Source organism: Nannobrachium achirus, assembly GCF_963921795.1.
Source record: "Nannobrachium achirus genome assembly, chromosome: 11".
Classification (NCBI taxonomy): Eukaryota; Metazoa; Chordata; class Actinopteri; order Myctophiformes; family Myctophidae; genus Nannobrachium; species Nannobrachium achirus.
Window position 1 is genome coordinate 45,620,968 of NC_137820.1, and position 102,981 is coordinate 45,723,948.

Below are 102,981 nucleotides of genomic sequence, written 5' to 3' on the forward strand. Positions count from 1 at the left end.
GGCAACGTCATCATTAACAACCAATGAGGGACCAGCATTCCTGGTGATGCCAGTGGTGAGCGCAGTCAGCGCACCTCATGGCGCACAATAGGCCATACATGGCCAACTTTTGCACAAGACGCAAGTTGGCACCTCGACAGAGTGTAGTTCTAGTTTGTACTTAAACTTAGACTTTTTAACTGTTATAGTGCCAGTTTTATAAATTAATTAACAATGCAAATACACAATTCCATGTGATGTCAATACTATTCCTAGGACTAACCAGTAGGGAACAGACCAATCAATAGGGAACAGCAGTGACAGGATCACAAGTGTGTGGGGAAATCAGGGAAGTGGCATTTCGACTAAATTGGGCAGAAGGAAAATAATTGGCACACAAAAATGCAGTGCATTGTGAAGACCAGAGTGCTATAGCCTAATTCACTTTCTGGAATTGGTTTCGCCAGTCACACACAAGTTATAATGTCACAAAGACTTTGGACTGTCAAGTGGGTGGGTGACTTGGACTAGCCTAGTAAGCAAGCATACAACTGACTTTATTTAACCGCTTGAATCCTGGTGTCCTTATCCATGCGGTGAAAACGCATTGTGAGCTTGTAGATCGGCTATTTTCTGTGAAAGAATTTGGTGTAGGGGAAAGGGATTCCTGGGGGTCCTGGGTCAATATATATGGGGTCTAAGTGGTTAAATTACTTGATTACAACACTCACACAACATGTTTTGTTGTTTAGGAGGTGGTGGGGTTGGGGGGTAGCTGGGAACTCTGCATGGGTAGGACAATTCACAATCATTTGCCCAGGTGCAGTGATGTAAAGTAAAGTACATTTACACAAGTAGTAGCCTACTGTACTTGTACAAAAGTAAAATTTTGATTTTATTTTTTTTTACTTTTACTTCTACTCCGCTACATCTCAGTCAAACAGGCTATTATATTTTTCCTCCACTATATAATTATTTTACAACTTTAGTCACTAGTAACTTTGTATAGATTTGATTATTATTAGTCCTACAAAACATAGGCCTACATTACCCACTTCAGCCCCATTTTGGCCATTTGCAAGCTTGTAGATCTGCAACAGATCGACTTTTCTTTTCTGCATAGTGGGCTACTGTGTTCTATCTGTCTGTCATTCAATGTTGTATGAGTTTAAAAAAAAATCACACCCGTGTGAAGTGGAGCTGTGTGTGTGTGTGTGTGTGTGTGTGTGTGTGTGTGTGTGTGTGTGTGTGTGTGTGTGTGTGTGTGTGTGTGTGTGTGTGTGTGTGGATCATGTGTACCGATTTTTGTGACATTTGAAGAAAATATGTAGGAAAAGGAGCAAAAAGTGTGTTTTGGAGAAAATTCAAGATGGCGGAAAATCTATCATGGCGCAAATGGGCGTGGCCTATATGGGGAGATGCGTCATGGCCCAAGGAATCCAGGGAAAAAATATTTTTAATTTTCCGACCTACGGTTCAAGAGTTACAGGCCAAAACGTAAAGTGGGGTGTTATGGCGCCACCATGCGGCCAAATGACACAATTATTTTTTATTTAATCCTTGAAATCATTATGAACCTCCTCTCCAAGTCTTGAAACTCTAGCCCCTATGGTTTGCGAGAGACAAATAATTGAATGTGAGTTTTTGCGATTCCCATTATAAGTCAATGGGGAAAATTAATTCACTAATAAATTAATATCAATTAAACTATAGAACCTTTCTCTTAGAAAAGTAATAGCCCACGATTCCCGAGTAAGCCGGTCGATTTGACATATGGCGCGAGTGTGTGGTGGCAAAACTGTGGGACTAGTGGCGTGCCGAAGTTTAGGAAGTTCAGGCTACATACAGACAGACACACACACACACACACACACACACACAGACACACAGACCCACACAGCCACGTATAGGGAGCCTGTGCTTCACACAGCTCCAAAAAAGGATCTCAATGTAAATAAGCCTTGGTTTTCCTGAGCGTATCCTTTTGACCTTGTACCAGTGAACTGTACTGTCATGAAACTGTACCTTTTCCTATGCAAAATTCTAATAGATACTTCAATCAATCAATCAATCAATCAATCAATCAATCAATCAATTAATGCTATTTTCAAAATATTTTGAAACATTTTTAAAACTTGAAAAGGGCATACTGCATAATAAGTACTTTTACTTTTGTACATTAAGTATATTTTGATACCAATACGTTTGTACTTTTAGATGTTGAATTCCAGACATTCACTTGTAACCATATTTCTACATTGCAGTATTGATACTTTTACATAAGTATTAATAGGCCTACATCATTTTTGAGTAGGCTACCTTTTTCACTAGGTGTGTAGACTGTTCCTCATGCGTGTGTATTTAATTACCTAGGCATATCAGACATAATGTATGTCCTGGATCTGTGTGACAGAAAGCAATTGAAAGCACAAAGTCAGACAGTGCTGCTTGCCAAAGAAAGTCTCTTTCCAGATGCAACTGGAAATGAGCGCCTGAACAAGGCTGCTCTCTCTGCTCAGCAGAACTCCTGCTGGAAAGTATGCACCTCTCTGTTTGCTCAAGTCATTTCTCCCCACCTGAATGGACAGGCCCCAGAAAAGAGTGAACGATGTAGCCTACTGTAAACCGTTGTTGGAGAGAGTGGATGTTGGGATTGTCAAGCTCATTGAGTGGAAGAAAAATATCTTAATGAATAGGCTATTTTTCTGTTCTTAAAAAGGGGGTAAAATTGCATCAGTGGGAAGTTTCCCATTAGAATGAATGTCATGCAGTGCAGAAAATAGCAACAGGCGTAACGAGGACCTAAAGAGATTAAAACATTTACAACGGGGGTTTCTGAAACATTATTTGGGGGGGTTTTAACCGGGTGGTTGTTATGCGTGTTTTGGAAATATAGCTCAAAGACTGCAACATTATTAGTGTTGCTGAAGGTTAATGTTAACATTAACCTCCAGAAGGAACCACTGTGGGGCGACATTTGATAATGTTTTCTCCTCATAACAGACCAGGGGTGGCGCTGTTTCCCCACTAACTGCCCTCTGTAGTCGGAACAGTCTGAATGTTCGATGACACGGCGGTGTGGTGGCAGTAGGACACACAGCTCGTCCCACAGCGATCATCAATCCATTCCTCACCATCGTTTGTCACGTTGGCTATGTTTTTCTACTCGAAAAGATAACGCCGCTGGTCTTTCATCGTCTGGAGTGTAACTTCGAGGCGACGATAGTCATGTTGGGCGCCACGTCCCCGCGGATATAAGGCGACAACGACCGAGGCAAGAAACTAACACATCGAAACAACAAAGCATTCCTTTTTTTCCCTCCTCCTCCACGGTCGGTGGAAAGACGGCATCCGGCCTGAAAAGAGGCTCCGAGGTCGGGGACCCGGGTCGGAACAACGTACACCGTCTCTGGTGAGTGGAAACGGTCTAGAATGAGTGTGGGGTGCTTTAACGTAACAGCAGAAAAACAAGTGGACGGGGGAGCAGCCCGGCTACTAGTTGAAGCTCCGTTGACACAACAAACACGGTTATCGCCGCTGCATTGTCACAAAATGGGGTAACAATGTAGCAATGTTTACTCCACACTGCACCGAGCACTGTGCGTGAATGCAGGCATTTGTGTGTGTGTGTGTGTGTGTGTGTGTGTGTGTGTGTGTGTGTGTGTGTGTGTGTGTGTGTGTGTGTGTGTGTGTGTGTGTGTGTGTGTGTGTGTGTGTGTGTGTGTGTGTGTGTGTGTGCGTGCGTGTGTCTGTGTGTGTGTGTGTGTGTGTGTGTGTGTGTGTGTGTTTGCACGCGCAGTGGTGGTGTAAAGTAACGAGTACATTTACTTAAGTACAATTCGGAGGTATTTGTACTTTATTTGAGTATTTCCAATTTTCAGTACTTTTACTTCCACTACAAAAAATAAAAAACTTTAGTTAGTTACTTTGCAGATATAAATAATATTACAAAACACACATTAAGCATAGCACTTTAACACTTTAGCCCTATGCCTATTTTATACCTAGGCTATTTGAAAATATCAGATCTACAAGCCCACAACCGGTAGATCTGCTGTTTTCAAACATTTTGTGCTTATACTTTTGGTACTTAAAAGTAGGCCTTCTCTTGTTTTACACCAATAGGCCTACTTTTGTACTTTTACTTGAGTAGCCTACATTTTGAATTCCAGACTTGCTTGTAACAGAGTATTTCTATATCGCAGTATTGATACTTTTACGTAAGTAAAACATTGTAGTGCTTTTTCCACCACTGGTGTGTGATACTGTGTGGTTGGTATTCACTTTGGGCTTGTCCCGCTTGCCAAAGAATGGTTCCTGTTTATAAATAAACATGTAGCTAAACACCAACCGCCTGCAAGCTGATTTGCTCTAATTTAAATGTCAACATAGAGCACGGTTATGCAAACTTTTTCATGTTCAGAATGTTCTTAACGGACCTTCACTTTCATATGCCACGGAGGGGAGCGTGTCGATATTTCGACGTATCATTTGTCCGACGGCACGCCACTTCGACGCGCCGATAGTTCGACTTAGGGATCGCGAGATTTCGGCGCCGCTGTTTCGACGGCACCCTTTTTCGAAAAAAAGTATGCCAATGTTTCGACACGACAACTGTCCGACACGACAACAGTTCGACAAGACGGCACGGTATTGCGACAAGGCAGCACGGTATTTCGACAATGAAAAAACAAGTCTCTCAGCGACGCGCTCCCCCCGACAGACTCATGGTGCCAACGCTCCAGCCTCCAGTAGGAGCGAGCAACCCGGTTGTAGGTCGCTAAATGATCTCGCCCTCTCTCCGCTCCTAACCCAGCCTTCCCCTCCCCCGACCCTTCTATCGTTTCTAGGCTATTTGTTGTTCTGCCTATCTACATAGGCCTACTGTGTTTTATCCGTCCGTCCGTCCGTCCGTCCGTCCGTCCGTCTGTCTCTGTCTCTCTCCCTCTCTTTCTTTCTCTCTCGTCTCTCTCTCTCCCTCCCTCACTCACTCACTCACACATACGCACAGACAAACCACAATTTTCTGTGGAGACCGCACACACACACACACACACACACACACACACACACACACACACACACACACACACACACACACACACACACACACACACCAAACGCTCTGAAAGTAGCCTATATAATCAATGCCAAATTGGGAATTATTTTGTAAAAAGGCTATGAACATGAACTGTAGGCAGGGGTGCTGTGGCAAATTGTGGGGGAGTGGGTCTCCATTTAGAAGCCCCGTGGATTTATTAGCTGGAGTACTAGTGATCGCCGATTAGGCCTATAATAACCTCTTTAATATGCTCCAGACTGTCCCGACAGAACTTATCACAGGGTGTTCGCGCATCCTCTGTCTGTCTGTCTGTCTGTCTGTCTGTCTGTCTGTCTGTCTGTCTGTCTGTCTCTCGCTTTCTCTCTCTCTCCTCTCTCTCTCTCTCTCTCTCGCTCTCTCTCTCTCTCTCTGTGTGCGCGGTGGCACATGCTTAAAAGAACAGATCTGCAAGCTTAGCTAACATCCTGTATATCCGACGGTGTTGATAGCTTGTAAATCTGTTATTTTTGCGCATGTAACCTTGTACTTGTTTAAAAAAAACTCCATGCTCTGCAGCTTTCTATTGGACACAGACCGGCAGGTTCAGATTTGCATTATAGGCCTATTATGCCCACAGCTAGGGAGGAGAGTATATTTTACGTTTATATGGGGCTAGTACATTTTGCACCCATATTACTGTCATGTCTTAATAATATGTTGCTTTTAACAAGTAAGCTAAGTGATTGGTGGAGCCTGCTGCGCACTGACTGTGGCCATTCATTAGGCTACTCTTAAACAGGGCCGTGCTGTCCATACAGGCAAAATAGGCAGCCCCACACAGGCTGGGGGCCTCATGAGATTATTATAATTGTTTTAACCAACATGGGCATGGGCCCCCGTTGAGCTGTTGAACAGAGAACAGTTGAAGTGAGGGTTAACATGAAACAATTGCTTTGGACATATTAGCTCATTAGAATCTGAAAAGAGCTTGGCTCTCAAAGGTGCAGACCAGATAACAATGGCCCTAATCACCCAAGCAGTTCCTTCATGTGTGTTCTGTGATGTCACATACATCTTTAAAGTGATCCCTGACTAGTAAGCCATGTAGGCCTTAATATGTTATAATAACCCTCTTTAAAGTGATCCCTGACTAATACGACAAATATGCCTTAATACATTATAATTGTCCTCTATAACTACAATGTATAATTAAAAACACCTCAATTATTGTATTTCTTCTAGAAATAGCTAATCTTTCACTCAATAGGGGAAATGCCCGTCGCAAGTTGATGATGTCATAAATGTCAAGTGTGATCTATCCCTATGGAATTTATGGCATGCATGTGAAAATAAAAACAAACTTAATACTTCCTATGGTTAATATGAGCATCAAATCAATATTTCAAATGTGTTTGTGTTTTGTTTTTTTGCACATGCATGCCATAAAAATGACACCTGACATTTATGACATCATCAACTTGCGACAGGCATTTCCCCTACTGAGTGAAAGATTAGCTATTTCTAGAAGAAATAAAATATTTAAGGTGTTTTTAATTTTACATTGTAGTTATAGAGGACAATTATAATGTATTAAGACATATTTGTCGTATTAGTCAGGGATCACTTTAACCAAAATATACCATTTAAAACACTTACAATATATTCCTTTGAGAGAAAAAAAGTTATATTTTCAACCCATGGGGGGAGCCATTGCACTGTTCGTCGCATGTAGTGATGACGGTCGTAGAAGATACATTTTGTCTGGACGGGCCAATTTAAAATGGCGGTGTAAACACGTTTTAGATGTTGAATTAAACACTTTACTAACCCGGCGAAACATCCTACTTGATTGAACAGAACAGAAAAGCACCACACTACTAACTACAGTTAATCTGAGCTTCAAGACAATGTTTTAAATATTGTAAAGAGAACGTTCTTTTGACGTTCCATATTAACCTTATGGGCCCGACCAGCCAAAATGTATCTTCTACGTCATCACTGCATGCGACGAACAGTGCAATGGCTCCCCCCATGGGTTGAAAATATAACTTTTTTTCTCTCAAAGAAATATATTGTAAGTGTTTTAAATGGTATATTTTGGTTAAAGAGGGTTATTATAACATACTAGAAGCTCGGCCGCCCCGAAGGGCGGCCGAGCGTCTAGTCGGCGCCCTGGCCAACTCGGGAACAATGTAAATAGGGGATGAATGCCCCGCCCTTTAATGCAAACCCCATTATACCTGTTGTCATAAGATCTGTTTTGACCATCTGTTTGCGTGTGTCCATTTATGCCCATGGCTTGTGAGATGCGTCGGTTATCTCCATATATAGAGATTCAACACGTGCAAAGTACAGGAGTGATGTCAGAATGAGTCAGCAGAAGTGATGTCAGAATGCCCATATGCCCATATATGGAGATCTCTGTATCTGTGTCCCCTTTATGCCCATATACGGAGATTGCGTCCATTTTATGTCACAATGAGTCAGCGCTTGCGCCGATACATCCATTTATGCCCATATATGGAGATGTGCGGCCGAGCGTCTAGTCGCTGCCCTAGCCAACTCGGGAACAATGTAAATATGCCCATATATGGAGATCTCTGTAGGACCCGTTATGCCCATATATGGAGATGCGCGGCCAAGCGTCTAGTCGGCGCCCTAGCCAACTCGGGAACAATGTAAATATGCCCATATAAGGAGATCTCTGCAGGACCCGTTTTGACCATCTGTTTGCCTGTTTGTCTTTGAGTCAGCAGAAGTGATGTCAGAATGCCCATATGCCCATATATGGAGATCTCTGTATCTGTGTCCCCTTTATGCCCATATACGGAGATTGCGTCCATTGTATGTCACAATGAGTCAGCGCTTGCGCCGATACGTCCATTTATGCCCATATATGGAGATGGGCGGCCGAGCGTCTAGTCGGCGCCCTGGCCAACTCGGGAACAATGTAAATATGCCCGTGTTGTCATAGGAGTGTGGGGTCATGTGGTGTACGTGATGTCAGAGCCTTTTATGAAGTGATGTCACAATGACATGATTTCCTCCGGAACAGCCTGATGTCAACAATCAGCTCCGCATAAGGAGATTCCGAACGTTTTGCGCCGTTTCGGAAAAAACGTGCGTCGGGTCGGGTCGAGGCCCGGCACTGCACTCCGCGCCACGGCAGAGAACGTGCGTGCCGAATCTGAAGCCGGTGGGACGAACGGTTCTCGAGATACGTGGATTACAGACACACACGCAGACACGCAGAGACTTCTCGCATTTATAGATAGATTAAGGCCTACATGGCTTACTTGTCAGGGATCACTTTAAGAGGCAGGGGCGTGCAGAGACATTTTGAAGGGGGGGTGCTCAAGTGAAAAAAAAGGGCACCTTGTGGAACCATCGACTACCTAGTAGTTGCATTGCAGGGGTGGGGGGGGGGGATTTGAATGATGTCAAGTGGCCGGCACTTACACATACATTACATGAGTTAACAGGTTCAGACAATGGTCTATTGATATGCATACATGCCCTGCTGTGACATATCTAATAGGTATTGATATGCATGTATAAATTCATTGAATAACCGATTAACCATTTAATCTACTATAGTCCCTGAAAATCGCAGGCCCCCCCTGCAAGTGAAAATCGCAGGGCCCCCCTTTTGCAAATGATGGAGTTCTATCTGTCCGTCATTCAAGGTTGTATGTGTAAATAAGCCGAAAAGCTTACTAGGATCTCCTTTTAGTTGACCTTGGCTTGTACCAGTGAACTGTACTGTCATGAAACTGTACTTTTAATAGTCTTCAATCAATCAATCAATCAATCTATCTGGAAGAAGTTGCACGTGAACTCTGCAGCCGCACAGAGGCACTCCAACAAGACCACTCTGACAAGCTAAATGCTGGGTGCAGTAAATGTATTTGTCTGCATAAAGGCAATAATTGAAGTAGCTATGAATTGAAATATAATTAACAGGCTGCCTGTGGACACACATCCATTTACATGTATTTATTGTGAGACAAAGGTTGAGAACCACTGCAAAACAGGCACTTAAAAGTTATTCTTGTTCTTATTATCATTAAGGTAGTTAGTTATTTGTAGGTAATAACTCTGATATTCCCATTATGTTATCTTGTAGCTATAAAAATTCATGTGAGAGTGAAGCACAATTGCTTTTTCTTATTTTGTTTATATGGAATTATTTTTGAAAAAAATGCTAGTTTGCATTAAACTCGTGATTTATTTTTCTCATATCTTAATTATTTGAAAATATTTTCAAATAATTAAAAACAAAAGTTTAGGAAACCAAATGTAAACAGGCATTTACTTGCGACTCCTAGAAATTGGTCCGCAACCCACACATGGGTCCCGACCCAGGGGCCTCAAACTGGGGTTTGCCTGGGTCCTCCTAGGCCCTAAGCACGGCCCTGCTTATCCCGTAAAGATTACTTTATCCCACGTCCTCAGGTAATGGAGAGAGAGAGAGAGAGAGAGAGAGAGAGAGAGATTACTTTATCCCACGTCCTCAGGTAATGGAGAGAGAGAGAGAGAGAGAGAGAGAGAGAGAGAGAGAGAGAGAGAGAGAGAGAGAGAGAGAGAGAGAAGAAAGACGAGAAAGAACAAAACACTATAGGGTCGGGGGAGGTAAGGCTGGGTTAGGAGCGGTGAGCGTGTGTGTGAGAGAGACTTTTTTTTTTCGAAATACGTGCAGCCTTGTCGAAAGACCGTGCCGGCCAGTCGAAAGACCGTGCCGCCCTGTCGAAAGACCGGCGTCAGTTTTTTCGAAAAACCGTGCCGTCGAAACAGCGGAGCCGAAATCTCGCGATCCCTAAGTCGAACTATCGGCGCGTCGAAGTTGCGTGCTGTCGAACATTTGGGACGTCGAAAAAGCGAGATTTCCCCCCACGGAGTAGTAGACCCGCCCCCATTTCAATGTTTTGATTATGAAATGAAAATAATGTTTGGTTTAAACAAAACATTGCGTTGTTTAGATGTCGTTGTTGTCCGTGACCATGAGAAATAGTCATGGAGGCAATATTAAAATAATAGTGTCATTCATATTTTTGTTTTTGTTTTGTTTTTGTTTTTTTGTTCCGGAATAATTTTAAGTGATTGGAAAATGGTGAAATAGGATACTTTGGCAGGGGACCCCTAGCCTGGTTCCAGCCCATAGACCTGCCCACTCTCAGATTCTGAAATCAGGCTAGGGACCCCCTGGAACCCCCAAGGAACCCTGGGGCCAGGACGTCCCTGGAACCCCTTTGAAAACCACTGGATAGAGATGATGGTGGCGTTGCAGCAGAAACCCGTCAGAGTAAAAGTAGCTTTGATAGCTTTCTATGTATAAGACTACAACATCATTTTCACATGTTCACAAGTAGGTCTACAACTGTTTGAAAAGAAGGGCTTGTGCTGTGCATGTATCAACTTGCATGGCTGATAACCTGCCCAGGATTTTACTGACCCATTTTTAAGATGTTTCCCTTATTTCCTGTTCCCATTATTCAAAACATGGCAGTGCCAAGCTCATGATACATCATCCTTGAGAATGAGGCCATTTAATCCATTGCTTGACCCCCCTGTGGGACCATGTGGAGCATGTTTGAGGAGTGCTGGTATTTGTAATTTCAAGGAATCTCAAGGGGTAGCCTTCATGGAATTCCTGCTCTCTGCAAAGTGACTGGAGTTAACGTGTGTGTGTGTGTGTGTGTGTGTGTGTGTGTGTGTGTGTGTGTGTGTGTGTGTGTGTGTGTGTGTGTGTGTGTGTGTGTGTGTGTGTGTGTGTGTGTGTGTGTGTGTGTGTGTGTGTGTGTGTGTGTGTGTGTGTGTGTGTGTGTGTGTGTGTGTGTGTGTGTGTGTGTGTGTGAGAGAGAGAAACAGTGTTTTGGGTATAGGATATACATTGTTCTGGAGAAGTGAGCCAGATGATGCCAGTTTTTGGGTCCGTTGCCAATCCCACTTTAGGAGAGAGTCCTAGACCACTACTAATGTTTTGACCTACATTTTGTCAAAAAGATTTTCTAGTCAATTTGAAAAAACAAAACAAAAATAACAACAAATAAACACAAATAACTATAAAGAATTGCCAATCTACAAGCTCAAAATGCATTGCAATGCAAATTGTTGTGAGCATATTTTGAAAAATCTTCGCCTAAAATGATTGGGACATGTCGACTGCATAATTACAGAACAGTGGCCGTCAAGAGTAAAATAATGGCGGATATATTAGTTGGGATGTAGCGTTGTTCAGTCTGAAGAAGAGTATCATTGACGAGGAGAAAGAAGACGATTGTGTATGAAATTCTGAGTTCTCTTTAGCAGGGCTTGACATTAAGGCTTGTCCTGTTGTCCGGGACAAGTAATAAATCCTTCCGGACAAGCTGTAGCCTACTTGTCCGGGGCATCCGCTGGCCTACCGGTCCAGGCGCATACCACTTAGGCATTGCCACATAGGCATGGATGCCTGGCCGCGTCGCCGGTTCGATTCTACTGTCTACAGTCTACTGTCCTATCAATAAAGGCATAAAAGCCCAAAAACAAATCTAAAAAAACAAACAAAGGAAAGTACTTGTCCATTAAGCAAGTGGCTCTTGGTTTAACCTTTTCTGTATGCAGACTATGGACTGGCGATAGTATGGAGTGGAGGGAGCAAGGGGGGTCGTTAGCAGCATGTCTCATTTTTATGTGACTTTTGGGAAATGTACTTGTCCAAAGGACAAGTGCCTCAAAAAGTTAATGTCAAGCCCTGCCCTTTAGTCTATGAATATAGCCTGTAGCTTATGGTGGCTCACTCACTGACAACATCATTGATGTTGTCATGTTATAATAGCCACAATCTTACTGCGTTAATTCAGGGGCCCGGCTAGCAAGATATACAATTAGCCTGTAAACATATCTTGCTCTGTTTATAGCAGGGTGAGTCGTAGTCGAGTGGTTGGGAGGCGAGGTGACTTTCTCTCATTTCCTGTGTGGAAGTTAACAGTTTGCTTGATGTGACATTGTTTGAGGAAATACATTAAGCAGCTTGAGGTGTCGTCGTTGTACCTGGCAAGGGGTGAGGGGATGGTTGGTGGTACTGTGGTAGTGCCTGCTGGTGTGTGCTGGTTTGACGTTGGATGGTTCCCTTGGTGAGGACCTTGGGGATGGTGGTAGCAGGGAAACATGACACGCCGTGAAACAGCTGTAGCCACGCGGCAGTGATCCCCATGAGGGCCAGTGCAGATCATATTTGTGTGTGTGTGTGTGTGTGTGTGTGTGTGTGTGTGTGTGTGTGTGTGTGTGTGTGTGTGTGTGTGTGTGTGTGTGTGTGTGTGTGTGTGTGTGTGTGTGTGTGTGTGTGTGTGTGTGTGTGTGTGTGTGTGTGTGTGTGTGTGTGTGTGTGTGTGTGTGTGTGTGTGCATACTTAAGAATAGATTCGTTTTTTTGTGTAGAACAAACATAGACACATACACAGGATAGTACCACACTCAGTGAGAGGCTTACCTATATAAAGTCACTTTTCCATCGCATGGCACTGGCTCAACTCGTCTCTACTTGTCTTTTTGGCTGTCCTTATATGCAAAAAGTACCTGACAACTTATTCTTCACCTAAAATGTTAACAAAATCTTTTTTTTTTTTTTACATGGATAATTTACAGACAGCACTAGCGTTTAAATTAAGTATTATTTATTACGCTCCTATGCAGGAGTTTGGACGTCGCTATGACGACCAGCTACCTTGACAACCAGTTACTTTGGGGGGGTACTATCTGAAGTGGAGTTAGTTGAGCTATTTTCATGTACTGGAAAAGCGGCATATAAACCGTTAATGATTCCTGTCTGAAAATTCTGGTATTTTAGCAGCTATAGCAATGAGAACACAGGATAGGTAGTACAGGAAAGAAGTGCATGTGAACAACAGAGTTGCTTGCCAACTACAAGATCAACAAGTGAGTTGCTTGCGACACAATCATGCGATGGAGTATACAGTCTATACCACGGTTTCCCAAACAGTGGGTCGGGACCCATTTGTGGGTCACAGACCAAATTCTATGGGTCACAACAAAAAAAATCCATTTTATTTTCCTATTACAAATAATCCTTTTATACAATGTGGCTATTTCCACGCCCAGATGGTAGGTATTTGTTTGTAAGGAGGCGTCATTGATTGGCTAGGTCCTAGCCAATGTATGTGAGCAGTCATTGCCGCTAGGACTGCTCACATACTTCCATAATCTTGGTGTCTGTACATCCCAAAGAAGACATTAAAGCCACGTTATAGTAATTATTAGCTCGCTAGCCCAAACTGCTATGTTTCACATGGAGTTTCCCATAGACGATGCTAACATGTTGTAACTGCTACCGCCGCACACAAATACACTACATGCTGCTATATACTCTCTCCTAACTTTCCCAATTTATACTCAGCGGTCGCGTTCATATTGCCGTATGTTTCGTGTCATCTACATCACAAAGAACATGTTATAGTTTTAAAATTACTAGAAACATTAGCTCCGCGACGCTCAGGAAGTACTAGTTAAAAACCGTTTTGTTTGTAACCCGTCCGGGCGGAAACAATGCTGCACCAAAATAGTTCAGTGTCTTGAATGACTTGGATCAGCGGGCGCGATCTCTAGACGTGAGCGTCGTGGAGCGCCGCAAACTTCTAGTAATATATGTTTTAAAAACAAATAAACAAACAAGTTTAAGAAATTCCATAAATTAGAAAAATTATTAAGAAGTAGTAAAAATAGCTGATCTACAAGCTCGTAGATCTGCTATTTTGCTGCTAGTCCATGGCAAACGTCTAATGTCTCTTTTGGGTTCGACCTGGAAAGTTTGGGAACCACTGGTCTATACAGTTGATCTATTACAGTGAATATTGTATCAAAGTATTTACATTAAAGTTTAATGTAAGAGTAAGGGCAATAATGCAATAATGAAAAACGTTTGTTATGTGTGAAGAATAAATGATCAGTGTAAATAGTGTGTATGTGTGCCTGTGTGAGTGTGTTCTGGGTTCATGCTGAAGCAGCAGGCCATGGGACAGCTGGCTGAAGGTTAATATGTCACCTCTCTCTGGGGAGCAGCTGCTATGTGACTATATCACAGTCACCACGCTCCTGTCTATACATAGAGCGTGAATACAAACTATTTCTCTTTCACTACTGTTAACACAAGGAATCTGGCACCAGCTTTTAATTCTATACCATGAATACAGTTGCCCTGGCCTGGACAACAAATGCAGGCGCTATGTAGCAAATTAAGCTACCCTCCACACCCCGAAACTCCCTCAGTCTGTAACTGGACGTGTCCCCTTTGCTGTCACCCAGCAGTCGTGCGGGGCCATCTGGTTATGAACCCGACCCGTTTGATTGAGTCATACAGTACAGGCTTATTACTCACTTGAAATGTCTGGATCATTTTCTCCTTTTAATGTCTGAAAGAAACAGGTGATGGACAAATACTGCCTACGTTACCCTCACACAGCATATTTCTTTAAAGCTTTCAGATGGCGTGTTTGTTCACTTCATAAGACTCCATCCAAAGTACTAGGCTATTTCTGTAATAGCATAGCTAGCCACATTAGAGATGCTCTAAAATAATTACTTGGTAATTATGAGCTTACCAGTTACATCAAAAAGATACAAAGTCCCATTTGTGGCTTGTTTATTAGTAAAATATGATTGCAAACCCTGTCTCAAAAGATTTTTGTAACTAATTAATCAGGCTGGATATACATGCTCACACAAATTATTGCGGCCTCTCTTAATTAATAACAATATTATTTCCCTTCTGAAATTCAAACATTCTCACCACCACTCAGGCCTTTGCAAATGTACATCCTGGTTTCTCAAGCCAATGCACTAACCTAGAGCCCTGTTGTAAAACACAGACTTTGACTAAAACAGAGGATGGATATTTTGCATGGTCCCTGACTGCGAGTGCTGTAAAGCCACAGAGTAGTGCTTGTGTTTGCTGTTAGATATGGGTACTAATACATCTGATAACCCAGGTTGCCACCCGGCCTCAGATAAGCGCTGTGGCCTGTTGCTCCTGTTGACAGCCAATAAAAGCCTTTCGGGAAAGATGAGGCCTGCTGGTGTGGAGAATGATCAGAGGCCTGTTGTTCTTGTTGTGAACTCTAACCAGGGCATCCCTATTTTTGCCATGTCACAAATTGTAATTTCCCACATAAAATTTAAAAGAATTTCAAAAAATGTTAGACATACAAGAAAGTATTTTGGGCACTTATACAGTGTACACTTTGTTGACCAGGGTCCCCCTGAGATATTTATTTTGGTGCCCTCCTTTTTATTCATGGACGTCAAATCTCTTCACCAAAAATAGCCAATCTACAAGCTCAATTTTGTCATTCACATCACAGAATGTGGATGCTCGGGTTCATGTGGTAAAGTGGATTTAACAGCCAAAGGCCTCCAGTAACGACAAGGCCTGCTGGTGAGGAATGATAAATATGGGTGAAGAGGAGATGCAGATGATAATCGCTGTTATCTGTGATGCTAATACCCGGCACACAAACAAAGACTAGGTACTGTTACTTCACTTCAGATCAGTTGAGCCCTCTCCTGGGTCATTATCTTCATAATGAACCTGTCTGTTTGTATAAAGAGACCCCACCGCCTTTAGGCTGCATAAGAGCACGTCCCTCCTGGTGTCTGCCTGTCCTGATAACATCAGACAGCATCCCTTGATCTCTCAGTTGTCTGTGCCAGAGACAAGTGTGTCCGTTTTGGCAGAGCGGTAATAATTCATGTCAGTCTTCTATCCCATGCGTGCACAGTGTTGTCATGTTTAGGATAAGCAGTGCTTATTGTTCTCATTCAGATGCGTGATTGGATTCCGGGTTGCAAGAGTGGAAGTGGTAACTTATTCCCCCATTGTAGTCCTTGTCACTTGCCTCCTGTACCGGTCTGGGGAGGGTAGCCAACCAGGGATGGGACGATGTAAAAATGTATGTCGTTTTTATTGTGACAAAAGAAATAGCGATTTTTTTTTATCGCGATAATCAAAATCCATTATCCTGGGGTGGAAGTTGGAACTGGAACATTTGTGGCTTTTACCAATTACAGAGGGTTTAAGTGGTACCAGATATGCATCTCGGCAAATAAAAGGTGAATTGATCCCAGTGCATGACGGAGGACGATATCACGATAAATTACATTTCCACTATATGATTATCGTGAATGTTTTTTATCACGATAAACGATAATAAGGGTATCGTCCCATCCCTATAGCCAACCACGTCTCTCCTCCGATACACACATGGAGATGCCAGGCAGCCGCTTCTTTTCACCTTACAGTGAGGAGTTTCACAGAGAGGTTCTGCTCCCTTCTGAACAAGCACCCTGCACCCCGGCCAACCTGTAGGAGTCAGTGGGTAGTGTAATGTCAGAACACCCTCCCTGGCCCCAGGCCCAGGCCCACCCAGATTGACAGCTTGCCCCACTGTATGAGATCCATGAAATTCCACCGGGCAGAGTTTCGTTGCGACTGCAGCATGGCAGCCACAGCTGATCACGGCCGCTCTAGAGTCTAGTAGATGATGCTTGTGATTCCATCGGATGCATTTCAGACGGTCCCAGAAGTGTCGAGCAGCCGAGCATGCATGCTCCGCTGCACCTGGTCTTATTTTTTCTGCATGCTGCTCATGGAAAACAGCCAAAAATCATATCGACATCATCCACGGAAAATAGCAGATGTACAGTTTCTAACATAAAATGCATCACTATGTGACACACTGTGAGCTTGTAGATCTGATATAACCCTAAATTAACTAAAACTAGTCCATACCCGTCCGGGGATATGAGCACCTAAAATAAGTTTGGGTTGTGCACTGTGCACAGTATTAGGGATGAGGCCGAATATTCGGCACCGAAAATTTTCGGCCGAAAATGGCTAAAAATGCATTTTCGGTTTTCGGCTGGATAGCTTTTAAAACCGAATAGTTGAGCACCGAATAGTGTGAAGGACAGGGTCAGGGGTCCTCAATAGGCGGACCGCAGTCCATGTCCGGACCGCGGCACATTTCTGAGAAATCTCCGCACAGTTGTATCTGACGATCGGACTGACTGTGTGTGATGTGTGTTTGTGTGTGCGTGGGTGGGTGTGTATGTGCTGATTGTGCTCATTCGCTCAAACACATACACAGGCTCACAAGACACACCCCTACGCCAATTTGCAAGCCCACAAAGCGTCGCGGGTGCAACGTGCTGTGGGCTTGTAGATCAAAGGTTTTCCTTCCCTCCGAGTCTCCGACGCAGTCTGCTCTCCATGCTGCTCCCCCCCTCCCCTCTCCTCTCCTCTCCACACACTCATGCCGCTCGCTGCCTTAAAAAAGTTGCTAAAACCTCTTGGAAACCATTGCTCCCACTGGATTAATAACTTAGAGATCTTCTACCTTTGGCTGTTCAATTGGAGAGGACAACAGCAACACATTAATATCCACGATGTAAGGCTCCAACTGCTTGCATTAGACGAGAAATGGTCGCGAAACTCGCGATGCGTGATCATGCGTCTTTAACAATGTGATGTGTCGTCGCATATTATTGCCAGCTATCCTAGGCTGTGTTAGGTTAATAACTATGACTCGTTGACCCTGATTTGACTGGTCATTTGACATAGTCAATCAGCACAGTCAGTCTGGCTTGTGCAGTACGTGTGTCAACTAACTGAATGTCAAGTAATCCTCTCCCCCTCACGCTAAGTTCCACTTTATTTTCCATTCTGAACGACAAGCCTAATATTGCATTTATGCTCTTTAGTTTCCAATAATTAAACTATAAGCCAGTGTTTTATTGCTACACAATAAATGTAAATAATGTAGCCTACTCTACATGCATAAATAATTATCCATTCATCCATCCATCCATCTTCAACCGCTTATCCAGCATCAGGTAGCAGGGGTAACAGTTCCAACTGAGATTTCCAAAGTTCCAAATAATAATAATAATAATTAAAATAAACAATTCTAATGATTATAATAAACATACATACATACAGTACATACTGTATAAATGTATCCGCCTTATTTCGCCTTCGCCTTTTTTTCGGACCTGGACCTGTTTCAAAAAAATATTTCTGGACCTTCAAGATTTGTATTTGAGGACCCCTGGGCCCTAGATCATTTTGCAACATACAGTATGTGCATTTGTTGTTGAAGGCCTGGCTGTTACAGCCCTTGTGTTTACAATAATATTTTGTTGTAGGCCTAGATCATTCTGCAGTTTTAAGCACCTTGTTCTGATGCACGTTTATCTCTGTAGGATACTACAGAAATAGTTGCACTATTTTGACTTTGTTTTATGCTAACATTGCAAAGAGAAAATATTTTATTTTGTTATGTGTGCATTCAAAAGTGAGAAATAAATGTTTTATGGAACCATATGGTGATTATTATTTAAGTTAGGGTTTGCCATAATCAGGTAGCTTTACAACAAAGGTACAGCAATGGTACAAACATTTATTATACAAAATAAATTATATACATGTATTATTCGGCTATTCGGTATTCGGTGGAATGTTTCCAGTATTCGGTATTCGGTTTCGGCCAAGAATTTTGCTTTCGGCCCATCCCTACACAGTATATCAGGGATGGAAAGTAACTTTGTACTGGCTGGGTACCTGGCTGCAACAGTTCCAACACACACGCACGTGTGTCCCGTCACCGCAGCGCGAACACACACACGCTCACGCGCACGTCCATTTGGTGCATATGGTTAATGGTCAATGCTTGAGTGCCAATTCAGATTAATTTCTCCAGCTACTGAGGAGAACTGGGCAAAGGACAGACAGACATCTCCTCATTTATATGTAGGATTGCCAATTTATTTACGACTCAAGGTCACGTGAGCTTTGGGGAAAAACAGTCAAATAATATCCGTTGATAGTGACAGTATATCATCAAAACCATCTCAGTTGGGCTCTAAAAAAGCGAGTGTGACTGCAGGGCGCACGTGTTACTACCAAGTCACAGGGAGAGCTTATACAGGGAAAGAGAAGAGCAGCCGGGCCTTGTCAGTCAAGCTGTTGTAACCATAGCAGCAGTGTTAATCAGCGTCAAGTCTTATTGTCACAGAGATCTGTGGCCGTGCGTCACTCATCGGCCCCCGGGCCTGCTGTTGGCCTCAGTTTCTGGCGAATTTGTCCTCTGTCGTCACCACACACGCACACACAGTTAACACTTAATTGATTTTTTTTTCTTTTTTTTTTAATTCAGAGGCTGCAATTAATTGCCTAAGAGAAGGATCAAATATATGTACTTTTAAACAAGGTAGACACGTTCTAGTGTTTTAGGAAATTTTTGGTCAATGAATCAAGTACAATATTCATTCAAATGTACGGTATAATAAAAGGACCATAGTCTGTAGAAACATTTTGAGTAATTCTAGATCTTTCAGGAATCGGATGTTATGGCTAACAACGTCAGAAACACTAAGTAAGTAATACTACGTTTAATACAGAATAGTTGCGACCGTCAGGTCGCAAGTTACTATAAAAACTTCCACCGGCTGTCTGTCAGTCCCTCCATCAGTCTGTACGTCACGTCACCGTCACGTCACACTTTTGGCCTTACTCTTATCTCTCTGATTTCTCACATGCCTCTCTTCTAGCGCCACCATGAGGTTGCTTTTTGCAGACAACATTAATGGACTGCTCCTACTGATTGGTTAACGGAAAACACTAACGGTTAATGGTGACCGATTAAAAAAGAAAACTGCATGTCACACCAAAAGCCCCAGACAGCAATGTCTGTGTAACATCACTTATGCAACTATAGGCGATGCGGTCACATATTTCTGTGTAAGCCCCGACACCAATGTCTATGTAAAGTAACATCCATATGTCCGCGACACACTGACAGAGACACAAGCTTGTTCATCAGGAAACAAACAGCGAAAAATGCTCTGATTGGATTTTCCTAAACAGACCCTGTCACCTGTCGAATTGAATCCCGTTTTAAAGAGAAAAGAAGAGCTTAAAACACATTAAATCAGCCGTCTTAGTTACACAGAGTAGGCTATACGAGAATAACAAAGCTCACAGAGGCGCAATGATCGCATCAGCAAACTCAAAACAAACACAAAGCTTCCTTGTAACGTGAATCTCAGACACTACGTTTCTTAGCCGATGTGTCAACCATTCCAAAAGTCATACGATTGGAAGTTATTGCGCTATACACAACAAACTCAGAGGAACGGAGAGGCAGGGGAAAAGGGTTGATCTACTTGAAGCGACGTGTGAAAGATAGGCAAGCCTCTCACTGCTGTTATACGCCGTCAGCGACAGCCGCGTTACATTACAGACGTGATTATGTCAATCCTATCGTTTCTTTGCAAAAAACACATTTCTTATAAAAAACCTTCGTATTCTTCTTCCTCCTCGTTATATTGTTGTTTTTAATATGTAAATATAGAACTTTATTATGGAAGAAAAACGGGTGCATTTCCCTTTTTTAAATGGGTAAAATAGCGCATTTTGAACACGTTTCCTTAACGTTTAACGGCTATGTGACGGATAAGGCCTGACGGTGACCGGTTAAGAAGATGTCTCCATTTGGCTATCCCTTGACCACACACATGACTTTGAAACAACTAAATACTATCCTAAAATAATTATGGTAAATTCCGTGCCACAAAAAAGGGAGTTTGAGAGGTTTAAGAAATACAGCCTTGAAAACAACAATGGCCGACATTCGGCTTCATTCGTTTCCATTCGGAAGCCCTCGTTTTTGCTGATGACGCTCTGGTGACTAGGCACCAGTCCACCAGTCGCTAGTCCGAACGGATGAGAGAAAAGGGATGCCTAATATACAGCACTGGGCACCCCGAGCACACTGGCAAATACAAACTATAAATACCTAAGTGCGCCTCCGGTAGCCATGGTGGACATTTTCGAACGCTTGGTAACTAGAAGCTCGATCTCTTTATACTAGAATCAGGTTTGCAAACCTGATTAAATATTGGGATTCTAGCAAAAATATATAAACACAGATAAGAGGGGAAGTTGTGTCATAGGACCTGTACTAGTGAGTGCAATATACTCAAAACAAGTATATTGCTATGTCTATTTGCCAAAGCTTCTTGACTTTATAATAATCATAGTTTAAGAACATAACAAGACAGAAAATAAGAAAGTAGGGCCTATTAGACAGTAGGTCTATTAGATACTCTTCAACAAAAGTATTCATGGCTTGCCTTGTAATCACTGGGCTAAATTTAGACAGAGCACGTTTATCAATTTATTTCGACACGTTTAATGTTGTGGTAGTTGTACTAACAGAAGTGGAGTTTATGTTTTGCTGCAACCAAATCGCCCTCGGGGACACACAAATAAATGAACTTGAATGTCTTCAATTCTAGTGACACAGATAACAAGTGTGAAAGGAAAGGTGAGAAGAGAACAGAAGGAGGGAAAGAGAGCAATTGACCTTATTCACACCGCAGCCATCTTGGATCACATGACCACATAGGGTGGCAGCCGGCATTACAAACCATTGTAAACAATGGAGCGATGGTCCCAAAATATGAGTTCTGTTTAAATGTGCAGATGACAACATCAACATCGCAAAATGATTCAAAAGAAGGGTACATCCACAATATTCATGATAGTTAAGTTGCAATGTTACTCTGTAGTCTGTACAAAGACTTGCTACAGTATCTGTGCAGACTAGTGCTTGCTCTGCCATCATCATATTAACTTACTGCATCGTGATTTTTGCATATTAATCAGGAACAATCTAACAACAAATAGTTAATATGATGGGCGGGACAATTGCTCCATTGTTTACAATGGTTTGTAATGAAGGCTGCCTCCTTACGTGGTCATGTGAGTGATCCAAGATGACCGCGGTGTGAACGAGGTCAATGGAAGAGGAAAGAACAGCCGACAGTGATGGGTTGTGTTGCACCTCACTGTTCAAGAGTCAAGTCAATGCTTCCTTAAGCCTCACCTGCCCCTCGGTATGGGGGAAGCATGCCTGATTGCTGCCTCACCTCGACCCAGCATGCCATGTTCTCCTTAGATTTTTTTTTTTTTCTTTTTCTTAATTTCTTTAATACAGGAAACTCGCTTTCTGCTTCACACAATGGTGGCCTTTATATAAGCCTCCCATAATGGAGCCAGCTCCTACACTCATGTCCTCATTGTCTGGGCCAGGGTGAGAAGGCTGCTCTTTAGAAAAAGCAAGGCTGAGCTCACCCTCGAGTCATGCCAACAATTGCACTTGTTCACTCTCTCTCTATCTCACTTTAGTTGTCTCCACCAGGCCGAAGGCATGGAGAGAGGGAGACTATGTTTTCGCCCCTGTCCGTCCGTGAGCTCATATTCCATCCTGATTGGCCAAGATTGGCTTCCAAAGTTTGCAGGATTGATCCGTTTTGAATAAAATGCCTGAAATCATGAACGCAGCGTGCGATTTTGGTTAAATTGAGCATGCACATTCCCAATAGGCAGAGGAAGAAATGGCACATTAAAATGTTCAAATCAGCCTCATGGTGGCGCTATAACAGGCCGATTCGGGGTTTAACCTATAACTCCACTGCTCAGTGTAAAATGTTTTATGCACACTCCCTAGAGGCCAAGGAAAAACCTTTACCCTGCATTTTTCATATCTGCATTTTATAGCGCCACCAGGTGACCGACTTATGTAAAACACATTTTTTCCTACTATTCCTTCAGATCAAAAATTACACAAATCACTACACAGTAACTCTATAGTATTAGTCATGTGATCAAGACAGATCTGTCCGATATTTCATATTCCATTCTAATTGGCAAACATTGGCTCCCAAAGTTTGCAGGATTGGTCCATTTTTAACAAAATGACCATGAAAATGATCATGAACGCAGATTGTGATTACAGAGAAATTCTGCACGCACATTCCTACTAGGTCAAGGAAAAAATGCCACTCTTTTCACACGTCATAGCACAAACACCAGGTTGACTTTTGCCAAAGTCATTTTTGGAACAAAATGCCTCAAATCATGCATGCAGTGTCACATTGACGTTAAAGGCTGAAGAAGACATGGCACCCTTCTCACATTGGCCTATTATAGCGCCACCAGGAGGCCACAATAACATACCTGACCTGGTAGAGACGTGTGCTCGGAAGAGCACTGCTTCTAGTTTAGTTTAGTTTTTGTGGGGAAAAAAGCATTTCATTCATTTGGTAAATCCTACAGTAATGTGAAATGTTTTCCAATTTCTCTATAAAATTATAATTCATAACAAAGTGAGACTAAACTAAACACAGAACACACTCAACAAAACACATTCTCCTTCTTAACCTCTAACATTCATTCATTTATTTCTAAATGGCAGTAGTGACAGGGGTTCACCAGGAGGCCTGCCTGTGTAGGTCCAACCCAAGAGACAACCCAAAACCAAAGCAAATGGAATGCTATTTGGAACTAAAGGAGAATATACATTAGCAGAATATCTGAGCACAGTAAACGACCCAAAACGTAGGAAATCCTTGTCTAGGTACAGACTCGGCGAACACAGCCTTGCATTAGAGAAAGGCCGCCACAGACAGACCCCGCTCCCAAGGGAAGATAGACTATGCACTCACTGCACACAAAATGTGGTAGAAACAGAGCTACACTTTCTAACCACCTGCCCACTATACCAAGACATCAGAGACAAATACTTCCCACAGATTACACACACTTCCCACAGATTACACACTTCCCACAGATTATACACAGATTACCGAAGTGAGTTTGAAAACATGACCAATGATGAAAAACTCCCATACTGGGAGAATACAACAATGCTGCTATTTGTTCCAAAAGCTTTATAACCTGTATATAAAATGTCACAATGCGACATAGCTCTGTTTACACAATGCTGTACCCCCTCCAACTGTATATATGTTCTCCATTTTCAACTGTTTTTATTTTATTTGTGACAGTTGCTTTGGCAATGTAAACGTATGTTTTCTCATGCCAAATTGCGTCCAGACTCCAGACTGATAAAATAATTACTTATAAGTAGGTAAGAGCCTTGCGTCTAATTTTCATGTTATTCACCATTTTGATGATGTTCTAGTGACAATCTGAATATATAGGTCCCTGGACCTTCCAGGGAGGGTGCTCTTGTGCGTCTTGCTGCATCACCCTTTCTTGTTGTTTTTATCGCTCTGACCTTTGGAGTTTGGACACTGCACTATTAGGGTGTGTTAGTAGTTTTTGAGTATTTCTGCTTGTGTTTGACATGATGGTGAGATACTTGTTGCACTAACTAGCATTGACTGTTATGGTCACTTTGATTTGGCTATTGATAGTTGTGCTTTAGGACACTTTATGTATATATATATATATATATATATATATATATATATATATATATATATATATATATTTATTTATTTATTTATATTATTTGTTCCCTTTCTTGATGTACCTTGCTCTTACTGTACTTAATGTACTCTGTTCTAGTTTTTTCTTTTATCTTTTTCATACTTCTCTGTAACTTTGTAAATAACCTTATACTGCTGTGCTGCCTCTGGGCGATCTTCCCCCTTGGGATAATAAAGGTATCTATCTATCTATAGAGTCAAGATGTCATGATGGCACAGGTCTCTATGACACAACCCAACGACCCCCCACATCTTTGTATATAGCTTTGTTTGGATCACTGCTTAACCCAGAGAACTACTTGACCATTATGGTCACCATGAGTGTATGTGTAATTGTGTATGTATGTATTGTGTATTCATGTAAACTTATATTTTACAATACAAAGTGTCTAAGATGCCATTTGCCTCATATATCCTATCCTGATTGACCCTAACCCCTTGACAGTGCTTGAGGTGATGATAATGATCATGGTGGTAGATTTGTAGTGATTGGTTCACTAAGCTGAAATGGGACAGTTCCATGCAGGGATGATGATTTCTGCAGAGACGGGCAGCCACAGTGGAATGTTAACGTGTGTGTGTGTGTGTGTGTGTGTGTGTGTGTGTGTGTGTGTGTGTGTGTGTGTGTGTGTGTGTGTGTGTGTGTGTGTGTGTGTGTGTGTGTGTGTGTGTGTGTGTGTGTGTGTGTGTGTGTGTGTGTGTGTGTGTGTGTGTGTGTGTGTGTGTCTGCGTCTGCGTGCGCCTGCACGCTTTCCCTCATCAGCCATGCTGATGCTCCCTGGACATTGTTAGCATACTGTCCGCTCAGGGCTGCAATAGGGAAGAGGACAGTATCTACAATATGTGGGCTAAAGATGCCCACTGGCATCACATAACATCAGCATCCATAGGGTCCTCCCCCCCCCATGTCCGCTATCTCCCTCCCCATTCTCCCTTGCTATCTTCTGCTTATTATCCCTGTACGGCGGGCTGACCAGGAAATTGGAATTTAGCATACAGCTGGGGCATGATGGGGGAGTTGTGAATGATGCATCGCGACCGCCGGTTTGGAGGGGATGGAGAACAGGGTCGGGGTGAGGAGGGGGAGTTGTGGATGAACGAACGCCATGGGGGGTTGGAGTTGGGTATGACTACAACATCTGCAAGTTGTTTTCCGCCTTGCTCTGCATTTTCAGTACGGGGGGGGGGGGGCAGCAGGGTTGCTGTGGCAACTAGTAATCGAGGAGTTTGGGACCCAACCCTCCTACATCACACCCCTTCTTGGCTGTTTCCCAGTGGAGCTCTAGAGCTCAGACCTCCCCCTCTCAGGGGAACGTGGTTCGGGTTGGGGACAGGGATCATGTCCAAAGCTCCACATGCCAAGACCTACAGCCAGGGGATTGAGCCTATGTACCCCCCAGGCCCCCACCCCACCGATAAACCTTTTTTTAGCCTGCAATGCTGCCATAATGTTTCCATTTTCTGCAGAGCACATTATGGGAATGTATATAACGGGGAGTTGTATATAAGCTCATAATCCTGTATGATAAAGTATATGCAATTTACATTTATGCCATTAATGCATGTCCTCTTCCGACAGAGAGAGTTGATGGCAAATGTAACACCCGTGATTCTAACCCGGATCTCCCTTTAATTTGTCACTCAGAAACAACATAAGTCTGCCCCATCTATCGCCCCCTGCCCTTATTTATTTTATTGCTTTTAGTGTTGTTGTTGATATGCAATATATTGTCTGTCATAAGGATGAATTGAGTACAAGGGACCATAATGGAAACATGATTTTAATATGTCAAATAGAAGAGTTAGGAGACCACGTGACGTCCAACCACCACAATTGGGATAGTTACACTGTATGTAACTTCCCTCTTCTACCCTGGATTTGAACCCGTTATCCTGTGCAATTGCTGACATTTACCATTGAGCAAATAGAACCTGCCTGCTTGCTCAGGGGATAAATTGAATCTTGATCTTAAAGTCAAAATTCGTGTCAGATCCTGTGTCTAGGTGAGACATGACCTTTGACACTATTTAAATATCTCAAGAAGAGCAAGGAGACAAAAAACGTATATGTACAAAATACACATTTATTAATTAAAACAATTACATTGTGTAGCTTAAACATTTATGTATGATTATAGAGTTATTCTGTTACCGGAAATGCCTCCAATATGGCCTGAAATACTGGTATAGATATCGACGATTGTGCTAACCTAGAATGCACCGATGTGGTAATACGTAATTTAACATGTGATGATATCTCAGTTGCACTAAACAATTCATGTTTATTTTCAATGTTTACTTTAAAATGTGATGTTGCATTACTGTTTTTTACCGTTACTGTACTATTTTAAAAGTCTTATTTGACTAAATTGTGCCTGCATTTTAACAATTTATTAAAGGTATTTTATTTATTAGTATATTTATGTATACACACTGATACTATCGGATCCATACAGTTCAGCTACAGTATATCTATTGCTCTACCCTACAGATGGGTAAAAATGTTTCCTTCACTAAAGAATTTTGCATTGCTGCTTTAAACACTGACTCACTTGAATGCAAGGTCACAGAGGGTTGTTCAGTAGAACTGTGTTGTCCATGCTGGAGCCTCAACATACTTTGTGGCTGAACTAGCTTGACTTGCAACTGTTTCAACTGCTGAGTTACAGCACGTCTTATCCCAGTACCATGAATAACAAGATTGACTGTCTTTGATCATTGATTGCCTGATGACTAACTTATGTGGCAGATCACAATATACTGTTTAGCTCAAGAGTCTATGAGTAATGCTTGCTTAACTACATTTGTCACAGTGTTTTGGTTCTTCCTGCTATTGTCCCAACTCGCCATGGTCTTGTGTCAACTCATGGCTGACGTGTACTACATCCTGCAGTTCACTTTATGAGTGATGACTAGGAGACGAAGGCTGCCGGTGGAGAGTCGTTGACAGGCAGCTCTAGCCCCTGGGAATGTAGAAGTTGAAGTCATGTGGCATCATGCTTTGCTCTTACTCACAGAGGGAGACAGTCAGGCATACGTCCATGTCTGTACTAGTGGTGGAGTAGAGATGGCTCCATTGAGGTCGCAGGGAGAGCAGAGCTGGGCTAATATTTAAAATCATATACTCTACCTTTGTCGATATTGTAATTTGTGATGATGTTGTGGCCTGTGGGGATGACTATTATTTGTGTTTTCAGTTTCACAAAAAAATCACATAAAGAAACCCTTTGATAAACAATGAATAGCGATGCCTATGTGGGGAAAGGCAAATGGTAGCAGCTAGAACAATTATACTGATATATTATCCATACAGTACATTGCTCTGTCCTAGTGACACAGAATATGGGGATTCTCATATTTGCCATTCAACATTCACCATCTCTCTCACTCACTCTCTCACTCACTCACTCATTCTCTCTTTCTTTCTTTCTCTCTCTCTCTTTCCTTTTCTCTGTGAACGCGTATGGAATGTGTGTTGTGAACTGGATGTTGTCCGAGCTAGTCCTGTTCCATTGAGCCACAAATCCCCAGGTTTAGGATTTGCTTTTACAGTCCGGTGTGTTCAGGACCATACTCCCAAACCCACGGGTAGGAATCTCTCCCCAGCTCGTCCCATGTTTCCCAGAACAGTAAAGTAACAGCTCCCGCATTCGCTGAGTCACAATTGGCATTGGCGTGCTGATCTTTTCTTGTCACCACTTCTTTGCCTTGTGAACTAACCATGTCTGCTCCACAGACACTTGCGTCTTGATGTGGGATTAGGAAACGCAGCCCGAGGCGGTCGGTTCAGGTGTACTCTTTCATATCTTCTTCCATTGAAAGCGGTTTTGATTACCCATTAATTCAGCAACATGTCATGGCCTGCAAAGTCCCACGTATGATTGTTTTCACGTAGTGGGAACTGGGAATTTTCCGGGAAACGCACAACTGCTGGTATTTTAGGACAGGTGGCAAGTGACAAAACTGTTATGTAATACACTGAGCTGTGTGACACTGTGATTTTCACACTGGGGTCTTATCATTAGTGGTCCTGTGTGTGTGTGTGCGTGCGTGCGTGCGAGATGTATTTAAAATCTGTAAATGTATTTAATCATTATAGTATTTCACTCTTTTACCCCATTACTCTGTATCCATCCACAGGCCTCCCCTTCCTGAGAGCTCAATGGAAAAGATGAAGAGGTTCAAGCGGCGTCTCTCGCAGACGCTAAGGGGAAGCCACACCATTGACGAGTCTCTCTCTGAGCTGGCCGAGCAGATGACCATCGAGGAGAACGGTCTGATGAAGGACAGCGGTGAGTGAGCGACCTGCATCTCTTCTGTCACCACGAGTGTCTTCATGACCAACCTTCAATACAGTTCAATACATCCCCACCCCAATCTCACACACATACATACAGTACACACATGCACACGCTCACAGCACACTTCCCTTCCCATGCAGATGGTACAGTTCATTACATCGCTCAGTGGGAGGCATTTGAAAACTGTGTGACCTATTAAGGTGGAAGAACAAAGCGAGGGTTGCGTGGCAGCTTATCTTCTCTTCACTGATATTCAGCAGATCTGCGGGTGCGAGGGAGGGAGCGTGCCTTGGTACTCTGCTTCAGTGTTGCTATGGTGTTTGGGGTCTGGAAACATTCCAGAGTTTCCATGACATTGCCTCAGCAACTTGGAGGACTGTGTGGAACCAGACGGGTATCTTGATGCATGTCTCTGTCTCTTTCTCTTTCTCTCTCTTTCTCTGTCTCTCTCTCTCTCTGTCTGTCTGTCTGTCTGTCTGTCTCTCTCTCTCTGTCTCTCTCTCTCTCTCTGTGCTCTCCCCCTTCTTCACACAGAGCCCCAGACTCTTTCAAACCGTGCTCCAGCTTGTTCTTCCTCTCCTGGATTTTTCCAAAGGACAACGCTTTGTTTTAGGTTTTTTTTTCCCCCTTCTCCTACAGCCAATCGGCTCATCCAAGTTTTTTTTCCCCTCTCCTCTCCCTCACAACGTACTTCCTGTGAGAACTAACTGGGGTGTGTAAAAAAGCTTTTTGTCTGGTGATTAACACCAGTTTTGGCCAGAGTGTTCTGTGCGTGGTGTGAGGGGACAGAGAAGCATAGGGGGCATGCGTGAGTGCGTGCATGTGTGTGTGCGTGCATAGAGGAGATTTGAGCAGTCTGTGTGTGCAACAGTAAATTGGGAGAGAGGAGGAAGACTGGAATAGCCAGATGAGATGGGATCTGAACTCTGCGATTATGGATGCATTTTGGTCCAAATCTTATTATGTAACCAAAGACAAACAGACACACACGCGCGGCCAGCAGCTGCAGAGATGAGAGGTGGTGTCATGATCCGGATTTGCATTGTGTGTAATATGTGTTTTTAATCTGTGGGGGGTCCAGCCTGTAAAAATCAATGTCAGTAGTTGACTCCCCAGACAGTGACCATCACTCCTTTCCTTGTGCTGTAGTATTTTCTGGTTCTCCTTGATAATATCCTTGATCACTTGATGGCCCATCAAGTAACTGGACAGAAAGTTACAACAGACAAAACCTGGACAGGGTATATTTACCTCAGGCTCTTTGTGATAATCACAATTAAGCATGTAGGCATTTTATTTGCCTGATTGTACAGTAGTGTTTGTCTAAATGTCTGTAAAAAAACAACTAAGGTGCTGGAATGCACTCATTTGATCAGCTTTTGTGATTTGATTAACTTCACAATCATGATAGTAAAATGTTGAATCAGTCCTGCCCTGCGTGGTCATGGTGGCAGATGTGTATGGTCACAGTGGGGTCATAGATGGATAGACCTTTATTGATCCTGTGTCATAGAAGCGCCACAATAGGTAATACAGGACAGATACAGATAGAAGTAGAGAGCTAAGCTTCAAGAGTAAAAATAATACGAAAGGAGCAAACAGGTTCTGACCTACAGGGAGGTAGTTAGAAATTGGGTACAAGAAAACCCCAAAAGGAGGTCAGGCTGCCTCCATAAATCTACATTATTCAACACAGCTTAATATTAGAGCATCTTTCTCCATCTCCATTTTAGAACGAGCGTTACATTCAGCTAAGAAGTCGTCGAGTTGAAAGTACTTTTGTTAGTTTGTAGTTGTCATTGTCAAGATAAATTCTTTATTTGTTAATGTAACTAGCCCTTACCCGTTCAAGATATGAGCTCCGAAATGATGTGCAGTGTGTGGGTTATGGGATGTGCACTGTGCACACAGTATATGAGGGATGGAAAGTAACTTTAACTGGTGCTTGCATGATAATATGTAGGAGCATCAATATAAGAAATACCCGTTTCGTTTAATGGCTATAGAGATACTGTGTACCGATCTGCATGATTTTTGGACAACATCTGTAACAGGGCCAGACACCCCCCCGTCCGCCTGCACACACACACACACACACACACACACACACACACACACACACACACACACAGCTGGTTAAACATGTTGCCTCATGCTAGATGCAGAATAGATATGCCTCATGCTAGATGCAGAATAGATATAGATACACCATAAAAATGCTAATATACAGCATATGATTTGTGAAAGTGACAAACGGGCTTCACAGTTATGTCAGGTGTGTTCATATGCTAATGGTGATGCGATTTCAGATCAATTGCTCCAGCCACTGAGGAGAAACACTGTTACAGACAGACACTCACTCACTCACTCACTCACTCAGACAGACATTCGGAAAATTATATGTTTGATATGTGATTCACTATGGGGATGTTAAGTATGACATCATTTTGTAGGCAGAGGAGAATTTCTGCCCCCAGTTTCCGTGAATCTTTTTACTATTTTTACTATTTACAAATTTTTCTTCTCTTTGTTGTTGAAAGGAAAGTGTTAGAATTATACTTTAGTCGTTATTTTTGTCTCGGATCTGTTGAAATAGCGAGGGACAGAAAATGCTCTGGGGGCAGAGTTCTCCTCTGCCTACAAAATGATGTCACGGCTTAAAAGCCCCTTAACGGTCCTGCCAAGAGAACAGAGATTAGATCACAAATAAAGCTTAATTCATAATCCATCCCACAATGGTGTTCCTTCCTTATAAACAAAAACTGAGTTTTAAGCTAACACACTATCACACTCCATTGTACTACAAACTACATGCATAACAACTCAAATCCGATATACTTGAACTTGGTTGACCAGCGTACCAGGGTCTATACTTGGTCTCCTCCTTTTTTCCCTCAATACCAAATCTCTACCGATTGTCTCCATATTTTTGCTACATGTTCGCCTATTATGATGACATGGCCAGAATAGGGGCGCTATAGGGTTCACGCGGTTCAGAGGGAAATCTTGCCAGGCTGCGTCCAAGCCAGGGTTTGGCTGAAGAACTAGGCAATAGGCATGCCTGGTCTTGTCTGCATTTGTGAGAGCATCACGTCTGTAGTGATGTCTTTATTTTTAGAAATAAGTGAGTCTGTCGATCAATGGATAAGCTTCTGCCAACATAGCTCCATTCTTCAGAGTGTAGAGTTTCCATACTCTTCATCAACCGTGTTTGTTCTTTTAAACAAAGCTGTTGTTTTTGCCCTGGCCTCTACAGAACCCATAGTGAGGAATGGCCGCCCGCCATCAGCCCACAGTGTCCACTCCTTCCTGCACCAATACACAGGCTCCTTCAAGAAGCCACCCATGAGGCGACCACAGAGTGTCATCGGAGGTGGCCTGGGTTCCCTCATGGTCATGCCCCGCAACGGCAGTCGCCTCGGTGAGAGAGAGAGACGCACTCACACACACACACACACACACACACACACGCAACACGCACACACAGTTTGTTTGATCTGGACCAAACTAGTCTTGTGTTGCCAGATGATCAGACATCGGACATTCTGACACTGCCCCAGCATTGACTGTTACGGTCTCTTTTTGTAAGTCACTTTATGTATATATACTTATATATTATTCGCCCCCTCTATTGATGCACCTTTTCTTTATTGGTACTGTACTGCTCTTTTTTTTTTTTTTTTTTTTTTACTCTTATCTATCTTTTGTCTTACTTCTCTGTAACTTTGTAAATGCTGTATACTGCTATGCTACAACTGGACAACTGAATTTCCCCCTTGGGATAATAAAGGTATCTATCTATCTATCTATGAAGTCTATGTATAGAGCATTTCCCTTTGTCTGGCTATGCAAGACTAGGGCCAAATCTACAAGACATTTCAAATCCAAAAACAGATTTGAAGGGGAGTCTCTGCATATTTGAAAAGTCTAAGTCTAAAGTTTCCTTTGAAGCCAGTTTAAAAATCGTCCTCTTTTTCTGTCGCTCATTTCGCTTTTACCCATATCAATACACGTCATATAGAATAAAACTTCATATAGAATAAACATACTAGTAAGACGCCTCAGGGCGACATGCAATTCTTGGGCATCTGGCCAGTGATGTACTGTATATCGGACCAGTTACCCATTTATGGAGACCCCTGCAGTGATAGTCAACAATGTGATGTCAGAACATGCCCATATATGGGCATTATCAAATATGGGCATTCCTAGATATGCGCTTAATATTGATAACATCGGGACATGGATCTCATTTATGGGCATAAAACAGACAAGGACGTAATTAATTTGCAAGTGTGACTCGTGATGACATCAGCGATCTCCATATATGGGCATAAAAGGGACATCAAGCCAGAGCATGATGTCAGATCGGCAAACCCATTCTGTTAAGAGTGGTTCCCCTGGCATCACACTGACATCAGAGCATGATGTCAGAGCGACAAACCCATAGAACCACAGTGTCAGGCGTGACGTGACGTGCAGACAGACAGAGATACACGGACAAGATGTGCCGGTTTTCATAGTAAACGTGCAACCTACGGTCGCAACAAACCACTGTCAGGGGCCTGTCTTGTCAAATATACATTTAAATGTTCACTCAATGTCAGACCCAGTCACACATTAAACAGCTCATTAGCAAATGTTCTTTTTAACTAACATGCCTTCTTAAAACAATGGTAGCTCTCTAGGACCACCGCAGAGATTTCCCTTCCAGTTAAATATCCATGATACTCCACCTCCATACAAATAACTTCGCATGACTCACTGCTTGATAAGAGTGTGCCATTAAAAATGTCAAGGAGAATGTTATTGTTTCCGTTTCTCTTTGTTGATGTCATCAGCTGGTGCTGAGCAAGCAGCCGCTCCCTGGACTGGTTTCCAATGGAATGCCCTTTCTCAAGCCCAGTTTATACTTCGTTGTATGACAGTGTTACTTGCTGAAAATAGATGATCTACAGGCCTACAATGCATCGCATCAACAACATCAAAAATAGCTGATCTATTTCGCTAAAGTGCTGTGTTGTGGTCTTGTAGATCATATATTCCCGGAGAGCGACACTGATATATGAGCATGTAAAAACATCAGTCTCCATCCATCAAACTCTATATAAACACTCTTTATCTCTTCACTAGGTTACCCCTCTAAAAAGCTTACCGTAATTCCACTGTAGTACAACAGTGACTACAAGTCAAACAAAGGCTGTACAAGTCAAGTTAGTTAACAACGTGTTGTGATGCGTTAGCTTGTAGATCAGTTTTTTGCAATCGACACCCTTGTGCGACGCAATATAAATTAAGATTCACTGACTCTTTCCAGATATCGTCCATGAGAACTTGAAGATGGGTTCAGATGGAGAGAGTGACCAGGCGTCGGGGACCTCGTCAGATGAGGTGCAGTCACCCACGGGGGTTTGTCTGAGGAACCGAGGCAACCGATCTCGCATCTCAGCGGAGGTGAGACATCGCCGTCTTTGCCTGCCCCCCCCTTCCTTCATGACATTTAGATTTTTATGGGACATGAGTCAGCAACCACGTTTGGGGCGGCACAGGAAGTCAAAACAGATTTATTGTTTATTTAGATCCCCATTAGATGCCACATAATTTTGGCAACAGCTATACTTACTGGGGGTCTGTGTTCACATGATGATTCACATAACGGGACAGATATATTCATGAAAGCATGGCACTGGCTATATTAATCAGGAGTGCCTCTTGAGCCTCCACTTTGAACCAAACTAACCCACCTTGGATAGAACAGTGAGCTGAAGGGACCACCTAAACACCACCTCAGGAAGTCCTATTCGATAATGTGTGTGCATGTCATGAGTGTAGGCGTCTTCTTCAAAGCTTTTAAACACATGAGGAAGTTCTTTACTGACCACAGTATCTTTCTTAACATGTGTCTTTTTCGAACACGAGCAGTGAAGTCTGCTGCTATAATCACCCTGAGGTATTCTACGAGGCACTTTTCGCAGCAACAGATCTTGAATGCAAACGAAAAACAAAAGTGCTGAAGGGTTAGGGTTTTGCTTATTTGTTTTTGCGTCTGTCATGTGAATCTTGACAGGCCATTGATATGCTGGTTAAGTTATGCAATATGGACACACAGTATGGATAGTTTGTATGTGGATTCTTGTATTTTTGCTAAACAATGTCTACTACACAAATGTCACTTTGTTTGCTAGGAAGAACAATTATTAGTATTCTGGGAATATCATTTGCCAGTAAACGAGGTAAAGCTCACTGCTGTTAACCCATCATTCTATCATCTAAAACAAATGTGTACTTTGTCACACCTCATCAAAATGCCTCAGATAATGCAATGCTAATGTTCTGTACATACTGTAATAGTTAGATTTATTTGTTTGGGCTGCAGTGTGCGGGGGTAGTTGGCAGTATTATTGAACGAATGGCATGTTCCACTCTTAACTGATGGGTGCATGTGATGTTTGTGTGTGTGTCCCCCAACATGAGTGTGTTTATTTGTTGGTTTTGGTCACAGGATTTGTCAGCGGCTCCCAGTGGCTACGTTCAAAGACCAAACATTCACACATGTAAGATGGGGGGGAAAAGTCTCTTAAGCGGCTTAACTCCACTGGGAGTCTACTCACCACGAGAATGTGACACACCACCTCTCGCTGCTGCTTTGAGAGCTAGCTAGTAGCTAGCTCTGCATGCCGGGACCTTTTTGCCACGCACATGACAGACACATGGTCACACTCAGACTCTCTCTCTCTCTCTCTCTCTCCTAATCTAACAAACACTCCCATGTATTGTATGAGCAGGATTTCTGCTGCTGATGCAGAGGTGGAGCTGTGAGACCAGTAGACCATGTGTTTGTTCTTTGCCCTGGGGCTGCAATTTGTCCAATTATTTGAGAGGGGGGAGAGTAGAGGAGCATGGGGAACCTGTTCATCTATGGTCAGGTAGTGATCTATGGTCCGGCTCCGTGTCAAGAGAAGAAGAAGCAGGGCCGTTTTGTGATTAAATCACTGGGATTACTGTAATACGCTCCAGATGGGCCCTGTTGTAGCAGCTTAGAACAGGCTGACACTGGACCACTGGAGAGGTGGGGGCGGAGGGGTTAAACAGGTCAGGTTGATGACAGCCCATGCTCTAGGGGGCAGTTGACCAATCACGACCCACCCGGCTCACAACTATCGCAGACCAATATGATTTGAAAGGTTTTTTTTCAAAAACATTTCAAAGTTGCATAAACTGAGGGAGTTCCCACAGTGTTGTCAAGTGTCCACTAGTGGAGTATCATTGGGTTTAAAGCAACTAAGAGGAAGTCACAGTGGATTAACAGCAATAATCTAACAAATAGAGGAAATGCATCATGGGAAGAATCTAGGCAGTTTGTTATGTGAGTGTGTTTGTTTTCATTTTTATGTAACAAGTCATCAGGATCATGCTTCCTCTGGTATAGAGTAGTGATCCCTGGTCTCTTAAAGAGCCTTGAGGCCACCATTAATTCCGTACAAAAGTCCAGTACGCATTTACTCTATACATTACAGTACACTACACACAAGTGTGTAGAGAGACACACACACGCACGCACGCACGCACGCACACTCTGCTCGCATACTACCCTCTCTGTTGACTGAGACTCGTAGAGTCTAAAGCAGGCTGTGTGTGTAGTGGGGGAAATGGCTCATAACAGACTAGGAGGTCGTTTATTTAGGGTCGCCACCATTTTGTTTAGGGTCTCTTGTATTTATTTAGAGCTTACTCCGTTTGCTCAGTGGTTTACTTTGGTTTGCATAGGGTTTTACACAGTGTTGACACTGTTTATAATGGCCTTCTCTTGTGTGTGTGTGTGTGTGTGTGTGTGTGTGTGTGTGTGTGTGTGTGTGTGTGTGTGTGTGTGTGTGTGTGTGTGTGTGTGTGTGTGTGTGTGTGTGTGTGTGTGTATGTCTGTTTTGCATGCAGGATCTGAACAAGCGCCTGTCCCTACCGGCCGACATTCGGATACCTGACGGTTACCTGGAGAAGCTACAGTTGAGCAGTCCATCGTTCGACCAGCCACTCAGCAGACGTTCACGCAGAGCCTCCCTGGTGAGAGACACTGAGAGAGGAGGACGAGCCAAGAGGAGAAATTAAAGGAGGAGACACCCCCAAAATGACTTTTTTTCTATTGATTAGTCACGCCATGGAGACTAGAGTTCAATAATATTTTTTGGTTTTTGTCACATTCCTAAGACAAAAATGTGATAACAATAAATTTACCCCCATTCGTTCCGGATGGTGACCCGTTTCGAAACGGGTCACCATCCGGAATCAATGGGGGTAAATTTACTCGAATCAAATTTTTGTCTTTTGAATGTGACAAAAACCAAAAAAAATATTATTGAACTCTAGTCTCCATGGCGTGACTAATCAATAGAAAAAAAGTCATTTTGGGGGTGAACTACTCCTTTAAGTATTAGCTTGAGGAAAGGAGAGCTTGCAAAGAACGTTAAGAGGAAGGTAGATGGAGAGATGGGGCCTGGGCGAAGAGCTGGTAATATTGACAAAGAGGGAGGGATAGAGGAGAGTGAGCTGAGATCAGGAAAAGCAGGATGGATGCAGTGTAAAAACCTTTATTGATCTCCAGGGGGAATTCAGGTGTCGTAGCAGCAACCGCAACAAGCATGTACAGTCTATACTGTAGATGCATGAGTATACATTACTTCTATCACGAATTAATTTTATAGACTATCAACAGAGAATGTATGTACGGTGTCAACTGGTCTTCAGCAGTCTTATCAACCGTTAATGAGTATCTACAGTTTATCCACAATGAAGTTCATGGATAAGATCGAGAAGGAAGAGATGACTGCAGAGTGACAAAGAAGACAACTTTGAGAATGGGGTTTTAGACATACTGTGAGATGCGCAAGTTGAGAGCTCATGCTTTGCCACACAACTTCCCTAATCTCGTCCTCTCGGCTCCTTTGTTGTTTACGCTGCACCTCTGCATTGAATAATCATCTCTCGGTTGTATTGTTCCGGTGTGCATCTGTCTGAAACAGAGCGGAGGAAAAGTGTCACATGCATTGTCTCACATGTCCTCCTTACTCAAGTGTACGCATGTGTGCACTGTGTGTGCACGTGCTAAAAAAGCCAAAAGCCAGCGGTTCCCTGTCAGGCGAGATTAGCTATGATGGTATGACGGCCTCCTTCTAAACCTCCTCCCGTCATGAAAGGCAGTCGAAAGGATTTATTGTAGTGTCTATAAACTTGTCAACACTAACAAAGACACAATCTTCATTAATGTCATTTGTCTTCTTCTCTCCTCTAGTCAGAAATTGGATTCGGGAAGCTGGAGACCTACATTAAACTGGACAAACTGGGGGAGGTACGTGGAGAGTGTTGTTCACCTTGGCATTCGTTCCTCTATCTCCCAGGTGCTAATTTTCTCATGGGCACTTCTGGGCGTCACACACACACACACACACACACACACACACACACACACACACGCACACACAAACCAACTCTCTCTCTCAAAAGGGCACCTCCTCCGGGTTGCCCCAGTTTTCTCCTACACCAAGGAGACATGCATGTTAGGGATATAATCCTGCAGAGTGCCCTTGACCAAGACACTGCCCTTAGACCTGAGGCTGGGCCATGGATGCCACAGGCTGTCTTTGAAAATAAGAATGTGTTCACAAGTGACTTTTCTGGTTAAACAACACAACCGTTTTACTGAAACACACACACTTGTGTCTCCCTGTCCTCCAGGGCACATACGCTACAGTCTACAAGGGGAGGAGTAAGTTGACGGACAACCTGGTCGCTCTGAAAGAAATCAGACTAGAGCACGAGGAGGGTGCACCGTGCACCGCAATCCGGGAAGGTGAGAGGATAAGAACGGCGTATGATGCATGCCTTAATTGCATCTCTAGCATCCTTATTCTAGGGGGGAACATTCAGTGAAAATAGCAGATCTGCGATGCGTTGTGAGCTTATAGATTGGCTGTTTTGTCAAAGAAATTTGGTGTACAGGGTAAGGGGTCTAGAGTAGACCACTGGGGGACACTGGACACTGAAGTATAAATAGGGTATAATATAAGTTGGTAAGTTGCTTTCCCTCTGTATGGTACCACCATCTCGACCTGATTTGACTCTACTCGACTTGACTTTACTTGATTTTCTACTACAGATGGGACCCCCCCTCAATGTAGCAATGTGGTTGTCATAGCGATGTCCAACCCTCTGCTTAGGAGAGTGCTAAAGCAATGCTAACAATGCTTTTTCATGTAACAGTGTGTTTGTGCTGTCCTCATTTCTATAACTGTATACTATGTTTCCTCTTTCTGTGCTGCTAAATGACAACCACATTTCCCTCTGGGGAGCATTAAAGTATCTGCCAACCTACCTACCTAAAGATGAAGCTACAGTATATGTCTGTAAACTAAACTCAGCACAAAAATAAAGGAAACTTGAATTCGGTCCGTTATATCTCCCCTTTAATAATACCAATTTGTATTGTGTTTTATATACTTTTTATTGTTGATTTGTCACCTTTACAACGAGGTACAGCTTGTAAGCATGGGGCATTTGAGGCATGAGTTACACAGTCAAACGTGTGGGTAGCGCCAACCAAACTTTTGCCATAATGGCTTGCAATACTGTTCTGCTGGCATTTACTCTCGTTTTGGGCTTCCCTGACACTGAGCTTAAATTAACAAAGTGTAAAAATGTCAAATATGTGTTGTTTCTTCTTTACCTTATTACTGTGGGAGAGTATGCTCCAAGCAACAAAGGTGAACACCAAAAGAACAGTATTGCAGGCCTGCCAGGACATTTTGACCATTTTTGGATTGGCGCTACCCATACGTTTGGCTGTGTTGCTCATTCCATGAATGTCAGATCCTTACAAGCTGTACCTCGTTGTAAAGGTGACAAATCAACGATAACAATGATATCAAACACAATACCATTTGGCATAATTAAAGGGGGGATATAATGGTACGAAGTCAAGTTTCCTTTCTTTTTGTGCTGAGATTAGATCTATTTCACCTATACACACCAACACCAACTGTTTCTGATAACTCAATTATTAAATGAGAAATAATCCATGCACTTTCTCAATTTTGATTTATTTTACATTTCTAGTGGCTAATTTAAAAGTGAGTAGTTTTCGGTAGCTTCCATGCGTTGTAGGGGAGAAGAGATACAGTGACGCTTGTGACACTTCTCTTTGACCAATCAGTAGTCTGTTCAGGGTTTTCACGTCACCCGTTGGTATCTCCTCGCTTACTTGGTACCCCGACGGAGGTGATACCAAAAGGTACCAGGTACTTTTGCCAAATGGAAAAACAAAAGTAGAGTAGAGTCAAGCCGTTACCATGCAGTGGAAAACTGCTTTCAGAATATGTCTACACATTACCATTCAGTAAGTCCTCGTTCGCTAACATGCATTTCACTCATATGTAATGTCAGACATTTACCTTTCTTTGTTCTCTTCAACCTTTTCAAGTATCATTACTGAAGGACCTGAAACACGCCAACATCGTAACGCTACACGACATCATCCACACAGAGAAGTCTCTGACACTAGTCTTCGAGTACCTGGTGAGAACAACAAAGCGACCCTGTGTCAGTGGCTCGCATAGGAGCCTTAGGAAATGTCTTCCACATCATCATGTTTAACTCATCGCCCTCTGTAGAACAGATCATGCTAATATATATGGAGGATGTGAGGCCAGCTCAGCTGCTGGTCTGGTCCCGTGGTCTTAAACTGAGCACCCTCCCCGTCTCTCCTCCCTCTAGGACAAGGACCTCAAGCAGTACATGGACGACTGCGGGAACATTCTGAGCATGCAGAACGTCAAGGTGAGCATCTGCAGGCGGTGTGCCAGACCAGCTGTCTTCAGGGACAGTCTCAAAACTCAGAGGCTGGAGGATCTTAAGAAAACAAACATGCTTGCTCTGCCCCCTGGTGGCGAAAATGTTTGAGGGAGGAATGATGTGAATCACTTTTTGGAGGTCCACTCTTCCTGACCAAATAAGAGCACAAACTAATGAAATTACATTACCCTCCATTCAGTTTTATAATCGATGGGATATTACGATTTCCTTGCTGATACAATATAATACCTGCAATTTATACAGCGCTTTTCTAAATACTCAAAATGGCTAAAACAACAAACAAAAAACAACTTAAACGTATGTAAGCTATGGAACTATGGATTGAATTGCACATTTGGGAATGAGCACACACACACACACACACACACACACACACACACACACACACACACACACACACACACACACACACACGTATAGTACATTTTGAATGACCTACATTCCAGTGATTTGTTTAGTTAGTTTTATTGCTATGATTATTGATTCAAAGTGCTCTGTTCTCCAGATCTTCCTGTTCCAGATTCTACGAGGTCTGGCATACTGTCACAAACGGAAGGTTCTACACAGGGACCTAAAACCCCAGAACCTACTCATCAACGACAGGGGAGAGCTCAAACTGGCAGACTTTGGTATGAAACGTATTGCATTCAATATCGGTCTTTTAATATGGGAATATGAAAACCTTTTTTTTTATATATATACTCAATGTATTTTTCCCCATTCTCCCTTTGTTTGAAAACAAACTAAAAAAAATCCAGGCTTGGCCCGTGCCAAATCGGTTCCTACGAAGACATACTCCAATGAGGTAGTTACGCTTTGGTACCGGCCACCAGATGTTCTACTGGGCTCCTCTGAATACTCCACACAGATAGACATGTGGTGAGTAGGCTGGTCTTATTATGACAGAAACACTGCTTAGACCACTTTAGCCCCTTTTCAACTGCAGCTTTAGCACCACACCACACCACACTACACTACACCACAACTTGTGGCATGCATGTGCAAAAAAAACAAACACACACAAATCTGAAATATTGATTTGATGCTCATATTAACCATTTTCACATGCATGCCATATATTCCATAGGGATAGATCACACATGGTGTTATGACATCATCAACTTGCGACGGGCATTTCCCCTATTGAGTGAAAGATGAGCTATTTCTAGAAGAAATAAAATATATATTAAGGTGTTTTTAATTTTACATTGTAGTTATAGAGGACAATTATGTCGTATTAGCCAGGGATCCCTTTAAAGGGATATTCCACTTTCAAAAAATGTTTGGGTAATTTTATCTTCTAATCAGGCTTTTGGGAACACCCTGAACAGTTTTTAATTTGCTTCATTCAGTATTTAGATATTTGATGTAAATGTTATCAGGCCCTCCTCCTCCAGGACCTTTCCCCATACACACCCATTGTAAATTCAAACTCCATTTTAACCATGATAGATTCATTAAAAACACTCATAATACCCTCCTAATACGTGAGCAGGCCGTGTTTTTTCAATAACTGTTTCAAATATTTTTTTAATATAAGAAAATGTGTGTTTTGAATGAATCTATCATGGTTAAAATGGAGTTTGAAGTTACAATGGGTGTGTATGGGGAGAGGTCCTGGAGGAGGTGGGCCTGATAACATGTACATCAAATATATAAATACTGAATGAAGCAAATTAAAAACGGTTCAGGGCGTTCATAAAAGCCTGATTAGACGATAAAATGACCAAAAGTTTTTTTGAAAGTGGAATATCACTTTAAAGCCTCTGCTGTTCTGAACTAGAAAGATACAATTCTGGGAAATTGCAAGTGTGGTTGCCGTGACACGAGTCACACTAGCAAATAAATTCTGTCCTTGTCCCTTTAATAAAGTTGGGGGCAACCACACTAATTAGAATCACTTTGTTACGTTGGCACTGGTGCAGAACATAGTCATAGTCACGTTTTAAGATTGCACCGTTACCAATATCACAGACATAAACTATCACGCTATAGGCCGATTTCCTGAGCGACAATTTGTGCTTTACTTGAGGATTTCCCATTTTCAATAATTTTACTTCTACTCACCACTGGCTGCTGTTTACACCACGGCAATGGCGGCGGCGCTCTCTACAGGGGAGCGCTCAGGAAAACTTTCAATGTTAACTGACCATCAGACAGGTGATGATAGACCATCATCGCATAGAGAAGAAGATTATAGTTTTTCAGAGTAGGAAGACAAGATGGGCTGCCATGATTCCTGTATATTCTATGAGATGATGATGATGCTATTGATGATAATAATAATAATAACCATCCTCTCTCCTCTCTCTCTTTCCAGGGGGGTGGGCTGTATATTCTATGAGATGGCTGCGGGCAGGCCCCTGTTCCCTGGCTCCACTGTCGAGGATGAGCTGCACCTCATCTTTAGGCTACTAGGTCAGTACTGCCCCCTGCTGACAGAGAATCAGTCTAACTTTTAATATCTAACACACTCTGGTTATAGCTTTGGCTGGCACACCCGGCCGGCGGTTTAAACAGCCCCCTGCCTGCCCTATGATAAAGCCCTACTTAAATGGGTGTCACTTGAATGTCTCAACAGGCACACCCACAGAAGACAGCTGGCCTGGAATATCTAACATTGATGAGTTCAAATCCTACAAGTTCCCCAAGTACAAAACACAGCCCCTCATCAACCATGCACCCAGGTAGGGACCTTGCATTTGGGACCTTTATAGGAATTATGTGGGAGTACACCATGGAAAACCCAGGGAAATTGATTTTGAGCATTCTATGCTCCCTGGGAATCCTTGCTTTGCATTCATGAAATGTTCGGATATTTTTGTTTGACCAGACACTATGTTGGGGATGACCAGTTGTTATTTCACTTAATTTGGCCACGACAAACCCTGACAGCTGAATGTATATTAATATCTCCCACTCTACACTCCCACTCTCTCATGTTAGTCCTCTAATCGTTGGAGATGGAAATGAGAAAAACTTTCTTGAGGGACCCAGGTATTGTATGTCAGCTGACTGTTAACCACGTAATCCCTATATATACTTACAGTAGTTGACCAGGGTCCCCCAAGCCCCTATACTACTATACTAGGTCCACTCCTCTTGTCCCTCATCACCTCCTCTGTGAAAAAAGACCATCTTCAAGCTCACAACATGTTGTGAGCTTGTAAATCATCTATTTTCAGAGAATGTTCTCCCACCCAGAATAGAGACACTGTGGTTGTTCATGGGCTTGACATTAGTTCTGTTTGGTCTGTTGGATAATGTAGTTTGTGCTCTCTGTCACTTCCTGTAAGGAAATCCTGTGGAATGGTTGACTCTGTTTCTTTCCTAACCCTCGCCAGTATGTGTGAGACTCCTCTTCTGATAACTTTTCGGTTTCTCTCTCTGTCTCTCTGGCAGGTTGGACACTGATGGCATTGAGCTGCTGATGTCATTCCTAAAAGTGAGTGTCACTATATTTGACAAGCATTAACAGGATGCTAAGTAAAGTCGCTTCTCCACCGCACAGAATCAGCTCAGCTCAACTCAACTAGCTTTGTTTTACACTGCAGATAGCATCCCCTCAAAATGGTTATCACAGCAATATAGAGAGTGTACTGTAAAGCAATGCTTAAGTCAATGCTGTCTTAGGGCTCAAAAAAATTACTGTTACCTCAAAATATAATTTGTTTGAGTGCACATTATTCTTGTAGTGAGACCAAAGTGGGACGTTGGTTGAACCAAAACGAGCGCTGCTCTTCCCCTGCCATCCGGAAAAACAAATGTGCCTTGTAAGGTGATAGTCAGTAGGCTCTCTGGTGCTATGTACAGTATGCAGCATGGGGATAGTTTACTCATTAACACAGCACACGGCGGAGTAGAGACACCACTGTGCCGACATTACAGTGGTTTCTGTGCAGTGTGAATGTCAGAAAATGTTTAAGTATGTTGATAAATAAGACTAGTTGATTGTGGTGAGAGAAACATTGTGAATGAGAGGTGAGACTGCTTCATGTGACCACCCATGTGTACGTACGTTTGTGTGTGGCTGAGTGTTTCCTCTTTTCCCATAACGTTTTTGCAGGCATTCTGTTCAATGCTTTGTTTGCACAGGAACACATTCTTTCTATGATTGATTGCCTATATTGTGTTGTGCACTTATGGCAATAGTTCTTAGTTTAAATTCCAGTTATATTAAACAAACAGGATATCAAATTGAACAAATAAAAACCCCAGTTGAAGATGTGATTGGAATCAGTGGGAATCAGTGTACTATGCTGGAGACAGTGTCTTAGTGAGGAGTTGGATGGAAGAGGGACAGAGAGCCAGGAGACCATCCTGCCACCACTGCCTCAGCATATACTGCATAAAGCCCCATTGTCTTACCATGCATTTTTAAGATGATATATAATATACACATACACACAGTGTGTATATATATAGTTGAGAGCAACAGACAATCCAACAAAAAACAGTTTCTGATAACATTGTACGTGAGAAACAGGACATTCAGTTGCTCAATATTGAGTAATTTCATTTTCATTTCACATTTACATGAAATGGTTTGTTAACATACGGTAGCTTCCATGCAGAATAGGGTAGTCCCGTCATCATGCAATGACGCTAGTGTTTTCATTTCACCTTTTGGTATTGCTTAAGCTCGTTGGAACCTCGGCTGGAGGCGATGCCAAAGAATTACCAGGTACTTTTGTCCAATGGAAAGTAAAAAATCGCACCCGTGCGAAGTGAGCGGTGCAAACTAATTCCTGCGCAAATCAGTGTTGATAGGCATGCATGGCAATATTATTTTTGTTGTGTATGATGTCAGTCTAGAGGTCTGCTCAGACTATATAAGTCTTTATCGTCATTTCTCATCAGTTAGTTGACCAAGCTACGGATTGTAACTTGTAAGAGTGTCATAGTGTAATGATAAGTGACCTTATTGACCAAGCTACGGATTGTAACTTGTAAGAGTGTCATAGTGTAATGATAAGTGACCTTATTTACCTCCAGAGAGGCCTCCAGAGAGGCGAGAAGAGGCCAGAAGATGAATATTTTAGTTTTTCAAAGTCTGTTCATTTGTATTTTAAACTTGTATTAGCTGCCTATCATTTATAACCTGTAAGATTTTCCACAGTCTGTCTAAAAGTGTGGTTATTTTATCGCTTATAAGGGATATTCATCTAATATAATTTTGAAATTCAAGGTTAGCACCGCTCAATAATTTTTTATGACGTATTTTACGCGGCCTAAACGCGTTATGACGTATTTTACGCGCCCTAAACGCGTTATGACGTATTTTACGCAGCCTAAACACGTTCTAAATCAGGGTGAACCAATCGGGTGCCTCTGTGACTATGACATCATGGACAGATCAACAGAATCGAGGTGTTTCATTGGTCTAGCGAACTCATGTCATCATCATTTGTGACATCATAGTTTTGGTAAAAAAGCGGTCTATAGGAGCGGTTAGCACCGCTCAAAAAAAGGGCTTGTTGGGTTGAGCTGATTTGAGCTGGTTCCATTCAGTGGAAACGCACCATATAGTACTACGATACATTTGCAGTTATATTGTGGAGTGTATAGTTTGCCTGAATGGTAAGAATTATATCAGAGCCCATTGGGTTAACACACACTCAAGCATGGCTTTACTACATCTGAAGTTGTGTTTCTGATGGAGTATCTTTTTTTCTTGACCCCTGTTTCCAGTATGAGTCAAAAAAGAGGATCTCTGCTGATGAAGCAATGAGACAGCCCTACTTCAAGAGTCTGGGGCCACGTTTACACACACTGCCAGAGGGTGAGTAATGAAAAGACAACACAGTAATGCAGACTTGGCAGGCTTCTCGAGTACTACTGGAGAAGATATAGTGCTATACACTCAGTTAAGTTACAACCTTATAGCAAAGCAACTGTTTTCTCACTCTTTACATGTTTTTAATCTGCTCCGTTTCTCATTCTGTCTGGATTTTTGGCAGTCGTTTCCATATTCACACTGAAGGAAGTCCAGTTGCAGAGAGATCCTGGCTACCGGAACTCCTCTTATCCAGAGCCAGGTAAAGAGTACCTCTAGTATGAATGACGGGGACCTCCTGAAATGTACATTCTCAGACTGTTTGATTTGAAAAAAGTGTCAAATTATAATTTTGTTCTTTCTAAACCACAGGCAATGGCAAGAGCAGAAGGCAAAGCATGCTGTTTTAGGATCTTTGAACTGTTTATCGGACGTTCATCATAGCTGTACAGTCTCACAGATGGATCAGTCCCTGAGATGGATGTGCCAATGGTTATAGCACAGGCAGCCTCCCGTTAATCTCAGCTCGACTCTTCAACTCGCCTCGGATTCACGCTCTACTGTGGGGGGCCCCTGGAGGTTTGTCGTGAAACTGGCCCAAAAGAGACATTTATATACATTTATATTTATTGGGAAGAGAATTTGCTGCTAAATCCAACTACTGTCGAGAATTCTAACAGGCTCAGTCACTTTAAGCAAAACATGCAATGTGTATAGATTTTTAATTTTTACTTATTTTTTTTTTCCTCTTTTTTTTTTTGAAGTGGTGTTTTTGGTGGTTTTAATGTCATATTTTTCCATTTTCATAAATCAGAACCCCACCTCACAGTTCCTTTCTAGTAAGACAGGCACAGACAGACAGACAGACAGACAGAGGGAGGTTTCTGTAGCAGCTCTGAATTTTGCAATTTCTGAAGTTTGGACTTTCTGTGCTGTCTCCATCGAGTATTTCTTGGGCATTTCTTTCAAAGACCATTTAGTCCAGTTGATATACAAAGGATGGCCATGTCATTCTCCTAACTGGACGCTCAAGAGTTGCCAACCTTGGTTCACATTCTTGTCACCAAATAAAAATGCTGGCTTATCATTCAAGGATGCTGTGGTCTCTCACGACCAATGAACAAATCCAGGAAAACTAATAGTTTGTGGAATCATTGACACGGGCATTACAAGATAACATAATGCTTCTTCACAGCACTTCAAGACACAGCATAGCCATAGCGAATAGCTTACTCTTCCCCATTTTTCTTTCTTTTTTTTTAAACTCTGATCTCTCACGCCAGCTCGCTTCTGACTCTCGGGCGAAATACGCGCCGTGACCTCCCAGGGTCAGAACGGGCAACATTGGCATTTGAAGTATCACATCAGTTGTGTTCTCCTCTCTGTCAATACCACCTCATGAAATGGGAAGAAACCAATGGTTCACGATTGGATTGCTTCCATCGTCATGTTGCATGCCTGCTCTGTAGAGAAAGCACACAGGCACTGAACACTTGTTCAGGGCGTACTAGTGAATACGATACTGAGTCATGGTCTATTTAACAGTGTTACAAGAGATGTTTTGTATGACATACTTTAACGTTATTTGTGGATAATTGTTATTTGGTGTGGCATGACATTGCAGATGCCCTCCTATATTTGAGCTTGATTTGTTTTTTCAGAGAAGAGAATAAAAATGTTAAGAACAATATGTTGTGGGAGTTATTGCCTTTTTCCCTCTTGCACGTACAGTAGTAGACAGACATCCACCTGTAACTATCTGAAACTTGTGAAACTTGCTATCACTCCAAAAGGAAGAGCATTCAATGCTTGGTTTATTGAAAATGACGGCTTTTCTTCCCCAATACAAAATAATACAGAATACATACTGTATGTTACTTCCAGTATAACAAAACAAACAACAAAAGACATTACAGGGGTGGGGGGGTGGGCTTGCGTTGATTTTGAAATCTTATCTTCATAAAAATGCGTTTGTAAAAGAAAACGGGACATTAACAAGGCACAGCTGGTACTATCCGAGAAGCGCAGTGCATTCAATAACAAACGATACACACAAACAACCGAAACGACCAGTTTCACAGTGCGATTAAAGTTTTACAAGAGGAAAAAAAAAAAGAATATAAAAAACTAAATTGATAAAAGCAACCAAGCTGTATACTTGGAATGAGAGGCTGGGTAGCCACCCATAGCTAGTAGCTACACTTCACTTGTGTCCATCTTGGACAGGGTCATGTAGAAATGTGCTGTACATTATCACAAGGAGCCGGATGTCTTATAGACAATGTGGCATATGGCTTCTTTTTCTGTCCTTTCTTTTTTTACCAAGTGCTTTCAATAACTGGAATTTGAAGCAACTTAAGTGCAATAAAAACATGAGGTCACAAAATGTCTCTCAGTCGTTTACATTATAAGCAAATATTGACAGGAAAATAAACTGAAATTTTGACGATAACTGGTATGATTTAAAAAAAATGCCATCCAGAGTTGGGTGGAGCAGAGTTGCTTTGGAGACCCTGGATCATGACTTGTGAGTGTTGGGGCACAGAAGCAGGGAGGAGGGTGTTCCTTCCAGGTTTGGCATAGCCATAGGCATGTGTCCGTTGATTAGACTGGGGAACTGTGGAGGAAGAGAAAGGGAATGGGAGTTAGTGGGGAGGCGGGGAACTCTGCAGAAGCTTATTTCCGGTGAGGAACTGCCGTATTGTCACTGCTCTGGTTTCCTGTTGTTTTATGCTGTGTCGCTCTTCCTCTCCCTCTGCTGTGTTCTCTATCGCCATAACAACAACAAAGCTTAGATTTATTTTGTGCACAAAGAACACTACTCCGCAGTATGCCCGTCAAGGGGTAGGGGTGTGGGTGTGTGTGTGTGTGTGTTTTGTGCCCAGTTCACAAATGAGGAGCAGTTCTCAAAACCAGTCCGCCCTGTTCAGACTGGATCCCCAGGGCTCAAACAGGAAGTATTCGCAGGATTTCCTCTCCTCATGAGCGCTGAAACAGGACACCTCAGTTGGAACTCCTTGCGTACCGAGACCGAGTGTCTGCAAATCTAACCTAACAACCTTTGGTTCCTGCTAGTACTGTCACATATCTCAGAAGCAATTGTTCTTTTCAATTTGACATACTGTATTATGTGCTAAAGTAAGCATCCGATTTAGAAAATCAAAAGACCAAATCTCAGGTAATTTGGGTCTAGAGAATATCTGATAAAAAATGGAATTGATGTGTCTGACACAGACACATCAATGTTGTGGACTAATGATGCATTGTATTTTGTTTAGTATGGGAAGAAAATTCTGATGGGACAGAAATATATATAGACTGTCACTGAAAGCAACAATGAATCATCATAATGATTAATAATTTACTTTATGGGCTACATGTAGTATTTTTAGAAAATCATGTGTATCCAAAAAATGAATCATGTAACAAAATAATCATGTCACATTTTGAATCCTTTTTAGATTACATTTCTGAATCATGTATCACTGAAATTCGCTCCAGCTCACCAGGTGGGGCTAATAATTACCAGTGTTTAATTTGTATATAAAGACAATGATTTCCTGTTTCCGGTTTATACTGAAGAAGACCGTAACAGGTCGAAACGTCTATTTTTGCTGCTTGTTACTAAAAAGAAAAGTTTGGAGCGACCAGAAAGTGAGTGCGAGCTACCTTCTTTGTTCCTAGTATTACTGCGTTGGCAGTTTTAGCTCGGCACCGAAGATGAGGATGTGCGTTATTTTTTCTTTGATTACATGTAGTCGTGCCCAGGAGCTATTTTAGGGATTCTGTGCCTTGCACAAGTGCACCTCAGCAGTGCCCAGGAGGTTGTTAACTAGCACCTCTCCTGCTAGTAGTCCACACCACATACCGTGTGTTGGACTTGAACCGGCGACCCTTATGATATATGATAGATATACAGTATGTGTGTCATATCTGTAGTCACCCGAATACCAAGTACTCAGGGGAATAACAGAGGGATTTTTCTTTCTTTAAACTTCCACCCTGACTTTCATAGTGTACATTGTGTACTGTACTGAACCGATATAAAAAAAAGAAACAATGTTTAATTTGGCCTTAACTAACTTGTGATGGGTCAAGCTAGGGTTCTTTTCATGATTCTGAGTTGATTGCTATCATTTATTTTTCACTACAACCACTCCTTAGTGGAAAACCTGCCATGCCCACTTTTGCATTTACATATAAAGTTGCATTTATTTCAATGAGTTGCATAATACTCAAATACTGATCCACCATGTCAAATGGTTCAGGAGTCGATGTCTGAGTCTTCTTCAACACCACCATAATACCATTCTTGCATGTAATGCCTTTACAAACTCCACATGCTGAGATGCATGTGGAGTTTTTACATTAGAATGTGGAATGTTTATTCCATATTGGAATATGGAATGTTTGATAGAATAATTTCTGTGCCAGTCCTTTATAATGCACAGGCTTTGATTTGGATATTGAGATAATAGGAAGTAGATATGTCAGTGCTCTGTGGCACGTGGGTCCCTGGAATGGAAGTGTCTTTGTAGGAAGAGAATTGGATGCATGCGGGCAAGGTGAAGTGTTTACGTGTTCGTATGAAGGAAAGGTTTTAGCTTTTTTTTTCCTTTTTTCTTTGCATCCGGCTGAGGAGCACTTATGATGCATTTCATTAATAGTGGAGAGTTAGACCATCATTCAGCCCAGGTCCCTATTGAGGATGAATGAATCATACTGTGTAAAACCTACAAGTGGATGGAGATGTAGAAGATGAAAGATGGACTTGATTGATTTGAAAGCCACTCAAAACTCATAGCTACAATGCCATGTGATTGATGAAATGCACTCAAACTCATCTGTGCTCTTTTATGTTGAAACTCCGGAACTGCATTATTCTGAAAGTAGAGAGAAGTGGACAACACGTCTGTCTGTTTTGTTTCTTTGTACCACGAAAAGGTCTTTAATAATACTTTCACTTTCGATATATGTGCTTTTACTTTTGATACTTAAATACATCTTAACACCATTACCTTTCTTAAGTACATACTGTAAGATGTGAACACTTGTACAAGTGATTTTGGAGTAAAAATATCTTTCATGTAAGATACACTAGTATTATGTAACTTTACTCAAGGAAGGCTTTCAAGCACTTTATATGCCACTGTTTATTTCTCCATGTTTAACGTTTAAGGCAGACTCAGGCAGTTACTTGCAGCTATTTGTAACATGCCCTTAATATACTACCACAGTAGTAAATTAAGAAACATACCACCCAGAGTAGTGTTTGGTCTCCACAATTTACTCACCAAAGATTACATTCACCCGTCCCTCATTTGGGTTCTTATAGCAGTGTCTTGACTGCAAATGCAGTTGGCCATGGGTGTTAATTAACCCTTCACACAGAGTCACACATATTCCCCCATTTTAAACGGTAGCCTATATTTTCTTATCAGGTTATTGGAGTGAAGTGAAACATTTCAAGTTGTAGATAATACTTACGTATCTGACATTAAAAGAGGGCGGGGGGTGGAACACTTTTAGATACACATTAGTGAAGACATTTCTTGGTAACAATTTAGTTGGCAGATTGGTCCATACCTTGGTACATACCTGAAAGAGGGAGCCATGGCCCTGTAGCCTGGCGGGGCTGAGTGGGGCGACAGGACTTAGGTTGCTCCAGAAGTGGATACCGGACAGTAGGGGACTGTGGGCCAACAGCAACCCTGAGGGAGTCTTGAGTAGAGAGGGAATCGGAAAGAAAGAAATGGATGGAGGGAAATGCCAAGGAAAGGGATAGAGAAAGAGAATGCGAGACAGAGCGTGAGTAAAACACAGGACAGCATTTGTTTTTGTTATTTCTTGTTCTTGGAGATGAAAACGGCATTGGCCACTGGCTGGAGAGAACTTTCATGTGAAGCTGAGGCTTTTCATAATGTGAAACATACCGAACTCTTAAATGGGCGTTTGTTGGCGTTAGGAACAACAAACTGAAGGAGCGGGGAGGAAGTCTGTGGTTCCTCTGCTGGATACAGGGGTGATGTGGGGCAAAAGAGAGGTGGTGGTGGAGAGGGTTCTTGTTGATTGGGGGTGGGGGTCCACAGGCACCATGGGCCTTGGAACGGCAAAGGAGGTCGGAGAGAAACATATGAAATCAATTTCTCCCTCTCCCCCCAGAGCCCCCCCCCCCCCCCTTCCAGTTTCCCCCGTGTCACCTCAGAGAAGTGAGGCAGTGTTGCAGAGCAGAGGGACCCAGCCCTGCTCTCATTATTAATGGAATTATTGGAGCATATGGCATCACTTACAGCCTCCTCCAGCTTCCATAGACTGGCCTAGCAGAGGATTTTTGTAAATCTCTCGTTTTTCACTCTGATCTCATTTCTTGCACACTTCTAAACAGACGGTAAGTAAGTGGAGTCTTATTGCCACGGCATGCTGTAAATCTCAGTGTCTGGACGAACCTCCAATGAGGCGTGCGCAGTTGTTCTTTGTAATACTTCCAGTCTAAACACAATATTCACTGGAAATATTTGTTTTTAATTGACTAACGCTTATTGCACAGCTTTTAGGGGCTATAGCAAAGATCAAACCAAACCAAACTTTGCTTACAGGATGAATTTGGGTCCAACTTCATGGCAGAGCACACACACATACATACATAAAAATGTACTGTAAATTAACCTTCTTCCATGATAGACCATATCAAGACTGCGATACAAGCAGAAGTGCCACCTACTGTAGTTACTGTGGTTGGGAGATTATTCACATTATATATTTGATTCCTAACAGTTTTAGAATTGTTTGAGTGTATATATATATATCTATATATATATATATATATATATCTATATATATATATATATATATATATATCCTACTAATAAATTACCGAATGTCTGTCTGTCCGATATACACGCATGCTGACATCACTGATACTAAACAGTGCCCAAATTTGGAGATAACTGACATCACTGGGTCTGGGTTCTCCAACATTACATTCAACCCCTCAAATACAGTACTGCACACACCCCATAAACCAAACTGCACGTAAATCAGAGCACATAATTATGTTCAAAAGGGCAAGGATTGGTATATAATTTTTTGTATAATTTGTAAGTTACTACATTTCGGGACACAATCTCCGTCCTAGAGTCAGTTTTCTTCCATTAACCGTGCTACCTACGTCTTGATTAGGCTATTACAGTACTGGTACGGTTTACCAGCCCTGTATGCCAGGCCGTGTCAGACGTGGCTGGGCCTGGGGTGCTGCCTCGCTGCTCTGGGAGGGCTTTGGGGGACAACTGACATCATGTTCTGGATAGATCCCATCAGCTTCCCGTTGCCAGCAGCCAGACCACAGCACAGACGGAAACGGATACCATCGCAGAGTTATTCTCCATTCTACTGTATGATTTGATTATTACTTGCTCATTAGGCCTCAGCTGTGCCTGCCACGGAATGACATAGTCTGTCGCCGATCTGAGATTTCGGTGGTGACACTAATGATGGAACTTAAATTTTGTCGAGGCACAGCACAGACGTTTTTTTTAAGCATGCTTGGGATCATGCATTATGAGACAGACAAATGGTGCCCGACTAACAGTGTTTGAGAAACCCAAAGCAGCTAAGTTTTAATAGCAGTGATATGTATTCAGGATGTATTCTTCATTATTCGTTTCACCTGAGCAGTGAAGAAGGCTGGGGTGAGGGAGCCAGAGGGCAGCGCTGGGCTATTCAGAGCTATGGAGCCGATGTCAGTCCCAGCCAGCAACAGGGAAGGGGCAGAGATCTCCAGAGCTTTGGGCTTTTTGCTTTTCGGTGGGAGTCCATCTCCTTGATTACTACTACTGCTACTACCAGTGCTCCTCTTCTCAGGAGGATGCAGGGCCCGCTCTCGGTGCCCGGAGGAAAGGTTGAGGGGCTGGGCGCCCTGGTCAGAGTCCTCCACCTCCTCGGGCGCTGGGCTCCAGCTTCGCCCAAGCAGGAGGGCCGGGTGGTGGTGGTGGTGGTGGTGGGGTGGAGACGACGGGGAGCGGGGTGGCGGGGAGAGTTTGAACGACCTGGAGGACACGTTGGACTCCGTTTTGGTGGGAGGCGAGGTCCTCTCGTTGGCATTGGTGCCAAAGCGGATGACGGAGCGCGGCTCGTCCTGGCATTCCCGCAGGGCTCGTAGCAGCTCTGCCTTGTTGTGCAAGGAGCTGAAAGGCGAGGGTGAGTAGAGGCCCGAGTGGAGGAAGTCACTGCGACATGCCTGTGCCCCCAGGGCCTCCAGCGTCCTCCTCTGGGTGTCCTCCTCCTCCTTCATCTCCATCTCTGGGTTATCTCCTTCCTGGAGGAGGGTTGCCCTCCCAGGTGCCAGGCCCATCTCCACTGCCTGGGGGTCCATCTTAAGGATCTCAGGGAAGGAGACAAACTTGTAGACAAACTTCTGGCCAATCACCTTCTTGATGATGTTCTGTAAGATTGAGGAACATAGGATTAGTGGTGAACTGGTTGAGGCGCAGAAACTCTTTGATTCTACTTTACTTTGGGCCATTTTCCATTTGAACATTTTAAAAGGTTAAACCACTAGTGCAGTTACTAAAAACAACAGGGTCTGTGTTGATATTAAAAGGGAACTTTCTATTTGACCACATTTTATGTAACTTTTGAAGTAATAGACTGAATTTCCTGCTAGTCCAACCAATCAAAAAAACCCTAGGTCACTGCCATAGCTGTGCTGTTGTTCCGGTGAGGAAAGGGGAAGTGGAAGTATCTGCCAGCGGAGATTGTGGGTTGAAAAAGAAGAACAACAATGAACTTTTTATGTCACAATGCTGTCTCAGGAACCTATTAAAATGGCACCAGGTACGCTGTGTTATGACAGCTGTAATTACATATAATACAATATAAATGTAAGGTACCTACAATTCAGTCAACTACTCTTTAAAGTGAAATACCCTTGGCCACTACAACATGACATTACAAAGAGATAAGATGGAGAGAGATATCCATCCTCCATTCATAGTATTTCTTTTTCTTTATTGATACAAGAGCAGGAAGCTCTGAATGAGAAGCTCTGAAGCAGTATGGTAAAAACAAGAAAGAATGCTCCATTGAGTGGGATACAACCCAGGCCAGTAGGTTCAAGTGTATTTCCAGATATTTGGAAGGCAGGTGATCTCACCTTGTCATAGTAGTAGCGCAGGGCTCTGCTCAGCTTGTCGTAGTTCATGTTGGTCTTGTTCTTGCGCAGTCCCCACAGCTTGGCCACTTCCTCTGATTTGAGGAGCTTGAACTCCCCGTCGGTGGACGTCCAACAGATCAGGTGTTTGTGACTCTGGTCCAACAGCAACTGCAGAAGGAACTGCCACAGGGTGATGGCACTGTCCATACCTAGAAGAGGAAAGAAAGTAGTAAATCAGTAGTTCTCACACTTGAACAGTTTTCAAATATTGCAGATGTACAAGCTTGCAGCGCGGCACGAAACTCAAATCTGCTATTTTTGAATAGTCAACGCAAAAATCTAAAATGACACAGATGCGTCCACGGTTTTAATGGGTTAACTTACCCACGCCATCATCAACCTCAGAATGTGTGTCAATGGGTGAATGTAATGCACATCGTAAAGCGCGTTGGATAAAGGTTTACCATTTACAAGCTCAAGAGCGATAATCTTTCTAAAGATGAACAATTATGTTTGTTATCTCGCCACCATTTACTTCTGCTACTTCTGATTGAATGCAGGCACTTTGTCATAACTGTACCCACAGTCTACACACACAACATGGAAAGTGTCCAACATAAGTAAAACACAAATCAGAATCTGGCTGTCTTAACCCAGATGACAACATACTGAATGCACGGCACGCTACTTTATAACACTACTATGTCACTTTTAAAACCTTTACAAACTGCTAATAAATCGTAATGCATTTGTGTTGAAGGTTCTCGACAAAGAGAGGTTAAATGACCGCTTCCCAAACTTTACTTTTCTTTGTGTCGTACACTTTTAAGCTTCACACTATGCACTATAGTAGGTTAAGGAGGCTGTGGCTTATGTGAGCTGTAACATGTGGTGTAAGGGAGAGCAGACTCCTGATGAATAGAACAGTGTGTGGAGACGGGAGCAGTGTAACGTAGCAGCAGTGGCCGCAGAAGAAGAAGACAAGGAAGAAAAATATAAGGAGAAACAACAGCTCAAGCCAGAAATATGCTGCGGTCCAACCTGGCCCTCTCCACAGGAAGTATGACGGGGCCAGGGTGGGTTATTCCTTTAATAGAGGAATGTGCAGCCTCTGAGCTCCTGTCTGAGTCTTTTAAGCACATTTACAAAGGGGCTTTTTTGTCTGTATAAGAGAAGTAAATATTGCTTCTACTACATCCCCTTCTTCTAATCTTCATATATGAGGTGATGGGTGAGTGTCTGAATAATATGATACATAAAACAGAAGACTGAATGGCCACACACACACACACACACACACACACGTTTGCACCTCTCACTAGTCGTGTATCACACACACACGGCTGAACTTGTTTCCGGACCAAGCCCATCCCTAGAGTTTTCTATCTGCCATGTGAAACTACAAAACTGTCACAGTCAGGACTTCCTCCTATTCTACTTTCAAGGACAAATGTTGAGGAGACGGGATCTCACACTGGGGGAGCATTTCCCCAATCCTGCCACACTTCCGACACAAATCCCGGGAGTGAGCGGGTCAAGAGATCAAATCATTGTCCCCTTCCTCTCTCCACCCTTCAACCCATACTGAAACAATACATGGCGTTTTTCTGCAGTGCTCGGAGATACTTCTATTATTTGCAGATGTGAAGGTGGTGGCCAGGGGCGTCACACCAAATTCTGGGCCCTGGGTACAAGGATTCACTGCGGGCCCCCCATGAATGTTAACTATTGAAAAATAGCAGATATACAAGCTCACAGCGCGGCACCGAGTGCCACGCTGCAAGCTTGTATATCTGCTATTTTTGAAAAATCGTAAAATGTGTGCAAGAAACCTCTGTCAAGGACCCCCAAGATATGTATTTGGCCACGGACCCCGATCTCAAAATATTTCGTTCCAGGGACCCCCAGAAGCAAAATTTGAGTTAGAAATGTTCGCTTAAAAAAATACATATATTCAAAGATTTTCACACATTTTCACAACTTTTCAAAAATAGCAGATCTACAAGCTTGCGAGTGCCGCGCTGTGAGCTTGTATATCTGCTATTTTTCAATAGATAAAGTTACTAGGGCCCCTCCACCTTGGGCCCTGGTAACTCAGTCCCACTTTCCTACCCCTTGTGACGCCCCTGTTTGCAGATGTGAAGGTGGTGGCTGTCATCGAGTTCCTCTTTGACAGTTCTACCTCCGGCTACGTCTGCCGTCTACTCCCTCCGGTTTCCACTCCATCCTGGCTGCTGCTGTTTGATGCAACCGTTTGGATCTGTAGACTCACTCATCCACGTCAACTTGAGTGAGTTATGAGGTTGTTGCAGATGCTCGGAATTGAGAAATCACGCTGCGAAGCGCCGGGCGCACAAAGCAATCCAGTGTGTTCGGGGAACGGAAACTCCTAATGAGATTAGATGTGTGCGTGTGGCGTGTGTGTGTGTGTGTGTGTGTGTGTGTGTGTGTGTGTGTGTGTGTGTGTGTGTGTGTGTTCATATGTATACACCAGTGACAGGGGCAAACATTATGTGTGTGTGTGTGTGTGTGTGTGTGTGTGTGTGTGTGTGTGTGTGTGTGTGTGTGTGTGTGTTCATATGTAGGCCCAACACACCAGTGAGAGGGGCAAACTGTGTGTGTGTGTGTGTGTGTGTGTGTGTGTGTGTGTGTGTGTGTGTGTGTGTGTGTGTGTGTGTGTGTGTGTGTGTGTGTGTGTGTGTGTGTGTGTTCATAATATGTAATACATCAGTGCTCATATGTAATACACCAGTGTTCATATGTAATACACCAGTCAGTCACCAGTGAGAGGCGCAAACATTACGTGTGTCCGCGCGCTTCCGTGCCTGTGTGTGTGTGTGTGTGTGTGTGTGTGTGTGTGTGTGTGTGTGTGTGTGTGTGTGTGTGTGTGTGTGTGTGTGTGTGTGTGTGTGTGTGTGTGTGTGTGTGTGCGCGCGTGCATGTGTAGACATTACTTAGCTATGACTAAACCTGCTCTCTCTTCCTGTTCAGTGTTCACAGACTGTGGAAAATTCAACGGGCCATCGCGGCCCCGTTAGCAAAGCATCTGTCATAAAAAAAAAGTTTAGGTCTGTTATAAATATAATCAGTGTTCTCTTTGCCCGCATACCACTCGATACCAGATTTTCACCGGAGTTAATTTGTCTGGGTATTGGCCGGATTGATAATATGTAATGTATTGTATTTGTAGATTAATAGTCCTCCGCTATTTTGCCCCACTGACTCATTTTCAAGATGTTGCTCCATAGACACAATCACACCGGAAGGAGGTATACACGATTTGTGCACTCGGGGAAAACCATTGACTATCATACACAGAACGCAGATCTCCTGGACTTTTATGCCACTTTAATATTCATAAAGTTAGTGGATAGTCTGTGTAATGGTTAGAACATAGGCAAACGTATTCTACACTGTGACGTTATTATTTAATCGAGAGAGATGCGAGTGTATCATAACCAGCAACAACAAACAAATGATCTCGCTACTCACAAGTTTCAGAACTTTCAGCCAACAAAGTAGGAAAATAGCAGATCTACAAGCTAACAATGAGCTTGTAGATCTGCTATTTTCGAAAGATTTTCTTTACACATTTGAGAACTTTTGAAAAGGGACATGCTGCGTACTACTTACCTACTATTATGTTATAATCTAAATGTAGGCTAGTAGGCTATATGTACATTTTACAAGTACCTGCTATCTCTGCTTTGTCTTCTCCTCCTCGGAACTTTTTAAGATGAAATTCGTATGATCCCTGGTTTTTCCATGCTTACTGCGGTCTTCTGGTCTCTCCACACACGGCTCAGTGCTGGACTGAAATAGGATCCTGGCTTTTTCTTTTTCTTCTGAGCAGGAAGTTGGAGCAGGCAGACACAGAGCCGGCTCACTTCCTCTCCCCCACGATTCCCCAGGCGCTCTGCCGTCTGTGTAAACACACTTTTCCTCCCCTCTTCTTCTCTCCCCGCTGCCCGCCGATGGCCAGGCAGCGATGCTCTATTTTAACACACATGGCAACAACATAGTAACTACTCTCTGCTGCTCTCTGGCTGGGGTGACGTCGTTGCTCTTTTCGGGCGAAGCCGCTAGGAGGCGCGATAACAGCGTTAACTTTCATCTCCGAGTCTGCCTCTATCCCCCTCCTCCCTCCCCCTGTAGTTCTGTCTCTCTCGGAGTCAGTGAGTGGATGAAAAACTACTCAGATGTAATGCAACTCAAATGTACGTATGTACAAATGTCAAAATATGTAGTTGAGTAAAAGTACACTATTTGTACCCGAGATATAGAGTAGAGGTAAAGGAAATTGGAAAATAGACTACAGTAAAGTACAAATACCTCAAAATTGTACTTGTGATTAGGCTATTCTAGGACCATGGACAGTTCCCAATCCTTGACCAGCACCTAACTAATTAGGCTAATGAATGTTGCCAGTGCATAATTATCAATTAAAGTATCAACAGACCTAAGAGAATGTAATTCATAATTTCACTCATTAGTAGGCCTACAGCTGCAGAGATTGCGACTGCACATACCAACACAATATTATGCATGCTGAAGCAAATTACATCTTTTCTCCCATAATGGCATCAAGACAGGCTATGGGGCTGTTAAGTATGACATCATTTTGTAGGCAGAGGAGAATTTCTGCCCCCAGTTTCTGTGAATCTTTTTACTATTTTTACTATTTACACATTTTTCTTCTCTTTGTTGTTGAAAGGAAAGTGTTAGAATTATACTTTAGTCGTTATTTTTGTCTCGGATCTGTTGAAATAGCGAGGGACAGAAAATGCTTAAAAGCCCCATAGAAGTCCACTCTGTGCTACTTGTTGGTCTGTATTTTTAACAAGAATTAATTTGGAAATGAATGCCACCTACATCTAATAGGCCGGAGGTGTGTGTGTGTGTGTGTGTGTGTGTGTGTGTGTGTGTGTGTGTGTGTGTGTGTGTGTGTGTGTGTGTGTGTGTGTGTGTGTGTGTGTGTGTGTGTGTGTGTGTGTGTGTGTGTGTGTGTGTGTGTGTGTGTGTGTGTGTGTGGATTTTTGATTGATTGATTGATTGATTAAATTGATTGATTGATTGATTGATTGATTGATTGATTGATTGATTGCAGAATGTATTAGAAGGTTGCATGGGAAAAAGTACAGTACAGTTTCATGACAGTACAAATCACTGGTACAAGTCAACTAAAAGGAGATCCTCGTAAGCTTTTCGGCTTATTTACACAGGAACCACTTCATGTATCACATATAACATTGACAGACGGATAGAACTGCAGTATTGCATGGGATAACATCAATTACAAAAGCAGAAAAAATAAAAGGTAGACTATATAATAAACAGAAGAAGCAGACATTTACAGTGGAAAATGGGAGCAGGTGAGTATATGTCTATTTACAAGTTTCGAGTGGCAACACCACTGATGGCCCTTTCTTTATGTTGTTGAGAGACAACCTTTTATTATCTGCCTTGTCAAATTAAATAGGCCTATATCTAACTTTGTGGAAAAGGGAAAACAATATCCCGATTATGATAAGATATAAATGACATCTTGTCAAATAGGCCTAGACTAGTTGAGATTACTCAACCAGCTTTAGGCCTGATGAAAGTCTGGGTTTCCGAGGCTAGGCCTGATGTGACCCTTGTAGCAGGTGACCCGCGGAGGTGGGACATAACCGAGGAATGTCGAGGCGTGGTTCCGAAGCTTGTGTCTAATTGGTGGGTTACATTTTAGGTGCTGAACGTGGTACCTTGGAGAGAGGACGGTGCGCTGCTCAGTCAGTGGTGCGCGGAATCCTGGCTGACAAGCAATGCCTCGTTACACGGTCCATATTCGGGATGAGTGGGTGGCAGTTCCCTGTCGAGACACCAGCAACACCATCCAGTGGCTTGGAAAAGAGGCCCTCACACGCTATGTGAAAAACAAGCCTGACAACGGTGGCATCACGTCCGTAAAGGACGTTCGTTTTGTTGTGAGGAGGTGCCAGGGAATGGGTCTGTTGGACGCAGATGACACGATCGATGACGTCCTGGAAGATAATGACTTTGTCGAAATTGGTAAATGATATTATTAGGCCATATTATATATGAGACAATTGACAAATAAATAGCCTATACAACGTGTCATGATGGTGGTGATATTTCCTACTGTGCATTATGGTGCGTAATTGCGCAGCATCAAGCCAGATTTATATAAGGGATGTGGTACAACCTTGTTAAGTTATCCAAGTCAGACGCATGTATGACTGAACGCGGATGTCACTCAAGCGGGATATTTTATTAGCATTGAAGTGCTTTATCAGCTATAGGCTTTTTGTACCACAATGGAAACAATCCCTTATAGGCTTTTTGTGTTTATTTTTAGCATCATTGTAATTGCACCACTTTTAGGCTACTATTTGCAAACTGTTCGTAAAGTAAGCTAATCAATCAATCAATCAATCAATCAATCAATCAATCAATGCAATGTTATTTTCTATTTCCAGCCATTGAAGGAGATACAATGTCTCCAGACTTCATACCATACCAACCTGGGGTTTCTCATCTGTATCCTTATGTTTATGCATTATACCTAGAATAGTCAAGTATTTTGTGTCGTAGAGTTATATTTGAAACCACCAATTTCATCTAACCCATTACAGGGTCAGGGATTATTTCAATGTTGAAAAATATGGCCTCATGGTTACCTCTCCACACAATACATTGAGTAGGCTACTGCATTTATGAAATTTAACTAAAACTATGTTTTAAGATCTCAGCAATTATGAGAGCATTGTATTTTAATATGCAATATCCTTAAACTATATAATGTAGAACTGCTGCATACAAAGAACCTGAAGAGGTGAGTGTTGCAGATAAAAATAATCTTTAGCACAAAATGTTTGTATTGTTTGCATTTATCATGAATTGTGTGTAACTCCCTGTGTAGTATCTTCACTTGGATGGCAACAACCTCACAGCAACAGATCTGGTTAATCTAGGCAAGGGGCTATACAAGATAAAGGTAACAATCCATATTATGCTTTATGTGTTGTCTTCAGTCTTATATGCTTGTAATGATGTAGAACCATTCTCCATTGTTCAGCTGACTCCAGCAGCCGAATGCAAAGTTGTGAAAGCCAGGGAACTTTTGGACACAATTGTCAAAGAAAACAGAGGTTGGGTTAAATCTATTAAGTTCTTAGATCTTTATTAGGATTATAATAACATGCAAAGTATTCGGTATTGGTAAACAATATGCTATATCTCTATTACATTTTATTTTCTGCCCCTGCATTTCTGTATTTCTGCAGTTGTCTATGGAATCACAACAGGCTTTGGAAAATTTGCCCGAACTGTAATTCCTGTCAGCAAGCTGAAGTATGGACTATTGTACTCACATTTTCTATTAAATCCTTTGTTGAGATAATGGCATTTATGCATTGATGGAATGTGCTTTCTTTCCTACAGAGAGCTTCAGGAAAACTTAGTCCGGTCGCATTCTGCAGGTAACTTTCTTTTCCCTAAGAAAATACTAAAATAACTAGCTGGTGAGTTTCTTTCCTCTTGTGCTAGTATTGCAGTCTTGACATGCCATGCAGAAGGATTCATTTACATTACACGTTTATAGTAAGTGTAATGTATAGTGTATGCTCTGCCATGAAGTTTGATCGTAGCTATAACCCCCAAAAGCTGTGCAGTAAGCATTAGTCAATTAAAGACAAATATTTCAGTGAATATTGTGTTTAGACTGGAAGTATTACAAAGAACAAGTGCGCACGCCACATTGGAGGTTCGTCCAAAGACTAACATTTAAGTACAGTTGACAGCTTTACAGTGTTGTCAGCACCATCAATACTAAACTGTGCTCTACAGGTGTGGGAAACCCGCTAAGCCCAGAGAGGACCCGCATGCTGTTAGCTTTGAGGATCAATGTTCTGGCCAAAGGCTACAGTGGAATCTCTCCGGAAACCCTGCATGCCATGATCCAGGCCTTCAATGGTAAGCCTCATGTACACCGGAAAATCCTTATTAGCTACAGGTCCATTTGGTCATGTTTCTACTCTCTCTGCAGAGTTAAATGAACGCTGAGGATTTTGCTGTGTACTCTGCATCAACCTGCCCTTTACCTCAATTGACTCTGTTTATCGACTGTAGTTGACTGAAACTGTTTGTTGACCCATTTAACTGGTCGATAAAGTGGGTGGCTTACATGTTGGACTGTCATGTGTTTTTCTACAGCCTAAGTCATGCTAAAGTGTTGTGTGAGAGTTATGCAGTAACATGTTACTAAGTGTTTATAATATATAAACAAGTAACATAACTTAAGGAGTAATAACTACACAGTAGAGGCCCATTCCCACTGGGCCAGACAACAGATAAAAAAAATCTCTTTCTCCAGATATTTTTCCATTCAAGTGGATGGTAGATACAGATAAAAAAAAATGTCTATCACAGATATTCTTTTTTATCTGTGATAGATATATTTCTTTATCTGTATCTACCATCCACTTGAATGGAAAAATATCTGGAGAAAGAGGTGTTTTTATCTGTTATCTGGCCCAGTGGGAATGGGCCTTAATTAATAATGACACTTCATGAGTAGCTTGCCCAACATTGCGTGTGACATGTCGCTCAACTAAAATGATGTACTGTATTTAGCTGAAGCATAAATTAGCCCAATCTGTGGTTGTCTTTGCAGCATCCTGTCTATCCTTTGTCCCAGAGAAGGGCACAGTTGGTGCCAGTGGAGACCTGGCCCCCCTTTCTCACCTAGCCTTGGGGTTGATGGGGGAAGGTAAAATGTGGTCCCCAAAGAGCGGCTGGGCAGACGCCAAATACGTAAGTATTGTATTCTATAGCAGTGGTTCCCAAACCTTTCAGACTGTGACCCGAAAGAGAGATTAGACGTTTTCCCCGGACCCAAACTAGTGCAAACAGCAGATCTACTAGCTCACAACGAGGTTGCGAGGTGAGTTCAGGCAGATATACTCGAGATGTTCACACTGTGCTGCCCTATGTGGGTGTGTTCAGTGTTTTGCAAGACCCACACGTCATACGCTGACGTGGCAATCAGCTGACCAATTTGGCGGGTATTTAAGGTCACCTGAGCCTGAGTATGCCTCTGGTTGTTAGGCTTTGTTTGCTCCCACCACCACCCCAGCACCACCAGTGGGCTCTGCTAGCTCTGTATCCCATGGGGGGGTTGTTATTATATATATATGTTCCTGATCTTAATGGTTAATGATGATTTCTAATTGTGCTGAGCAGGGAGAACATTTTTGCAGAGCCTGAACGCCAAGATTAAATATTACATATACACTTACATGTTACAATAATAAATGTTACAATAATGAAATATATTGGTTCATTCATTCTATATTGGTTCATTCTATTTGTGAGTTGTCTGACTGAAATGGAATTTCTTGGACTTTTCTTTTATTTATTAATGAAATTACTAAGAAAAAATCATTGCATTTTTTTATTCATGAAAATCTGAATGAAAAGGGAATGTTTTGAAATAATAATAATTAAAAACAAAACGTAGGAAATAAAAAATTAAGGGACCCATAAAAATGTGTCCGCAATCTGCGACCAACAAATTTGTCTCGACCCAGTGTTTGGGAACCAGTGTTCTACAGTGCAATTGTCACCTTCTGCCTCCTGTCTGGAGTCATAGGACGTGAGGTCCAGTTGGAAAACATGTTTGCTTTTTGATGACCCTTGGCTTTTCTCTATCCTTTCATCTCTGGCCAGGTCCTGGAGGCCCATGGACTGAAGCCTGTCACACTAAAACCTAAAGAGGTAACACTACTTTTAAATTAAATTGTTTTCACTATTTGGAACTAACAGGTTGACGAGTGTTTTTAATTATTTAAAGGTTGTTGGAGGTTGTGTGATTCCAGGCAAGCAACAACGAACTTGGACGTTTCGGCCCGGATGCCTTCCTCAGCGTTAATGAAATAAAAACGTAGTGTCACTTATGAAGGGGACCTGGGTGTGTCACACAAAGTGGTCCGGGTGAAACAACCAAATGCAAATAAATCTATAGAGATTCACAGTCTATTAATACAGCTCTTTTTCCCACACAGGGGTCAACCAACAAGAAACACACATGATAATTTTAAGATAGGAGGCAATAAGATACATTTAAAAAACAAAACATTTAGAAGACATCTATGCGAGTTCAATGGACCTTTTCTTGTAACCATTTTTGTAAACCCAAACCCCCAAAGTCCATTGACTTCAATGGACCTTTTCCTGAAACCTTTTTTGACCTGAATCGAAAGTCCATGTGAGGGATGTGTACATTTCCTATACATAATATTTGTGCTTTTCAGCGAGCCCACACAGTTTCTGCAGGAACTACATTTCTAGTTATTATTATTATTATTATTATGTTGTTGTTATTCATAGCCCCCCTGAACTAGGTTAGGGTGGGGGGGACTGTGATAAGGAAATGTTCAGGAAATGTTGTGTTTGACATGTACTGTTGGTGCTGCACTGAAATGAGGTATGATGAGTGATGTATGACTATTCCCCATTTAGGCCTGACCTAAGTTTTCTGAAAAACAATATTATTCAAAGATTTGCCTACAAAAACAAATATGTTGCTACATACTGTACATGTACTGTAATACACTAAATAGTGTTCCCGGCCTGAATGGCAATAAATACTCCATATACTCCAATAAATCACCAACTACTCTGCGCTCCCTCCTTCATAGGGCCTTGCTCTGATCAACGGAACCCAGATGATCACGTCTCTGGGGGCTGAGGCTGTAGAGAGAGCCCAGGCTATTGCTCAACAGGCAGACATCGTGGCTGCTCTGACCCTAGAGGTGCTGAAGGGGACCACAAAGGCCTTTGACAGTGGTGAGCAACGGAGTGGCAGCGATGTTGAACTTTGGTAGAAGCTTGGGTTGGTCACAAGATAAGTCCAAATGCTTTTGATCGTCTTTATCTGTTGCTTCTGTGCTCTGTGTTCGAGGAACAAGAAGAAGTGATTCCATTCCCTAACAGTTGTATGGCGAAAGGTCATTTTCTTTTATCACATAGGCTAATGTCAATACGGTCAATACAGCTATTTGTTGTGAATAGCAACAAATAGCTGCGCGCGCACTCTGTGTGTGTGTGTGTGTGTGTGTGTGTGTGTGTGTGTGTGTGTGTGTGTGTGTGTGTGTGTGTTTTATATTTTGTCTTCTTTTTTTATATTAACCTTGTGGAATGTTTGCCCCAGAATATGGACGCTAGGGTTCATGCATGTGGTTAAATCCAAAAGCTGCACCGGTAGTCAGGGAATTTTAATAAAACCCTGGGAATAAATTCCTTACCAAACAATTTCTTCACCAATGTGTTCATAAAGGTATCTAGTAACATATCTAACAAAGATTGAAATTCAACATCCCTAGCAAAATATTTGACAGCTAGGGTAATTCTGGGTCTCATTCACTTACTATACACTGTACTATAAGGGAAAAAATCACTCCCAAAAATATGCTTTATGTAGCATGTTAGGGTTCTAACTAGGTGTTTTTAATTATTCTGAATCCATTGCAAGCATTTGTTTTGCACGAAAAACATTCATTGGGCCAAAAACAGACGCACAAAAACGATGGTTTAGTGATGAGTCATCACTTTTCACAAGGTGTGGGGTCCATCTTTGTCCCAAGGAATGTTTTTCATGCAAAACAAATGCTTGCAATGGATTCAGAATAATTAAAATTACCTAGTTAGACCCCTCACATCCCACTTAAAGCATAGTTTTGGGAGTGATTTTTTCAATTATAGTACAGTGTATAGTAAGTGAATGAGACCCAGAATTACCCTAGCTGTCAAACATTTTGCTAGGGATGTTGAATTTCAATCTTTGTTAGATATGTTACTAGACACCTTTACGAACACATTGGTGAAGAAATTGTTTGGTAAGGAATTTATTCACAGATTTGACAGATATTCTGCTAATTTTCCCTAACTACGGATGATTCATTGGATATACATTCTTGAGAATGTAGGATTCTCATGACTCTGGGATGTGTGTTCCATCCTCCATTGTGTTCTCTTCTCTGGACAGACATCCATTCACTGCGGCCCCACCCAGGGCAGATAGAGGTGGCCCTTCGCTTCCGCTCCCTGTTGGACTCAGACCATCACTCTTCAGAGATAGCAGGTCAGAAGAAGTGGGACTCATGGCAGAGGAGAGCTAGAACTTCATATAATGACAATACACATACTCTATAGTGTACACACCAACCTCTTCCTGTTGGTTTGAGTTTCAACTGCTCTCAGAGACAATGCCTCTTGGAAAGGGAAAATAAAAGTTTCAACCAGTCTGGTGATGTCAGGCTAAGAAGTAGTTCCCGTAACTAATAGTAGTTTGTTAGTAGTAGATTAATTGTTATAAATATTCATGAAACTGGATGTAAGCAACACACCCTCAGGCATGAAGTTCTCTGCAAAATCAATTAAGTGTTAATTTAACTCACTGACTCACTAACAGTTCCAATTGAGTACATTTTACATTCACTGACTTGTAAAGAGAAGACTGTCGCACACCCAGTAGCTCCTCTTAAGCAGGTGCGTCGGTCACAAAGTAGTTGAATGATTGAATCTTCAATGAAGAAAATACACCCGCACACTGCCACTTGCAGGTTCCAAGTATAAATTTATTAAAAGCAACGTTTCGGTCGGTAGACCTTCCTCAACTGACTTAAATAAACACTGAGGGCTTTTACTGTGTACAAAACGTATATAGGTCTTTGTGTGATTTATTTTCCCAGAGAGCCATCGATTCTGTGATAGAGTCCAGGATGCCTACACCATGCGCTGCTGTCCTCAGGTAAACTCATACTCCATCACATGATGGTGTGATGGAGGTGTCGATTACCGACAAGAACATCATGACTCGCAATGCTACAGTACATGATGTTAGCTTGAAGATCAGTTCTTGTCGACAAGCAACACATTGTACTACAAAGTATAAACTTGTTGAGTTACTTAATTGATATGACCGGCAGCACTCAAACATTTTATTTATATTTTTTGTTTTGTTTAATTTTTAAAGCTGCAATCCATAACTTTAGTGTCCTATCTGGGATTCGAACCCTGGAATGCGGGAGACCACAATTCTACAACTCTACCAAGATAGAATTCATGCTTTACTTGGTCGAGGGAGGGGATGTATTACACACTTATGTGCTTCATGCAGTACTACTTATCAACCAGTAGGTGTCCTACCCGACACCAGGGTTTACATTTTCAATGGAAGTGTACTAGTGTAGGGAGACCTCCAACCGCTACAGATTGGTTAAAATAACAATGTATTCTTTAAAATAAGTTACGGATTGCAGCTTAACCCATAGATAGGACTCCATATTACTTGAATATATGTCCAATCGCTGTTTAATTTTCTTTACAGTGTTTTAATATATTTTTCTTATCTCTATACAGGTCCATGGTATTGCCAACGACACAATAAACTTTGTCAAACAAATCATCAACACAGAAATCAACAGTGCCACGGACAATCCTGTATCCCTTTGTGACATTCAAAAACATTGCAATGTGATGCTATTTTAATCCCAAGAGTAGATTTAATAGTGTTGTCACGCTATCATAGTACTACAGTATGATTCAGTCTAAAGTTATATTTTTTAACGGCTGCATAAGATGGTGTTTGCAGAAAGAGGAGAGACCATCTCAGGAGGCAATTTCCATGGTGAATACCCAGCTAAGGTTAGTATATTATTACATATATAGGGTATATTTGTTTCTGAATCTCATCTAAAGGAATCTTCCTTTGGATTCCCTCAATTCACTCCCACATGTTTAATCACGTCCATTCTTAGGCTCTGGACTTCTTGGCCATTGGGGTCCACGAGCTGGGCTCCATCAGCGAGCGGAGGATCGAGAGGTTGTGCAACCCCTCTCTGAGTGAGCTTCCTGCGTTCCTCGTCAGCGAGGGTGGACTCAACTCCGGCTTCATGATTGCCCACTGTACCGCCGCTGCCCTGGGTATGTGTGCCACCTTCAGCAGTACAGCACTCGTGTTTCAATGGCAATGCACATCAGCTCCTCTTTGTCTTTATTTGTAGTTTGTGGCATGATAGAGAGTCAGTGGCTTATAAAAAGTGCTGTAAAACATAAAAAGTCGTTCAATCTTGGAGGAAGACGGATATAAAACGTACTGATTGTAGCTGGTTGAAATGTAACATTCAATTCTCACCACTTGATATCTAAACTGTTCATCTATTCTAGAAAATAAAAAGGTTTAGAGCAAAGGCACAAAAAAGTAAATAAATATATATCTTTTTCTTTATAATAATGTTGAACTTTGTATTAAATAGCTCTATATCCCCATAGTAATCATTGTCATCATGTGTTTGTTCAGCAACAGTGGTGTCTCCAGCTCTTTAGCAAACAGAAAATAGATTTTCAGGTCAGGATACCAATTTGATCCATTCAGGAACAAAAAACAAAATTGACAAAAATTGGATTTGGAACACTAAATTATCTCTCCCGATTGGATGAAATGGGCGACCCACTTGAAAATAGAGTCATTGCGACCGTCATGTCGCAAGTTACTATGAAAAGCTCCACCGGCTGTCCGTCAGTCAGTCTGTCTGTTCGTCACGTCACGTCACTCTTTTGCCCTACTGTTATCTCCGGCACCCCTATCCATGCCAAACTTTGCACACACACTCCTTGGCTAGCAAACCACATTTTTGGACACTGCTACAGATTTTTTGCCTAAAATCACGCATGTCATGTCATCAACATGGATCTGTCCCATTTCCCATATTTCCTCCTGATTGGCTACGATTTGTAGCCAATCAGGTTTGTGTATGCGACGTGACGGTCGCTTGTCTCCCGATTAGGGAGTCTTACTCGTATAGAAATGATTCCTATCAGAACATAGAGCTTTATTGTTTAACAACAACAACAAAAGCTTTAGTTCAACCCCAAAATATCACTTACACCACCTTTAGATAATTTAAAGATAATTGACAACTTCACCCATTTTAAATCTATCTTCATATATAATTAATCCTCATGCATGCTCATTATATGGTACCATTTTTGTCTACTCACTCTGTGGGCTGTGGATAGTTCAGAACCGCCTACCAGTGACATCATCAATGGGAAATTCAAGCTAATAGAAACTGCAGGATTTCTATTCCTGGAAAGTTAGCATGCTACAACGGAAGACATTGTTCTCACGTTAATACATTTGAAATTAAATTTGAAAGAAGAAAAAGAACCTACCTAACGATGATGTCACAGATTGTTTTTACCCTTTTATATGTGAGGAACAATTATATATGAAGATAGGTTGAAAATGGGTGAATCTTATTATTATTGTGGTTGTCGTTTTCATCTGTATTCAAGATTTATGTTTACAAACTGGTTTACTTCTGAGTTTTGCAAGGGTTCATACTGTACGTTTGCACGTTTTGTAGCGTTTGCTTTTGTATTCTTATTCATTTACAGTTAAACTTATTTCATTATTGTCAGGCCACGCTCTGACTGGCACCCCAGCCACTTCAATCCAAAAGCCATAAAAAAACGTTACAATTTAACCAATGTTAAAGTATTAACAAGAGCTTGTGACTAAATAATAGCTACATTGGATGCATTGGAATCTTTTGAATATTTTTTGAAAAGCAATGGTTTTGGACTTACAAGGTTTCCATCTGACACTGACGACATTCAGCAATAATCACCTGTTTCCTCCTGTGTCTAGTTTCAGAGAACAAGGTTCTGTGCCACCCGTCTTCAGTGGACTCCCTGTCCACCAGTGCTGCCACAGAGGACCATGTGTCCATGGGAGGCTGGGCTGCCAGAAAGGCCTTGAGGGTGGTGGAACATGTGGAGCAAAGTAACGCACGCACGCACTCATGCACGCACGCACACACACACACGCACTATAAATTAAACATAAAAGCCCAGGATTGTGTCAAGGAAATTATGAAGTATTTAGTAAAACATTCTAAAATGTTATATTTTCCACACACAGCAACTGTTGTAGCACTCAGGATTATAACAGTATAAAACATTTGAGTTCATTTTAATATTCACATCCTATTAAATTTCCTTGACAATGGTTTTTGAGTATTTCTGCCTATAAGTGTTGGGCAGTACGAGTTACTAATACTATATTACTGTAATATTACTATTAAGACGCCTCAGGGCTACATGCAACCTCGGCCAATTCTTGGCCATCTGGCCAGTGATGTATATCGGACCAGTTATCCATATATGGAGACCCCTGGTACCCATATATGGAGATCCATATACTGATGGTACATCCTTTTTATGCCCATACATGGAGATCTCTGTCTGAACCAGCCACACAGATATGGGCTGTCTTCCTCCATATATGGGCATTCCCATATGAAGTCCTGTTAGATATGGGCTTAATATTGATGACATCAGGGATCTCCATATATGGGCACAAACGGGATTCTGTTAGAGCGGTTCCCATGTCATCACAACATACAATCCCTTTTATGCCCATACTTGGAGATCCCTATCTGAATCAGCCACACAGATATGGGCCATGTCTTGTCCATCTGGCCAATGATGTATATCAATGACATCAGGGATCTTCGTGGGCATAAAAGGGATTCTGGAGAATACCCATATATGGACTTTTTAATAGGTGATGTTACCTGTGATATCACCTGTGATGTCACAGTGATGTGTCAGGGGAACCACAGTGTCAGGCGTGACCTTCAGACAGATAGACAGAGATATGTGGACAAGATGTGCCGGTTTTCATAGTAAACTTGCCACCTACGGTCGCAATTACTTTACCCAGTAGTGTAACGTAGGCCTATGCAATTACTCTGCCAAAACTGTAATATTATATATGTATTTAAGATATTACATATAACTGATCCAATTACACTTGTTTTGGTGTTTTCTGACTTAGATACTGTGTTATTAGTTTAGTATTGTTATTTATGTATTGCTTTTATTGTGTATTATAATTTATTGAGCAGTGCATGTACTCATCATACATCCTTGTGACAATAAATCTCTTGAATAATTTTTACTTTTTAAAGGAGTAAATAAGTACATATTACCTTCCTAAGTAATATTGCCCAACACTGACGACATGCCCAAAATAGGTTGAACCTGTGAAGTCGTCCTAAACAAACAACAGACAGCGTGTAATTGTAATGTGATGGATATCACTGACCACAGTGCTGTGTCATCAGTGTAAACACAATAGTGTAGCTGTCAGCTTTCAGGATAAGACTTTTTGTTATCAAGTGTTGTGACAAAGTATAAGTGTCCCTTTTATGTATTTCACAATGTAATGTGTTTAATCCTGTGGAATCAATGTAATGGGGGGGATTTAAGACATTTCACTTTAGACATTAACTACACGGCAGAGTGTTAATTTGCGTGTAAAAATGTACCCGGAAGTTACTTGTCCATCTTTACACTTTCAGAGTTGAATTAACACGTAGAATAGGCCTTTTTCATAGCAGCCACATCGACATTTGTGTAATGTTACAGTAGGCCCTAGTTATTACCAATGGCTCTAATTAAGGCTCCGTTCCATTCTGGTCAAACAGTGTTAGGGTACTGCTACATGTATTGTGCATGTTGGCTCTACTACACTAAATGGAACAGAGCCTGAAGTACCATGCATAGTAGTACATAAGGACCGCAGGAATACACTAGAAACGGAGGGGGAGAGTGATTTAATCCGGTTCCTCCGGCCGTCCGGACGTAATTGATTGTCTCCGTAACCTTACGGACAACACTCAACCCGACGGATAAAAACCGCTAAAAACGTACGTACACATGAACTACCCGTGGCGAACTTGTTTTTTTCTTGTATCCATTTCGTTGGAGGAAGTAAAAAAACTAACAAAAAAATCACAAGTACACGCTGAACAGTGAACAGGCCAGGACGCAGACCCGCATGTCACTGTCAGCCTAATCAGCGCTCTCTACCAGCTGAGCTATCTCAAATGCGTCTCTCTCCACTCCCGTGCACGGGGTGTTTTTAGTCGGTTTTGGGTCGGTTTGGGTGGCTACCGTACCGTGGCTCATTAACTGTCGGCGGCGCCCCCATTGAGATTGCGCTCTAGGCGTTCGCAACGGCATGTGTCCAAGCTCATCCATTCTCCAGTCCTTTTTATATTATACCCGGACAGCACAGTGACTAGCGCCGATGGTTAGTGTCGTTCAATCCGAGTGTATGTCCTCCAAGGGTGTCTATAAACCTCTCTGTCAACAATGTAGGCGCTATGTATGTAGCATGTAGCATTTGCTCATTGGGAAGATGCATGTGGGTGCCATCTAGTGGATATAGTATGTACATATAGGCTTTATTGAACCCTGTACACAGAGACCGTACGGTATGAATGTCAACGCAATTACCGTACGTACTGTCTCACCCCCAAACGTACACAAAATCAACCATACGTAACTATAAATGGCCCTTTACCTAACACCTACAGGATGTGACACAACTATTTACAGTATGTCAATATGGCTGCCGTGAAAAAAACTGTTAGGCCTACTGTTGTCAATATGGCTGCCGTGAAAAAACTGTTACTGTTTATAATGTATTCAGCAGAAACTCAACTGTGATACATTTTCTCTAATCAGTTCTGGCTATAGAACTGTTAGCAGCGTGCCAGGGCATTGAGTTCCTGCGCCCCCTGCGTACCACCACTCCATTGGAGAAGGTCTATGACCTTGTGCGCAGCGTGGTCAAGTAAGTTAAACATATGTGGTCAAAGTACACTTGTTTCTGTTCTCTGAAATGATGTGCAGGATGGTTAATATTTATCCACTGTTCTTTCTCTGCTCCATCTTTTGTCAAATTATCTAACATGGGTTCACAGGCCCTGGCTTAAGGACAGATTCATGTCCCCTGACATCGAGGCGGCTCATCGTCTTCTCCTTGACCAGAAGGCAAGTGTTAACCACTTAACCACTTCACCCATAGTTGACTGGGGTACCCCAGGGCTCTATACTAAGTCCACAAGTATTTCCCTCTACACCAAATGTATTTGCCTAACATGTATAAAAGCTTGGAATGCCTTGGGATCCCCGGATATCTGGAGCTCTCTACTGGAACTGTTGCCCCTGCGACCGGGCTCCGGATAAGCATGGCTGTTTATTATTCTGACAGGCCCGATTGTCTGTGAGCAAGTCAAGAGGTTTAAGATGGATCTTTGAACCCCTCACACAGGAATATCTGGCCAATTGCAAATAATCCTAATTGTCCTTTACACATCGGGAGCGTGATAGATAAATGATATGAAAACGCCTTAGCGAATATTACGCATCAAAATTTATATTACTCATTCTCCGTTCTGTGTGGATATACTCGTGACAACAGCAGTTTAAATAAAAAAAAAATATATATATATATATATATATTTTACAGTGTAAAAAACACACACATGGAAGAAAGTTGATTTAGTTGCTAATGTGTTAATATTTCTGTCCATTTCAGGTGTGGCAGGTTGCCAAACCTTACATTGATAAATATCAGACAGAGTACATTCCTGAGTCTCGTCCTGTCTCACCTACTGCCTTCTCCCTGGAGTCCCCAGCATCGCCACGGAAACGTCTTCGCCAATCAATTGATTGATTGATTGATTGAATACTTTATTAACAGTTTGCAAATACAAGCACAGGAAAGTACAGTACAATACAAGGTCTACTAACCAAAATGCAATGTTGTTAAATATAATTATTCACACACTGGTACTAGATATAAAGTTTGATTTATTTTACTAATGTTTTTGCCCACGGAGGGACTCATCATGACTAGTATTTATCTTAACCTCTGTTTGTCTCTTTATTACTACCTCAGCCATTGTACAATTCTCTTATCAAATAGTAAATGTATGCCTGATTAACATGTACTCTTGCTTAATAATATGAAAGTGTAAATTAATATAAATAACATAGTAATAAAATCTAAAATAAAATTGCTTTCTACTCTCATTTATACAATGTCCTCCCATGCCTTGTCAAGTTAATCAGCTGTTCTCAAAGGCAAATGGATATAATATTTCAAAGGCTGTCAAATACTCCATTGCATGAGGGTGTCGCTTGGCAAAATAAATTGATGTACGTTAGTCGTTGCTATGGCTCAAAAGCCCTAGCTAGATCACCCATGGATTCAGCCACATTTTAAGCCACATAATGTAACAGAAATAATGGAAGTAAAGGACATGACATAAATAAAACAACACAGCAACCCTGCAACACATTCTCCATAACCAGTAATAACTAAAGAAAAACACAAAACAAACCTGAGGCATGCTAGAAGTCCCGCCTCAGCCCAACAAAGGTCAGGGATGCTACACAGTTTTACTTGAGGGGTAGCCTCGTTCCAAGCCTTTTCTCAACTCCGGGGGTGAGAATGTGTTGGTGTTTTATGTACTTCCCAGAAGTGGTCTTTTTCGAACACAACACAGGTTTCATGCACAGGTAATGTAATCAGATGTGTAAACTGCAAAGCATCAACGTAACTTCCTAGGGCGGTACTTAGTACTTCCGGTTAGACACTTTCAGTAGCAGGTCTTGCCCTGCGTGCCTGAGAGTTATTACTGTCCCAGTACCCCACCTACTCCAGCACAAAGTCCCAGAGGTAGTGTAGACCATGTTGGGCAACCTGGCCAGGCGAGTACATAGTCCAGTCCATTTGACCTGAAGCTTTGATGTGACCCTTTTCTTCTGGAAGGGGTCAAAGAGCCCAAACATGATGAGTGAGGCCCACCAGGGTCTGTAAATCTCCCAAAGCAAGCCACTGGGAGGAAACGCATGGACTCCTGCACTATAAGATGTGTTCTATAAGCTCAAATACATGTGGCAAGTGGAGGTTCCAATCTTGCTGTCAATAGAGACGTCACTAGGAGATAGAAAGATCCATATGCGACCTGCTATATGGATTTTGTCTTTTATATTTAAAAGATTGATATTACTGCCACCCACATTGTTTGGCACTTAAAACTAGTCCAAATTGTTTGAGCTACAAATTCTGTTCAAACTTCGACTTGTTAAAGAGGTGGTGTCATAGTTTGTACTTTTTCTGGTTTTCATGTGTCTAGGAGGTTGACAGTACTTCATTAGACCCCCTGGTGTGGTTGTTATGAGCAATTATGCATTCTCTTTTTATTTGGGTTTTAGCTGGAGGATGCCACCTGCTGGGTCAGACGTGCCATTCCAAAAACACCCATACTTATTAGATCATAGAATCAACCCCTCCCCTAATTACCATTCACCCAACACATGTGGGTGTGGCTAACTTCAGCTGGGTCACCACCCACCATGACAACCACCCATACCAATGAACTGGTGGGTGTGGCCACATAAAAACATAATTTTAACTCTTTCTGTACACTTTTTTGGAAGAATTCTTCCTCCTAGTATAATCATAATAGTAGATAATCATGTTTTATAGAGGGGAAAATCATGGCACCCCATATTTAAGCTTTACACAGTTACTGTATCTCTGCTTGTATTTTTCTTGTTACCAATTGTTATACTTTTTTTTGTTGTTTCCCAGTGAATTTTGAGTTGTTTCCCAGTGAATTCCAGTGGGAAAATAATTTTGGCTTACTATTTAGATTACTGCCACCCACATTTTTTAGCATTTAAAACTAGTCCACATTTAGAGTACATTACTGCCATCCACATTATTTGGCACTTAAAACTAGTCCACATCTTTTGAGCTATTGTTCTAGAGCCCACTGTCTTCTTCAATTTTGATTTGTGTACTCAGAATACCGTTAGGGATGAGCTTTAATAGCTGAAGTGCACTCAGTGTTCCTATTGGCTGTTCTTTAAATATCCATAACTACAATAATAATAATAATTGTAGTTAATAATAATAATAATAACTAGAGTGCGATAACTAGTAAGACGCCTCAAGGCGACATGCACACCAATTCTTAGCCAGTGATGTATATCGGACCAGTTACCCATATTTGGAGACCCCTGGTACCCATATATGGAGATCCTTGTACTGTATATGGAGATATGCTGTGAGAGCCTTATGCTTACTCAGTTATTCTTTATGTGAAAGTCCTATGATGTCTATGACATCTGACATCATACCCTTTTATGCTTAATGCCCATACATGGAGATCCCTCTCTGTAGAACCAGCCGTTATTGTGGTATTTGGCCGATGTGGCCTCCATATATGGGCATTCCCATATGAAGTCCTGTTAGATATGGGCTTATTGATGATATTGATGACATCAAGGAACTCCATATATGGGCATAAAAGGGATTCTGTTAGTGTGATATCACTATACTGCCCTTGCAACACGTGCCTATGTGTAGCTAGACAGCTAGTTAACAGTTCCTGGGATCCTCCAATAAACACACAAGGCTTGACTTTTCTTGGAAATGTAGTCTCTTTAGGAGTTTGTAAAACTGAAAACAGAAATACACATACAATGAATTAGTACAAGATACACATATACACTGTAGTGTGAGAAATAGTATACATGCAGTACTATTTGCATTTAAACTTTTTAAACAAAGTTCCAAACTACTGCAGCAATACAAGCTAACCTGAAATGCATTGCTTACACACTTATCAAACCAAACAATTAAACCAGCTTACACAGGAAAGTCACACTCTACATGAACTATAATCATTGCACCAATTAACTACAACTTAAATGTACTTACAGACAAATAATGTCCAAGCCAAAAGCGTATAAGAAGAATTCTCAGCAGACCATGTGTACACCTCTCTGCTCAATGAGGATGTGCTGGCTCTACTGACTTAGGTTTCACTTTTGCTTTGCTTTTATACTTTTTTTAACTCACTAAAAGATGGCAGTACAAACAATGTGAACTGATACAATGAACTTCACTTTTTACCTTGACTTGACATATTAACTTATTAAATGACAGAAATATTTAAACATTTTTAAACTTAGATCTGCCGTTGCAAAGGCAGCTCATAGTGAAGCCAGAGCCGAGCATGATGTCAGAGCCGCAGACCCATTCTGTTAAGAGTGGTTCCCCTGACATCACAGTGATGTCAGAGCATGATGTCAGAGCAAAACCCCATAGAACCACAGTGTCAGGCGTTAAAGATAGAGATACTCTACGCATGTATGTTTGTATCTCGACAGTCGACAACCGTTCCACCCACCAACTTAAAATTAAAAAGCTGTATTCTTTATTACCTACTAATTAGAGTGGTTGCTATACTCAACACACTATTGTTCTCGGTCTCGGGAGATTTTTTGTAAACCTTTGCACAAATGTAAAGGTGGCGTTTTTGGTCATGCTTCACACACTGTTGTCACTGTTGTCATCATGCTTCACATGACATCACAATATATAATAAATATAAATGGACGGAATTCACAGAATTCAATTTCCAGTGGATTCCTCTCAACGAGTGTCCACATTGCATTGCATTTCCAGTTTGCATATTAGAAAGACCGCCCACAAGGGATCCCAGCTGCTACCATAGCAACCATGGCGTCATCTACTCCAACCAGTGCACTGTGCACAACTGATTCACACCAACTTGGGAGAGTTTGGGGATGTACATAAATGTCAACAATGCACGCTTTTTGGGGGAACACATTTACGGTTTTATCCCGCACCAGTGAAATGCGTCAGTGCTGCATTCACTACACTTATAATTGCTGAAGCACTGAGAATTAAATGCACAATGTTTAACGAGAAACTGTTAGTCGTTAGTGTCTTGGCGGCAGCAGCAGCAACACTCATGGCTCCTTCCAGAGTAAAGGAACAAAAGACCACCCTCTTGAAGGCCTTGAAGGAAATGAACCAAACCTTCATTGAGGTGAAGAATAAATGGGAGGAAAGTCAACTCTTGCTAGAGGAAAAGATTAAGGAAAAGGTGCAAATGGAAAAGAGGTTGAAGGATGTGGAAGCAGAAGGGAAAAGGAACTACCAGATAATTGCAGCCCTCATGGAAGAGAGGAGGAGGGAGAGGAATCAATGGACGGAGGAGAGAGTCCGACTGATTCAAGAGAAAGAGGCTTTGTCTCAAAAATGCCTGTATGCAGAGCATAAGAAAGGAGACACGCAGATGTATACAAAGACAACAGAGAAAAAAGTACTGAAAATGGAACAGTGTGTAGAAGATCTTCAACTAGATGCACTATTGAAGAAGTTGACAAAGCAGTTAAACTCCTCAGATGTCTTTAAACTCACTCTGGACCCAAACACAGCACACAGTAACCTCTCTCTGTCTGAGAACAACAGAAAAGTGAAACGTGTGACAGACAATCAGTTGTATCCTCATCATCCAGACAGATTTAACTCCTGGGAACAGGTGCTATGTAGAGAGGCGCTGACTGTACGCTGTTACTGGGAGGTAGAGTGGAGTGGAAAGGTTTCTGTAGCAGTGTCGTACAGAGGAATCAACAGGAGAGGAATGGGTGATGACTGTGCATTTGGATACAATGACAAGTCCTGGAGTCTGGAATGTTACAATGTTCTCCATTTAAATAGGTGCCGAGTCCGTCACAATAGGAGGAAAACGGAACTCGGAACCTTCATCTCCAACAAAGTAGGAGTATATCTGGACTGTACCGCTGGGACTCTGTCCTTTTACAGAATCTTCTCTGGTACACGGACACATCTGTACACCTTCAGGACCACATTCACTGAACCCCTCTACCCTGGGTTCATGTTTAGTTCTGACTCCTCAGTGGCTCTGTGTTAGGGGAGGAACACACAATGCTACTGAAATGATAGTCCACTCATACACACACACACACACACACACACACACACACACACACACACACACACACACACACACACACACACACACAGTCAGACCTGGGTAAGAGGTTTGTGTTCTCTCAGGCTCAAAAAGCTGAAACCACAAAACACAGCAAACAAGAATAATAACTGATTCAGGGTTCTAAAGTTTTTTTTTTTATCTCTTCCTATGGCTTTGCTTCCTATGGTGCTTCCTTGTCTTCTATGGTGCCCGAAGAGGAAGCACCATAAAGATGACGTGGGCATATGTCACCGAGGACACCGACTTTATAGAAACTTTTAGCCAATGAGGAAGCAGCAAAAACTGCTTTTAGCCAATCAGGAGGCTGCATAGAGGTGATGTCACAGAGAATGCTGGTTCCTCATTGGCTAAACTAGAGGTTTGCGCCTGCTCCGACCGTTTTATGTTATGATGTCACGTGAAACTTGACCAATCATTTATAGTCTGGTTGGCTGAAATGTCTTGTGAAGCACACCAATCCACCAATCCTCAAGATTTTCAGACATATGCTCGTTTATGCCCATCTGATTGGCTACGGGCATAGACAGCCCCTCTTGTGGCCTCCCTCCTTATATATTTCTCAATATTATGACGTCACCCTTTGTGTTCTTTCAAGGGTTTTCCCATTGGATGACGTAAACACAGACACTTGGGCAAAGTTGGTGCTGCAGGCTCCGCTTGCGGCTTGAATGGCCCTCCTAAAGGCCTCACCATGGATTTGTTGGGCTTCTTCCTCGCGGAAGACAAAGGCTGGGGCACAAACCCATACCCATACCTGGGTTCCGTCTACATTCCGGCTGTCAATCGACTCTCCGGTGGTCACGAAACTATTCCTGGTTGTCACATAGTCTATTCCTATGAGTCACTATAAATAGAACTAATGAAAAAAACATCACAAGGATGCAACTGGGACGTATCATCAGTGATGAAGCCTGAGGTCAACGGGTGTTTCGGGTCTATCAACATCATACACCCTCCCAACATGACCCAGCCGGGGACTTACTGTATGTCCGTAGAAGATGGATGGATGGATGGATAGATAGATAGATAGATAGTGGGGGTCCCTGCTTCATCTCTCTCTGATCTATACAACTACCGTTTATGCCTTACCCGTATACTTATTGTCTGGATAATAGATAGATAGATGTTACTCCATAAACTCGGAACAGAATGTCCTTAGGTCGAACACCATTTGGTCCGACCACCAAAACCTACCCTTAACCCTAACCCCAATCTGGGAACCCATCGCCAAAGAAGAAAGTGCGACACCTATCGGTCTGTCTCTCTTTCTCTGAGGCTGTCTCGAGAGATTACCCTAACCCTAACCTCAGTAAAACTATGCCTAAACCTAACCCTAACCTCAGTAACCGTGACGCGGGTGATTAGCTAACCTGCCGACGCTGGTGAGTAGCTAACCTGCCGACAGTGTTCGACCCAATGGGAGTTCGACCTATGGGACGGTCACCAACACAAATTGTGTATTGCTGTTGTCCACCCTAATAAATGCAACAAATCTCTGTACCTATATACATATGTACGTACGTACGTACATAATATGTACGCTTGTATGTTTGTATCTCGCCAACCGTTCCACCCACCAACTTAAAATTTGCCACACGTGTTCCACACCACCACAGGCAGAGCCGTGCCCGGACCCGAGTCTGTCGGCTAGACGGTGTCCCGAACCACCAGTCACCACCACAAAAGGCTCTGGCCAGGCTCTGGTATTGGACCTAATGCAACCTACTTTAAGTACCCACACCTGTCCAATGTCCAGCCTCTGCTTCAGCCATTTAATTGGCATGGCAACCCCAGCCTAGCTTGATTTGGCAAATCCATCACACCTGTTCAATTCCCCACACCTGCCATTTGATTACTTAGTCACTCCACATTTCACTTCAGAGTCAGTTTTGCATTCTTCACACATTCACACATTCTCTTCTGAACTTCCTGGAGCCGAGCCTTATGTCTGTAATCCACGTATCTTGAGAACCGTTGGATCCACCATCTTCATCTAAACTCCAAAATGTAATCTAAACTCTAAATGGCTTTTTAGTCCGGTAAAATTAAGGCAGAGGTTGGACAACATTTTATTATTTAGTTTTTCATTTTTCTTTTGATGACTCATCACTTTTCATCACTAAACCATCATTTTCTGGGGCCATTCTTAGCCCAAGGAATGTTTTTTGTGCAAAACAAATGCTTGCAATGGATTCAGCATCATGACAAACCCCTAGTTAGACCCCTCACATCCTACTTAAAGCTGGTATTTTCCTCCTGTATAGAAAGTCGATGGGAGCCCAACTTGATTTGGCCACTGTGGGTATTTGCAGTGAGCAGATCATGGTAGATTTTTTTATCCTGGCTAGTAGACCTAATTTCCTAACAGAATCAGTTGAAAGACTAAATAATAACATTTTGTCCAACCTGAGTGTATTTTTTCCCTAGATTTACTAGACTATTTGGTTCTCCCTGTGTCTTGTATGCCTTTGTGGCATAGGCGATATATTATTGTTTTAAACTGCTACGAAAGATCTTTGCATCTAAACTCTTAAAGGTAATCTAAACTGGTAACTGACTATGGGTACTGACTATGGTGCTACCAAAAAGTGATTTATTCAATTCAATTTCAATTCAAAGGTCTTTATTGGCATGAGAAAACATTTCCAAAGCAGAAGTGTATACACTACAATACAATCAGAACAAAATATGTACAGGTGAAAACAGTTTTCATGCCCAAATGTTATGTGCAGGCAGAGCAGGGATATATACTTTGGTTTTTAAGGTGGTTGGGTTCCATTTGATATCCTTCTCCAATCACTGCAGCTCACAAATCTTGCTGCTGTGTTTGCACATTGTTTTACTTCACCCAGCAGGTATGGGAGTTTTTCATCATTGGTCATGTTTTCAAACTCTCCTTGTGTGGTTATAGTCCGGGAGCCGTGGGGGTGAACGTGGAATCGGCTGATAAAGTTTTTTTCTCAACTGATTCTTGTAGCTTGGGGTCACCTCTTAAGGATTCAAGATGATGACCAGTGATATCCATTGAGCATTTTTTATTATTAACCCCTTAATGCCTGAAACACAAGAAATCAACCCAGGAGGAAAATACCCAGAAAAATATATTTTTTCTGGGTATTTAAAGGAGCATGAAACACAAAATCACTTTTTCTATAAATATATATTATATCAACGAGTCACTTGTGATAGGGAGCAGTGATATGGTTCAGTTTGCCTATAGCCTTGTGGATTCAGAGCTTTCTGCTGGTCTCTGCAGCTATTTCTGAATACTTCCAGTTTCTAGAAGAAAAGAAAACTTTGGCGCCACTCATTAAATATTAGCTATCATTGTTCTAGAGTGCAATGTGACGTATAGTGGGGGAGCCAATGAAGTGATTCTGCTGGTTGTAATTTTGGAATGATAATTGTTGAAGACATGTATATCTTCATTCTTGGGGTTCTCACAATGCCAAAAAAACATGTCTTCAATTTTTCTTTTTGGGTTTAGCATGTGTAATTAGCATAATTAGCCAATTAATTGCCAAAAACGGGAAATGGCAATAACTTTGCTTCTAGGTAACTTATAAAGGTGATCTAAGAGTCTAAGTCCATGTTTGTGAGGTCCATAAATTCATATGTTACCATTGTGAAGTCATACAACCTTTAATAACTAGCATAATCAGCTTAAAGTATGCAAAAACTAGTTGAAAATCAGGAATTCGCTTCATTTTTCACATTAGCTGACTTTAAACCAGGGACAGGCCTTGAAGTAATGAAACCTTATTATGCACAAGATATGGTCTGGCTACTTTCTCGTTTCATCATGCGCACAATTGAAAATGAGGATGTCCAGGTCATGGACACCCTGCCAACAGATGACCTGCCAACCTCTTCAGGTTCCCAGCAAGACATACTTGACCAGCTACCTTCTGAAAGTTTCCAAGCCACAGTAGTCCAACCTCCACAACACCCAGCAGCTGACAGCAAGGTTAAGCATCACCATATCCCTACCTGGTCAGCATATAACTCACTTGTTAAAGCCTTTGACAGAGGTCACTGCCTTGCCTTTAATTGCGGCGCCAGCTCATGAATGGCAAACACTGATAACAGTCTTAAAGCGGACACAAAAGATCAACTGCGTGGTCATGGGCCCCGACAGGAAGACTGTGATAACACTGGACATGGCCCTATATGAACGTGCAAAGCAACTTGAGATGACCAGGGATGACTGCAAGGGTAAGTGGGTGCTGAGGCTGGGGGAAATGCATACAGTGATGGCAGCACTGAGGGCTGCTGGCAACACCATTGAGGACAGTGGGCTTGATGAAGCCTGGAATGAGGCTGATATATATGGCCCCACTACAACGAGACAGATCCTAGAAGCGAAGCACATGAAGAGGGCCCTAGAAGCACACATGACAACAGTTCAAGCCCTGTTTGACCTTTATGTGGAAGAATTATTCAGAGAGTATCCGAAGCTGAAGGGTCCATGTGCAGAGTCGGCACAGCTGGTTGACAAAAAGCTGTATTGAACACATCCATCAAGAGGTGTTAAAGGAGCAGCAGGCCATGCTAGCTACCTTAGAGTCCAACCAAGTCCTGGAGGCCATGTCAGAGTTTGACAAGAAAAAAGAAGCGAACAATCCCCTCTTCAAGTTTGTGAGGCGCTACATGAAGATGGTGTTACTGATATACACTTTCATGCGTGCTACCCGTGATGGCCTTTGGGAACTTCATCTTTCTTCCCTCGATGAGCTATGCAAATACTTCTTTGCTCATGACAAGCAGAAGTATGCCCGGTTGGTTCCAGTCTACCTAGCAGAAATGAAGGCCCTGCAGACCACAGACCCAGAGATATACCAAGAATTTATGGATGGGCAGTTCACTGTCAATAAAAATCAGATACCATTCTGTGCCATTGGGGTGGATCATGCCCTTGAGCACATCAATCGCATCATGAAGGTCACTGGAGGCCTTGTGGGCATTACTCAGAATGCTAGTGCTAGGGAAAGGTTCTTCTTGACAGCACCAGAGCTGAGTAGACTTGCTGAAGAAGCATGCCAGATGGCTGGCACACAAACAGCTACACAAATGGAGCACCATGACTTGTCCATTGCTGTCTGGACAAGGCAGGAAAAGAATGTACTTCGATTGAAGCATGTGATCAAGTCATCTTTGAATCCTCTAACATATGATGGCAAAGACCTACCCAATATCATCACAAAAGTTGTGATGCCACCCCACGTGGAGAAAGATGTATGCAGCCAAGACGAAATTGGCCAGCAGAACTATGTTGCTTTTGTGAAAGCGCGCATTAACAAAAATGAAGTCAGTGTCTGGGCCAGAATGAAAAAGGTTCAACTGAAGATGTGGAAGAGTGCAGGAAAAGTTGTGAAACACAAGCTCGCTGACCAGGTGGTGGAATTGAAGGATGACAGGTCATTGTTTGCTCGAATGCTGATTGTTGCTCGATCACGTTCAGAGATCAACCTCAAAGAAGCCATTGGCCAGCACGAGTTCACTGCCAAACCACGTGCTCTCTTCACAGTGACTGGTGAGCTTCGGCCCTGCACAGACAAGAGCAAGCTCATGACCATTCTCGAGGAGCTGCAGAATGAGAAGAGGACTGGTGACGTTGGTGTTGATCAGCAACCACAGAGTGCTGCCACTGACAGTTGTCCCCTGCCAGCTAAGAGTGTAACTGTCATAGATGGAATGGCATTGGTACAGGCAATGGGAAAGCCATCATGGATCAAGACATGTTCCCAGTGGGCTGACCACTTCATAGCCATACTGGACAGGAAGACCAAAGAACATAGTGAGACCCATGTAGTATTTGACCGCTATGATATTGCATCTTCACTGAAGGAGGCCACACGTATGCGACGCCAGGGTGGCAAGCCCCCTACCACTTATCATGTGGAAGACAACACACCGATAGGGAAGGTGTCTGAAAAACAGTTCTTGTCAGGTATCCACACGAAAGATGAGCTGACTGTCTATCTTGCTAAGAAAGCCCTCCAACACTTCCAGGGGAAACCCAACGTTTTCATAATCACGTCAAGGCAAGATGTCCACTCAAACTATATCGATGTAAAACATCTCCACAGCTCACAGGAAGAGGCTGACACAAGGATAATCCTGCACAGCCTGGATGCTGTCCGAAGAGGGGCAACACAGCTCTACATTGAGTCCCCGGACACTGATGTCTTTGTTCTTGCAATCCGACGGTACAATCAGCTGTGCAAGGACACCTATTTCATCACCGGTGTGGGAAACAAAAAACGTATCATCTCACTGGAGCCAGTAGTGCAGGCACGAAGATGGAGACCCTTCTATTTAAATGTGTTTACAGAACTTTCTGTACATATTAGTATAAACGATCTGATAATTCTGTGACCATTTTTCATATTGTTCTTTATTTTATATGAGGGATATATAAAGAAATATAGCTATTTCTGGTTTCGGTGTGATTATTACATAATTATTACACAGACAAAAGGTTGCATGATTCATGTATAGGATAATAATAATTTCTGGACTTGTAAACATACATCTTAGAGTCTGTGAGAAGCTTTCACAGTTGACTTAAACAAAGAAATGCAGCAATTTGCTTCTTTTCACCTCGTTGTTGCGTAATGTATGCTAATTATGGTAATTAGGAAAGGTTGTATGACTTCACAATGGTAACAGATGAGTTTCTGGACCTCACAAACATGGACTTAGACTCTTAGATCACCTTTATAAGTTACCCAGAAGCAAAGTTATTGCCATTTACCGTTTTTGGCAATTCATTGGCTAATTATGCTAATTACACATGCTAAACCCAAAAAGAAAAATTGAAGACATGTTTTTTTGGCATTGTGAGAACCCCAAGAATGAAGATATACATGTCTTCAACAATTATCATTCCAAAATTACAAAAGTTCATAGGCTCCTCTACTAGTAGGCATATCTAATTAATATTAACGTTTGTTTAATACAGAGTTGTATCAAGGGGGGCGTGGTTTCATTCTGCCCTCGTTGTGGCGTCTCGTGTCGTGTTGTTGTTCAGAGCATAGACAGGGCTCAGGGCTGTCGCAGACAGTGGGGCACTTGTTGATTAGATTCGGCAACTCCATGTTCTATAACCAGTTAAAATGGGCAAGTATTTTACAAACAAGCTGTCTGAGCTTTTATACATGGACACACTTTCTCCAGCTTTGGACTGTTTACCACGGAACAGAAGAAGAAGGGACGCTAAGCTATCGCCGATAGCTATTTTCTGTGTGTGTGTGTGTGTGTGTGTGTGTGTGTGTGTGTGTGTGTGTGTGTGTGTGTGCGTGCGTGCGTGCGCGCACTGTCACCACACACAAACACGTGTCACACGCACACACACACTACACTGTCACAAAATAGCCGAAACAAACGTGTTTACATGAGAAGCTGCTGCTACTACGGCTATTAGCTGATTTAGCTCTTCTACATAGCCGATCTACAAGCTCACAACGCGTCTCGAAAGCGACGCGTTGTGAGCTTGTAGATCTGCTATTTTTCGTGTGGACGTTGTGTGTGCGCGCGCACTGTCACGACACACACACACACACACACACACACACACACACACACACACAGGCTACACTACACACATACAGAAAATAGCTATCAGCGTTAGCCTAGCGTCCGTCCCTCTCCGGTTCCTTGTAAAACAGTCCAGAGCTGGAGAAAGTTATGTCCATGGATAAAAGCTCAGACGGCTTGTTTATAAAATACTTGCACATTATAATTGGTTATATAACATGGAGTTGCCGAATCTTTATACTTTTTACACCTCCAATGGCTGGTTTTAAAAAATGTTTCCGAAATGGAAACAGCAACTGCCCAGTGCCCACTGCTGACAGCTTCGCTCTGTCTCTCTGATAGAACACGCATTACTCCGCCCCCTCCCCCCACAACGGCAGATAACCACGCCTACATTTTAGAAATCTTTTCATGTTCTGAAATCCCATAAAACAAATTAGAGGCGGGGTTTCTTATCCCTTTAAGGACTGGGGTTTGTCATGATGCTGAATCCATTGCAGGCATTTGTTTTGCACAAAAAACATTCCGTGGGCTAGAAATGGCCTCAGAAAACAATACACGTATGGGTGAGTATTCATGTTAGTCGGAGGCCTTATGGTTTTTTTTCTCGTGCTAATCAGTCTAAAAGTGCAAAATTTTGCACAGATGTAGCTCAGTGCATGCTCTAATGATTTAGCTAGGGCGCCCGAGTCGGCGACCTTCGGGGTCACCACAGCACCCACAAAACTCTGACTCATCACTTTTCATCACTAAAGTCGATGGGAGCCCAACTTGATTTGGCCGATGTGGCGACCCCGAATGTCGCAGACTCGGGCACCCTAGCTAAATCATTAGAGCATGCCCTGAGCTACATCTGTGCAAGATTTTGCACTTTTAGACTGATTAGCACGAGAAAAAAAACCCTAAGGCCTCAGACTAACATGAATACTCACCCATACGTGTATTGTTTTCTGAGGCCATTTCTAGCCCACGGAATGTTTTTTGTGCAAAACAAATGCCTGCAATGGATTCAGCATCATGACAAACCCCTAGTTGGACCCCTCAGATCCTCCTTAAATACCCAGAAAAAAATCTTTTTCTGGGTATTTTCCTCCTGTGTGGATTTCTTGTGTTTCAGGCATTAAGGGGTTAATAATAAAAAATGCTCAATGGATATCGCTGGTCAGTTGAGAATCAGTTGAGAAAAAAACTTTATCAGCCGATTCCACGTTCAGCCAAAAATCACCATTTGGCTCCCGGACTATTAAGATCTGTGGGAAGTATGTGTCTCTGATGTCTTGGTACAGTGGACAGGTGGTTAGGAAGTGTAGCTCAGTTTCCACTTCATTTTGTGTGCAGTGGGTGCAAAGTATGTTTTCTCTAGGGAGCCAGTTATGCCTATGACGTCCTTTCTCGATTGCAAGACTGTGCTCACTGAGTCTGTACCTAGTCAAGATTTTTCTTTGTTTTGGGTCGGTCACCTTGCTTAGGTATTCTGCCACGGTGTATTCTCTGTTTAGGGCCAAATAGCATTCTAGTTTGCTTTTGGGTTGCTTCTCTCCAATGTGTCAGGTAGCTTTCTTTCTGCTGTTTTATAGTTTGGTTTAGTCCAGTGAATTGTCTGTCTGGTGGCTCTGCTTGTGTTTGTGTACAGAGTTCCCGGACCAGTTGGCTGAGGGGGCATCTCTCTAGGGTTTATCTGTGTGTGAGTGCCTTGTTATGATGTGCGTCTGGGTCACTTTCTTTAAAGTGGTTATAAAATTTGAATGCTCTCTTTTATGAAAGGGTATCGTCCTAATTCTGCCCTGCATGCATTATTTGGTGTTTTCTGCTGGATTCTGAGAATTGATTTGCAGAATTCTGTGTGCAGGGTCTCTATTTGGTGTTTGTCCCAACCCCAATTTGTTTATTCACGACATAAAAATACAAAGGACATAAAAACAGGATCTCCAACACAGGTGACATGATGGTTCCTGGCTCTATCCTACTACTAAGTGAATAATGTTTGTTACTGGCGCTTACTCATGCTGGAGCAATGGTAGCAGGAAAGGTCAACCTAAAAGAAAGTCGACCCAAACTCGTTCCCCAATGGGTCTGTGGCCTTAAGATAGATGCAGAATAGACCAAAATAAAAATCTTTGCTTCTGGGGGTCCCTGGAACAAAGTATTTTGCTATGGGGGTCCGTGGCCAAATTACATATCATTCTCTGGGGGTCCTAGACATGCCAAAGTTTGAGAAACAATGATAGCAACATAAGTTATTTTTTTTATCTATGGCGCTATCCGTTGATTAAGGGACTTAACGTGACATAGCGGCGCTCTCAGATGGCCAGGGCAGGGAGGGCATTCGCATTCCACAGCCGAGGAGCTTCCATACAGCTGAGCGAGCGACTGCATGGTTTCGGGTCTCCAGACGACGTAGAACGATTTCATTTTATTGCGACCGTCAGGGAGCAGTTTACTATGAAAACCTCCACCGGCCGTCCGTCCGTCACACGTCACACGTCACACCTTTGCCCTGCTCATATCTCCGCATCAGTATGACATCACACCACATGTGTACACAAACCTTTGTGTACGTTGCTGTGGCAACAGTCTGTTGTTGCTGGTCTGTTAGTGTACGTTAGCAACCACCTTAGCAACCATGGTTTTACCCTAGCAACCAACTGTTTACCCTAGCAACCAACTGTTTACCATAGCAACCATGTTTTTTTACCCTAGCAACCAACTGTTTACCATAGCAACCAGATACGCAGAGCAGGGATCTCCATATATGGGCATAAACAGGTGACATCACACTGAGTTCAGATACTCAGAGCAGGGATTTCTCCATAATATATGGGCATAAAAGGGATTCTGTTAGGGATCTCCATATATGGGCATAAAAGGGATTCTGTTAGGGATCTCCATATATGGGCATAAAAGGGATTCTGTTAGGGATCTCCATATATGGGCATAAAAGGGAATCTGTTAGGGATCTCCATATATGGGCATAAAAGGGATTCTGTTAGGGATCTCCATATATGGGAAAAAAGGGATTCTGTTAGCTGTTAGTGATCTCCATATATGGGCATAAAAGGGATGCTGTTAGGGATCTCCATATATGGGCATAAAAGGGATTCTGTTAGGGATCTCCATATATGGGCATGAAAGGGATTCTGTTAGGGATCTCCATATATGGGCATAAAAGGGATTGTATCCCAGATAATGCCCTGTTAGGAGATCCACACTAACAGAATCCATATATGGTCCTACCGACAGCTGCTATAAGCCAACCCTGGCGATAAGGTCTGAGTCGAAGAAATGCTTCTTTCCTGGCAAGAATTGCCCCTTTATACTGTAGGGCTCGTTTGTGTATTGTATGACATCACGCCACATCATCGGCTGAGGACTGTGTGATGTGGCGTGATGTCTCCATATATGGAGACATAAGTTGCTCATGCCCAAATATGGGCTGGTGAGGTCAGACTTAGTGTGATGCGTAGGTTATCTCCATGTATGGAGATTCAACTTCAATGAGTAACCATGGCAAACTGTCAACTGCCCGTATGTCTTGATAATTGGTAAAACAAACTTTTGGCCTATTTGTGGAGATAAGCGACCAACGGTCGCTTATCTCCCGATTAGGGAGTCTTACTGGTTTTATAACTATGAAACCGTTGTATGAAATCTTACCAACACAAAAAAGCCGATTATCCTAGCCAGTGGGAAATCAACCACAATTGTGTTGCAAAAAAAGACAAAAACGTTGTTGCCTAAATGGAGACAGTTAACACGTGTACAAAGAATGAAGATATTACATTATGAATTACAAGTGACCGCCTCGCCCCCGTCCAATGAGTTCAATGGACAACTGGCGCCATCTAGTGAGGTCTTCAGCTTTTAGCCTACTTTCAAGGGTGTGACTCTGTCAAAATAATAATTTCTAAATAATAACCTAAAGTAAACATAATTTGAAGTGCAAAACATCATCTCCCTCGAGCCGGATTTGAACCAGCGACCTAAGGATTTCAGACAGTCATGCCACTACAGTCCTCCGCTCTACCAACTGAGCTATCGAGGGGATACCACCATATGTCTAAAATTACGTTACTTAAAGTTATACCTAGATGTCGCTGTTTCTCGAGACACTGAAATATCATCTTCCAGAATCCATGGGCAAATATTCAAATTGTCTGTATTTCTAGTAAATTATGTGGTGTTTATCCGGGAAATACATGTGCATCATATAGAGACTTTGGATAGTTTACTAACAGTTGGTGATATAGCTAGCTAGCTAGCCTGGGCTTGGAACAAGATGATAAAGGTTTCCTATGTAAATAAGCCGAAAGACTTTCTTGGATCTCATTTCAGTTGACCTTGTACCAGTGAACTGTACTGTCATGATACTGTACCTTTTCCTATGCAAACTTCTAATAAAGTTTAAGTCTTCAATCAATCAATTCTCCAAATGAATGTTGCTGACTTTTTCAGTGGGACGTTTAACTAACATTTGAGTGCCATCTAGTGACAACAAGGAAAACCGCAGTGAAAGTTCATTATTAATTATATACCGGCATATTCTACTGTACTCTTCCTCATATCTGCGGAGGGACTGGAAAGGTTCCGAAAGAAACAAGATGTTCTCAACAAGGTGCATCATTCGTTTATCGTCGTGTGATGATTGAAAGTCTTTAGAACAGCGAGTCCACAGCTAATCTAAAGCTCACAGGTGCAACACGTTGTTGCAATAGATCCTTTCTGAAAGGACCTTATGTGTTGTTGTTGCTGAGCATGAAGAATATTTTGTTTAATAAATCCATTTGTAGCGTTCAGAGTGAGAGATAGAAGAGAGAAGGCACTGGCAGGCACCGCCACCGCACTGAACATTCTGGGGAGAGTGAGTGGTTTTTGCAGGTCTTTCAGTCTAATGCCTCATTCACACTACAGATATATAGTTGAACGTTTAGCTTGGTAATTCAATGTAATCTCAATGGAAACCAGCTTTAAAGCTTTCAAAGCTTTGCTTGGAGCGTCTCCTGTATCTTTAAAGCTGGTTTCCATTGAGATTACATTGAATTACCAAGCTAAACGTTCAACTATATAGCTGTAGTGTGAATGAGGCATAAGTGTTGCCATGTCTGCTTATTATAAGCGACTCTGGGCTTGATTTCCGTAAAGTTGCTTGTATAATGTGGTATTTGATTGTTCTTTTTGTTGAAAGGTGTGAGATCTTGCTCTCTCTCTAATATCAAGGCGAAACACCTGAAAAAGGTGAGTCCCATCAAGGCGAAACACCCGGAGGAAAAAAAACTCATGCTAATTGAGGTCCAAGTCAGCCTAGAATCTCTCGATTACAGACAGATTGGTCTTCTAGAGGTCTGACTTGGACCTCATTTGCATGAGTTTTTTTCCCCTTGGGTGTTTCGCCAGGTTTCGCCTTGATGGGACTCACTTTTCTCCGGGTGTTTCGCCTTGATGGGACTCACTTTAGAGATGAAACAATGTTTTTGTTTTATTTTTGTTTTTTGGTTGTTGTCTTGTCTTTTTTTGTGCTTGCTTGTCTGTAATAACATATTTTCTTTATCCTATATTATGTATATTCTTTTTTAATTGTTTTGGGTGAAAATTTCAATCCTCATACCACTGTTGTATATTTGATGTTTGTACAAAAGAAGCTGCTACTCTTATTATTGTACCACTTCATTGCCTTAAATGCTTCACTTGAAAATCAAATAAACAAAGTTTAAAAAAAAAAGAGATGAAACCACAAGCCAGTAGGCTATGTTTAAATATTTATTAGTTGTCCCGGACAACAGGCCAGCTCACGGATTCGCCTTGACACCAATGATTTGCAACATCATGTTGACCTTAGAACAGTTTTGTTGCAAGGAGTTGCATGGCGAATCATTAGTGTAAAATTCAATAAAACACAGGAAAATAAATATATATGTTAAAATTAAGTTCTTGGGGGAGGACCCTCAGAACCTGTTTAGAGAATCTCCCCCCTACCCCCTTAAAAGAAATAGAAACAGAAATCTTATTGGTTCTGACATTCCGATGTTGCCAACCCTGCATATGGTCGAGTGGACTGATGATTGGTCTCTCAGTTTAGAGCAGCCATATTCAAATCCCAGTCCTCCCATAGGTCACTGCTCTTTTACTTGGACCTTTTCAAGGTTCAAATACAAAAGAATTACTCAAGAGCACTCAAAAGTTAATGAGAGATAGAGTAGTGGTCTAAAGATCAGACTCTCATTGCTGATGTTCCATGTACAAATCTCAATCCACCTACATTGCTGTTTTACTTTGACATTTTCATGGGTAAAGTACAAAATAATTACTCAAAAGCACCTGACATTTTTTTGGTTGGAGATGGTGTAGTGGTCTAAAGATCAGACTCTAGGTGCAGAGGTTCTGTGTTCAAAACCCAGTCACCCTACTAATTGCTGCTCTATTACATGGATCTTTTCAAGGTTAAAATACAACTTCAGTACTCAAAAGCACCAGAACCAGAAGATTAGCAGTGAGAGATGGCCTAATGGTCTATGGCTCAGACTCTCAGCTAAGAGGTTCCATGTTCTAATCCCACTCAACCTACAGTCTGTCTCTGGAGTATTGACCTTTTAATGGCTAAAATTGTCAATTTTCTCAAATTCATCTAGTGGTCTAAAGGCATGGACATGATAATTTTTTCAGTAAAATTTTTGTTGAACAGAGTTCTTTCAGATATAACCCCCTCCTTTAGCTCTCAGGAAACAGGGGGAGGGACACCCCTCCACGATGGTCCTCCGTGTACCTTGGGCATGGGACTTGAACCTGTCTGAAACCTGCCTGAAGCAGGGACAACCGATCAAGCGACCATACCATTGAGCCAAGGCACCTTTGGGCCCTCAACAGGTATCTCCTGGTGCTTTTGAGTTGTTCTCTTCTATTTTAGCCTTGAAAAGGTCAAAGCACTACAGGAATGGTTTTGAACATGTGACCTCTGGATTCAGAGGCTGATGTTTAAACCACTACACCATCTCCCACAACAGACTTTCCCTGGTGCTTTTGAATACTTCTTTTGTATTTTAACCTTGAAAAGTAACAACAACGATCTGTACGAGAACTGAGGGTCTGATCTTTAGACCACTAGATGCATTTTCCAGTGCTTTTTACTAACTCTTTTATATTTTAACCTTGAAAGAAATGTAAGTAAGTAAAACAGCAATACAAGAGGAGAGAGATTTCTGCTCTGAAAGTCTAATCTTTAGACCACTACACCATCTCTCAATATAGATAGCTCCTGGTGCTTTCGAGTAATTATTTTGTATTTTAGCCTTGAAAAAGGTCCAAGTAATAAAGCAATGTAGGAGGACTGAGATTTGAACCTGGAACCTCAGCACTGAGAGGCTGATCTTTAGACCACTAGAGTAGACCATCTCTCGTCAGAGGTATTAACTTTATTCCTAGTAGGAATCGGATTAGAACATGGATCCTCTGAACTGAGAGTCCTATCACCAGTCAGCTAAACCTTATGCCAATAAAGATATTTTGAGTTCAAAGTTCTTTTGTATTTTAATGTTGAAAATGTATTACAACAATGTGGGAGGACTGAGATTTGAACATTGGACCACTGCACTGAGAAGTCTGATCTTTATACAACTACACCATCTCTCACCATACCTGCCAACCCTCCTGTTTTAGCAAGAAGTCTCCTGTTATTTGACCATTTCTCCTGTTCCAGAATGTACCCCAAAACAGGAGATTAACACCCTTTTTCATATTTGTAAGTAGCCTTGGTAGTAGGTTTTTCTTTTGCTTTTACCATTTCTCATTTCACACTTTTTGTAAGATAAGTAGGCTAATGTGTCAAAGACCCACTATTTGATTGAAATTGTGAGATTTTTGTTGAAAGGTGTGAGATCTTGCTCTCTCTAAAATCAAGGCGAAACACCTGAAAAAAGTGTCCCATCAAGGCGAAACACCCGGAGGAAAAAAAACTCATGCAAATGAGGTCCAAGTCAGCCTAGAATCTCTCACCAATCTGAGTTCCCAGAGGTTCTTTTTCTCGCACTCGATTACAGACTGATTGGCCTTCTAGAGGTCTGACTTTTTTTTTCCTCTGGGTGTTTCGCCTTGATGGGACTCACTTTTCTCTGGGTGTTTCGCCTTGATGGGACTCACTTTTCTCCGGGTGTTTCGTCTTGATGGGACTCACTTTTCTCCGGGTGTTTCGTCTTGATGGGACTCACCTTTTTCCAGGTGTTTTGCCTTGATTTTGGGACTCACTTTTTTGGGGATTTTTTGGTATTTTGGGACTCACTTTTTCTCTGGGTGTTTTCGCCTTGATGGGACTCACTTTTTTCCAGGTGTTCCGCCTTGATTTTGGGACTCACTTTTTGCAGGATTTTGGGACTCACTTTTCTCAGGGTGTTTTGCCTTGATGGGACTCACTTTTCTCCGGGTGTTTCGTCTTGATGGGACTCACTTTTCTCCGGGTGTTTCGTCTTGATGGGACTCACTTTTTTCCAGGTGTTCCGCCTTGATTTTGGGACTCACTTTTTTGGGAATGTTTTGGGTATTTTGGGATTTACTTTTTTTCTCTGGGTGTTTCGCCTTGATGGGACTCACTTTTCTCCGGGTGTTTCGTCTTGATGGGACTCACCTTTTTCCAGGTGTTTCGCCTTGATTTTGGGACTCACTTTTTGCAGGATTTTGGGACTCACTTTTCTCAGGGTGTTTTGCCTTGATGGGACTCACTTTTTTGCACCTATCAATAAAGGCAGAAAAAGCCCCAAACAAATATCTTTAAAAATTTATTAGTACTAGCCCTTACCCGTTCAAAGATATGAGCTCCAAAATGATGTGCAGTGTGTGGGTTATGGGATGTGCACTATACAGTATATGAGGGATGGAAAGTAACTTTAACTGGTGCTTGCATGATAATATGTAGGAGCATCAATGTAAGAAATACCCGTTTTGTTTAATGGCTACCCCCCCCCCCATGCCCACCCGCCTGCGCACACACCCGCCTGCCTGCACACACACACACACACACACACACACACACACACACACACACACAAACACACACACACACACACACACACACACACACACACAGAGAGAGAGCTGGTTAAACATGTTGCCTCATGCTAGATGCAGAATAGATGTGCCTCATGCTAGATGCAGAATAGATAGTAGATTCACCATAAAAATGCTAATATACAGTATATGATTTGTGAAAGTGACAAACGGGCTTCACAGTTATGTCAGGTGTGTTCATAAGCTAATGGTGATGCGATTTCAGATCAATTGGTCCTGCACTTCTTGTGCTAATATGGTGAAAACGAACACTTTCCATGATCCACGTTCCAATAGAGAGTTTAACATCAAGTCATTGATAACATGTAACACAACTCATGTAATCTATTTGCTATACTGCCCATGTAATAAATATTACATAGGGCAAACATCCCGAAAGCTGAAAATAACAAGACTACCTGGCTGCAGACACTAGGGTCCTGTTGATGTCCACGGGAGACAGGAACATCAACAAGTGGCAGGAAGTGACCTCACACCTCTTTCTTGCTCTACCCCATGGAGGTTCTGTTTAGGGTTAGGGGGTAGAGTTGGGTTGTCTAAAAGATAAAAGATAACATGTACACATAGCGACAATGCGGCTCTGCCTTGGACTGCAAGGCAGTGGACGTCACGTGACCTCCACAAGCGGCATGAAGTCACTTGACACTGTGAGGTCACTTCCTGCCACTTGTTGATGTTCCTGTCTCCCGTGGACATCAACAGGACCCTAGTGTCTGCAGCCAGGTGCTGCTCGAAAATAAGGCTGAATGAACACAGAAGCAACATTAAGAGAGCTGACGTCACATCACCCGTGGCGCGTCACTTCTGTGAACAGAATCACAAAGTTGATGATCTCAAGTGCATTGGTATCGAAAAGGTATGGCTTAACCGTAGAGGTGGTAATCATGAGAAACTGCTCCTACAAAGGGAATGTTATTGGATTCACCATTTAAAAACACTATTTCCCCTGGGCATGAATGAAGAATGTAACATGTCTCCTTTTCTGTGATCGGCTTGGACATAATGACACCGCCCACGTTTTGATAGTAAAAGATAACGTGGCTATTTAGCCATTGATACAATACTGTGTTTCAAGAAATGTGACACATTGGATATATACATTTCAGTCTCAAAAGAGAATTGGGCATCGTCATTGTCTCCGTTCCGCCGTTCACATGGGTATAGTTGCTGCTTATTGCAAGTGTAGGCCTATATATATTTGTTATCCTAATAGTTAAAGCTGATTTATGAAAGGCAATTTGTTGCCCGATGTCCTCAGCGACAAATATCAGTTTAATATGAGATGGTTTGATTATGTATTTGTGGATAATGTTAAAGAAAAATGCATGTATTTTTATTGTTTATGTAATGAAAAGCAGAGTTGACTTAGGGGGTCATTACATGAGGTCGATTTTTTTGTAGACGATAGTTTTTACTATTGATTCGGCCATTTTGACACACGGAGACGCGGTTTCATGACCCTAACCGATACTTTTCCGAATTCGGCTCTGAAAGTGCATTTCTGCGGTTTCGCATCAGTTTCGCAACGGTGTAATATCGGAATTCGGCCGTGAGGGAGAGTGCGATGATGTCATAGCACCCCCTCCTCTGCTCCCCTTCCCCTGCTGCATAAAGTGTCAGTCTGTCAGACTAACCGAAAATGTATTATTATTAGGCTATTTGTGTTGTTGTAGGCCTAATTAAAACCCAGAAAATAGCCCAGTGATCTATTAGCACAAACCTCATTTGAAAAATGTCAGGAGTAGTCTATATGAAAGCCTTTTAAAAATGTCTAATTACGCACAAGTCGTCGCACCTGGGCTGGTACCCTAGCTGGCCTGTCGGAGTTGCAACAGCTCTCCTCTCCGCAAAGTTAAATTAAACCATTAGGCTATGGTATTCCATTCTAAGCAAAGCTATGATTAATGACTATTTTGCGTCCCCCTTTTTCAACTTCTCACCAAAAAATACTGGATTAATTCTTCATGCACCGCGCCACATCACAGATGCAGCGGACTTCAGGTAATGAGTGAGTTATTGTAATATGCTGAGTCTTGCTGACAGACAGACAGACAGACAGACAGACAGAGACAGACAGACAGACAGACAGACAGACAGACAGACAGACAGACAGACAGACAGACAGAATAAACATAACTGTCCAGTCAGTCAGAGACCATCACAAAAACTTCCTCCATATCCTCGCTCCCTCTCCTCCAGTCAAAGAAATCATGTCGCTTTTTCTCTCCAGTGCGTCTAGCCTCCTCTTAAGGCACGCATGTTGCTTCCAAACTAGGCAATTTACTTAAAGCCATAACGGAAGGCTATGATTGTGACTTCCAGTGAAATAACAGACTGCCAGTGGCGTATGGCGTCAGTTCATTAATTTATTCCGTTAGTTTATTTTGCAACGGCGACGGCACATCATCCTCCATTGCGCCGCATCCCAGTGCAGTGCGTCAGTTCAGTAAGAGCTAAGGTATGGCAACATGACTGTTGTCTGGTCTTGCACGTGCAAGGCACGCATGCAAGACAGTCATGTTGCCAATACTTAGCAACAGGCATGATGAATTTATTTTAAGAAGTACATTTTATTATTTTCCCTTGTAATCAAGGTATGGTAGACTACCATACCCATATGTGCCTCTGTAGGCTAGCCTACTCCGTTAGTTGCCTCGCATGGTGCGTTATACTTCTGTGTTGCAGCTAGAAGACAGAACTCACTTAATATAGCCCATCCCCGTAGATAATGTCCAGAAATATGCTCCATAGGCTATAAATGTTCCGACCTTCATCTTCCAGGTGACTTTTGTTGGTGTTTCACTTCACCTCGCTAAAAACCTCCTTTTGCGGGACTCATTGAATATGCGAACAGATGATGATAATAATATGGATTTGGGAGCATAGCCTAATTACAAAGCATGTCTCATTAAAAACAATATAGGCCTATATTTTATAGTTGAAGGGTAAATACACAGTATAGGCCTATGTAGGCTGGGAACATGACACATTTTGCTTGAATTCATGCGTTGTCAACTTGTAGTATAAACACAGAAAAACGAACCAACAACAAGGTGTAAACGCGACGTTTTTTGGGTAATAAATCCAAAACGAGACCGGCAGCGTTTCCAATGTCCTGGTATAAAGACCCCCTTATTACGCATTAACCAGTGATAGCAATCACCATTCAGGTGCGAGGTGTCATCCTCCTCACAGGGTGATTGGCATTGATGTTGTCCACCTGGGCACTTGTCATAGCTCCTATAAATAGACCACAGACACCCTGCAGTATCAGATACACTGAAGAAGGCTTACAGCCGAAACGTTTGTTTCTCATGCAAATGCAACAATAAAGAAAAAAACAACTCTTGCCACTGTGTGCGATCCATCCTCCTCCTTCTACATGTTGATTTAAAGGGATACCGCACCAGCAGAGTCAGAGCGCGGTGGTAACCAAAAAGTATATTCATAGATCAATTGCTCCAGCCACTGAGGAGAAACGCTGTTTCAGACAGACAGACAGACAGACACTCAGACATTCGCAAAATTATAGTATAGATTGTAATGTCCGTTAATATACAGGCCGTTATAGTGTAGCGGGTTGCTCGTCTTGTCTGTTGAGTGGAGGCTGGGGTTCAAGACTCACTCAGCCCACTGAGTGTTAGAGTAGGCCTATTTAGATATTAATATTCATTTCATCAACCCCCCCCCCCCCCCCCATACGAAACCATTGTAACTTCAAACTAAATGATAGATTCAATGAAAACACCTGGTGATTCCTGACGCCATCCTATAATACAATTCAATTTAATTCAATTTTATTAGTGTCAAATCATAACAAGTGTGTGTGTGTGTGTGTGTGTGTGTGTGTGTGTGTGTGTGTGTGTGTGTGTGTGTGTGTGTGTGTGTGTGTGTGTGTGTGTGTGTGTGTGTGTGTGTGTGTGTGTGTGTGCGCGCTGTATTTTGTGACTGAAGAGTGTTGGTGTTTGGAGATCTCGGAACTCGGACGGTGTTTCGCCGTTTCTGCGGTGCAAGAAGACGAAACAACATCCCGGTTCCTGACGCATCGGAGACGTCGAAACAACATCCCGGTTCTGCAGTTTGCAACGCAGCCGCTGTTCATGGCGTCGCCCTGTTCGGCATTCTTCGGCAATCATCGCCGCCGCCGCGTCGCTCGGGGCGGCAGCTGGGTTCATTTTCTTCATTTTTTGCTCAGTTTCACACTTTATAAAGATCGGGTTTACGACCCCCCAACGGGGGTTTGAGGGATCATCTCCTCCTAGAACATGTTAACACACTTACTTAGAGTACAATTACCTCAAATAAATCTACTTTGTTGCTTTAATTACAAATTTAGACCAAACTGTATCCCAATAGTTGGCTCCGTTTGGCGCGACCCTTTTGAGGGTCGGTCACACAGTCACATTTGGGTCTCTTAATGTTATGTTTCCTACAATTTGTTTTTAATGATATATTTTTATTTTTATTATTATTATTATTAAACGCTCCCAAAAAAAGCTAGGCGATCAATAACACTTCTTCAATCCCCTATTAAACAATACTCAGGCTTGCCCCTCACCTGACACCTATAGCCTACTGTAGGCCTACTGTACGTCCTCACAGCAGGACATTCTCACCTCCTGTTCTCTGCTGTGGTTAAAATAAGGCTAAGGACGTGCTTTTAGCTGCACTAAAAGAGCCGACGGCCGGACCGTCCAAGCTGAAAAAATGACACCCTTGCCACGGTTGCCACCTCCAAGTAATTTAGGGCCTACCTACAGACTACAGCTAGGGCAGCTTAGGTGATAGAGAGGGCCACTATATTTCCACATTCAATCCAGTGGGGCCATCTTTTGCTACTTTGGAATTGGAATCCTGAATTATCTTCTTCTGTTATTAAAAAAAAAAATCCTTAAATGTAACATTTTGATTTGATTTAATCCCAGCCATTCCACATTGCTTTCAGTGTTGTATTTGAAGTTGTTATCCTGGAAATCAGTCTTCAAAGTTAAGAACAGAGTGAGGTTTGAACCCATAACCTCCTGATCACAGAGCCAATGACCTACTCAGGAGCTACTTGGTCCCTGTCTCAATTCATTCTTCCTTCTGATTACATAAACAACCAATAACGATACGAAAGAAGAAAAAAAAATAGCATATTTTAAGAACAGTGGCTCAAGTGTTAGAGAGCATACCTAGGAGCAGGAGGTCACAGGTTTGATTCCCCAGCTTGACTATTTGTCTCCAAACATCTTACATTTTGTATCTTTTAATTAATACAAACCTTTCTTATACAGTAGGAGCTCCTGACACTCTGTTTTCATGCGGCCAAATTTGTATTGATTAGCTTTTCCTTGAGAAAAGCTGGAGAACTGCTGAGTGGAGCAGGATCATCACAGCTCAATGGATAGAGGAACTGCCATGACACCATGAGGTCGGAGGTTCAAATCCCTGCCCTGAGTATAACCTTCTAATACATTCTTTACTCAATCAATCTCTCTTGTTCAAGATTTCAGCTGGCTATGGATTTCTTTTTCATAAACACTTTATTGTCCAGAAACAACACAGGCTCTATCTCCTCTCCCAGGAAGTGTGAGGTAGTATGTGGCTTGAACCTGCGGCCTGCACACAGCCAGCACCAAGGTAACAACAATCTATCCGCTCCACCACTAGACTTCTCATCTTTAAGTAATTACTTAAGTGAATATCTGTATGGCCCCCATCCCTACATCCCTAAAGCCGTGTTCTAATGCATTTTGGACCCCCCCCCCCCCCCCCCCCCCCCAAGAAATCTCCTGTTTTCTGACGGGCTGAGCTTGGCAGGTATGCTGTATGTAGGGCAGGATCTCATCGTTTTTCAGTATGGATGCACGGAGTCTGAGGACAATAGCTAGAGCACTCCTCTAATGTAATTTTGACTATTTATGCACCCCATGGTAGGCTTCCCTAGCGCCTTAAAGGCACTAAAAACAATCATGGGGATTCATTCCCCCCAGATTCGGCATAAACATGGAGTGAATTCATTTTATGCCACCCCCAGTTTTTCTGTAAATATACTTGTGTTCCTAGTATTGATGATTTCTTATTTCTCCTATTTTTTCTTCGTATAGTATTGTATGTCTTTATGAATTGAATTCATAGCCAGCCCTAGGGCCTTTTGCGGTATCCTTTTAGCATAATTGGATAACTGTA

General features: G+C 42.3%; 3 protein-coding genes across 4 annotated transcripts; 2 read left to right on the forward strand and 1 right to left on the reverse strand.

The window, feature by feature from the left end:
- The first annotated feature begins 3,070 nt into the window (after positions 1-3,070).
- On the forward strand, positions 3,071-47,879 carry LOC308293958 (cyclin-dependent kinase 17-like). Its single transcript, XM_080736637.1, has 17 exons — positions 3,071-3,391; positions 28,510-28,661; positions 31,927-32,091; positions 33,988-34,124; positions 36,603-36,728; positions 37,954-38,010; positions 38,397-38,511; positions 40,138-40,232; positions 40,431-40,493; positions 41,035-41,158; positions 41,288-41,408; positions 42,850-42,947; positions 43,111-43,216; positions 43,932-43,974; positions 46,221-46,311; positions 46,490-46,567; positions 46,678-47,879. Exons 2-17 carry the CDS (start codon positions 28,532-28,534, stop codon positions 46,713-46,715), a joined length of 1,587 nt encoding a protein of 528 aa, XP_080592763.1. The 5' UTR covers positions 3,071-3,391; positions 28,510-28,531; the 3' UTR covers positions 46,716-47,879.
- A 218-nt stretch (positions 47,880-48,097) lies between these two features.
- LOC308293761 (ETS domain-containing protein Elk-3-like) lies at positions 48,098-59,422 on the reverse strand. Of its 2 annotated transcripts, none has more exons than XM_080736386.1 (5): positions 59,150-59,422; positions 55,457-55,665; positions 53,972-54,745; positions 51,904-52,026; positions 48,098-48,922 (listed from the first exon to the last, which is right to left on the reverse strand). In XM_080736386.1, exons 2-5 carry the CDS (start codon positions 55,661-55,663, stop codon positions 48,824-48,826), a joined length of 1,203 nt encoding a protein of 400 aa, XP_080592512.1. In that variant the 5' UTR covers positions 55,664-55,665; positions 59,150-59,422; the 3' UTR covers positions 48,098-48,823. The 2 variants fall into 2 exon arrangements, with proteins under 2 accessions (XP_080592512.1, XP_080592511.1); XM_080736385.1 differs by having other exon boundaries at positions 51,892-52,026.
- Positions 59,423-61,206: 1,784 nt separating this feature from the next.
- hal (histidine ammonia-lyase) lies at positions 61,207-75,412 on the forward strand. Its single transcript, XM_080737747.1, has 20 exons — positions 61,207-61,507; positions 61,936-61,996; positions 62,264-62,291; positions 62,379-62,453; positions 62,535-62,607; positions 62,743-62,809; positions 62,900-62,937; positions 63,305-63,430; positions 64,131-64,270; positions 65,186-65,233; positions 66,157-66,304; positions 67,503-67,598; positions 68,209-68,267; positions 68,879-68,959; positions 69,098-69,163; positions 69,277-69,442; positions 71,172-71,306; positions 74,060-74,168; positions 74,299-74,368; positions 74,916-75,412. The coding sequence occupies exons 1-20, from the start codon at positions 61,261-61,263 to the stop codon at positions 75,051-75,053; spliced, it is 1,971 nt and encodes a 656-aa protein (XP_080593873.1). The 5' UTR covers positions 61,207-61,260; the 3' UTR covers positions 75,054-75,412.
- The last annotated feature ends 27,569 nt before the right edge of the window (positions 75,413-102,981 follow it).

Coding starts and splice junctions, on each gene's coding strand:
- LOC308293958 (XM_080736637.1), top strand. CDS start 28,532: ATGGAAAAGATGAAGAGGTTCAAGCGGCGTCTCTCGCAGACGCTAAGG. Junction 38,011..38,396: donor AACTGGACAAACTGGGGGAG/GTACGTGGAGAG, acceptor CCTGTCCTCCAG/GGCACATACGCTACAGTCTA. Junction 46,568..46,677: donor CTCCTCTTATCCAGAGCCAG/GTAAAGAGTACC, acceptor TCTAAACCACAG/GCAATGGCAAGAGCAGAAGG.
- LOC308293761 (XM_080736385.1), bottom strand. CDS start 55,663: ATGGACAGTGCCATCACCCTGTGGCAGTTCCTTCTGCAGTTGCTGTTG. Junction 54,746..55,456: donor TGCGCTACTACTATGACAAG/GTGAGATCACCT, acceptor TCAATCTTACAG/AACATCATCAAGAAGGTGAT. Junction 52,027..53,971: donor CAGCCTTCTTCACTGCTCAG/GTGAAACGAATA, acceptor TCTCTACTCAAG/ACTCCCTCAGGGTTGCTGTT.
- hal (XM_080737747.1), top strand. CDS start 61,261: ATGCCTCGTTACACGGTCCATATTCGGGATGAGTGGGTGGCAGTTCCC. Junction 63,431..64,130: donor CATGATCCAGGCCTTCAATG/GTAAGCCTCATG, acceptor TTGTCTTTGCAG/CATCCTGTCTATCCTTTGTC. Junction 71,307..74,059: donor GGTGGAACATGTGGAGCAAA/GTAACGCACGCA, acceptor TTCTCTAATCAG/TTCTGGCTATAGAACTGTTA.